The sequence below is a fragment of the Lontra canadensis genome, unplaced genomic scaffold (assembly GCF_010015895.1).
Source record: "Lontra canadensis isolate GAN:19392208 unplaced genomic scaffold, GSC_riverotter_1.0 scaffold31, whole genome shotgun sequence".
NCBI classification, from domain to species: domain Eukaryota; kingdom Metazoa; phylum Chordata; class Mammalia; order Carnivora; family Mustelidae; genus Lontra; species Lontra canadensis.
The window spans coordinates 14,972,936-15,116,659 of NW_022631025.1; the positions used below are offsets into that span (position 1 = coordinate 14,972,936).

The 143,724-nt window shown below is 42.2% G+C and overlaps 2 protein-coding genes and 1 non-coding gene across 12 annotated transcripts; 1 reads left to right on the top strand and 2 right to left on the bottom strand.

Moving 5' to 3' along the window:
* Positions 1-9,480: 9,480 nt before the first annotated feature.
* Positions 9,481-33,419, bottom strand: NMRK1 (nicotinamide riboside kinase 1). 8 transcript variants are annotated; one of them, XM_032866652.1, is made up of 8 exons: positions 29,552-29,732; positions 25,109-25,199; positions 24,750-24,798; positions 18,618-18,765; positions 18,469-18,540; positions 17,738-17,844; positions 15,326-15,409; positions 9,481-10,097 (listed from the first exon to the last, which is right to left on the bottom strand). In XM_032866652.1, exons 1-8 carry the CDS (start codon positions 29,695-29,697, stop codon positions 10,078-10,080), a joined length of 717 nt encoding a protein of 238 aa, XP_032722543.1. In that variant the 5' UTR covers positions 29,698-29,732; the 3' UTR covers positions 9,481-10,077. The 8 variants fall into 8 exon arrangements, with proteins under 8 accessions (XP_032722543.1, XP_032722546.1, XP_032722547.1 ...); XM_032866655.1 differs by lacking the exons at positions 9,481-10,097; positions 29,552-29,732 and adding exons at positions 29,739-29,792; positions 33,378-33,419 and having other exon boundaries at positions 15,133-15,409; XM_032866656.1 differs by lacking the exons at positions 9,481-10,097; positions 29,552-29,732 and adding exons at positions 29,739-29,792; positions 33,246-33,329 and having other exon boundaries at positions 15,133-15,409.
* LOC116873115 lies at positions 11,790-11,903 on the bottom strand. The gene has a single exon (XR_004383750.1). It is a non-coding gene; the product is annotated as a small nucleolar RNA SNORA12 (small nucleolar RNA).
* A 343-nt stretch (positions 33,420-33,762) lies between the features above and the next one.
* OSTF1 (osteoclast stimulating factor 1) lies at positions 33,763-87,152 on the top strand. Of its 3 annotated transcripts, XM_032866661.1 has the most exons (12): positions 33,763-33,977; positions 57,197-57,243; positions 66,158-66,208; positions 69,296-69,359; positions 71,065-71,118; positions 72,825-72,932; positions 73,852-73,901; positions 77,201-77,279; positions 79,867-79,965; positions 80,956-80,981; positions 85,873-85,903; positions 86,522-87,152. In XM_032866661.1, the coding sequence occupies exons 1-12, from the start codon at positions 33,944-33,946 to the stop codon at positions 86,578-86,580; spliced, it is 702 nt and encodes a 233-aa protein (XP_032722552.1). In that variant the 5' UTR covers positions 33,763-33,943; the 3' UTR covers positions 86,581-87,152. The 3 variants fall into 3 exon arrangements, with proteins under 3 accessions (XP_032722552.1, XP_032722553.1, XP_032722554.1); XM_032866662.1 differs by lacking the exon at positions 80,956-80,981 and having other exon boundaries at positions 33,765-33,977; XM_032866663.1 differs by lacking the exons at positions 80,956-80,981; positions 85,873-85,903 and having other exon boundaries at positions 33,829-33,977; positions 86,522-87,146.
* Positions 87,153-143,724: the final 56,572 nt, after the last annotated feature.

A 143,724-nucleotide genomic window follows, 5' to 3' on the forward strand; every position in this document is an offset into this window, starting at 1 on the left:
TTATCTGTTTGTCAGAGAGAGAGAGAGAGAGAGAGCGTGCACACAAGCAGGAGGAGAAGCAGGCAGAGAGAGAAGCAGGCTCTTGGCTGAGCAAGGAGCCCAGGGTGGGACTCGATCCCAGGACCCTGAGATCATGACCTGAGCCGAAGGCAGATGCTTAACTGACTGAGCCACCCAGGTGCCCCCAATTTTTGACTTCAGAAAGGTTGTAAGAGTAGGACAGAGCAATTTCATAGTCTTCATTCAGCTTTCTCGGACTTCAACATCTTGCGTAATGGTCAACATGAAGAAGCTGCTATAACAGCATCAACTGTGGAATTTATTTGCACTTCACCGATTTTTCTAGTCATGTCTATCTAATGTTCCAGAAGCCAGTCCAGGACCTGGCCCTACATTTCAACATCAGATCTCCTTTGTCTTCAGCAGTCTAGGACAGCTCCTTAGTCTTTTTCTGTCATAACCGTGACACTGTGGGAGAACACTAACCATTTGTTTCACAGCATGTCCCTCGGCTTATCTAGTGTTTTCTCACGACGAGACTGAGGCTCTGCATCTCTGACAAGAATACCAGAGAAGGGAATGTGCCCTCCCTGGTGTATCATATTAGGGGGTACATGACGTCACAGACTTTTTCCATCAAGGGTGTGGCATGATACGATTTAGAATTTGGAACGACTACTCTGGCAGCTGGGTACAGAATGAGTTGGAGTGGAGGGAACTTGTGGTCCAGGCCCTGGTAAAGAGACTAGGGGTGAAGACAGTCTGGACAAAGGCTCTGGCTGTAGGGGTGGGGATGAACATCTGAAAATGGGATTTCTGAAGTGAAGCTAATAGGATTTAGGAGCTGTTTCCATAAGTGAAGTGAGAAGAGGAACTGAGGAGAATTACTAGGATATTAGGATAACAGGGAGATGGTTCACACCACTCTCAGCTGGCGGCTAAAACTCTTCTAATTCAGATTTCTTAAGATTTAAAAAATAGTAATTTGCTGGTGTGTGGTGCTGTAAGAGGCTGGTTGAATGTCTGTCGGAGAAGATGCAGAAGAAGGAGGAGATGCTTAGCCAAGCATTTATTCTTGTTTTCAAGCTTCGCGTTTGGAAGTCAGCCTCTTTACTGTGTATGTTCGAGTGGGACAGAAGTGTCAGCATCTCATCATGACTCATTTTCTCCGGGTAAAACAGAATTTTCATATGTACTTGACAAACACCTGTGGAGCAGCCCACGAAAGAGTCCGTGCGTCTGAGTCAGGAGCAAAGGAGGGTTTGCAACAGAATGTGATGGAAGCCGTTGCAAATTGTCCCAAAACCAAGCAGTGGTACATATACACCGGCTTTGTTCTTAAGTCAAAACAGTGAAGCCGAGAGGGAAATTCAAGAGGAAAGTAGTGAAGATGAGTCTTCCTTGCTCGCTTCTATGTTAGAGACAGAGGGGAGAAGAAAACCAGATCGTCCCAGTGATGGGGCTGCCCACCTGAGCTTCCAATGGCTTAAAAGTCAGTCCTAATTTGTACAGTGCATCGTAGAGGAAAGAATGCAGTTTAGCTGATTCAAAGTTAGTGGGTTGGGGCACCTGGGTGGCTCAGTGGGTTAAAGCCTCTGCCTTCGGCTCAGGTCATGATCCCAGGGTCCTGGGATCAAGCCCTGCATCAGGTTCTCTGCTCAGCGGGGAGCCTGCTTCCTTCTCTCTCTCTGCCTGCCTCTCTGCCTGCTTGTGATCTCTGTCTGTCAAATAAAAAATTTTTTTTTCAAAGCTAGTAGGTTATAATTACACATTAAGTATTTATACTTCCAAATAAAATAGAGGTTTTTCACTGCACATCACATTCATCTATAGAGCTTTAAAAAAACGTACGATGCCCAGGACCCAACCCAAGTGATTCAGATCGATTATTCAAAATGTCTTTGGCAGGAAAGTGGCAGAAATGCAACACAAATCACCCTCAGCTGACGATGTGGAGTGGGTGGTGTATTATGATCTAATGCTGCATAACAAATTACCCAATCACCTCAAATGTAGCAGCTTGAAACACAGTGACCTTGTGCAGTTACTGGGATGGGGTGTTAGAGACTCTGCCTCAGAGTTTCTCACCAAGTTGAAAACCATGTGTCCGTCAGGCTTTAGTCACCTAAAGGCTTGACTGGTGTCTGAAGACCCATTTCCGGGGTGGCTCAGTACCAGGGCTGGCTATTGACAGGGGGTCCTACTATTTGCTACATGGACTTTTGCACAGGCCTGCTTGAATATTCTCACCATATGTTGGCTGGTTTTCCTTAGATCAAGTAATCTAAGAGAGCAAGGCCAAAACAGCTTGATCCAATATTATGGCTGGGATTAAGGTTTCTTTGAGGAAGGGAAAGGGGATGGAATTCATAGGTCAGATCATCTGTTGTCACAAAGGCTGAAGACCCTTCTACAGAGTTTTGGGCCTGGAGCAAACATACCATATGTTCCATTCATTTTTTATAGGGCAAAAGGATTAAAATGTGTCTCAAACGAGGTCTTAAAGGGGAACGAATAATAATTAAAAAAAACACGAGGGTTATGTGCGACTTGCCTCCAGCCTTGGCTTTTATCTTTCATAATAACATTTTAACATTTGCAGAGCCCTGTAGATTCTGTCACACGATTTTTCTCATACCTTATTTGATCTTAAGAACAACCTTAGGTTTGTGGGATGGAGACAGGAGGTGGGACTGAAGATGGAGCTAATAATAATAGTCAACACCCACCAAGTGCCAGGCATTTGACTCGATACTTTAGATGCACTAACCCTTGTCACCAAATGCCATGAGGTTGATATTAAGAATTTCAATTCTGAGGGAGGCTTCGCTTCCTCAGGCTCAGAGAAGTTAAATGGCAGCCCGTGGTCAAGCCTCAGAGCTGGAATGAAAACCTGGGTTTTCCTCCTCACAGTTCCACGTGCTTTCCATGTGGCTGCTTCACGGGTCAGCATGAGCAACCATGGCGGCCACTTCCGCCATGCGCTGCGTCCTTGACTTGTCTTTGTCTCTGGCGGCGTGGAACTCCCCGAAAGCCAGAGAGCCCTGTCACCGCAGGCCCACACTTACTGAGCCTTCAGCATGACTTTACATTTTGCTTTGGTGAGCACTTTATCACAAGTCTGTTAGAAACGAAAAAAAGAGGACAGAAGAAAGTACATGGGATTGGAAAGGAAATCAAGTTTACAATTTATACTGAAATAAATCCAATTCTCTGTGAATGTCTACCTTTGTTTGATTTTTATTAAAAATCTGGCTCCGATGCAGACTCTTTCAGTGGCCTCAAGGAACAAATTAGCACCTCCTTTTCCTTTGTTGTCAAGTGGGGTATTATGTCCTAAGCTCGGCCCCAAATTCATGGAAGTGGAAGGACAGGTTTGGACATGAATGATGGGAGGCATTTTGTGTTTCTTGTGTTTGGGAGACATAATGGACTTTCAGGCTGTACACATCAGCCCTATTTCTAATGATCTCAAACTTTCTAAAGGCGCTTACACTTTACAAATAAGCCTAACTGTGATTTGACTCAAGGTTTCCAGCTGTAAGTAAACATTACTTCTCTATTCTGTTTATTGTTTACTAAAAGCAGTAATAGGGGTCCCTGGGTGGCAGAGGTCGTTAAGCATTTGACTCTTGATTTTGGCTCAGGTCATGATCTCAGGGTTGTGAGGTTGAGCCCCATGGTGGGCTCCACACTGAGGTAGAGACTACTTTAGATTCTCTCTCCCTCCCTCTGCCCCTCCCCCCTTTTCTCTCTTCCCCCAATCAATCAATCATTCAATGAAAGCAATAATAATACCTTTGATTACCTAATATAGCTGTCAAGGCTCTCATCCAATTAATCTATTTCTGTAGACTAGCTAGGCAATAGATCCTCAGTTCTGTATATGGTAAGCACACTACAGGTGATTGCTTTTTTTTTTTAAAGATTTTATTCATTCATTTTAGAGATATATAGAGTGAGAGCAAGCCCGTGAGTGAGGGGAAGAGCAGAGGAAGAGAGACAAGCAGACTCAACACTGAGCTCAGAACCTGAGCTCCCACGACCCTGAGATCATGACCTGAGCTGAAACCAAGAGTCAGTCCTCATCCAACTCAGCCATTGAGGCGACCCAATATGATAGCTATTTTTATCTTTAAGTGTATTTTTCCCAAAGCTAGGTTACCTCCTAAGAACAATAAGATCCAGGCAAATGACTGTTTAATCAGGGAGTCCAATAAGCATCTATGTACTGCCTACTCTGATTAGCACAATTGGACTAGACAGAGAAGTTACGGAGATCAGCATGGATCTAAACAAAATAGTTTCAAATGCTGATGTCATCGATTCCTGATGCCTTTGTGCCTTCTACCACATTCCCCATTTGTAAAACAGGAAGGACAAAAAGTGAAAACTAGTAGGAGCAAGTCCCACCAGAGTTCCTGCTGGGCATGTCTTTTGCCCAGAGAGGGAGAGCCGCAACTCACTCATGGAGGTAAGTTCAAGGGGTGTGTTGAACATGGTGTTTTGAATTGCGTGATTCACATTCCCAGGCACTCCTCACCCAGGTGACTATTGTGTCGACTTCTGTGATATAACACAGTGAACGTAAAAGCTTTCAAAGCTAGAAGGCTACTTTGATTGGTTTTGGATTTCAAACTGTGAAGCCCTTTCGTAGTATGGAAAGTGGGTGGCCAAGAACCATGGAGGTGTGATTGCAGGCCAAGTGCAATGGCGCCAGCAAGCCACATCACAGAGTTCTAGGACTAGCCTTGTAGGACAGTAAGGTATAGTGGTCAAGAGCTCCCTGCTTGGGTACCAAACCTGGTTCCAACAAGTGTGAGCCATGGAACTCTGGGTAGTTACTATACCTCTCAAAACCTCATTATTTCTGTGGTCACTAATGAGAGCCAACCCTTGTTGGAGAAGGCACTGCCATGGCTCACGAATGCCTGGAAAGCAGCTCTGGTGCCATGCTGATCAAACTCTCTAGAAATCCATCCTCTGGAACTTTCGGGAATCTCCCTCTTTAGGGTGCCATGCCATGGAAATGCAGCTCCCCAGGGAGCTGCCTCCCCAGAGGTCCTCGGCTACAGTTGCCAACCCACAAGAACCAGAGAAAATCCTTTTCTTCTGCTGTGTCTCTCCAGCACCTTCTGTGCACAAAGCCTAACATCATTCTACCTGGGAAGGGAAAAATATATAAAGGGCCCAGATTAACTTTTGCAGATGAGGCAAAAAGGAAGAATCTGGAGTGATCAATCCAATAACTAGCACATGTGTGATTCTGTATTATCTTTCGGGGCTGAGAATACTGATCCTTTCAGGCTGGTAGTGTCCAAGTAACAGCCAGCCAGGCCTGTTCTGGGTCTGCGAGCTGCTGTTGGTCCTTTGTAGAGCAGTAATTCTGAAAGTGTGGTCCCTGGGTCAGCACCATTGGCATAACACTGGAACTTGTTGGAAATGCAAATTCTAAGGGGTGCCTGGGTGGCTCAGTCAGTTAAGCAGTTAAGTGCCTACAGCTCGGGTCATGATCCCAGGACCCTAGGATCGAGAGCCTCACACTGGGCTTCTTGTTCACTGGGGAGCCTGCTTCTCCCTCTCCTTCTGGCACTCCCCCTGGCTTGTGGTCTCTCACTTTCTCTCTCTGTCAAATAAATAAATATAATCTTGAAAAAAAACCCGCAAATTCTACTACCTTATCCCGGGCTTACTGAGTCAGAAACTCAGTAATGTATTGAACAGGGCATTGGGGACCTGCTTCTCTGTTTTAACAAGCTGTCCAAGTGATTTTGGTACATGCTAAGGTTTGAAAACCACTGGTATAACAATAAGTTCCGGGATCTTGTTGTGCAGGTTTGGAGGGAACAGTCAATACAGATTTCTTTGGCCAAGCTTTAGTCTCAGTTTTTAACCTTGAAGAATGTGACCTAACTTCTCTGGGATCTGAAAGCTTGCAGGGAGCCCATTATTCTATCTCCACATTTGCGTTGACAATGTGTTTCTGGACTTGTGGATATGCACATATCAGATATGCTCGCTTTGGTAAGAAAGTCTGTTTCTGATGTTCTCTTAACATTTCTTTGATGTTCTCAAGGTCATACTCCCTTGATTAGAGCCCTGAGCCAGCTACTGCCATTTCCATCTATTTCTGCGTGTTTGCAAAAAAGGAGCATGATGCCTGTTTTACTTTTTCCATATCCTTGCTCTTCCCTAACTCTTCACCACAGATGGACGGTTGGAGGAGCAGCTAGAGCCTCAAGCCGAGGGTCAGCCCAGCCAGAGAGCAGCACGGAGCACACATTAGCTTCCCCCTGCTCGTGAGCAGGCTTGCCTCCTTGACCAGGCTCCAACAGCCCAGAGCAGAAAGTTTCATGTTTCCCTGACTCAGCCCTTGTCTTCCCAGGCTCCTCAATTTGCAGTCTTCAAAGGAGAGAGAACAGATGATGTAGTCTGGCAGACGACTTTTCTGCCCTCCTTTGCTTTGAAATTAAAATATGTGCTTGTGTGTGTGCGTGTGCGTGCGCACGTGTTTGAGCGGTGTGGGGATGGCAGCCTGGCCCCGGTCCCGCCACTAACTAGCTGCGTGGGGCTGGGCAGGTCACCAGCTCCGGTTTTAACTTCCATCCTGAAATACAGAAGGTTGAACCAGCTGTTACTGCTCCAACATTTTATGATTCTGTGTACTGCCACAAGCATGGCCTTAAAAGGTTAACTTGGTTTGAATCTTACCCTGTGATTGTCTTTGTGATTCCCTCCTCTGTGTGATATTAAGTATGATGAAGACTTCCTACAGCATAGTCACCTAAAAGGACTGAGGCTACTTACACACAGAGAGTGGAGATGTCAGCCAGGATTGCTCCTTTCAATATATAAGGAGCTTGTGCTTTTTGAAATAGATACAATGTCTCATCAATTGTGTGGGTAAGAGGAGCTGCAGTGTGAAAATACTCAGCCAGAAATCAGAAAGGAGGCAGTCTTCATTTTGAATTCCTGATTTATTTCCCACCGAGAGTAGTAAGCATAAAGATACTTATTGCCTCTCAAAATGATTCGACTATTTCTATTTTTAATATCCTTTAAGCTTTTTCATCTCCACTTCAAGGTAAAGAGTCTTTCTCTGACCTAGTTTTGCATGCTGAAATGAGGAGAAAAGTCAAGTGTAATGATCCTCAATCAGCAGGGACATCCTTCTTGGGGGTGGGGAGGGGTGCGGGGAGAGAGGATATTTCAGAAAATTCTTGGAAATGATGTTTAAGGAATTATGTCTAGACTCTTAGTCCTTTTTTTGGTTGTTGTTTAAGATTTTTTTTTTTTTAATCTACTTATTTGTCAGAGAGAGAGAGAGAGAGCCCAAGCAGGGGAAGCAGCAGGCAGAGGGAGAAGCAGGCTCCCTGCTGAGCAAGGAGCCCAATACGGGACTCAATCCCGGGACTCTGGGATCATAACCTGAGCAGAAGGCAGACATTCAATGAACTGAGCCACCCAGGCATCCCTAGACTTTCATATTTAAAAAAATTAAAATTAAAATTAAAAAATTAAAAAAAATTCCTACTGTTTTGAGAACGGTAATTTGGAATTTGGAATTAGAGCAATCCAATCTTGATGAAATCATGGCCAGGGAGGGTAGGCAGAGAAAAGGTTGTGGTAGGCACTTTGGGTTGCTCATCTGTTCCCTCCTCCTTCCTTGCTAAAAGAGGCTTGATTTTGTTCCCGTGGCAACATCCCCAGACAATGAATCATAATCAGTTCAAATCTGTCATGACAGCCTCCGTCTCGCCTCCCTTGCAGTGAGAAGTGGCCATGTGAGCCAATCCTGGCTCCAGAGACATCTGAAGGAGTCTGCTGGGGACACTGTTGGGGGATGTTGGAAGACATGGGTCTATGTTTACTCCCATCTCCCCATCTTTCTGCTTTGATAGCTGACAATATATTGGGAACTTTCAATGCCTTCCTGTGACCTCCTAGTGATAGGGCTGCAAGCCAAGGATGGAAAAGCTTGCCTTTTCTCTGAATTTTTGAGTTACCGCAAAAGCAAAGGTGCCGGATAAAATACAGGACACCCAATTAAATTTGAATTTCAGAGAAACAATAGTCTTACATATGTAGTATTTGGGACTTACTTATACTGCAATTATTTATAAATAACTATAGTTTATCTAAAATTCAAATTTAACTGTGTGTCCTCTACTTGTGTTTTTGGGGGTTCCCCCCCTAAACCTGACAACTCTATGTGCAAACTCTGGACTGCCTGCCTTGAACTTTCTTCTTATGTAAAAAAAAAAAAAAAAAAAAAAATCCCTATGAGTTTAAGCTACTACTACTCAAATAACATATTGGATGCCTGTGAATTCATTCTTGGTATAATAGGAATTTACTTTTGTACCCAGTACTTCTTTGGGTGCTTCTCACGTGCTAGCTAGACACTGTGCTGGCTCGCGGAGATGTGTCTGTGACTCAGTCACAGAGGCAAGACTCGCCTTTACGGAGCTTCTGTGTAGCTGGAAAGACTGTTGATAAATGAGCGATTCTGGAAGTGGTAATGTAATTCCAGGTGTGATGAGTGCTTTGAAGGACAAGGAGGGGGCTTTGCCAGCATCTGCAGAGGGAAGTTCTCCTTGAAGCAGGACATCAGGGCACTCTGAAGGAGGGGTGGAGGGGGGGCAGGCTGATTGGAGGGGAGGGTTGTGGAAGTTTGCTCTGAGCCCCAGGAACAGCATGTGTGCCCACCACGAGGCAGGAAGGATTCTGAAAAGTTTGAGGAGTGGAGGTCACAGTACTGAACAACAATGGGTTGAGTGATGGGCAACGAGAATACAGAGGCACAGAGAAGCTAGTTCAGGCAGTGACTTGGAGGCCATACTAAGGATTTTGAACTTGATCATCACTCAACACTACACCCATACTAAGTACTGTTGATATCCCCACCTTACCAAGAGGAAATAGAGACTTTCCATAGTTCGCAATAAAGACTTTCCATAATTTGATCAGAGTAATACAGCTGTTAAGGGGAAGAAGTGCCACTTGGGTTCAGGGTTTTTTTTTTTGTTGTTGTTGTTTGCTTGTTGTCTAGTGTGTATGATCAAAACACCCTCCTTAATTACCACTGAGTACAAGCTAGTTAGAAATACAGAAATAACGAGAGCTGATCAAGTGAGTTTGTAAAGATCAATTAACGTTAATGTAACAATATATTTTTATTTGTAAAGATTGAGAGGATTGGGAGCAATCTCTTAAAAAATAAGAGGTTGATCAGTACAGTAGATATTTAAATTCCAGCATTGAAAGAGCCCCCCCCCATTATACAATTCAGATCTTCTGTCTGTTCCTTTCAGTGAAAGGTACTACATATTTAAGTAACCATAACTGGTTTCTGTGACTTTAGACCATTGGTTTGACAGAAACAAAATAAAACAAACAAAAAAAACCCCCACTCCCTACTATAACAAAGTATCAAAACAAGTGACACAATGATCAAATGGTTTTATATACACATAAGAAACAGTAACAAAACACGCACAAGAAAGACACTCTAGATAAACTGTTGATCTATTCAATGTGACTGCTACTCCCACTAAAGCCTTTATTTGTAGGAAATAGGCATTGATATTAGATGGTAAAGAATATTTAAAATGAATTTAAAAATAGAAAAATATCAGTGTGGACTGAATCTAAGGTAAATGCTTTGTGATACTTGATAGGTGTGTATACACACACACACACACATACACACACAGCCACATTCAAGCACAAGAGATTACATAAATACTGGATTGTGATGAATCTTATTTTGTACTCTGGGTCCCATTCAGAAAAGTTTGACAATCATTGGTCCGGACGAACTGACTTGTTGTGAGCTATGCTATCTCTTCGTATTTCTTGAAGTAAGAACAACTCATGAAGGTAAATTCCTGTCTGGTGGTGTGTGGATAACCATTTACTGTTCCACATGTCGGAGAAACCACGTGTGATAACACAAACAAACGAACCAGCAGCTGTTATCAGACCAAAGCACTTATTGAATCTTGGTTAAGGTTCTCAGATATACTCCTTTGAGTGTCCTAATTCATCCCAGGAAGGATTCCACGTACTCCGTCTTTATGTTGTTACTTGCAAGTCTTGGAAACAAACACAAGTAGAAAGAAATTAATAGAGAATTCCAATTCTCATGGTATTAAATCTTCACATTATCAACAGTGAATCTTAATCTACTGTTAAGATGACAGGGATTCTGGAGCTAGAAATGCTGCTTTTCCATCAAGAACTAAATAAAGGCTAAAAGAACTCATTCTTTGAATCCTTAGACTAAATTTAGGCCTATCTTAAGGTATCAGATATCTAACATCGTTTGCAATTGGTGTAATACTTGCTGGCTTCAAGGAATGAAATAGTTTGAAAATGAGAAGACTATCACAAAGTGTGGCTGGTTGTAGTAGAATTATTGTTTTATTTTATTTTATTTATTTTATTTTATTTATTTTATTTATTTTTAAATATTTTATTTATTTATTTGACAGAGATAGATCACAAGTAGGCAGAGAGGCAGGCAGAGAGAGAGGAGGAAGCAGGCTCCCTGCTGAGCAGAGAGCCCCATGCCGGGGCTCGATCCCAGGACTCCGAGATCATGACCTGAGCCGAAGGCAGCGGCTTAATCCACTGAGCCACCCAGGTGCCCTAGAATTATTATTTTAGAGCATTTTCCTTGATCTGGGGAAAGAGCATGGGTAACTTTACTCTTTTTTCCTTAAACCAAGGAAGTCTAGTTGAACATTTGGTGACTTTGGTTTGAAACTCAACGATAAACCTAATGACTTCATATCATAGAGTTAGTGTTGGAGAATCAAAGTTTTTTAGTGTAGTATTTAATTTCTGAAGTATATACATATAGATATGATTATACTCTTTGATCGTGACTTCTGAAAAAAATTTTTTAAAAGATTTTTATTTATTTATTTGACAGAGATCACAAGCAGGCAGAGAGGCAGGCAGAGAGAGAGAGGAGGAAGCAGGCTCCCTGCTGAGCAGAGAGCCCGATGCGGGCTCGATCCCAGGACCCTGAGATCATGACCTGAGCCGAAGGCAGAGGCTTTAACCCACTGAGCCACCCAGGCGCCCCACTTCTGAAAATTTTTAATGTAATTTCAGGAGAAGAAAACAAGTGATATGTGTAAATATTTTTTATAGCATGTTACTTGCCAATGTGAAAAACTTGTAAAGGTACTAAACACTCAGCAGCTGTGAAATGGGTCATTAATCCTATGATAATTCTGGCTATTATATCAGATAATTATACTATTACTTTTAATTGGACATTATATTTTAAATACAAGGTAGAAAAAATGCTGAAAGAAAAATAAACACCTTTTATTAAGTTTTATTTTGCAATTTCTTATTCCTTTGATTTGAAATGAGACATGTGACCTCTTTCTTCTGCACTGAGATGTCAATGCCAAGTCTTGTAACTCATTCTTAATGAGCAAAACAGAACTCGGCCTTGACTCCTTTAATTGGAAGAGCTGTTTAGTTTTACTCAGTTTCATTATATAATAAGCTCTATAAAGCTCCTTTAAGTATTAAATACTAGTGTAAAAACATTGCAAAAAAGAAATGCGTATGGCGATTAACCATGTAATCACGTAAGAGGCTGATGTGAACAGCAAAAATGCTGATTGTGTACTCGCTAAGACGTTAACATTGCTGATTGGGGGGGGATTCAAGTGATTATTTTCTTTTTAATATTAAAAGTTTTTCATAATGAATATGCTTTTCTAATGAGATGGTAATAGACATTTTTCCCCCTTTTCCTCTCTACATGTGGGAGCCAGTCTCCCATCAAAACTTGCCAGCTTCTATCTCGCATACGTGGCAGAGTCAGGCTCCCTTGAAAACGTAACCAGCATGCCAGAAAGCAAGCCATCACCATGAAAATAAACATTCTCCAAAGGGGTCTAAAAGTTCTGGTAGCTAGACGGCCTTGTCCTTGTGAGGAGAGGCAATGATTAAATCTTGCCCCAAACACTGAATTTACGTAAGGATTAAATTAAACATATAACTTTATGTTCTTACTCCCTTGGGTCATTCGTTTCATTAATCATTAAATTCGATCTCTGTTTCCCTCCCATTATTGTGACTTGATCACAGTTACGATTTTATGTGCTTAGAATGGGAAGTTGGTGCAGCAGGTTTAGGAGAGGTTCTGAGGAGCTCACGGAGTGGTCCGTGGAAGCCTAGGAAAGGCCTCCCTGCTTGCTCAGCCCCCGAGTGTGGGTTAAACCAGGCCATGCTGAGGAGCCCTCCAGGCAGCTCTGCCAAGGCACCGCGGTTGTGAGAACTGGGAAAGGTGGTGGGTTACTATAAATAACACTGTAACTTATTTACGCAACTGGAAAAAAAAAAAGCTGATATATATCTTAAGAGGTAAGAAAAGCAGATCTGCTTTGGATTTTGCGTCTCTTCTAATATTTGTTATGATTTTTTTTCCTACTTAACTTTATCTGATATCTAGAACCTAAGCAAGAGAGACTGAAAAGGCCCAGGTGAACACTTCTCAGCAGCCTCTAGGACGTGAGCAAGGAGACGGCTGCCGCCCGCACATGGACATGTACTCCCTCATGGGGTTTCAGTGTCTGTCGAAACAGACCTGCTGTTCTTGGGTCTTGGAACAGATGGGAAAGACCAGCATTTGATCTGGAACGAGCTGCGGTCTGAGCTACTTGGTGAAGGCTCCTTTCATCTTTTTCAGTAGATGGGCCGCAAGGCCAAACTCCAGAGTATGACTTAGCCACTTAAAAATGGACTTCAGTGGGCACCTGGGTGGCTCAGTGGGTTAAGCCGCTGCCTTCAGCTCAGGTCATGATCTCAGGGTCCTGGGATTGAGCCCCACATCGGGCTCTCTGCTCAGCAGGGAGCCTGCTTCCTTCTCTCTCTCTGCCTGCCTCTCTGTCTACTTGTGATCTCTCTCTGTCAAACAAATAAATAAAATCTTTTAAAAAAAAAAAAAAAGGACTTCAGTGCTGGCCATTATAAAGGGATGGAAAGGCATGGGTGTCCAGCTGAAAAACCCTGAAGTATCTCATTAGGGTCAGAAAGGGAGCCAGCCACTCTCAGCAAAGTGGCTCTGGCTCGGAGGCTGGACTCCTCTCTTCACTCTACACTCTATAGCCCCTAACGTCGGCGCCCCGAGCTTCCCTGGGTTTCACTAAAGAAACAGACAACAAGGGTGGGGTGGGGGGGGGACAGGCGTATCAGGAAGGACTCTAAGCTCCACTTACAAGAAACTTTAAAATGGTCCTGAAATTTCTCCAAATGGGAATGGCTACTTGAAGGGCTGATGCTGGAATCAGGAGTGTGTAGGATCAGTGCACGGGCTGGGCTCCGTCCCCTTGTAACATAGGAATTTACTGAGAACAAGGGAAATCTAATTCTTTTTTTTTTTTTAAGATTTTATTTATTTATTTGACACAGAGAGAGATCACAAGTAGGCAGAGAGTCAGGCAGAGAGAGGAGGAAGCAGGCCCCCCGCTGCACAGAGAGCCCGATGCGGGGCTCGATCACCCAGGTCCGAGATCATGACTTGAGCAGAAGGCAAAGGCTTAACTCACTGAGCCACCCAGGTGCCCCAGGAAATCTAATTCTTATTAAGAGATGATTACATCTGGCCTAGGGGAGTTGCTTCTTGGGACCCACACTATCTCCTCTTCAATGAGTGAATGACTACATTTTGCACATGTCAACTGTGAAAACCTTTTTAGTTGCAATAGTTCGAATACAACAGCAGCTGGGGGGTGGGGTGGGCATCTGGGTGGCTCAGTCCTTAAAGTGTCTGTCTGCCTTTGGCTCAGGTCATGATCTCAGGATTGTGGGATCGAGCTTCATCTTGGGCTCCCTGCTCGGTAGTAAGCCTGCTTCCCCCTCCCGCTCCCCCTGCTTGTATTCCCTCTCTCGCTGTCAAATAAATAAATAAACTCTTAAAAAAAAAAAAAAAGACCACAACAAAACAGCAGCTGGGTCTATAGTTCTGCTCTCCCAGCATGCTTTTCCAACCTCCTCCTGGTTTCTACCTCCTGCTGTTTTCCTTCTGCGGAATTTCTCCTGCTAAACAGGAGGCCTTAGGAGAGGCGTTCAAGGACAAGATGAATCCGCGATCCAGTCCTAGCCAATCAGAGTATCCCATCTCCCTGGCCTAAGTGATGAGGTTAGCACAAGCCCTGCGACCCAAGCAGGACCAATCAAAATCTCCCGTTGGGTTAAAATGCAAAACAGCTTTTTACAAAAGTGTTTAAAATAAAGAATCTTAAACAAATGCTAAAGTAGTGAAAATTATATACAAGCTCCTTGGAACCCAACACTCAGCCCTGACATCTATCAGCTCCTGGGAAAGCTAGAGAAAGGATGAACTGTCTTTCTCTACTGGGGATGCTACATCTGGGAGGCTGGTGCTGCCTACAGCCATCCTATCTGTCGGTGGAGAAAGTCTGCCTCCAAGAGAAACCCAAAGAGCAACGTGGAATTGTGGCAGAGCCTTGAAGGCTACATTGAGCTGCTCAGTGCGGCTGAGCCTGAAGCCACAGCTACCCTGTACTTTCTTCCCACTCAAGCCAGATGGAGGAGGGGTTCCGGTACTTGAAAAATGGGTCACCTAAGGGACGCCTGGGTGGCTCAGTTGGTTGGACGACTGCCTTCGGCTCAGGTCATGATCCTGGAGTCCCGGGATTGAGTCCCGCATCGGGCTCCCGGCTCCGCAGGGAGTCTGCTTCTCTCTCTGACCTTCTCCTTGCTCATGCTCTCTCTCACTGTCTCTCTCTCAAATAAATAAATAAAATCTTTAAAAAAAAAAAAAAAATGGGTCACCTAAGATGAAAACCTTAAAGAAACAGTCCATAAATATATATATTTTTAACATCCTGTGTTTATTTTTGAGGTATCTGGGAGAAATAAGTTCATGGGAAATCTTCAAGAGAACTAAAGCAGAAGGGGAGCTCTAGACATATTAAAAGGGGATCATTAGCCTTTTAACTTCACTCTGCCCAAAGGATAATGTCAGTCCCACTGAAATGACAGCCATCTACTAGAAAATTTAAACTATGTAACATAAACATCATTAAGGGCTGTAACATTGGGTGGGCATTTTCACCCTTAAAACAAAAAAACAACAAAAAACACAACCTCCTAAACAAAATAATCAAGGCCTCAAACCCATTCGGAGTCTCTGATTTGAAATTGTCTTCAAAGCAACGAAGGAAAGGAAAGGATACAACCGCTCCTACAGGAGCATTCTGGGAAGCCGCTCTTGGGTGTGCAATGAACGCTTCTTCCTGGCTGTTCCTTCACTGTCCACAACACTTACACTTTTGCTTTGCTAGTTCTTGTTTTAGCTCTTCATACACTTGTGAAAAGAGGTCCTCTTCTGATTTGGTTCCATCTAGGTAAACTGAGAAGGAGAAAGGAGAGCGGTTCAAATGCCAGGGGGCCTCTTAGCCGTGGATTCTCACTCTGCCATCTGACATCCCTTAAGAATACTAACAGGTTCAGGTTCAGGGGCGCCTGGGTGGTTCAGTCGGTTAACCGTCTGACTCTAGATTTCATTCAGCTCAGGTCATGACTGCAAGGTACTGAGACTGAGCCCCTCGTCGGGTTCTGTGCTGGACATGGAACCTGCTTAAGACTCTCTCTCTCCCTCTTGCTCTGCTACTACCCCCTCAAAAAAAGAGAATATTCACAGGTTTAAATAAAGAACACAGGACCTTAGACACTTAAAAAGAAATTAATAGCCATTAAAGACAGAAATAGATTAGAGTCAGGAATAATAGGTAAAGAAAAATTGGTTTAATAGGGGGAAATGCATGTTAACAGGTGTGGAAGTTATTTTTTGAAAAAGAAAGAGTTAAATGGCATTGGGTATGTGGTCCTTTAGCAGCCCTGAGGAATCATTCCAGGGGCTGGTTCTCCAACTGCCTTATGCATCAGGATCCTTGTGGAGCTTTTTTGGGGGGAGCAAAAGGTGATTTTATTAAAGCACGGGGATAGGACCTATGGGCAGAAAGAACCATGCAGGGGTCTGGGCTCTGCCATGTTCTCCAGGCCCAGGAGATATGCATTTTTACCCAAACTGGCACAGGTAATTTTGGAGAAAAAGTGGAAGTTATATAGGTTAAAGGAAAAAAAGAACACTTTAAAAAAAATTTATTTATTTGACAGAGATCACAAGCAGGCAGAGAGGCAGGCAGAGAGAGGAGGAAGCAGGCTCCCTGCTGAGCAGAGAGCCTGATGTGGGGCTCGATCCCAGGACCCTGGGATCATGACCTGAGTCGAAGGCAGAGGCTTTAACCCACTGAGCCACCCAGGTGCCCCGAAAAGAACACTTTAATCAGAAAACTGGTGGTAAGAGATCAGTTCGCTTGTTCAGCAAGGGATGCACAGTTTGGAGGGGCTAGAATGTGGGAGCCAGGGACACTAGAGAGATGAGATTTTAGAGCAAGACTGTCTAGGCCTTAGTCTTTAGGGGCCTTGAAGTCTGACTGTTTGGATTTTATCCCAAAAAGTTGAAAACTCTTTGTAGGTATTTAAGCAAAGTGGGGATATGGTTAGATCTGCATTTTTTTTTTTAAAGATTTTATTTATTTATTTTACAGAGAGAGAGATCACAAGTAGGTAGAGAGAGAGGGAAGCAGGCTCCCCGCTGAGCAGATGCGGGGCTCCATCCCAGGACTCTGAGACTATGACCTGAGCTGAAGGCAGAGGCTTTAACCCACTGAGCCACCCAGGCGCCCAGCATTTTTTTTTTTTTAAGGTTTCATTTTAAGCAATCTCCCCACCAAACATGAGTCTTGAACTCATAACCCTGAGATCAAGACTTGCATGCTCCACTGACTGAGCCAGCCTGGCACCCCCAGATTGGTAACTTAGATGAAGAGGGAGAGAGGGGTACCCTCCAAATCTCTTCTCTCATTCTGTTCTATTAAGCACCTGCATCCACGCTCACATAGCTAGGGGAATCTCACTAACACAATAATTTGTTATTTACCATGTCCTTGTTTAAAACCTCTCTGTGGAGGGCTTCCCATTTCTCCTACGATAATGACCGAAGTCCTTAACTGGCTTATGACCTTGTAGAGTTTAGATCTTCCTTATGTCTCCAGCATCACTCCTTCCTCTTGGTTCTCTACCAAAAATACACCAACCTTCTTTCAGATGCTATTCATTCCTTTCCTATCCCTGACCTTTTTGTGCACTGTTTGGGGTGATTTACTGTCCACCCAACCGACCTCCCTTTGTCCAGTTAAACCCCTCAGAGTGTGGTTTAAGTGACTTCCTCAAGGAAGCCCTCCCTGATTGCTGGGCCTCACGTAGTCCCCCTGGAACTTGGTGTCACAGCACTTAGCATAGCTAGAAAGGACATGCTCATGCAGCTAGTGTCCCTAATGCCTGTTTCCCTGAGAGAATGTTGGCTCATAAGAGTAGTGGCTGGGTTTGTCTTATTTTCCTCAATATCACCAGGGCAGTGCCTTGTGCGTAGAAGGCATTCAGTTACTATCTGTTTCACGAAGGACCCTCTAGAAGCTGACAGGCTTTGACAAGAGCCTTAGAGAGAGAAACAGAAACCAGGACAGTCCACTGTGGAAGGGCCTGGAGTATTCTGGTTTAAAGTGTTCCTTTATAATGTAATCCATGAGAAAAATGCCTCCTAAAAATCCTTTCTCCTGTGCACTTTGAGCAATGACAAGTGAAGGCCTTCTGCGGAGGAAGAAAAGGTACTTACTAATCTCCCACGTGATGTTCTCTATTTCTTGTCTGTGCTTCAGATACATGGGCCACACGTGGCCATCAAAGTACCCTGGGACGTCTGGGGGCTCGTAGACCCTTGTACTATCAAAACACAGAGGAAACTTTATGTGGACAGAAATGCACAATTGATAAAAGTAAAATAATAATGGTCAGGATAATGGGAAAAATCACCGAGACTTAACTCTAAACAGAATTAAGGGTATACATTTTAGATTCAACACTAGTTACAAAGACAACAAAATGGATTTAATTTTCTGACCCAAACGAATTACTTTTGTAATTCACTATCATTCATGATTACCTCCCCTGCCTTCAGTAGAGAATTAAGAGACAAATGTCAGTGTAAATAATGACAGAGAACTTGCTGTGTTGGGTTAAGCTTTCAATTAATTGGTGTTCTTTGTGTCTGCAGCTGAGTTATGGCTCACGAATGGAAAATCATAATCAACATATTTTTTTACTTAAAAACTTTTCATTTTTAATTGAAGTATGGTTGACACACAACATCACTTTAGTTTTGATCGTACAGCATAGAGATTCAACTTCTCTATACGTTAGGCTATGCTCACCGTGAGTGTAGCCACTACCCTGTCACCGCACTGTGTTGTTACAAATACTACTGGCCCTACACCCTATGCTGTGATTTGCACCCCTGTGTGAACTGTCTTCTGAATTAGGATCCACAAAGCTGATTTCAACACTCACCTCCTCCTCCTCTTACACTCTTCATAAGGAATTGTCAGAAAGTAGCTTCTGTTCCACAGAGCGTCAAGGGGCCTAAAATCACAGCATCTTTAGTTCACAAGGTATCCCCCCCATTTATCCTGAGTCAGTATTAGGTTGAGGACGCTTACTTATAATTAAAGAGAAGGAAGCCTTCAATGATTAATATGGGAATTTCCTCGGTGCTTCTGGAGTCTGTTGATACTGGTGAGTGTCTTGGGCTTTCCACCCAGCGGGAAATGGCGGACATCATTTTTTCCATGTTAAGCGCTTCAAGCACTTCAAACAAACATACAAGAATATGAAGTCAATATAACAAAAGGTTTATGATGTGGCTTTCTATGATGAGTATATCCAGGGCTCCAAAAATATATAGAATAACGCTATTTTACTTACCTTTCAAAATATGGAATAAATATTTTAGACAAATTGGTATGTTTGAAACATTTCTAATATGGAACATTTCAAATCTATATATAAAAGTAGAGAGCAGGGTACAATGAATTCCCATGTCCACACTACCAGCTTAGACAATCATAAACTCATGGCCAATATTGCTTTACTTATGATGTCTGCTCCCTCCTGACTATATAAAAGTTCAATATTTTTGGATGACAAAGTATCTGTAAATTAGTTAGAAAGATAAATGACACACTGGGGAAAATATCCACAATGTATTTCACAAAGAGCTAAAAAAAATTTCTCTTAAAAAAAAAAAAAGATTTATTTATTTGAGAGAGAGAACCAGAGAGCACAAGCAAGAGGGGTAGAGGGGAAGAGAGAAAGACTCTGAAGCCGACTCAGCACTGAGCATGGAGCCCAACATGGGCTCCATTCCAAGACTGCGAGATCGTCACCTGAGCCAAAACCAAGAGTCAGGCGCTTAACCAACTGAGCCACTCAGGCACCCCAAGAGCTAATATCTTTAATATATATACGGCTCTTACAAGTAAATAAGAGAAAAATCATTAAAATATTATAAAGGACACAAATATGTCCTTTTTAAACTCTAAAATGTACATAATTTTTGAGCTTACAATTATAGTTCTAGAAAATTATTCCAAAATACCGATTCTCAAAGTGTAGGACCTAGACCAGCAGTGTTACTATCACCTGGGAATTTACCAGAATTACAATTTCTGGGTGCCTGGGTGGCTTAGTTGTTAAGTGTTTGCCCTTCGGCTCAGGACCTGATCCCAGGGTCCTGCAATCAAGCCCCACATTGGGCTCCTTGCTCAGTGGGAAGCCTGCTTCTCCTTCTCCTACTCCCTGTTTGTGTTCCCACTCTTGCTATTCTCAAATAAATAAATAGAATCTTAAAAAAAAAAGAATTATAATTTCTGAGCCTTACTCCAGAACTACTGTATTGAGCCATCTGGACTTAGAGTCTTTTTAGTGGAAAGTTTATAAATTATGGATTAACTTACTCAGTAGACATAAGACTATTAGGATTTTCTCTTTGATCTGGTGTTAGTTTTGTTAAGTTGCATTCTTCTAGGAAATTGTCAATTTCATTAAAGTTTTCTAATTTAGTTGCATGGATTGTTCATAATATACTCTTTCAATGTCTGTTGGATCTGTAGTGGTATTACCTTTTTTGTTCTTGATATCTGTAACTTGTGCCTTCTCTTTTTTTTCTTGGTCAGTCTTGTTTAATCTGTTTGGGGATCAGTCAGATTCTTGAATTTGTAAGTTTATGTCTTATGCCAAGTTTGCAATGTTTTACACACATTTACTTTTTTTTATTTTTATTTTTTAAGATTTTATTTGTCAGAGAGACAGAGAGAGAGAGAGCACAAGCAGAGGGAGCAGCAGGCAGAGGGAGAAGCAGGCTTCCAACTGAGCAAGGAGGCTGATGCAGGACTCCATCCCTGAGCCCTGGGATCGTGACCCAAGCTGAAGGCAGATGCTTAATGGACTGAGCCACCCAGGTGTCCCCATTTACTTTTCTCCTTTCTGAGGGTCCAATGATATAAATGTAACCGCTTTTGTTATTGTCCCATATTTCTCTAACTTTTTTTCAGTCTTTCTCTCTGTTGTTCAGATAGAGTAATTTCTATTGTTCTGTCCTCAAATTTCACAGATTCTTTCCTCTATCACATTTATCCTGCTGTTAAATCCCTCTGGTGAGTTTTAAAATTTCAGTAACTGTATGTTGTCAATTAAAAAATTTCTATTTGGTTCTTTTTACATCTTCTATTTCTTTACTGAGGTTTTCTAACTTTTTACTAGATTCAACAATGTTCACCATCACTCACGGAAGCCTTTTTATGAATGCTGCTTTTATAATCCTTGTCAGATAATTCCAACATCTCTGTTGTCACAGAGTTGGTGTCTGTTGATTGTCTTTCCTCACTCAAGTTGAGAGTTGCCTGGTTCTTGGTATGACAAGTGACTTTCAGTCTCGTCCTAGATAGTTGAGGTATCATGTTGTGAGGCTCTGGATCTCATTTAATCTTCTTTTTTATAGGCAGTTACCCTGCTTAGCTGTAGTACGCATGTCCGCGAGGGCGTGGACGGTCACCCCTCTGCTGAGCCCCACGAACATGGAGGGGGAGGTTGTCTCGGGAGGAGGAAGAGACAGGTGGAATGTTGCTGTGGCTTCACTTGGTGGGGACTGCCAGCAGCTGATGCTCTCTGGGTGAGGAGAGTGGAGAGTCAACTAGCACCACCTCACACTGCCTCATTCTGCCGCTGCTGCTAGACGGGTGTGGAAATTCAGTTCGCCATCTGGCTCTACTGATAGGATGACTGTGGGGTTCCCTGCCTGGCTGGTGCCACGTGGGTCCAGAAGTCTTGCTCCCCACCTGGCCCTGCTGACGCCATGAAAGGAGGATGGTTTTCCTTTTTGTGTTTGGCTACAGTAAGTTGGATATTATCAAGATGATTTTCTGTTTGTTGTGCCACTCTCTTCCTATTTTAGTATATGTGCTGCTGAAGCGAGCACTGCCACTCTCTTCCTGATCCTTTGACTCCAGGGAACAGTCTTCTTGGGGATATTTTTGTCTGTACGTTGATGACATCATGTTCCACACCCCTTCAGCACCCCTTCCTGGATATATGACAGGTGAGAAGAAAACCTAGAGCATCACAGCCACATCATTCCTCAAGTCCCAAAGGCCTAGCCAGTCTGTTTTCTTTTCATCTTTGTGTCTCCCTTTGTTTGCTGTGCTCCATCCAAGGTTTTCAATTATAAGAGGGAGCAAGAGTAAGGAATGGGGCCAATCCATCTTAGTTGGAACCAGAAATATCATTAATTCTAATATATTTTCATTATTGTTTAATTAAAAGTATCTTCTAATTTTCATCGTGATTCATTTTCTAACCCACAGGATATACAGAAGTGCTTTACTTCAGAAGAAACGTGATGACATCTGGAATTTACTTCAAAAAATATAGAAGGAGAGAGTGGCTAAGGGCATCAATGAAATATAAATAGGTCAAGAGTGCATCATTTTAAAAGCTGGATGAGAAATTCATGAGAGCTCATTACACTTTTCTGCCTACTTTTGTGTATGTTTAAATTTTTCCAGAAAAAAGGGGCACCTGGGTGGCTCAGTGGGTTAAGCCTCTGCCTTCGCTCAGGTCATGATCCCAAGAGTCCTGGGATCGAGTCCCACATCAGGCCCTCTGCTCAGCAGGGGGCCTGCTTCCCCCTCCCCCTCTGCTTGCTTCTCTCCATACTTGTGATCTTTCTCTCTCTGTCAAATAAATAAAAATAAAATCTTTTAAAAAAATTAAAAAATAATAAAAAAATAAATAAAATTTTCCAGGAAAAAAAGGGTACTGATTAATTTCCAAACAGGAATTTTCTACTTACTCTTTGGTTACTGATTTTTTTTTTTTTTTAAGATTTATTTATTTATTTATTTGACAGAGAGAGAAAGAGATCACAAGTAGACAGAGAGGCAGGCAGAGAGAGAGAGAGAGAGAGGGAAGCAGGCTCCCTGCTGAGCAGAGAGCCCGATGCGGGACTCGATCCCAGGACCCTGAGATCATGACCTGAGCCCAAGGCAGCAGCTTAACCCACGGAGCCACCCAGGCGCCCCTGGTTACTGATTTCTAATTCAGTTCTCTGTAGTTAGAGGATATTTCTATTTTACTTTAATCTACTGAAATGTACTAGGACTTGCTCCATGCCCTTGCGTATGCCTGCCATTTTAGTTAATGTTCCTGTTTCAAGAAAACAAAAATGTGTATTCTGCTGTAACTGGCCACAGGTTCTATATATGATAATTCAGTTAACTTTGTTAATTGTGTTGTTCAAATCTGGTATACCCTTACAACTTTTGTCTGCTTTTTCCATTAGTTATTGAAGAATTTGTACTAAAAATCTCCCACAATAATTAAAGATTTGTGTATTTCCCCATTTAGTTTCGTCAGTTTTTGCTTAATGTATTGTGAGGTTGTTATTAGGTGTACACGAATTTTAGATCGTTTATCTTCCTGTTGAATTAACCCATTTTTCTCTATTTATCTCTAATAACAGTATCTCTAGTGATACTCTTTGTGTTTACTTTGTCTCATATTAGTAGTTACACTAGATTCTTTCAGTAGGTGTTCATATGGCAGATCTTTTTCTAGCCTTGTCTACTTTTCTTTGTCCTAATATTTAAGTATATCTCTTGTAAGGTACTTATACTTGGGCTTTTCATTCTTTCCTTCTTTTTTTTTTTTTTTTTTAATAAACTTGACAATCTTTGGAGTACTTCATTTAAGTACTAGTTCATTTAACTTAATACAGCTACTGATATATTTGGCTTAAATTTATCATTTAAATCTAATTTTCTACTTTTCTATCATCTTTTGACTTCTTTAAGTTCTCTATTTTTTATTTCTGACTTTTGTCTTTATCAACTAGATTTTAATGATTCCATCTATTTATAAACTTGATAGCTATACATCTTTAAACTATTCTTATGGTGGTTTTCATAAGGTTTCAGCATAACCTTGATTTACTTTAAATTTGTACACTTACCGAAAAATTTCAGATTTTTTCCCAGGATAGATTCCTGGAAGTGGGACACATGACACATGGCATGAGTATTTTAAGGTCTTTGGGATATATGCTTAATCTTCTTCCAGAAGGGTTATGTAAATTAATATTTCCATCTAAGAGAGTTTTTGTTTTACTGAGCCATTGTTAGATAATTAGACAGCTGTGCCATCATTAGATAATCATTGCTTTAAAAATCTGTTTATTAGGTAAGTGAGGAAAGAAAGTAATTTACAACTCTTTGACTACTTCTGAGGTTGACTTTTTATTGTAATATTTATTAATCAAATAAACTTTTCCTTTTATGAATAGCTTATTTATATCCTTGGATATTTTTCAATTGGAATATTAGTGTTTTTTTATCAGCTTATAAGAACTCATTTGAACTACGAATAATTGTCAATTGTTGAAAACAGTTTTTCCTTGTTTAACGCTTACTGTTTAAGAATCGTCCTCACTAGCCGTTAGACATGGGACGAAAAGAAAAGTTTATTCTGGCTGGAGCTCAAGACACAAGAACAGGCAGCGAGTCAAGGATTTTGCTTCTCTTAAAACTATCAAGTGTCTGTAAGAACTGATTACACAACATTTTTCCTTAAAGGTCGTCGAAGTTAAAAATAACGTAGTTTATGGCTTTTTAAGAGAGATGTTTCTGTTGCCAGTTTGCATAAGCACTCAGTGATCATCTTGTTCGTCATAAAACTTGATAAGACTGTTAAATGTAGTTTATTAGCATGATATTTTCTGTAGCAAAATAAGTATCTTCTCATGGACCTTAAACTCTTCTGGCTTCAGTCTTAGATTGGGCAAGGGAGAGAGGTGAATCCATCTCAAAAACATCCACTAACCTTTATAAGCAGTGGAAAGAAGAAACCAGCTGTCCAGTGCCCCTGGGTCACGGGAAGGGAAGCCCAGAGGAGGAGCTTAGAGTTTGCTTCAGGGGAGATTACAGGGACGGGGTGAGGGAAGTATCCTTAGTTATGTGTGCCCCAGGCAGGGATGAGTAGAGTACCAGCAAACTTACCTTGCTCTAGCTTTAGAAGAAAAATCTATTGTTTCAATGTTTTCAGTCTTACACATAAAACCGGGGAAAAGGTTTCATCTATTTAAATAGCTGGATATAAATCAGAGAACTTTACAAAGGTATGCGTAAAGTACAGCAATTATTTAAGCACATTTTTGAGACTGTCTTCATAGACAGAAAAGGTATTCAGGTTTGGAAAAGAAAATGAACATTGGCGAATGGGTCACAAACTCATCTATTTACCGTCATACTGCAGAAATCCGTTTGTATCTGTCTCTATCTCGGACTGTGGCTGGAAAAAAGAACAAAGCACCCATCAAAACTGTGCACTGCAGAAATAACACAATTACAGAATGAAGAGGGCAAGAAACTTACTAAATGCTCTGCAGGAGGAGGAGACAAAATCAGAGCCGCGCCAATAAGTAATGCCATCTAGTGGATAAGGGACGTTACTGCACGGAACCGATCTTCAAAAACTATTACTCAGCAAAGGCTTTTTGGATGTAATTTCTTTTTTCTTTTTTAAAAAATGTAATTTCATTAACTTTGCTACTAGAACTTTGTTGTATTAAGTGAATTATCGAAGAAGTTTTTATAGATACCTTAAAGAAATCATCCTGAGATATGACACTGCAGTTTGGGAGGTGTTCCTGCAACTTCTTAGCCAGTGTTGTCTTCCCGCCATTTGTCACCCTGAACAGAAAAAGGAAAAGAAAAAAAAATTGAATATACCAGGAAGGAAGATGCATTTAATATAAAACGTTTATTTTTTTATTTTTTAAAAGTTTTTTATTTGTCAGAGAGAGAGCACACACACATACACGCACATGCACACACAAGCAGGGGGAGCCCTAGGCCAGAGGGAGAAGCGGGCTCCCCGTGGAGCAAGGAGCCTAATGTGGGGCTCAATCCCAGGACCCAGGGATCATGACCAGAGCTGAAGGCAGACCCTTAACAGACTGATCCACCCAGGCGTCCCTAAAACATTTTAAAGTGATCCACAAAAAGGGTATTTAAAACAATATGTAATACCTAAGAAGAAATTATTTCTTTCATAGATGTGTTGGTAACAGCATAAGCCTGAGTAGATCTACTGTGGTAAATGAGGACAAATAAACTGGAAAGGATGGAGGAGAAAGGTCACTAAGTACCGGGCAAGTAGACTGGGTGATACTAAGACTTAAAATTACAGCTACCGGGTGGGAAGCAAAAGAATGTTCCATCTATACTGAGCGATTCCCAGGGCTCATGAGCAACACTGAGAATATGAGTAGCATGTTTTAGTGCAAGTCTGTCCACGCTCGTGGTCACTGTGATTTTGTTTCAGTGCACCATGGAGCAAAAGGGAGGACGGGCTTATGACAAGCCAAACAGCATGTATTCCCATCTCCACTGTGGGGCTCCCTTCCTCCTTATGGAGTCAGTTACTTATCCCTCCTGGCTGGACTGTGACAGTGGGGAGAAGGGGGATCTTGGCTAACTCCCCTGTGTATCTAGTTTTCCAGAACCACACATGGCACCCGAGAGGGGGTTCTGCAGTCAGTCGCTCAGTCAGAGGTTTTTTTTTTAACCCGAGGCTGCTGCCTCAAAGGGTCTGTGGACCCATCTGTGGACTTTGTGAACTTGAATGGGAAAGAAATTACATCTTGATGTATATTACATTCTAACAGAATTTTAGCTTTCCCTTTAATTATAAGTAACAAATATCAGTAGTAGTAACAGTACCTGTGGCTCTATCACCACTAGAAATCATAGGTATTTTCATATCCTGGGGCAGGGGTGCAGAGATCTTGAAGTATTATTGATATTCACTATTATTTCAAATTGATGGCGGTTTTTAGACCCACCCCACACTGTTATTTCATAAGCTAATCATGTACATATCACAGCAACAATTTGTTTTTTTAAAATATTTTTATAACTGTATTTCAGCACAACTGGTTTCTTTTGTATTTCTGTATTTTATTTTGTACATTTAAAACCATTACTCTAAATCAAGATTTCATCGTGCCACCGAATGTTGGCGGCACAAAAAAACCTCTTAACTGCTCATTTATATGCAGGAACCTGTGCTTAATCCCAGATGACAGACTGCAATGTATTCATAATCCAGAAAAGAAATATTCATTCATCAAAACTGTTTACTGGCTTTAATTCAATTATTACCTAAATACCTCATACGTCCAAAGAACTTGAGTCAAAGCTTTTTTTCATTAATTTTTTAAAAAGATTTTCTTTATTTATTTGAGAGAGAGAGAAAGTGAGCCCAAGGTGGGGGAGAAGGGGAAGGGGCAGAGGGCAGAGGGAGAGGGCAGAGCCTTCAATCCCAGGACCCTGAGATCATGACCCGAGCTGAAGGTAGCCACTTAACTGACTGAGCCACCCAGGCGCCTTGTAAAGTTATTTCACTTAAACTAAGAACACACAATTGGATAGGATACGGGCCATCTCCTTGAAAAGACAGAAGTGCCTGGGTGACTCAAGTCAGTTTAGTGTCTGACTCTTGATTTTGGCTCAAGTCCTGATCTCAGGGTCCTGGGATCCAGCAGGCTTGTCAGCTCAGTGGGGAGTCTGCTTCCTCCTTCTCCCTCTCCTTTTGCCCCTCCCCCTGCTCAAGCTCTCTCTCTCTTCCCCTGCCCCCTCAAACAAATAAATCAAAAAAAAAATTTTTTTTTAAAGAAAAGACAGGGAAGTGGTGGGTATTACCCTTTGCCTTGAGAAAATATTGGTACAAAATTTCTCCCTTTTAACAAAAATGTCTGTAATTCATACTACGTTTCCATAGTTCAGATATTGAACGTTGGTTTAAAAGGGAGAGTATGGAGTGCCTGGGTGGCTCAGTGGGTTAAGCCTCTGCCTTTGGCCAGTGTCATGATCTCAGGGTCCTGGGATTGAGCCCTGCATCGGGCCCTCTGTTAGCAGGGAGCCTACTTTCCCTTCTCGTTCTGCCTGCCTCTCTGCCTACTTGTGATCTCTGTCTGTCAAATAAATAATTTTTAAAAATCTTAAAAAAAAATAAAATAAGAGAGAGTAAACAGGGCTAACTTTTTTGAACAACCTGGCCAGAAAATGTGTCATTTTCTAGACTTATCTCTGTCAGATGATATAGTCAAACCAACTGTACTTAGATCTCTTCTCACTGACTTAGCTGGAGACAATGAGAAGCAAGCACTCCAGTGTCACAGACTTGGAGGAGACAGACCAGACAGAAGGTAGTACAGGCCAGGGAGAAGAGAGGGGTTTAATGAGAATTTAACAAGTCAGAATGGCGCAAGTTCAAGCCTATGATCTATACTTGGAATTCTGGTCAGGTGACACCTTAAAACTAACTCTTCCCTTACAGCATAAATGCACAAGTCCTGTCCATTTGTTTTTTTATGTGCCAAGAGACAGGAAGGGTGAATGTTTTCGGAACATGACAGGGGAAGTTAAAAAGGCTGTCTGCAGGTACTTTAGAGGCAAATCCATTCTGTAGCAGGTAGGTATTAATATTACCATTTTACAGTTGAGGAAACTAAGGACTGAAAGACTATATACTCATAAAACTTGCCAAAGGTAACAGCTAGCAAGTAATGAGGATGGGATATAAAGTCTAACTCCAAAGCCCATGGATCTTTTTTTTTTCCCCCAAAGCCCATGAAACTTATATATTCTAACATCACAGAATTCTGTGAGCTTCTGATGAAGATTATATGCCCCTCCCCAGAAAAATGAACATCTTCACACATGCATTCCATTTTCGGGAGGATCTTGAATGATCTTGGAATCCTTTGGAATCCCTGTTGTTCCCTGATGTCTTAACTGAATGACCCCTCCGCAGTGTAGCAAGTGGTAAGTACACAAGGAGTCTGGACTCCACAGAGTCTGGACGAAGGAATAATGGCAGGAGCAGAGGTCACTGCGGCTGAGTGTGGTAGGTGCTTCTGTGAAGCCCTGAAAGGAAATCCTGGCCCTTGCTGAGGAAAAGATAGTGAAGGGGAGGCTTTCTTAGGGAAGTGTGGTTAGCACCTAATGCATGGGGCAAAAAAGCACAAGGCAGGTTTCTACACCTGGAACATGGAGGAGAAGGGAATGTTCCTCCTACACATGCAGAATGAAAGTTGGTTTGGATGCCAGAGTTGACCTGGTAGCTGTCTCCCCAGATTCTACCCTGGTTTCTGAGGTCTGTTTTGGGCTCCAGAGCAGGGCCAAGAACCTCTACTAACCCCTTGTGCCCCAAAAGTGCAGCCAACTCTAGGAAGACACAAAGAAGAGACGAAAAATCATGGAGTCTTTGGTGATACCACTGAGCTCCTGGATCAAACCTTCCCTACAGCCTCCACGCCACCGAAGCTAATACATTTCTTTTACTATGTACGGATGGTCTTCACACACACGGATATTCAGATTTTGTTCTAGATAACTGATAACCACTGTATATTGTTCACGAGGTGAGAGAATACTTAAACATTTCTGTAAGAAGATTCAACTGGTGGAGAGGTACCTAGGAAAGGATAAGAGGGGGGAGGCTGGAATTAGGGAACGAGGGCTTGATTTACAATGGTGGCAGTGAGCGCAGAAGGGAAACCCTGTCCAAGAAAAGCAAGGCAGAGAAAAACAGAACTCTGGTTTTGGTTAGGTGGGAGAAAACGAGGCAGAGTTCTGACACTGGATTCATTCCCTTTTACCTCTGATTACTTGCTGTAGTAACATAATACAACAATACAGTGATTGCCCCCAAATCACAAACGTTTAATTTTAGCACTCTCAAGTATTTCATTCATTGGACCATACCTAGTAGGAAGGTACTCAGAAGAAAGATGTACACAAAAATGCAGCCAAACAAACAAAGTCCTTTGGAGCTGTTGTTGGTGTCTTATTTGCATGCATACCTCTGGTACCATGGGGAGGGTGACCTATAATTTAGGACACTTTTGAGAGGGAGGGGCACACAACTAATAATTATGCCAGGGCAATCAGGACATCAGGATAATAAGGATAAAACATGTCTGGTGTCAACCCCTGAAAAGAAATGGTAAGGCAGGCAGATTTTGCGTACTGACGGCCCTGTGTCTCTGTTTAGGGGAGACTCTCTCATCTCCTGTTGCCATTTCTGTAGCCAGCGGTCCCCCGTTTGATATCCAGTGGCCTGCTCTCTTCCTGAGGACTCAGAAATCCTGACCCTCCATTCCCTACAACACCCCTGGGACATCCGCAGTATCTCCACCAGCTGTTTGTAGCAAAATTACTCACCCACTGATTCCAATGACAAATGTTTTCATAATTAGCTTTGAAAATCACGTCTTCCTAAAATTAAAGACAAAACAAAAGAAAACAAGTCGAATGCTTATCAGTGAGATGTCGAAAGAAAGAAAGAAAGAAAGAAAGAAAGAAAGAAAGAAACCTACATTAAGAGAGCCAGCTTAGGGGGAAAGTTGACCATGATCTCTGGGGAACCCCTGGTCCTGGATTAGCCACAGTCCGTAGAAGAGCTTTACAAAGTACCAGCTTCCTTCTGCTAGACGCTCTCCCCGCTAGACGCCACAGCTAAATCCAACAGAGGGTCTGTGCTCAGTAGGCCACACCACAGTGTCTCAGAACTCTGCAACTCAAGAGTTTCAAGATTCAATCACCTGGGGATGACCCATTTATTTCCCCAATGCCAGGGAACACCACAGAGCTTGCCTCTCTCCTCTTCTGAAATGGGGAAAACATCACTGCTGGCTGGAGCCAAAAGGCAGTTAATTCTCTTTAAGGGAGCAATTTCCTCATTCAGAAACCTAAGTCCAGGGCCAGTGCAGGCAAACTCTTTCCAAAAGGGCCAGGTAGTAAAATATTTGAGGTTTTGTGGGCCCAGAGGCAAACTGAAAGTTACTACGGAGGTACTTATGTAATGAGAGAGAAAACAAATTTCCACAATGTTTTTGACGAAAGTCAAAACGTAACCATTGAGTACAATTTTGTTGGTGGTTGTTGTAATACGCGTGTATGTATTATGAGAAGGATGGAATTCCTTTCTTATTGGGATAGTATTTCTCTTACTGGATTTCAGAGTTAGTGTTCTCAAATCAGACACGTGACTGCAAATGTTCAGGCTGAGGGCCAGATTTTAGGCACAGGCCATTGTTTGTTGACCTCTGGCTCCGGGGAGGTGGGAGGTTGAGGGCAGTTTCACACAGGGCCCCCTGAGATCCAGTCAAGCAGTCCTAGGGATATTCTAATGAACCATTTTCACCTCTTTCTGCGAAAAGCTGGGGCTCAGCTGGAGGGAACCTCAGATCAGAGGTTCCTGAGGGTTGCCTGACCGAAGGCTGCTCTTTATTCCAGACTGCTCCGGTTGGGTGATCAGGGACCTAAGCTGGGCCTCCTGGGTGAGGTGAGTGGCTGAAGGCTGCTCTTTATTCCAGACTGCTCCGGTTGGGTGATCAGGGACCTAAGCTGGGCCTCCTGGGTGAGGTGAGTGGCTCCTGGGCTGGAGACCCCCAGCGACCCTCCCGGTTCCTATCCCTGACCTGTGTCCTAGCGAGTTAATTTCTTTCTTCTTTCCAGCCTGTTAAAAAGCACTTTATTGCCAAGAGCAAAGAAAGGATGCTGCACATAGGCTGGCTTAATTGTGAGGCTCTCATGTATAATGGACGCCATTTTTATTGGTGTATTATTAATGGTTGAGCACACTGAATGGCAAGGACTAAGGGTCCCCCTGCTTCGTGCCACATCTGTGCACACATGGGAGGATACCGAATCAGTTACATAGCATGCAAATAACGAATGTGGCTGTGGCACTGGAAAGATCCTTGAGGGGGGGGTTATTTGGGTGGAAGCTAGCAATTCTGAAATGAAGACTGAAGGAGAGTCAAGAACCTACTTATAAAATTGTTTGGGTTCAGGAGGGAATACCTACCATCAAAGGCAAGTTTTTAACCGAAACAGGAACCCTCGGTCCTATATCAGTTAGCTAACAGAGCTATTACCCAAGACAGGGTTTGGGTAAACGCTGGGCTCAGTCTATTAGCCCTAAAGGGGTGACAATTGTGGGGGAAGGGGTGGGGAACTGGGAGAAGCCGAAGCAGGGCAGGTGCTGGGGTGAGGGCAGGCCTAGCAATCCCAGAAGTCATTCATTTCAAAAACCTTGCCGGATGCACAGGGCAGCACCACGTGAACTCCAAATTCAGGACTGGAATCCTCTCCCTCCATACTACTTGGTGCTATGACACCCCCTGTTTTCCTCTTAGGAGACTATTTCAAAATCACACTTACTGAAAAACTTGCAACCAGGAGCTGTCAGATTCCAAATACATGCAACAGACTCCATGAGGCAAAGACAAGCCTCATCAACTACACTCAATCACTGGGCGTCTCAGAGACAACCATCTGAATTTTGCAGTCTCATCAACCTGGGGCATCTGATTACTTGAAATATAGACTCCCCCCACAATCTCGTGTGGGGGGGTTATGTACCTTATATGTTATGTACCTTATCCTCCCCATAAGTGCCAAGTTTTCCTCCACAGCAGAGTTATTTGCATAGAGGCAGGAGAACAAGTGAAGATCGCTGGGGGGCAAACCCCAAAAGGAATATTTTAATTTTTTTTTAACCCTAAGTAAGAGAGGTTGTCGAGTCCTTTGTTTCGTTACTAGTATGTGCTTATTATGCGGATTCCTCTAATAAGCAAGGTACGTTTTGGACTTTAAAACGGTCAGGGGTGGTGTGTGCGAAGTCAGCAGATGAGAAGGAAGCCAGCAGCCCTCTAACACAAATGGAATGACAACATACTAACGAATTGTTGTGCTTGTCCCTGACTCCCCAGAGCAGCCTGGTATTTTTAAACCAGTGAAATGTTTCGGGACTTCTCACTCACTTGCTTTATTTTGATTATCTTCTTCCACCCACCAAGCAAGTCTTTTCCTACTATTGTTTCAATTTTGCTCCCTTTCAGTAAACAGAAATCTCCCACGGTTAGAATTTCTGAATCCCTCAACCCATGCCTCTTCGCCGTGGAATCACTTTTATCTCTCACTGACCCCTAACAAAAACTTGCAGGCTTCATTTTAGGTAGACTCTCACGCCAAGGTTTTTCCATTTGTCTTCCCTCAGACATGCAATGGGTCCGGAACACCCAGCTATCTCGAACTGAAGGCGCGCTGCGTTCCTGGCTCGCTCCCTCGCCTCCCCTTGGGGGACCAATCTGCTGGGTCAGGGGTCGGCAGACCTCGTTTGAGTCAACGTTTTAGGCTTCGAGGGCAGCGTGTTGGGAAGAGGAAAGCGGCCATTAGCAAATAAGCGTGGCCGTGCTCTCGCAAAACTTTATGGACACCGAAATTTGAATTTCTTATCACTCCCACGTGCCACAAAAATCTTCTGATAGCTCTGCAACCCTCTGAAATGGTAAAGCCATCCTCAGTTGGCAGGCCGTTCGGTTAACAGGTGGCAGGCGGGTCGTACTCGGTGCACCCTCATACTGGTGGAATAAACGCCTGCCTCATCCCGTAGGGATCAAGACCTGACCCGGAGCCCTGGCGACTTCTCTCTACAACCCCTACCGTCTCTTAGAGGTAGCCTCCCATTTTCAGGATCGGTACGGGGCGTTACAAGCACACACACTCTCTGGCAGGCCATCCATCAGCTCGCTCAGAGCAGTGAGAGTCCCCCCAAGGCTTGCAAGACGCAACCCGGTTCAGGCTCCAGCGCAGCCGCACGTCGCGAGCACCTCCAGGCCTCGGCGAGGCTGCGCCACGCGGCCGGGTCGCGCAGGTACTCACCGGGCGCCAGTTCGACCCCTCCCCAGCAAAGCGGCAGAAGCGCGGGCCGAACCTGCGCCTCTCGCCGACCCGCCGCGACCCCCGAAGCTCGCTAGCCTAGGGGCCCATAGCCCCCCCACTCCGCGCCCCTACAGGGTCAGAGGCGGCCTCGGTAGAAGACGCCAACCTAGGGATCCCTCCGACTCCGGCCGGACGCCGTTCGGGTTCCAGCGTCCGAAGCGGGGCGGGGCGAGGCGAGGCGGGGCGCGACTCCGGCGACCGTGGCCCCACGGGCGCGCCCCCGCAGAGTCCGGCCCTTTCTCGTCGGGGGCGCGCGCGGCCGGGCCTGCCCCGGCTCCGGCTGGTTCCGCCGGCGCCATCGCCGCCGCGCGCGCTCCCGTGCGCGCCGCGCGCGCTCCCGCCGCGCCGAAGCTGCCAGCCCGAGAGCCAATTAGCACTCGGCGAGACGGCGGCCACTTCCTTGTCGCGGGGGCGCGCGCTCGGGAGGCTCGGGCGGCGGCGCGGCGGGGCGGGGCATCGCGCGGAGCGGCTCTGCCTGCGTCCGCTCGTCTGACGGCCAAGGGTGGGCGCAGATCCCTGAAGGCGCTCGGCTGCGAATCCGACAAAAAAAACTTTGGGGTCCCCAGAGTACCGGCTGGCGGGGCGTTCGGCCGGCTTTTCGTGCTTGGTCTTGAGGCTCAGCCGCTCCAGGAAGCGCGATGTCGAAGCCGCCACCCAAACCGGTCAAACCAGGTAAGGGAGGCGCTCGCCGGGTCCCCTGGCCGCGGTGGTGCCCTGCGCTTCCTCTGCCACTTGGCAGGGCAGACCGCGCACGTACCCGGCCTGCAGCCTCGCTCTCGGGAACCGACCCGCCAGGATGGGTCGCTTTGTTGCGTTCGCTGCAGGGAGGGATCGTTTTGGATAGCAAGAGGATTTCGAGGATTTTTTTTTTTTTAATTTTATGTTTAAAGGGGAGTCGCCCTCGATATTGCAATATTGTCATTCGCTGCAACTTTCTAGTGGGTGGGATGGTTACGTCCCGTTGAAGCTTGACTGGAAGACGGGGATATTGATTCCCCTAAGGGGGAAAATTATATATATGCTTTGAAATGGTCTTTTGGCCACTTCCTCTTTTTTTTTTTTTTTTTTTTCGTGTGTGTGCGGTGTCAAGTTAGAGTTCTTGACCGGCCGGAGCGAACGGGAAGTGCGCTGTTTGCAGGGTGGGGTGGGGGAGCGAGTCTCCTTTGGGACTTTTGAGAGGAGCCGCGGATGAAATTGCCCTCGGGATCTTGGGAAAAGCATTTGGAAAACTCTGTGCGCGAGCTCTCGCGGCGAGAAAAATGTAGGCTGCGGCAGAGTAATCTCGGCTGTTGCCCTGTTGCCCTTGATCGTGCAGTCCAAGTCCTTTGCCTCCGCTTCCCCCCAGTGAGTTTGCCCTGCGAAACTGGAGAGGGTGAGGTGACCAGTTCCTTCAAAGCGCCGGTCGTGGCCGATAGTCTGTGCATTTTTTATTCTCTTCTTAGCATGTTTTCTGTGATAGGGAGACTCGAGAGTGACGTATTTCAATTCAATACTGTAACAAACTCGTGCATTCATTTGGTGAGTAATTACGGGAAACGTAGGATGTGGAAGATAAATGGCTTTGATGCACTTTGGGGCGTTTCCTTAGAATCTTCCCCTAATTTAAGTATAGCACGAGCTGAAATGTATCCACTTAACATCAAACTTCGAAGTAACCTTGGTTGCGGGCACTACACCTTTCATGATTTTCTAGTTTTCTTTCTTTATCATCACACAGTGGCGGTTTCAAGTCATTTCATATGAAAATTAAGTACATACTCCTATACTTGACAGTCATTCACTGGGGACTGAAATTTTTTTGTTGAGCTGGGTGTGAAGGAAGTTGCCGGGACTTTGGCTTTGCGGTGAGCAGAGATGGGGTGTGGCTAGTATTGGGCTCCCTGCTTTTTTATAAGTGGAATCTGATGAGGGGTTTGCTTTTTAAGTGCATGTGTAGGATGTGGCAGCTTTCTCAATTTGGATGTAAATCAGGACCTCAAGCACCCAACAAAGCAGAGTTGTTCTTTGCTGGCTAAACAAAGTACTTTATTTTAAAGAATGTCCGGAGAAGTTAGCTGTTCAAGAGGTTTTTCATCTCCAGACTTTAAGTGATATCACTGCTGCGGCTGGAGGGCCACTGACTGTGGTGTGCAAGCGTGTCCATGACTTGTGCGTACACTGGTTTGGTTGAAGGATCATACTGTTACCAGTTAGGGATACACACCCAGGAAACATTTTCGCGGTTGGACCCCGCTGCTTTCTCCTTCTCTTCAGCAAATCAGAAGGCAAAGGGTTGAAAATGTCTCCTGTTTTAGAGATGGCTTTGACCCCATACGGATTCATAAATGAGATCCATACTCAAGGTCACCATAGAAATCGGTTTGTTAGTTTACGAATTTACAATGAGAAATATTACTTTCAGTCCGACTCGAAACACTGGGTGGCCTGGCTTAATTGGAAACAAAACTGTCCTATTATAGTACTGGTCTACATTTACTGTGTGCCCGGCACTGATGTAATCACTTTACATATATTAACTCATTTGCTCCTCACCACAACCCTGTGAGGTCAGGACCATTATTGTTTCCATTGCACAGGTTGGGAAATTAAGGCACAGCACAGAAAGGTTAAGTCACTTGCCCAGAGTCAGCGGCCCAGTGGGGAGGAACAGGCAGGGTTAGTAAGCACTCAAGTAGTCTGATTTAAGAATCTGCATTCCTGGGGCTCCATGGTGGCTCAGTCGATAAGCATCTGCCTTTGGTTCAGGTGATGATCCCAGCGTCCTAAGATCTAGCCCCACACAGGCACCCGGTTCTGCCAGAAGCCTCCTTCTCCCTCTCCCACTCCCCACGCTTGTGTTCTCTCTCTCTCACTGTCTTCTCTGTTAAATAAATAAACAAAATCTTAAAAAAAAAAAAAAAAGAATCTGCCTTCCTAGTCATAATGCTCTTCTGCCTTATATCACCATTCCTGCGTGAGGTCTTATGTAGTTTAGAACTAGTGAGTGGAAGTGGAAAGGAAAATGCCTCTCGTCCTCAGTCAGATCTTGTGGTCACAGATGCACAGAAAAGGTTGGTAGCCGTGAGGAGAGTGAGCTTTACTTTCTTGTCCTGCAGGCAAGATGCATGGGTGAAAAGTGTCTAAAGCTGCTTGGAATTGGGAGTAGAGGGTTGTATTAAATTTTTGATTTCCTGGTTTGTTTATACTGAGCCTCATCCCAGATGAGAGTTAAGAAAGAAGGAAAGAAAAAAAAAGAAAAGGGCCATATAGAGGGAAGAATAAAAGGGAACCAGAGAAAAGGTTAACTTACAGACGTGTGTCCTAAGGTCTGCCAAGGTTTCTGAAGAGTGACTATAGATTTGGCTCTTGGCTTCCTGCATAAAGGTAAAAAAATCAATTATAAGATTCCTACTCTTTGTAACGATAAAATGTGTTACTTTCTCAGAGAAGAGATATGTTGTTGGTACTGAGATCCATAAAACTTCCCATGGGGCCTCTCAAAGTGTTGGAGTCGACTGCACATCTCTGTAAGAAACACAAGCGTGACATCCTGGTGGTGGTCCCTCTAGCTTCCTGCAGGGCAAGACCCGGGCAAAACAGCATGGTTCAATTCCATAGGCTGTGTTGAAGGGAGGGGAGCTGGGGGAGGGAGGACAAAGGACTTAATGGAAGATTTCAGTAGCAAGGGACATTAAACTATGATGAAGAGTAGTGTATCTATTGGGATGATTGGCATATATCCCATAAAGAGACTGTTTTCTTTTGTACCTTCCTAAGGTTATACCAGACTTTGGGTTTGTAGCCACATCCAAAATTCATTTGCTAAACATTTCTTGATATATGCAGCTAATGTTTTGGGCCTTGTGCTAGACATTGGGGTTCCTGGGAGCAATAAAATAAGGTCTCGTCCATGAAAATATCGAGTCTGATGGAGATTTAGGTATCTATAGATAATAATTTAAGTTGACCCCTATCCGTAATTGGATGGCTGATCTTTTACCCGTTTTGTTAGGAAAAAATCTCGTCATTAAAAATAAAAGTAATATTTTTTTCTTCTTTCTTCTTTTCTTCAAACCTTGTAATATATTTTTTTACGGGAAAGTTAGAAAATACATATAGAAAAATGTATGAATATATAAATATTATCCCTACCTATCTAGTGATAATCACTGCTTTCTCTCAGGTGTTATTTTTCTTCGTCAAATTTTCATTAAAAAAAGAAAATATAAACAATTATTTTCAGAATGGAGTCTCAGTTTCAATTTTCAAGTGTTTTACTGTTGATTGGCTTGTTTCCTGTAGTGGGTATACTGTTGCCGAAGCTCTGCTTGAAAAATCAATTTTCATGTTTTTGACCTTTCCTTGCCTACTGATGTCTTTATTTTTTTTTTTTTTTTTAGATTTTATTCATTTATTTGAGAGAGAGAGAGAGAGAGAGTGCAAGAGAGCGAGAGAGTGAGAGAGTGAGAGAGCGTGAGCGGGGAAGAGGGAGAAGTAACCACCCCATCGAGCAGGGAGCCTGATGTGGGGCTCCATCCCAGGACCCTGGACCATGACCCAAGCCTAAGGCAGATGCTTAACCTACTGAGTCACCCAGGCGCCCCTCCTACTGAGGTCTTTCTGTAGGGTCACTTTTGGCCACTCAAGGTCTGTCATTGAAACTCTCACCTCTCATTGTTAGATGTGCCACCAAGGTGCTCTCAGCCTGCTAAAAAGTGTCATGTTTCATGGTCTTCAGCTCATTCTTCATGGGACCCTCCTCCTTCTTCGGGACCAATATGGCCTCTCAGGTTTATATATCAAGCACTTTGGTTCTTGTCGGCCACCCTCCCAAGCCTTGCAGTTCAATTAGGGTGAACCCACAGGGCATGGTAGAGTGTAGATGGCACCTTGTGTTCTCACAAAAACTCTTCTTTTTGAAAGAGACTTTATTCTGAGACTGTATCCTATAAAAATGGCCAAAGGATATTGAGTGAGATTTGGACTAGAATCATCTCGTTCTAAGTCAGTTTGATAACCCTCCACTGTAGTTGGAAGCCAGAGGTCTGACCTTGACCAGTTCTTTCAAATGGCTTATTGATTTTGGTGGTGGAAGTAAAGCAGCATAAATATTTTATGTGTCTTAGGAAAATAAATTCATGGGACTTTGAAGAAGCAAATGCCAGTATTTGGGGTTCTTTTGTATTTATAGTAAAAACATCGTAAACTTCAAAGATGTCACCCATATGCTGCTTATATAACATTTTTGAGAGGAAAAAAAGACTTCCTCTAAAATGATCTGAGCTTTTGTGTATTTTTTTCCGCTCTGAAAAAATGAATTAGTCAAAGGCGAGAATATGGGATTGGCTGGAAATATACATATGGGTAGTGTCCTTCTTAAACTTCATGCTCCACGGATGCCTGGTGGCATCAAAGTTCAGGAAGCATTTTGGAAATTCCAGAATGATGGTGATGATTATAATTGTAATACTTAACATTTATTTGGCCCTGAGTGTCAGGTACTGTGCAAAGTGCTTGATATGCTCCATCTCATTTAATTATTCTAACTTCCCTATGAGGTGGGTCCTAATATCCCCATTTTTATGGGTGAAGTAGGACTTAGTGAGGTTAAGTAAACCACTTAAGGTCTCAGAGCTAGGAAGTGGTTGGTTTGACCTGGGAATGGAACACAAACTTTAAGTGGAAGCTGTGCTTTTTGGGCAGAGAAGTCTATGAAGACTCCATTAGATTGGACCGCCTTTCGTTGGGCAGTCACCTTCATTAACTTACGCGATTGTATTATTTGCAATTTTGTTGTTTAACTCCCCTCTTTCAGTGCATCTGTATTAGGCTATTAGACACTTTTTGAGAGTAGAATAACCTTTTGTTTTCTTGTAACTTTGCAGCAACTAAACTTTTTTGTTCATGGCAAATAAATACAAAGTCTTGATACATAACAAAGTTTTTGTCTGGAAGAAGGTGGGGTAGGCCATGGTTGGGTACCTCTTAAAGCTTCCCTATAAAGCAGCAAAGGCTGCAGGCAGTATCCATCAGCACTAGTTCTGGAAATAGTGGGGTCCCCTCCCTCTTATGTTTCAACATTTGCACAGCTTGACTCCAGTGTGACTAGTGCCATGAGCTTTTCTGACATACTTGTGTAAGGGAGGGGAAAAAAAAAAAACACCTTTCCTCTTTACCCTCTTATGTTCTGTTTATGGGTCCTGCAAATTAAGCTGACACAAAATCAGATTAACAGGAAGAAAAGGCATACAAGTTTAGTTGATGTTTTCAGGTTTACCTGCACAGGGGCTGTGCAGAAACGAGGTGAAAATCCAAAGAAGGGGTAGATTTGGAAGCTTACTGGCCATTTTAACAAAGGGTGATACATTGTGGAGAAGTGATGAAAGGAAAGAGGGGTTTTGTTTTCTAGAGGCAGTAAATTGTGGGAAGGTAAATATATGGGGAAACTAATGGAAGCTAAGGGTTATTTTAGTAAGGTTTCTTTATGCAGCCACATTTAGATGTCATCTCCATCTGATAGTAAGAGTTGTTCTCTTGTATGGAGCAGAACTCCTTCACAAGGGGAATTTATGCCCTGCTTTTAGGCAAGTGAGGGGAGGGTAGAGAGTTCTTCTGTGTCTGCTTTTTCTCAGTAGAGGTCAGTTCGGGTCAGAATAATTCTTACACCAAGTGGCATACTGACAGTGGCATATTCTGATCCCCATTTACTTCATACCTCATGTCCAGTGAAAACCGTTGCCAAAGTAGTACTCAGTTGCTTAATGCTCAGAGGAAGACAAAATACATGAGAGAAAGAGAAAGAGAGAGGCAGAGGGAGAGCAGGAGAGGGATGCAGAAGCAACTTTCAGTGGACTGATGTGAGCTGTCACATCAAGATTTTCTTATCACTTTGGGTTGCCTGGGTGGCTCAGTCAGTTAAGTGTCTGCCTTTGGCTCAGGTTTGGGATGGAGCCCCATATCAGACTCCTTGCTCAGCAGAGAGCCTGTTTCTCCCTCTCCCTCTGGTGCTCCCCCTGCTTGTGTGCTTGTGTGCACTTGCTCTCTCTGACAAATAAATAAAATCTTAAAAAAAAAGATTTTCTATCAATTTGTCAATACTTCAAAAAAGCTGGGCACGTGGGTGCCTTAGTCGGGTAAAAATCAGCCTTTGGCTCAGGTCATGATCCCAGGGTGCTGGGATTGCCCCTTGTCAGGCTCCCAGCTCAGCAGAGAGTCTGCTTCTCCCTCCTCCCCTCTGCCTGCTTATGATCTCTCTCTCTCCCTTGCAAAAATAAAGTCTTCAAAAAAAAAAAAAAAAATTCAAAAAAGCTTTAAAAAAAAACTTCAAAAAAAAGCCCCCTCCTCCCAAAAAAGAGATACTCAAGTATATTAAAGAAGTTTGGGGACAACATTGTAGATAACAGCACAGAGAGAGCTCCCCATGTGCTTTTGTACAAGGCTTGACAGTGCATTGCATCTGTTTAATTAGATCCTCATTGATGCACATCTAGATTATTTCCCTGTTAGTTACAACAGCCTTGTTCCTTACTAGGGTGGGAGTAAATCCCTGAGGGACAGTCCTGACAGTGGATTGTTGTACCAGAGTGTATGGGCAATGTCGTTTTCTTTCTTCTTTCTCCTTCCTTCCTTTCTTTTTTTTTTTTTAAGATTTTATTTATTTATTTGACAGACAGGGATCACAAGTAGGCAGAGAGGCAGGCAGAGAGAGAAGGGGAAAGCAGGCTCCTGGCTGAGTAGGGAGCCCGATGCAGGGCTCGATCCCAGGACCCTGAGATCATGACCTGAGCCGGAGGCAGAGGCTTTAACCCACTGAGCCACCAGGCGCCCCGCAATGTCGTTTTCATAGACATTTCCAAAATGCTCTCCAAAGAGGGTTTTACCACTAGACCTTCCTACCAAAAACGTGTGAGCATGCCTTAAACAGAAACTTCATGATGCATGGGCTAGGAGATGGGAATCGAGAGGCTGGGCAGGCCAGGGCAGAGAGTTTGAGGAAGTTGGGAGGGTGTCATCTAAGAGGGGAAATTTAAGCAGAATCTGGAATGCTGTGTCGGAGTTTGGTAGGCAGAAGAGGGGAGACCATCATTGAACTCAGGCAAAATGAGATCACTTGGGGCAAAATGATTATCACTTGATGTCCTCTTCTCTTCATTTGCTTGACTGCTAGGGCTCGGCTTCTCTCAGAGAAGCCAGGGAGACAGGGTGGACACACTTGGAAGCTGTGACCTGGAGAAATTTGTTCCGAATTAAAGAGAGAGCCATTTGCCTTGTGCTAACAGTTTGTGGAAAACTGTACTTTCCATGCAGAAAGCGAGACTTGGAGTTCCGGCCCATGGGTCCTCTGTGTTTGCATGGGTGTATCCGTTTGTCAGGACGTCAACCATAGCTGTGGTAGTTTAGGGGGAAGCCATGTGTTGGGGTCACAGCTCAAAGTCACTTCAGTCACTGGTGGGACTGCTGTGGCCACTTCCTCCTAATGGATTCTTGCTTGTTGTTTCCCACTTTATGTTTGGGGGCTGTCGTGTTTTTAGAGAGTCAACAGGGCAAATTCCTCAACTTGCTCTTAGGGTCCGAATTGGGGGGAGAGTTTTGTATTTGCATTTTGGTTAGCATGGGATTTTAAAACTCATTAGCATCCCTTAGAATTTGATAAACTACTCTGATTTAATATTCTTGGGGCCAAAGAATGCCCTGAACAGAAGTCCTTTCCTAGTCTCTTGCTCCTGATTTCCAGGGAGCCTGAGGTGATCTGAATTTAAATTAAGAAAGGCCTTAGAGACTAGCTGGTTTACTCTCTCGCTGGAGGGTCTGTCTCGGGCCCCTTACAAGGATCTGCAGGCAACCTTGAAGTCTTTCTGGCATCCCTGCACTCCAGGGGTTTTGCTTGATTCTGGGAAACTTGTAGATTCTATTAAGGGAATCCCTCATCAGGGTGGAGAGACTTAAATCAACTCACTTGCATGAGACAAAGAAATGACTTCCTCCTGGAGAGTATTCTGGGGTGGCTCTGTCTTCTAGAAACCTCTTGACCCCATCCATTAAGTGCAGGGACCTGCCTCCAAGTCCTAGGTCTCCGAGTGTGCTAGGGGCAGCCAGGCTGAGCAAAGTCCCTTTCGCCTTTTGCCACAGCTGGCAGGTATCTCAGACTCCAGATTTGGAAGGTTCCAGAGAGTCTTAGATTTCCTTGCTTGAAAACACCAGAATCTGAAGATGTTCTCTAAAATGTTGCTTACGCAGGTTTACAGGATTCTACGGCTGCATTTGGGCCTCTTGTTTTGATGAGTCAGTGTGAGTTTGTCGATAGTAACCCAGGGAACAGAAGGTATTCTTGCTGGTTTTGGTTTTTTTTTTTTTTTTTTTTTTTTTTTTTTTTTTTTAGGTAAGGAAGCTGGCTGTGGAGCATTGCAACAGAAACCTGTCCCTCCAGAGTTCATCTCTGAATGGTGTGTCAGCTCGACATTGTTCTCAACCTAATTTTTCTGTTAGGGAATAATAATAATAATAATAATAGGGAATAATAATAATAATAAGACGATGGTGATGATGATGATGTTAGGGATTCCTCCGCACTCAGGTTCTTCATTTAAGTCACCCAAGCAGCTGCCCTCTGGGACCTGGGCCTCTGAGAAATGGGAGTCACTGCCTAGGGTGACCGCCTACTTCGTCTTTCAGGGAGCCTGTCCCCTCGACAGGGCTGCCTCTTGTCCTTGCCCAATGCCTTCCTACTCTCGAGGACCAGTTCTGTACCTAAGTACCGGGGCTCGGAAGGGTGCCCAGCAATTGACCCTGGCTTGGTAGGATCTCTATTCTCCACAGCGGGCTCCTGCCATTTTCTGATTTTTGCTCGGTACCAGGTCTCGCCTGTGTCTTGACATCTGGCCTAGCAGTCTCGGTGTTTAGCAGCACTGGGAAATCTGCTCCTTAGTCTCTCCTGAGTCCTGGTCATTGGCTGCTTTTTCCCTTCTTGGATACGTGCTCCCTGTCACATGGACCTTTGGCCAACACATCTGAGCCTTTCTGATGTACTGTGACCAAAAGACTAGTATGGGTCTGTGTCTACTGTTTTGTTTTGTTTTTTAATTTTATTTATTTGAGAGAGGGAAAGAGAGTGAGAGCATGAGCAAGGGGAGGGGCAAAGGCAGAGGAAGAGAATCTCAAGTAGACTCCGCACTGAATGCTGAGCCTGTTGTGGGGCTCCATCTCCCAACCCCAGGACCGAGATCCATGCGATCGGGACCTGAGCCAAAATCAGGAGTCAGATGGTTATCTGACTGAGCCACCCAGGTGCCCCACCTGCTCTGATTTCACTTAGACTCTAGCTACAAAGGACAGGGGAGTTTATTTTTATCTGTTGTTTCTGCTTTTTTTCTCAGTTGCCTGGAGGAAGATTACCTTGGGTGGCCTTGCAGAAGTGTGTCCCATGAGATTCCAGTTGGGATAATTGCAAAAAAAAAAAAAAGTGTGTGTGTGTGTGTGTGTGTGTGTGTGTGTGTAATTCATGAACGGCTATTGGGACGTTGAGGACTTTTAATGTTTGGAAAACATGTAAAGTTAACGTAACTCAGTAACATCAAGCTTGTAGATATGAGCTCTAAGAATATATATATTCTGCTAGTTTTTTGAAATTAAGTCTCTGCAAAATACTGTTTTCCCATCTTTTTCCTGTCCATTTTGGAGGTGACTGTTTTAAGCCCTGGATTCAAGTTCAGAGCTTGCTTGGTAGAAAGTCTCAGGAAGGTTTCAGAGCTTCTCTTAGCCCACCCATCACTTTGTAAGTTATGTAGGGCTCACACAGAAACCAGAAGCCTTTTAAAAAAAAAAAAAATTGAGAGAGAGAGATTGAGGACGAGTTCACGTGCATGAGTGGGAGGGAGAGAGGGAGAGGGAGAGACAATCCCAGGCAGCCTCCGTGCTCAGCGCGGAGCCCCAAGTGGGGTTTGATCTCACAACCCGGAGCTGCAGCCAAGATTTGGATGCTTAACCAACTGTGCCACCCAGGTGCCACTCTTTTTTTTTTTTTTTTTTTTAAAGGAAACAACATTTATATACTCATAGGGTTATAATGACAAATTTAAGAATGTAGCATTGGGTTGATGGGAATAAATATTATTGCTATAATTTTAGAACTCAAAAAGAATTCTGTTCATAATTAAACACCAAATGTTCATTTTCTGCCAAATGTCTTAAGACCGTAGGCAAAGAATTGCAATTTGTTAGAACAGATGATGAGCGAAGACCCTTACTTCTGCAGCTGGACAGTGGGAACTGAAGGAGAGCAAATTCCTAGTAATTATTAGGAAAGCCTGCAGTTTACACAGCCGCTGCACATTGGTGGGAAGCTACTGTCCCGGAGAGCACTGAGTTTTCCTCTTCTCTCCCTGGGGGCAGAAGTGATTTTCACTGTCATCCCATCCACATTGTAAACAGCAAATATTTCTTCAGGCTCAAGGATTTGGGAGGGGGCTGAGGTATTCCTAGACATTTTAGGGAAAATTCCAGTGTCTCAGTCCCCTGCCTTCCCCCCACCGAGGACCCCGTGTTCAGAGAATGATAAATGATCTTCTGGACATCCGTTAATGAAGAAGAGTTAACAACACACACAAATTCCGGGAGCTCCGTTGCAGCCCCAGGAATGGGTGTGGAAGGTGTTGTGGGTCTGTCTTAGAGCTGCTGAGGTTAGTTGTTGAATGTGAATGTTTGACCCTGGGGAGTGCCATCCCTGCTCCTGCCCAGAGGTTAGGGAGATTTTCATCAGAATGGTCCTGTAATTACCCTGTTTTAATTACAACCCCAGAAAGCCACAGCTTTTCATTTGTCCTGCCTTGCTGCTCTTCAGGGGAAATCCAAGTTCAGTCTCTCACACCCTTCTTCCTCCTCCCCAGGTCTAATTCTGCTTTGGGAAAATACCTGAGCATTTCTTTGGGTTTAACGTTCTCCCCTGGCCTTTTCTGGAGTTACTTGGACTCTTTGGGTCTTCCCAGACCTCCAGACCTCTAGACCTCTGTCTAGCCCCTCCTTCCCATAAACAGTCTGGACTTTGGGGACCCAAGCAAGTTGGGAGGAAGAATGGTTCAATCACCTGGGTCATCCCCCTGCCTGGGCCACACCTTCCGCAAGGTGCCACATGCGTGGGGCCCTCGGATGGCGGTGCGTGGAGCTTCCACCGGCGTGTCCTGGCCAGCGTGTCCAGGGCCACCAAGTGAGACTCAGCACTTTCACAGTCCATCGGAATGCAGCCCTCAGGAACACTTAGTGAACCTTGTGAAGGGGCACCCTTGTGTGTCTTGAGACAGGCTGAAATTAGGGAAATAGTTTCCAATTTAAAGGCTGTTGTCCTAGTAAGTAGCTGATGAAGAAGTAACTATCATAGACCGCTTGTTGGTTTTCTATCGACGTCCTCTCTAGACCCACTCCCTAGTTTGGGTTTTGTTGTAATTTGGGATTTTTTTTTTTTTTTTTTTTTTTTTAGATTTTATATATTTATTTGAGAGAGAGAATGAGAGAGCTCGAGATGGGGAAGGGTCAGAGGGGAGAAGCAGACTCCCTGTGGAGCAGGGAGCCAGATTCCGGACTCCATCCTGGGATTCCCAGATCATGACCTGAACTGAAGGCAGTTGCTTAACCAACTGAGCCACCCAGGCGCCCGGGACATGGGTTTTGGCAGTTTCTTGTATGTGCTGCAGAAAATTTGAATCCTTTCGTTTCCTGAATGAGAGGAGCTCAGTTTCAAGGTTATTGCTTATTCATTGCTCTCTACTTAGTTTTTCCTGCTGTGTTTGATAATATTTCTCATTCATCCAGAGTTTGTATTAGTATACGAGAGCCTTTGTATTGAGTAGAAATAGAAAAATGCCCTCAGCTACAGCTCTGGCCCCTGTGTGTCTGTCAGGTAAACTTCAAGTAAGCACCTTGTTTAAGCTTGGGTCTATATGTCTCTAGAGAGTTTCTCTTTTTTTGTTCTTAGATACAGTGTATTTCTTTGTCCCTATATCAGGTTTTAAAAGGATTCTGTTTTAAATAAAGGAGACATTTTTATCATCCTGTTGTCTTCCTGGCTTGAGTCTTTATTAGAGGGCTAAGACCAAGGCCATTTTTTAAGCAGCTTTTTATTTCCTAAATACAACCGTAATTTTCCAATGAATTGGGCGTTCATGCAGTCTGAAGTTTAAGCTTGTCCATTTATTATTTGCTCAAATGAAAAAAATTCTCTTGAATTAAAAATAATTTCCAAGGCCATTTTAGTATTTTGTATTCAGAGAGTGTTTCATTATTGCCACGAGTACCAGATACCTAAATCTGAATAAATTCCCATTTGGTCTCTGGACAGTGGTTATACAGATAAATTAAATGTTCTGGCCTGCTGTTTTTTTCAGACTGTGAGTGGTGACCCAGTGGTAGGTCATGAAGTCTGTATAGTTTGTCACGACTAGCATCTTTTTTTTTTTTTTTTTAAGGATTTATTTATTTTGGAGAGAGAGAGAGTACACTAATGAGCACAGGGGGTAGGGACAGAGGAGAAGGAGAGACTAAAGGCAGACTCTCAGCAGAACAGAGTTCTTCGAGGGGACTCACTCTCACAACCCTGAGATCATGACCTAGACCTGAGCAAATTCCAAGAGTCACATACTTAATCGACTGAACCATCCAGGCACCCCTGTCATGACTAGCATCTCAGTAAAAAAAGAAGGAAAGAGAACAGAGCAAGAATAGAAAATTTCAGAGGGGGATCATTCAAAGTAAGGATAAGCATTTTTTTGTGAAACAGTGTTTCATTGTGTGTGTGTTTCCTAAGCCCTGATGTACAATATATTTCTTAATGTGGGTCTCAGAAATGTCTGAGAAACCCGTGCCCTGTCTGTGCTCATGTCCCTAGTCAGCGTTTCTCCTCCCCGGCCTCAGGCACGTGTTTCCTCCACACTCGTCCTGGTCTCCAGCCCTCTGGGCCTGTATTCTGGATCTGCCTTCCCCTCTTTCGTTGGCAACTCCTCTTATCCTGCCAAAAACCAAGTGGATGCCGCCTCTGGTACAGCCTGCACTGACCTACGAGTTTCCCCACAGTCGGCATGACGTACTCTTCCTGCACCTGAACTCTCACCCCTCTAAGCACAGTTGGCCATGTGGTTGCTAGTCTCCCCAGCGATTGTGTGTGTGTGTGTGTGTGTGTGTGTGTGTGTGTGTGGTGAGATCAAGGAGACAAAGAGGGCTCGTAATAAAAAAACACCCTGCTAGGGCGCCTGGGTGGCTCAGTCGGGTAAGCCTCCGACTCCTGCTTTTGGCTCATGATCTCAGGGTCGTGAGATCAAGCCCTGCATCTCACCGGTATTCAGCATGGAATCTGTTTGAGTTCTCTCCCTTGCCAACCCTCCCTAAGCACATATGCTCTCTGAAATAAATAATATCTAAAATCTAAAAAAAAAAAAACCCTGTGGATAGAGTACAAATAACATGTAACTTACATTTCAATAGGGCATTAAAAGAAAACATGTTTTCCTGATAATACGTGGAATTCTTATTCTTTATAGACAACTGAGAAAATTAAGAAAATAAACGTGGCTCATAGTAGTATCACCCAAAGTAATTGTTAGCATTTTGATATTTTCTTCAACTGTTTCTTCCATGCATATCTTCGTTTTGCACAGGTAATCATAAATGTAATATTACTACCAGCCTTTTTTATGTAACACTAAAGCATAATCACATCCCCAAAAAGCTGATTTTTTTTTTTTTTTTGAGAGAGAAGGGGTGTGTGTGTGGGGGCTCTGGTGGTGGGGGAGGGGCAGAAGGCGAGAAAGATTCTAAAGCAAACTCCCCAAGAGCCCCCCCATCCCGAAAAGCCGATTTTTCAAGGTCACAATAAACCTTTTTAAATTACTATTGTTGGACCTCTATTCCAACATATGTACACCTTTATTTACATGTTCTGTTTTTTCTATAATTCTGTATTCATAGGTGCTGAATGTGGGCCGAATGTTTGTGTGCCCCCAAAGTTCCTGTGTCAAAGCCCTAACCCCCAGTGTGATGGTATCTGGAGACAGGACCCGAGGAAGCATTAGGTTTAGAGGAGGCCATGAAGGTGGGGCCCACGTGGCGGGGTTAGTGGTTTTGTAAGAGAGACTCTCTCTGTGTGTCCTTGCACACAGGAAGGGCCGTGTGAGCACACGGTGGTCAAACAGCCATCTGCGTGCCAGGAAGAGGGTTCTCACCAGAAACCAAATTGGGTAATATCTTGATGTTGGACTTCTCAGCCTTCAGAATGGTGAGAAATTAATGTCGTGGTGTTCAGACCACCCAGTCTGTGACATTTTGTTAACGGTGGCTTGAGCAGATTAAAGACAGTAGCTGTAAGGTTCAAAAATGACAATTTTAAACTCATATTGAATCCTTGAATTGTCCATAAGAGGTATAAATAATATTACATGCCATGCTTTGTTGGCTTAACAAAAGCATGAAGATTTCTTGGCTGGGGTGTTGTAAATGTTAAATTCTCAGATCTAGAGGAATGGGATTTGGGTAAATGACTGCCTTGATAGTGGGGATAAAGATGCAAGGAATAGCCCCCCCAGATTAGCTAAAGATTTGTAGCAGTATGTAATAGCTAACACTTGTAGGCATAGAAAGTGCCTCAGGAACAGCCCTCAGTGCTCTATGTACATTGATTTGTCTCGCTGAATCCCTGCGTCTGGGCATCGAAAGCTCAGATCTCTGAGCCACATCCAGAGTTCAGAGCATGAGCTCTGAGTCAGAGGACCTGGTTTTACACCCATCTCTGCCCCCCTTTTTAGCTGTGTAGACCTGGAGTAGCTACTTTGCTTCTCTAACCTCAGTTTTCTCATTTGTAAAATGGGCTAATAAATACATAAAATATTTTCGGCCCAGGATTACTTTGAGGATCAAATGAGTTGTGGCAAGTCAGCACTTTGTATGGTGCCTGGCACATGGTAGGTGTCCCATAAAGTTTAGATGGGTAATACCATTTTGGATGAAAGATTTTAGTGTCAGAGGATCTTCTGTTTCAACCTTGGGTGTGTAGATGACCAGTCATTTCACATAGGATGGGGCTGAGAACCACACTGCTTGTGGTCTGTGAGAGACCGATTTGAGCCCTTCATGCTGTGATGCTCCTGTGGTCTGACTTGTTACCAACAGGAAAAGGGACCAGAGGAGAGGGGGACGCAGACTTTCTTCGGTAAAGGTCCAGTTGGGAAATATTCTAGGCTTTGTGGGTCACAGATGGTTTCTGTTGCAACAATTCAACTCTGTCATTGCAGAGTGAGAGCAGCCATAGATGGTGTGCAAATACGGGCCCTGTTCCAATAAAACTTTATTTACGGACACTGCAATTTACATTTCAGATAATTTTCATGTGTCTTGAAATAGTAATATTCTTTGACCCTCCCACTTGCCCCCAACCATTAAAAAATGCAAAACCGTCTTAGTTCCTGGGTCACAGAGTAACCAATTGTTGGCTGTCATGGGTCGGCCCTTGGGTTCATCTTGCCTGTTGCAAGAAAGTGGCGTGACCAGTGTTGCCTTTTTTAGTTAAATTCCAAGGATTGAAATACGGATTTTTCTAACATTCTTTCCCGTGGGTCTCCTCAGAGTGACTCTGGAAGCAGTTTGTCTGGGAGTAAAAGGGACTTACAGGCCATTGCTCCCTCTCTAATGTTTAGCCAGTCAAAACATACATAGTTGACAATGAGCGCGTCATTTGAAATTTTGCTCTTTGGGACTTTTATATTAGACCACCAGAAGAAATAAAAATAACCAGCAGTTATGGCTCCTGAAGACATAAAAGTCACCACATTTGCTGAAAGGCACTGAAAAAGTATAAGCAAAGGAAAAAATGGATAAGAAAGGCACAGTGTTAATAAACAGAACCCTCTTGTCAGAAAACACACTGGCTACTGTTTTTAACGAGCGTGCCATTCCTGCAGCTGAAATCAAGACACGTTTCAAATTCTTCAGTTTTTTTTGTGTGTTTGTTTTTCTGTGGCTTTTTGGGGGGGAGGTTGGATGAGGGGAGGAAGCAGGGAAGAGGTGGTATTGGTGTAAGGAGGGATGGAAATATTATGTTCATATTCTTTTTTATTAGTTATATCTTTTAAGGTATATATGCAAATGGGATTCATTGGATTTGATTTTATTACTCCAAGAATAGAAGTATGAGGGAAGAGACCCTTTACATTGGAAACTCTTAGGCATTGCTGTGCTCACAAGATGGTTGTCTCTGCAAGGCTGATAGCCTCTGGGTTTTTTCTTAAAGAGCAGTGTACTTTTGTGGAATGACATGAATAGAGATGTTCACCCAGAAGCCTGTTCTGAGTTAACTACCTCCTTTATGGGTATTGGAATCCACAAAGCCCAGGGGAACCCGTGTTGGCCCAACAGAGCACAGCTGTTTCCTCTTACCGCGCAGTCGAAATGATGGCCTTGACTCTTGGATGTTATCACATTCTGTTTTGTTTTTGAGCAGAAAACATCCTGTTTCATCATGCATGTTTAATAGAATCATTTAAATATGTCTAGTAGAAATAGCAATATTTTTATTTGCCCTGAGAATATTCGAAGGGGGTGACGGGTGTTTCATACCCACAGGGTATAAATCAAGAAGCGATAGTCCTTTCTCTTTGACAAATACGAGAACTCTGTGTATGTGGTAAATTGTACCTTTCTCTTCGACAAACAGAAGAACTCTGTGTATGTGGTAAATTCTTATTTTTCTAGGATGTTCCCTTGTTCAAATAATTCTCTTCCTCTCCTTTCCTTCTTTCTTTTTTAAGATTTTATTTATTTATTTGACAGAGATTCCAAGTAGAGGCAGGCAGAGAGAGAGGAAGCAGGCTCCCTGCTGAACACACATATGACCCTGAAGTTCATGTTAGCCTCAAATTTCTTCGTAAATCTGCCAGTCAGCTTCGGCTAACTGGTCAAATGGTGGAAAGCCTCACTTTAGGGTTGGTTCTGGTACACCTAGACTTGAACAAGGATTGTAGATTGCACAGGTAACTAACTCTCCTGTCTAACCATGTAAGTAAGGCAAATAGGGCATGCCATTTGGATTTGTTACCGTAATATTTGCTTTGAAAAGCAGGTAGATACTCTAAATGTAACTGTGGCGGTGTCCCATTTTATGCTCTGTGTATGGAAATTCAGTCAACCGAGAGTATCAATGTCTGATTTTTATTGGAGAGTAAATATTGCAAACATTGACGATGGTGAGGCACTGAATTCTAGGAGTCCGAAAATGATGCTATAAATATTAAAAAGTACAGGTGTAGATTGAGAATTAGCCTTAAGAGAGGACAGTTGCTAATAATTTGGGGGAAACCGTTGTCTCCTTTGTGGGATAGGCTTCAGTGAAATTGCACTATCAGCATTAAGCAAGTCTTCAGGCCCAGAAGGTGAAGAGGAGGGACATCTTGACCTCACTCTGTTTCTGTCAGGGAGGAAGGAAGGCTTGCCAACTCTCTGGCAGAATCCTCCCAGGCAACAGCTAGGCTGGCACCCGAAGATCTTGCTTTTACACAGACCTAATTTTTAAAGCACTTACTCAGTTTTGCAGAAGTCTCATCAGGCCGCAGTTGGTCATGCTGAGGAATTACGGCTCCTGCCCTTTTATGTCCAACGTTTAAAATGGGTCTGCCAGAATTTTTAATAATAAAATTGTGATCGTAATGAATTTTTTCAATAACATTTCAGAATTCTTCTTGTTTCCCAGCAGTCCCTTCTGTAAAGCAGTCTCTGGCTTTGGCAAATACTGATTTTCATATTTTGGCCATTTGGCAGTATGCCAAAAGGTGTATTTGGTAAAATTGCTAGAATAAACATGAATCTCTCCATCCATCTGTCCAGTCCCCCACGAAAGAATCTCACAAAACCATAATTATTTCTGTCATGTGCACTGTACCATGGTCATTTCTGTTCTATTTAATATTTTTGAAAGCCACTAAATCATTTTCTTGATGTGCAGTTTAAAAAACGTTGAGACTCCCTGTCCTTGGTGGCGGGTGGGGGGGGTGACACCGTCCTGGAGGGGTCATTTTTGTATGTAGCATTTTATCCACAAAGGATGAGACTAGGGTTTCCTCGTTAAGTTCCTTTCCCAGAAATGTAATTTAAGATGTCAAAGGCATCTGAGGACTTCCAAACAAATGAATGAATGTCACTGCCAAAGAATTTTCTCCAGTGGTCGTACCAGTTTAGACACCCACTCAGACAGTATGTCTGAGAATTCTGGTTGTTCTGTATCCTTCTGAACACTTAGCGTTGCCAGTATTTTTCATTTTAGCTGACATAGTGGGTTTGTAGTGGTTGTTGTGGCCATTTTATCTTTTATTTAATTTTTAATTTTTTAAAAGATTATTTACTTGAGAGAGGGTGCAGAAGAGAGTGAGTGAGCAGGAGTGGAGAGGGGAGAGGGAGAAGGAGAAGCAGACTCCCCGCTGAGCAGGGAGCCCCTGCAGGACTCGATCCCAGGACCCTGACACCATGACCTGAGCCAAAGGCAGATGATTAACCGACTGAGCCACCCAGGCACCCCCTGTCCTGGCTATTTTAAATGAAGTCCTTCTAAAATGTGTTGGGCCTTCGAATTTCTTTAAGCAGAATGTAAACGAAATGGTCGATCTGTCGCAGATCACTGGGTTTGGGTATTTCGAATGGTCATTCCTTTTGCTGTTGATGGTATGTCTACTCGTTATAATGAGCGGTCCTTTGTCAATGCTGTCATCGCGGCTCACTCTGCAGGCTTCTCTACCCTGTCACCAACAGAGGATACACTAGACTGGAAACCGTATGTTTGAGTTTTTACATCCCAGGTCCTTCCAAGGGCAGTACCAGGGCCGCAGGAGCCGGATGTGTAATATCTGTCGGCAGACTGCAGACACAGAAGAGTCTCGCACCCTTTGCCGGCACAGGGCCCTGTTCCAGAGCCCCTTCCTGCTCTCTGCCTTGCTTGCTGCGGACTAGGATTCCTTTACTGTCGCCGGGGTCAGCCTTCCGGTGTTTGGCTGCTGGCTCGGGCTCTCAGCCCTGCTCTGCCGGGCCAGGGTGGGGTTGAGGGAAAAGGGAAGGGTGTGGCGGACTAGGTGAGGGGCCCGCAAAGGGAAAAGCCAGCAGGCCCAGCGGCCGCAGGAGAAAAAGGGGAATCTGCCTATCTTGTTGACGTCAGGAGGCCAGTCCTCCTGAAGCTCCAAAGACCATTCACTCGAGATTCCCTGAAAACATTGGACAAAAGACTGGGTGTCTTCCCAGTCTCCATTCAGGGTGAACTCCAGGGTGATGTCAGGTAATGCGTACGGTCGTCTCAGTTCCACGTTCTCCTTGTCACGTCTCCAGGCTTCCATGAGAAAATGGTCCAGGTGGAGGGTGCCCGGAGAAGGCATCTGATTGAGCCTCCCCGCCCACCCAGGAGCACCGTGATTTTACATTTCTGAATCTGCCTTCTCTACATATATTTGCAGTCGATCCGTGCCTGCTATTGGTGATTCGTGATGTTTACGAATACTTTTTTAGATGTCTGCCAGGACGTTATGATAGAAACCCAGAGTACCCTGATTCCTTCCCTTCACGGCTCTGTGTGAACCCCTGCCCCCACAGAATAGTTAAATTAAATATGATGTAAAAATGATCTCCTATTGATTATTACTCTCTTGAGAGACCATCCAGGGTTGGTAGACTGTAATCATGAAAGTCATCTGTTTTTCATCTGTATGCGGTTCTTTCCTATCCTCTGGCTGTTTCTTTGGCGGTCTTTCATTTCGGTTTGAGTCAGGGTTGAGAACTGAATAAATTAAGGCCCAGAACTTTTATAATTTAAGGATTAAGGGAGTCTCACGAGGCTAATGTTCCAACATTAGTCAATAAATAGGATAGTGGAGGTGAGAGTGATTTCCACAGCTTCGCACAGAGAACGTTCCCTTGCGTAATGGCCTAAAAGAGTGGCCTGATGTTCAATGTGTAGTATAAGTCAGAATGTAAATAAATCTCCCACTTCCTTTTAGCTGTGAACATTTTAAGTTGGACAGTCACAAAAGATACAGTTACAAAAATCGGCTTAGCACACTCCCAAATATTTATTTATTTTAAAGGATTATTTATTTATTTGAGAGAGGGAGGGAGGGAGACAGAGAGAAAGAGGAGGAGCAGGGGGAGGGACAGAAGCAGACTCCCCACTGAGCAGGGAGCCCAGTGCCAGGGCTCAATCCCGGGACCCTGGGATCATGACCTGAGCTGAAGGCAGACATTAACAGACTGAGCCACCCAGGCAACCCAAGTGTGTTTTTTCATGTTCTTTAAGTTGTATTGAATTTTATCTAAGTTCATTAAGTTCCTATAGGATCTGGTTTCCACAGTTAGCCATATATAGCCCATCTCATTGCTGCCATTCCCTCAAAGCAACAAGAAAGTTCTGTCATCATTGATTTTGGTCTCCAGGATCTGCTTCCTCGTGTAACTTCTCTTTGGGAAGTTTGAAGTAATCCAGATAAGGGATCTCCCCTCTCGGAGAGACAGTCAGGTCAGCAGCTGTCTCTCCTGGCAGCTCTTCCTTCCTTTTGGTGTTTCCTTTCTCAGGGCTGTGGCGCGTGTAAAAAACATACTCCAGAAGAAAAGAGGTTTCACGTTTGCTTCTGCCTATTAACCTTCCTCCTAGAAGAGCAGGGAAGGAGTGGCACTAGAACTCAGATCGCAAAAATCATTTTTTTTTGCAAACACGCTAAGTCAGTCACAAGGGATCTGAGCAGGGGATTGACTGTATAGGGCATTTAGGAGGAAGAAATGATTGCCAACCCCACATCCCCCAAACCCCACCGCCTGCCATGAAAGTATCTGTTTTTATTGATTATAAAAGTAATACATGCTGAACCTAATGAACAGAAACAGTATTTGTAAAGTAGAAGGTTCCCCATAGTCGGTGCTGTTCTTCGAGGGGTATATGTGCGTGTGTATTGTCAACAGGAATGGAATGGTACTTGGCATACTGTCCTGTAGCTGCTTTTTTCCCACTGAATACCTTGCAGGATCTGCTCTACGTCAGGGCATTCTTAGGATGAGTCAGAGTTGATTTGCATAATCCCGCTCAGTGGACAGTATGGTCGTTTCCTGTTTTCTAATATTCTTTTTTTTTTCTTTTAAGATTTTATTTATTTATGTATTGGACAGACAGAGATCACAAGTAGGCAGAGAGGCAGGCAGAGAGAGATGAGAAGCAGGCTCCCCGCTGAGCAGAGAGCCCGAGGCGGGACTCGATCCTAGGACCCTGGGATCATGACCTGAGCCGAAGGCAGAGGCTTTAACCCGCTGAGCCACCCAGGCGCCCTTTCTGATATTCTAAACATACTTGGTTCCATATGTAGCCACCAGCCACGTGTGGCAGTTTAACTTAATTAAAGTCAAATAATGTTTTAAAAATCAGTTCGCAGTCAGACTTGCCACATTTCCAGTGCCCGGTAGCTGTACGTGGCTAGCACCGAGGAAGAACTTCCCCAGAGTGGGGTGAAGTTATATTGGACAGTGCTGTTCTAAACTGCTGGTTTTCAGATTTTTTTTTCAAGTACATGTTTCCGTTCCTTTATTCATCCATTCAACAAATGATTCTTGAGTGCCTCCTATGTGCCAGGCACCGTGCTTGGTACGTGGATGTCTCACTCACAGAACATCAATACCTGTCCTCATAATGCTTAACTTTCTACCAGCGAAAGGTTTTGAGTGTTCACTCCCAATAGTTACATATGTATCCTTTTATGTTGTTCTAAAGATTTTATTTATTTATTTGACAGAGAGAGAGAGACGGTGAGAGAGGGAACACAAACAGGGGGAGTGGGAGAGGGAGAAGCAGGCTTCCTGCTGAGCAGAGAGCCTGATGCGGGGCTCGATCCCAGGACCTTGGGAGCATGACCTGAGCTGAGATGCTTAAGGACTGAGCCCCCCAGACGCCCTCTCTCTCTCTTTTTTTCCTTTATGTAGAATTTTTCCTACAGTTTGAATTTGTTCTTTTATTTACATACTCATTTACTAAGCATTTATGAAGTTCTTACTGTATGCTAGTGGATGCCAGGAAATTGAACAGGTCAGGGTTCCTGCTCTCAACTGAGTCAGGCCAGCAAAGCATTTATTCTTTTTTTTTTTTTTTTTTAAGATTTTATTTATTTGACAGACAGAGATCACAAGTAGGCAGAGAGGCAATCAGAGAGGGAGGGGGGAAGCAGGCTCCCTGCTGAGCAGAGAGCCCGATGCGGGACTCGATCCCAGGACCCTGAGATCATGACCTGAGCCAAAGGCAGAGGCTTAACCACTGAGCCACCCAGGTGCCCCCTGCAAAGCATTTATTCTAATGCAAGGTGTTAATGGAAACGCAAGAAAGGGGCATATAATGAGAGAGCTTGTTCACGAGAATGGAGGACAGCTTTCACGACCACCTCCTTGCTGAGTTACTGCACTCTGTTTTGGGACTTAATGGAATCGCATATTTCTCCAACAGATGACTGTGTTTCTCCATGGTATTTTCTTTTGAAAAATATAAAATTCTAAATCATCAGTTTAAGGATATTAAACCACTGTTGACTGTCACATTAAATACCTCTTTATGTTAATCGCTTACCTTTCGATTTTTAAGCTTAGATCTTAGGGTTGGAAGGGTTCTGTATAGGACAGAAATGAAATCCAAATAATTTTGTAGCTCCTGTTTGAGAAGGGGAAACAAATTTATCCCCAGAGATGTGTATTGATTCATGCCTTCCTTTAATACATATTTACAAAATATCTTCTATGCAGAAAAAAGCATTTAATTCCAAAATAAATTTCTCACATGGGCTTTTAATTAGGGAATTCTGAAGACTATAATGGATAGTATTATTTAGAGTAAACTTAAAATGAAAGAATTGATCATGTGTTGTTTATTCCCTCTCTTTTAGGGCAAGTTAAAGTGTTCAGAGCTCTTTATACGTTTGAACCCAGAACTGTAAGTATTCAATCTTTAACCTCAAAATTGTCATAAAAACTTAAGGTGATTTCGTTTAGATACTTCCTCTGGCCTAAATGGCCTGTCTTTTCTCTGATAGACGTAAATGATTCACAGGAATGGATGGTCAGTCACTTCCCAGGCGGTCCAGAGGTGTGAGAGCTAAATCCCTTGGGTTGACCTGAAAGTGTTCCCCACCTTGAGGTCATGTAGTCGATCCTATTTTGCCTTTTCCCCTAGGGTCACATCACTCACTTTAAAAATCACCAAGTGACCCACATGTAAAGCACATGACCTTGTCTTAGTCATCCTTCCCGTGAATCTCAACGCTGACCTGTCTCTTCTTCCTGTTGACCCTCTACCTTAGCCCACCTCATAATGGCACCTTTAACCAACTATCTAAAACAATTTTTTCTGTTTTTGCTCTTTCTGGTGTTCATCCATCCATCCACCCATCCATCCTTGGTTTAGTGAGCACTTACTATGTGCCAGACCCTGGCCCAGGCCTTGGGGACAGTGCCACGTCAATAGAAAGGGTGGCCCCATGGAGCTCCCCTCCCAGTGGGGGGAGACAGACAGTAAGAAGACAAATGAACATGGCTGTCAAGGCCTGATCAGTGCGATGAAGAAAAATACAGAGGGTACGGGGCCAAAAGGTTCATGGAGAAAAGAGTTCTTTTCAGCAGGGTGTTCGGGGATGAGCTTTCTATAAAGGTGACGTTCGCGTGGAGACCTGAGGGAAGTGAGAGAGCCATGGGAACAGCAAGGAGCATCTTTGGAGGGTTCTAGAAACAACAGGGAGGACAGCAGCTTAGAAAGTTGTGCATAAAGAAGAGGGAGGTAGGAGATGGGTTCAGAGAGCCTGGGAGGAGAGAGACGGCAGATCACGTAGGGGCTTTGTTGGGGAGGAATGGACGGTTTTGAGTCCAGGGTTGATCAGACAAGTTTTAGAAGAGCCACTCTCCTGCGGTGTGGGAAACCATCCAGCAGAGTGAGAGTGGGAGCAGAATGTCCAGATAGTTAGGAGGCAGAGGAGAGAGACTGAGCAAGGAAACCCACCCTCTCTACTTCCCCGTCCTACTCACTAGAGATGGGAGCCTTCGTGCTGGGGGCAGCTAGCTTGCCGCTGGCTTTGTCTGGTTTTCCCCTGGACCCTGACCTCCCCAGAGCTGAGCATCTCAGAAGGTAACACAGAACCAGACGGTGCCAAGCGTTGGCTCATTGCCATCAGGAGGTGGCCGGCCCTCAAATTCCAGATCTCTGTGACCATCTGTGTCTTCATCAGCCATGCTGCAGAATTTGGCTGTGAGTGGGGAATGAGATCGATATTTGAAGCAGGGAGTACACTAATATGGGATGTGCTCATGCTCCAATGAATCCTCCTAAGACTTAATAAATAAAGTGTTCCTGGACCAAGAAAGGGGTGGGGTGGTAGAGGTAGACCTCAGGTTTTCATTCTTATTACTGGGATGTTCCAGTGGCATCTGGCCTGTGTCGGAGGAGGCGGTCATGAACGGGCTGCATGTCAGCTGGCCACGGCTACAGAGCAAAGTCCTGCAGGCTCTGTAGCTTAACTGACAAAAATTTTTCTTAGAGGTTTGGAAGCAAAGAGTCACATGGAGGTGTGGACAGGGTTGTTTTCTTCCAGAGCCTCTCTCTGTGGCTTGTAGATGACTGTGTTCTCCTGGTGTCCCCAAGTGGGTCGTTTTTCCTCTGTGCTTGTCAGTTTCCCAGTCTGCTCTTAAAAGGGCATCAGTCCTATATGGGTTAGGGTTCACTTGAATGACCTCATACTAATTTAATTACCTCTTTAAAGAGTCTGTCTCCAAATATTCTCAACATCCTGAGGTACTAAGGGTTAGGACTTCACCATATGAATTGGGTGGGGGGTGGGGCACAAAAAGGTAAGAAAGTATGAGCCCCAGAAGTTGTTGTCTTTGTGTTTGTCCCTTGCTCACAGGAAGGCTGTCGTTTCATGCATCTGGTTGTCCTGATCGATGGTTTCCTAGGTTGCAAGCCTCCTGAGGCTGATGGAAGTAGGGGCTGGGGCGTGCGCATCAGCTGCCCTCCTGGGCTGGTCAGTGAATAAATACTAGATCATTCTCTAAAGCCTCCCTCACTCTAGGAAGGGACCTGCATGTGCTCAGTTTGAGACCAGACATGAGTACTGACTCTCCTCCCAATATCCTGTTGGTCATCACCTTTGTCCTTTCTCGCTGACCTCCTCCTCCTTTGGTTCTCTTGTGCTTTTTTTTGCTTCTGGCCCAAGGACTCCAGCTTCTCTCCATTCCATCCGCATTCTTCTTCCTGATTGATTTTCCTAAAATGTAGCTTTGCTCCCATTATCTGCTTCACCTCTTTATTTGACTTAGGATAGAGTCCCCTAGACTCCAGCGTGTTTCTAGCCCTGCAGTCCTCTGCTCCTTTCCCTTCTTAGACCATTCTAGTCTGGATTTGATGCACAGCAGAACCCATCTCAACCCTTTCTAGACTCATAGTATTGCCCCTCTCTAGGCTCTAATAACATACTTCCTTTTCCATAAAGACTCTCTGATTAACCCAGCCAAGAGCGGGCATTTACACTTGGCATTTACACTTCGCATTTCTGTCCAGCTCCCCATAACACGTGTCTGGGTCGGGGGCAGAACACAGGGCTGTTCAGAGCTGGCCATAGGTTTTAGGACCCACTCTGCCTCTTTAGCATCTGTGTGACCTGGGGAATTTGGTAATTCCCTAACCTTTGCACCCCCGTGCTCCTCTGTCAAGTGAGAATAATAATAATCTCACGGGGTTTTAATGCAAGTAGGTGAGAGTAATGTGTGAAGCTGGTGTTACTGTTAGGAGAGGTCGTGGTTGCTGTCTTTATAGACATTTAGCTAATAGTTTTGGTGGGTTGACATATTGATTATTTTAATTCACCTCCAGTTCTGCTGCAGGATGGAATTCTCTACTACTTTTTTTTTTTTTTTTTTAAATCTTCGTTATTGGGGCTCCCGCATGGCTTAGTAGGTTAAGCATCTGCCTTCGGCTCAGGGCATGATCCCAGGGTCTTGGGATTGAGCCCCACGACTGGCTCCCTGCGCAGTGGGGGAGTCTGCTTTTCTTTCTCTCCCTCTGCCCTTCCATCCTGTTCTTGCTCGCGCTGTTTCGGTCTCTCAAATAAATAAAAAAATCTTTAAAAAAAAATCTTTGTTATTATTGAATATGCAGAAGGAAAAAGGTATTTAATTCGCGAAGGTTTTTGAAGAGTCCATATTTAAAATGTTTTGTTTTGTTTTTAATATCCCTGGTCCCAGGGATCCTCAGCTGTGGCGCAGGCTGCTAATCCATCCAGGATGTACTGTGTGCTCAGTAATGAGTACCCCGCACCTGCTGCCCCCACAGTCTGCCCTTTCCCACCTCCCCTCGATGCAGATGTTAAAGGGGAGGCGGCTGGCTGGGCAAGGAGCCAGCTCCCGGCCTTCCTTGCTGCTGAAGTGCCCGTGCTAGACCAGTTACTCGGTATTTTGAATGTCATCCCAGTGCTAGTTTAGTTTTACATTCTTTTTCTGAGTAAGGAGTTCTGTTGGATGATGCGGGAAGCTCAGTTTGTCTGTCTCTCCCATCTCCCCCAGTAGCCACCCCTGGCAGGATGGATGCGGACCTGGCCTCCTCAGAGTCACTGGGACCAGGCAAGATGCAAGGGCTGAGCTGGCTTCTGTGGGACACTTGATGACAAGTGTGGCACCCCAGGAAGGCCTGGGTCCAGCTTTTAGCTGCTCTTCTCTCCTCAGGGGATGGGGCTGGCAATGCCAGCTTCAGTCTCAGCAATCTATGGGACAGCAAAAACACTGGGCAGTTTGTCACTTCTGGTTCTTCCTGCCAACCCATTTCTGTTCAGTTTTGCTTGAAGGGAGGGGAGTCCTGGCGCCACCCATACATGTTTGGTTCTTAATTCTTGCTCAACCCCCTGTCCAATAAAGTCTCATACAGAGATCTGGCTGGACTGGATAGACCAGTGTCAAGATGCACCAGGAGAAAGGGAACAGCATTTTCTGTGTGTTGGTGGTGTATTGGGAAAAGGGAAAGCAGCAGGACCCCAGTCTGTCGTGTCATGTTTTCTGGGCTTCACTAGGTTTATCACACTCTGTGGAGAGGCAGGAACCCTAGAATGGGACTGCAAAAGCTGAAGCAGGAGCCCAGCCCTGCCACTCACTCACTGTGTGGTTTGTGGCAAGTTCTTCAACACCCCTCTGAGCCTGGTTATGAAATGGAGATGATACCCGTTTTTCAGCCCTGCTCTAATTAATGGGTCATCATGAGGATTAAACAAGGTTAAGCATGCTTTGCAAGTGTAAGAGGTTGCTGTTGGTTCTGTTGTACTGCATCACGTAGGGATGGGAGTAGCAGCAAACCACAGATGCTTTCCATGGCCACCACCTTTTAACCTGGTCTTGATACTGTGATGACCAGTAATGGCTATACATGACCCTCCCATAAGAAAGCATAGGTGCTGGTGAAGATTCCAGACTCTAACTGTCGTGGTTCAAGTCTAGTGTCTACCATATAACTGCTCTATGGCCTTGGATAAGCTTCTCATCTACATAAGAGTAACACCCACCTCATGGGGTTGCTGGTGAGGATTAAATGTGTTAATATTTGTACATGTCCAGGCTAGTGCCTGGCACTTTGTAGTCCTATAAAGTGGTAAATAAAAACATCCACAGAAAATTTGATTTGTAAAAATATTTTTATCAGTTCTTGGGGTTCCAGGTTGACACATCTGAAAAGTTTCATAAGGATGTTATAGTCTCTAAAATTTTTCATAAAATATATTTTTTCATAAGCCAACCAAACAAATGCCTTGGGAATTACATGTCACCAAGAATATATGAAACAGGAATGAGAATATATATTACCAAGTTTGTACTCATCGCTCTAACATTCCAGTGGCCAACAATTTGCTTGTCCTGATACCTTGTGGTTCTTCAAGGAGAGGGGAAAAGAGGAATGTGGTTGAAGACCAAAGAACAATCTAGAAATAAAGTGCTTGCTTGATTGTGTCACTGTTTTCCCATTTCTGCTCCGTGAATATAATGCCAGGAATTTAAAAGTAGACCCTCATCAAATCATTTACATTAAGTGCCCTACAGGCGGTTTCTTAATGGAAAGTATGAATATTGTAGGTAAAATCTATTTAAGTTCTAAAATCATGATAATGACCTTATTGTCTATACAGCTAGTAACAGTGTGAAGAATTTGGTGGCTAGTTTAGGAAAAACTGCCCCTGGTTCCTTTGGAAGAAGCTGTTTTATGGGCAGTAGCACTGTCCGTCTGGGAGCTATTGATTAAAAAGAAAATAAACTGTCCACTCTCCTTTCTTAGGGTTGAAAAATAGTGAGAACTTTTTCTCCCCTGACTGAAATCGACAGCCGTTGTCCTCCCCTCAGCTGAAAAAAAAAGTCTCACCTAATAGGTGGCTTGTGGCAGGCACCAGTGTTTGAACAACAGCCATTATTTTAAAAACCAAAGCAGTACTGAGAAGTATCGAAATGACGGTGCCGAGTGACATTTTCCAAATGATGCGTTTTACCAAACTGTAAAGGACGAGAATTACTTAAAAGACAATAAGAATTGTAACTGTTCTGAGTTTTTTATTGCCTCTAAATTTATTTTATTTTTTATTGCCATTTGAAAAATTGAGGTAAAAATTCACATAACATAAAATTCACCGTTTTGAAGGGAACAGTTCAGTGTCATATAGTAAATTTACGGTGTTGTACAACCCCCACCTCTATCCAGTTCCAAAACATTTTCATCTTCCTGAAAGAAAACCCTATGCCCATTAAGCACTTACGGTCCATTGTTCTGGGTTTTTTGTTTTTGTTTTTTGTTTTGTTTTAATGAGAAGGACCCATCACAGGGGTTTTTTTGTGTGTGTGTGCTTTTTTGAACCTGTTTGTTCGGTTCCTTTTCAGAACACACCTTTTTTAGTTCAAGGGTGAATGAACTCACTACGTGTTGAAATTTAGGCAAACTTGACTTGTGGTTTTTAAAAGGAGGCCAACACCATAAGTAGATCTTTTAACTTCCGTGAAAGCTCCTTGCTAGACATAAGTGGCAAGGTTAGGTCTTGGAGAGGGACAGGGTAAGATGCGCTTTGGATGACTCCAAGACCAGAAAGATCTCTTCAAGACGTTGTACTCTTTCGAAACTCTGGGAAACTCAGAGTCCCTCCAGAAAAATGCCAAGCTTACACATGTATTCTGTTTTCCTTACTTCTTTACATTGTCCTCATTCTCCCCTCCTAACCCGTATTGTCATCTCAAGGAGACACAGTCAAAGGGTATTGAAATTGCCAGCGAAGGTGGTCCCTCCTATTACAGGGATGGCCACTGGGTCCAGCTGGGGCGGTGGGTGGGCAGTGTGAACCCTTTATGGCCTCACTGGGAGTGATCCAGTTTGCAGCAGGGAAATATTAAAAAAAAGTAGTACGTTTCCCTAGTCACTTTCTATATCTATCATACATTGGTAGTCTGTTGATCATAGATCATCAGAACATGATAGAAAAGGATTAGGGGGCTTTACTTTTTTTGCCCTAACTGTCTATTTCTTTTCTTTCTTTCTTTCTTTTTTTTTTTTTAAGATTTTATTTATTTAGTTGACAGAGATCACAAGCAGGCAGAGAGGCAGGAAGAGAGAGAGGAGGAAGCAGGCTCCCCGCTGAGCAGAGAGCCCGATGCGGGGCTCTATCCCAGGACCCTGAGATCACGACCTGAGCTGAAGGCAGAGGCTCAACCCACTGAGCCATCCAGGCGCCCCTCTTTTTTTTTTTTTTTTTAAGATTTTATTTATTTATTTGACAGATCACAAGTAGGCAGAGAGGCAGGCAGAGAGAGAGGAAGGGAAGCAGGCTCCCCGCTGAGCAGAGAGCCCGATGTGGGGCTCGATCCCAGGACCCTGGGATCATGACCTGGGCTGAAGGCAGAGGCTTTAACCCACTGAGCCACCCAGGTGCCCCATGTCTATTTCTAGTAATCTTAAAAATCTATGTCATTGAGTCAGCATAGGCTCAATTAATTTTGCATAGCTTGTGCTATATGTTAAGTCTGGATTCAGTAAATGCAACAAATACTTCAGGAGTGTTGTTTTAGTTCCTTTTAAAGGAACTAGGCAGGGCGCCTGGGTGGTTCAGTGGGTTAGGCATCTGCCTTCGGCCCAGGTCATGATCTCAAGGGTCATGGGATTGAGTCCCACATCAGGCTCCCTACTCATCAGGGAGTCTGCTTCTCTTTCTGTCTCTGTTCCTCCCACTGCCCATTTTCTCTCTCTCTCAAATAAATAAATAAAATCTTTAAAAAAATAAAGGAACTCAGCAATTTTTTAGTATCATTAATTACCATTTGGTAATTTTTATATTTGAATGCATAATGTGCCTGAGTATTTATGTGTGTGGTTGGTTTCAGCATGGTGTAGCTGATATAGTCTTCATTTATATTCAGGAGGAGATAGTTATAATAATACAGATCAGCTTAGAAACTAAATAAATTAGTAGCTCAGAGTCATATTTGCCACCGTGGTCTGTAACAAAGAGGAGATAAACAAATGGAAAAATCAGTCGTTGAAATTATTTGTTTGAGTTTTATTTGTATGGAACAATAACTATAATCAGAACTATCAAAGCCTGTTTAAAAAATATTTTTCCAACCCAAATTATGAAAGTAACACATGCTCATGATAGAAAATTTGGAAAAATTTTTCTACATATTTCATATTTCATACATAATTGTGATCTTATCCTACATCAAATTCTGTGCTCCACATTCTTCATTCAACATGACAACGTGACTATTTACCAGTATCTGAAACTTGATCCTAATAGGCAAGGTCCTATGTACTTACAGAGTCATGCTGGTAAGCGTTAATGTCGTGATAGAAAAAAGATGCTTATTAAAAGCACGTGGCTGTGTTCAGGGCATTTGCAGGACAAGCTGGAGTGCATGTCGTCTGTATGGTCAGCTAAGCCCTGAGAGCTGCTTACGGTCTGGACCGACCAAGTTACTGCTTCCTGTTTTCCCCACTCTTTAGCCTTATTAATGGTTGAATTACATATTAACTATTCTTATATAGGAAATGTTCATTCTCTCTGAGCGTGAAAAGGTAGGATAGTTGTTTTCTCAAAATAAGCAGGTAGCAGATGTTGATCTGGAAGTGTATTTAAGGGGCGCCTGGGTGGCTCAGAGGGTTAAAGCCTTTGCCTTCAGCTCAGGTCATGATCCCAGGGTCCTGGGATCGAGCCCCACATCGTCCTGGGATTGAGCCCCGTATCGTCCTGGGATCGAGCCCCGTATCGTCCTGGGATCGAGCCCCGTATTGAGCCCCCTATCAGGCTCTCTGCTCAGCGGGGAGCCTGTCCCCCCACCTCTCTGCCTGCTTGTGATCTGTCAAATAAATAAATAAAATCTTAAAAAAAAAAAGAAAGTCTATTTAAAGATTGAACCTAATCTCTTAGACAAGAGCCAAGCTCCTGACTATTTTGCCTGGTTTTAAATTCTAGACATTTATCCTCTTATGAAAAAATGTGTATCACCTTTTAGACTTTTTATGAGAAAAGTTTTATTAATATTTTATTTTGATAGAAAATGCCTTGCTTTCATTGTGAAAGAATATAAGATGTGTGCGTAGGGGGAATCTTATATGTCATGTATGCAATTCTTTGAAGTTCATCAGAGGAAAAATTCAGCTTTCTATACATATGTTAGTTTGTCAGTGATGTTTCGTTAAGTGGTCTGTGTGCAGATTTAAGAATCTAAAACCACATTGTCTGTAAGGTACTTTAGTATTTGAAACTCATGTAATTATTAGCATTGTCATTATATTCTAATTCGTGAAAAATCACATGAAGTCAAACTGTGTATATATTTTTTTCTTTCAGCCAGATGAGTTGTACTTTGAGGAAGGTGATATTATCTACATTACTGACATGGTAAGCCCAGCTAATATTTTGTAATAACTACATATGAACTAAAGATACATAAGACTATTTTGTGTAGCTGTAATATTGTACAGTATTTAACTGTTTATTTGTATAGAAATATGTATGCCCGGGTTTGTTCATTTTAGCACAATTTGTAATAATAGCATAAAATTAGAGGTAGCCCTTATGTCTACCTGTAGGAAGATAGTTGAATAAGCTTTGGAATATCCACAAACAGAGTTTCATGCATTTATAAAAAAGAATGAGCAGTATCTCCAAATGCTATTATGGAGTAATTTAAGTGAAAAAAGTCAAGCTAAAAAAAAAAAAGGGGTGAACAATATGCCTTATTTACCTAAGAGAGGTGATATGTATAACTGTTTTCTTCAGTTTAAAACAAAAGGTCAAAGGAGGAATCATCGAGTAAAATTTAAAACAAATAGTTTCTTCTATGTGAGGGAAGGCAAATAGGGTAGAGGAAACATGGAATATAGCCTTTTTAAAAAAATCACGCCTTGTTTTGGAGATCTGACTTTGGAGTCATATAAACTTTTGCATAGTTATGAAATGAAGTGGTAAAAAAGCAGTCCTTGAAATTTAAAAGCAGAATGAATCAAATGAAGTTAGTTATACCCTGGGGAATTGGCATAACCACACAGAAAGGAACTGTTCCAAGTGAACTTAAAACCCAGCAGTTCCAGGGAACATCTCCAGTAGGATGAACATGAAGGACAAAAAGGTCTGGCAGGTTTCAGTCACGGTCCTGTAGCAGAAGCATTGGCGTTTCTGTGCTGAGATTGCTGCATTGTATTGTGGTTGAGAGCAAATGAGTCATTAGGTCAGTGATACTGATGCGGGGATTTTCAGCCGGCAGGAAAAGGTACACAGATGTAAGATCAAGGAGGTTAAATGAAAACCCCGTAGCTCTGCATCTGTATGGCAAGTACGTTGTACTTCATCTACAATAAAATAAAAATAGGTCCTGCTCTGTCCTTTATAAAGGCCTAGGGGGAAAAAAAAAAAAAGACCAGTCTAATAATAATATGTTATTTTGCCTTCAAAGGAACAAGGCTCTGTTGAGAAATACCTGTGACCAGGTTGGGGGCAGCCGAGGTACAAGATAATCTGAAAACACTTGTTATTAGAACGCAGGGAAGCTGGGGTGCCTGGGTGGCTCAGTTGGTTAAGTGGCTGCCTTTGGCTCGGGTCATGATCCCGGGGTCCTGGGATCGAGCCCCACATTGGGCTCCCTGCTCAGTGGGATTCTTCTCCCTCTCTCTCTGCCTGCTGCTCTGCCTACTTGTGCGTGTGCTCTCTCTCTGGTCAAATAAATAAAATCTTAAAAATATAAAATTCAATTAAATTAAAAACAGAAAGTAGGAAAGCCTCCAAAACAAGGGTCACAGTAGAAGGACAGGAATGAAGTCGAAGAGGCTGCCACTAGTCAAAGATAGGACAATTCGAGCAGTTAAATAGGGCAGCAATCCCCTAGAATTGAAGCACATTTACGGTGTTTAAATCCATGAGCTGTCAATGATACTTCCAAAAACCCAAGCATCCTTCTTCACCCTGAGCAGATGCTAGGGAACCGATGTTTTATTCCATTCAGTTAGGGAAAATCATGAGCATTGATTCTGCCTTTTCTCTATGAACTTCATCTCTGGGTAACCTGAGACTTGATGAGGGAAAATTGTTCTTTAAAGAGATACTCTGATTGTTTAAGTGGGAAAGGAGTGATAGAATGTTACCATTTTGTAGCTCCCAGGAAATTATGGACCCAGCTGGTGCTCTTCAGTGGCTAACTAACCTTACAAAAAGAGAGACCACAAGACATTATGTATCTCTTGATGGAAGAAATCGATACTACCTATAAAATAGTCTTTCCCAGAAAACTGAATCTGAATCTAATTAAGCCTCTAGAGCTAACAACCAATTTATAGGCAATAGGGGGAACAAAGGAACACATTTTTGGTAAGACAGAGAGGGAACAGGCAAAATCTAGACTGTTTGAAACTCAGTGGACCAAATAAACTGGTTCCTTCAACAAGTGTATAATCAAGGAATGAAAAAAAAAAAAAAAAAAGAAGAAGAAGAAACCTATATACTAAAAGGGACCAAAGAGACAAATCAATCCATCATGTTGTATGGCCCTTACTTGAATTCTAAATTGTGGGACAACTGGAAGAGTTGAATATTGATCTAGAAATTTGATGATATTAAGGAATTATTGAAATAAATTTTAAGCGATGATAATGGTTTTATATCTTTGGAAAAAAATCATCTTTCAGAAATACGTACTGAAATATGTACAGGTGAGCTAATACAATGGCTGCCGTTTATTTCAAAATAATCCAAAGGGGAGGGAGGTTGTGGGTTCAATAAAGGAAACAGTTGGCCCATGAGTGAATAATTTATGCAGGTGGGAGCTGAGTTTATGTAGGTCCATTATCCTGTTCTTCCTACCTTGTATAGGTCTGAATTTTTCTAAAATAAAGTTTCCCTCCAAATGAAACTAAAATAAAGAGATGTTTAGAAAAAAAAAAATCTTCCAGCTACAAGAAATTAGACTCTGGACAAAAAAATTCTGTGGGTAGTTTAGCTGTAATTGTTTTCTTCCCTTTCCCATGATCTCTGATGTGTGTGGTTGTTGAGGGTCTGTGATGAAGTGTATTGTGTGTGTCGCAGGCCGATGGGGGTACATTGTACTTTAATGAGAGCGGGAACAGGCATCCGTAACTAGGGGGTAAGGAAACTTGAAGTGACCGGGGCCGATGGACATTCTGTAGGGCAGGGCAGACCATGAGCCAGATGGGTTTTTTGGTTTTTTTTTTTGTTTGTTTGTTTGGTTTTTGTTTGTTTGTTTTAAAGATTTTATTTACTTATTTATTAGAGAGAGAATGAGCCGGGGGGTGGTGCAGAGAGGGAGAGGGAAAAGCAGGCTTCCTGCTGAACAAGAAGCCTGATATGGGGCTTGATCCCAGGACCCTGGGATCATGGCCGGAGCCGGAGGCAGATGCTTAACGCCCTGAGCCAGATGGTTTTAAAAGTGACTGAATATAAATTTAGTGCCACTTAATCTAACTCTTCTTTCACTAGAGTGATACCAATTGGTGGAAAGGCACGTCCAAAGGCAGGACTGGACTCATCCCAAGCAACTATGGTAAGCTTGGCTGGGTTGATAATTACTTTGTTTCTACTCTGTGGACTTTCAGTGTTGCAGTTCCTAAGGCCTTTCTGCTTGCTGCCCTAGCCGAGAAATCAATGGAGTCATTGCCAGGATAGGACATTTTGTACTCCATGAAGCTCTCCTTAATAAAAGGGGGAATGGACACTGGAGGCACTTGAACTTGACTCTTTGGCTTAAGAAAATGCATTGTCGCACTCTCAGTAGAACCCCAGGTTTCCAAGGAAGTGCTTATGGCTTTCCTTTATCTAGTTCTTAGCATGTTGTTTTTTGTTTTTTTGTTTTCTTCTTTTTTTCTTTTTTTCCCTTTTCCTTTGCTGTTAAACCAAATCTCAGGTGGTTTCTTAGCCTAGCCCTTTCTCTGGTGACGGAGTGACCTTGCCTTGTTCATTCATGTCTGAGGCGGTTGTGTTCACTAGGTGGGTGTCCAGGCAGTGTGAGGAGCTTGGGGAGTGAGAGGCGGCCTCTGCCTTGAAGCCACTATCAGTTGGAAGAGGGGCAAACAAAGTACTTCTGCAGAAAATGGCAAAGTAGAGTAAAAAGAGCACGGAATGGATAAACAGGGTTTTAATCCTTTTTCTTCCACTTCTTAATAACAAGGGGCTTTAGCCAAGGCCCTTCTCCGCTGTCCCTGGGACTGTTTCCCCACCGTGTCATGAAAGGTTTGATTTCAGTCACTTCCAAGATTCCTTTTGACTTCAGCATGGGATGAGTCTCGAGACCAGTGGAGCTGGCGTGAGGCCCAGTTCCAAGCACTGGCACAGGACTTAGAAAATTTCAAGGAAGAGACTGTTGCAAAGTTTGTGGGGAGCGAAGAGGGTGAGGGGAAGGGAGAGGTAGGGAGGGCCCCACTGAGGGTCCCTGCTTGCCCTGGTCTAAAGGTGATACCATTCTGGGTTAAAAAAAGACTTGGAATATTTCTACTCTCCTCCAACCTTTGCACTCCATTTCCAGCGAGTCACAGACAGTGAGCATGTAAAATGCTCCCCCCTGTTGCTTTGCACCTCCAGTAGCCAAGGCCATGTCCTGTTTTAGCTCTTTATGGCGGGAGGGTGCGGGTCTGACGTCTGTTTTGGACCGCAGTCTGCATGTGCTCACTCCTGCTGATGGTGGGACAGGAGAGAATTCTACACCTTCCTCAGAGGCAGGTAGGGATGCTGCTCGCCCTTTGTAAATACGGGAGGTGAACTCTTTCCCCCTCATGCGTGCCCCCCACATGCACACACACAAGGGAAACAGTTATTTTCAGCCGTCTTTGAAGTCGGGTGTTTTTACGGAATGTACAAATGAACATCGAATGGTTTCCTTCGCATTTCTGTGACTCAGTTTAGGACAGACTTGGGTGTGCTGGTATGCAGGCTGTGATCTGTTTGTTTTTGCTTATCCTTGCAGTTCATTACCGAGTGTGGCTTTGTTTATACACCAGCTCCTTGCCATGGTGTTACCTTACTGCTCAGTTTGGTTTCCTTTGCAAATAATTCAGCTTCTTTTAAAGCAGGTGGCATCCGTTTGATTTTCTGCTGGGTTTTTTTTTTTTTTAAATCCGCACCCAAAGGGCTGCCATGTGGTGAAAGGCCCTGGCACTCCGGGAGCCGGTGGGCTGCGAAGTGGCTTTAGTGAGTCATGAGTCATCGGGGTGGCACTCTCAATGTCGCCTTTGCTCTTTCTGTTTTCAATCTAGTGGCTGAGCAAGCAGAATCCATTGACAATCCATTGCACGAAGCTGCAAAAAGAGGTAGGTGTGACTGTTTTTGATTGAGATACACAGTGGAGCAAAACACAGATTTTAATTATATCGTCTGATGACTTCTGACTGGTTTATACACCCATGTCGCCAACACCCAGAGCAAGATCTAGAGCACTTGTGTCATCCTAAAATGTTCCCATTCCAGTTAAACCCCCATGTCCTCCAGAGGCGATCTCTGTTCTGCCTTCTAGCACTCTCGAGAGAGAAAATGTGATTAATTTTTTTTTTTTAATTTCCTTAAGTAAGCCCTACACCCCAGTGTGGGGCTCGAACTCACAACCCCGAGATCAAGCATTGCATTCTCTACCAACTGAGCTGGCGGGGTGCCCCTGTGATTTTAATTTTTAAAATGTCAGCTGCCAAACACTTTTGAGTCCTTTATTTAGTCTGTGCTCAGTGGCAGGTGGAAAGGCATTGCCTGTGACTCCCGGAGCCCAGAGTCCGGCCGGGGTGCCATGTGTGTAACAGATCATTACAAGATGATGTCAGAAGAAAAGCAGTTGAAGTATGTTTAAGTTAAGCAGGTTATAGAGGCCACAGTGAGTAACTGGAGGGCAGGAGGGTGGAGACTTATTGTGGGCGTTAGCATTTAGGAGAGTGTTGTTGTAGTGCCTGTGTGTGGGATGAAGTTGAGGTTGGGGAGGGAGGGAGCAACAGGGATGGGCCTTGGTCCCATACATCTGTGGTTTCCTCCTCCAACCCTGAGATATTCAGCAATGCCTGGAGACATTTTGACTGTAGACTTGGGGATGCTCCTGGCACCTTTTGGGTAGTAGATGCTAGGGACATTGCTGAACTTGCTATGGGGCACTGATTAGCCTCACAGCAAGGAATTCTGCAGCCCCGCCAATGATAGGGCTGCTGTTGAGAAACCCTGCCATAGACAAGGGGAGTTGTTAATAAGTCCTCAGGGCGCTCTCTTCCATTCTATTCCAGATCTTTCTGATTTTTTTAAATGATTTTATTTATTTATTTGAGTGAGAGAGAGAGAGAGAGAGAGCATTAGAGGGGAGAAGGTCAGAGGGAGAAGCAGACTCCCTATGGAGCTGGGAGTCCGATGTGGGACTTGATCCCAGGACTCTGGGATCATGACCTGAGCCGAAGGCGGTTGCTTAACCAACTGAGTCACCAGGTACCCCAGATCTTTTTTGAAATGTGAATGTACAAAAGGAAATCATTGGTTTAGAATGGTGCATATGTTATAGAACTGCAAAAATGACATTTAAAAAATCATTAGTACCTGAAACAAATATTACACTCTTTGTTAAATAACTGGAATTTAAATAAGCCCATAGAGACCCCGGGGAGCTCTCCTGCCTTTTCTGTCCAAGGGGTAGAAAGACAGTGTCCGTGAACCAGGAAGCAGGCTCTTACCGGACACTGAATCTGCCGGCACCTTGATTCCGGGCGTCTCAGAACAGTGACAAATAATTTGTGCTGTTTAAGCCCTTCTGACCCTCCCCCTACCCCACCCCCAAGTCACTGTCAATGCTTTTCATTAATAAACTGGAAGCGAAAATGTACCATAATGAATGCATTGTGGGTTGGGTCTTAATTTCAGACTTGCTGACGAATCCATTGTAGATGGGAATTGGTGGAGGATGAAATTGATTTTGAAGCAAAGCAAAGCAAAACAAAACAAAACAAAACAAAAACCTTTTTCTCATGTTTTTATCAATGTGAAATTTTTTCAGGCAACTTGAGCTGGTTGAGAGAGTGTTTGGACAACAGAGTTGGCGTTAATGGCTTAGACAAGGCTGGAAGCACCGCCCTCTACTGGGCATGCCACGGGGGCCATAAAGGTACTAGCTTGTGTGTGCTGTCCTCACCGTCCACACTACCAAAACCGTGCACCATAGAGAGGAGACGGATTTCCAGAAACGAAAAAACAATCGATTCTTTTCAAGTCCTTTAGAACTTCGGCCAAAAAGCCTTGTTCCTGGAAGGTCTGGGAAGCCGTAGGTAGAATGCTCACTGCATGGACCTCCCTCACTGGAAAGCCTGGAAACTTCCTTTCCTCTCCCGGGCTTGGAAAGGTTACAGGAAAACAATAGTCATGTAAAAACAAACCCCAAGATCTGATCTTACAGAAGAAAGGGGCAACAGGGACTCCTCTGGCTCAGTTTCTCCCAAGATACGCTTTCTTGATTTACATTTTAAGTTGAATGCAGGCTGTTAGATGTAGGGGAAGGACGGCATTTGCTTAAGTTAGTGATCAAGTTGGTAACCTTCTCAGTTACAATCGGTAATATGACAAGTGGAATTTCTACATCTGTTTCATCCTGACCCACACCCATTTACCTCTCCCTACAACATACACACAAAACAAACACAACAACCAGAAACAAAGCATCCAGCAGATTAAATAGCAGAGCCAAAGGAGAAGTTTCTGGCTGTTTCCCAAAAGGAAGCCAATCTTATTTTAGCTAATAAACACAGAGTAGTTAAATGAATATTAAGTAGCACAGCAAATGTAGAGATATTTCTACAGTGGTTGCTGTGTCAAAATGCAGAAGCCAGATTATCTGAAAACAACTTTTCCCTAGATAATTCTCCTTTTTAAGTTCTTAAGTCCTGTACTTCCATACATTTAAACAATTTTGTTTTACAGATGTTCTTAAAGATTCTTCTAAAGAATCCTCTCTTTTAAAACTATTATGCCTAGCCTTATGAGACTTTTCCTTTTCATTCTTAAAAAATATCTCTCCTTTTTAATTTCAGATGTAGTGGAAGTGCTGTTTACTCAACCAAACGTTGAACTGAACCAACAGGTAAGATCGTTTACATGGAAGTCGGTGGTCATAACACACCTACCTTGTTCTCAGCTGCTTGTGGGTGGCTTATGGGCGTGCAAAGGCCTGTCTTGGTGCCTTGAACTGACCTCTTCTCATTTCATATCTTCCATACGCTTTTTTTTTTCTTTAAGATTTTTATTTATTTATTTGACAGAGAGAGACATAGCGAGAGAGAGAGAGCACAAGCAGGGGGAGTGGGAAATGGAGAGGGAGAAGCAGGCTTCCCGCTGAGCAGGGATCCCAATGCAGGGCTTGAATCCAGGACCCTGGGATCATGACCTGAGCCGAAGGCAGACAGTTAACAACAGAGCCACCCAGGCATCCTTCTTTCATACACTTTTTAATCAAAACACTATAAACACGTAGTTAAAAAATTACTATTGTCCTGAAGTCCAAATTGTTTAAGCCCAAAATGTGTACCATACTCCATCCTTCCCACTCACTCCTTCTGGCTGTTAGCACTTTCCTCTTGCCTTCATGTTACTAAGGAAGATGCCTATAGAGCTGTCCCCTAAGTCAATATCTTCATAATGTTCTGGTGTCCTGTCTGAAGGCTTCAGCTTCTCCCTGCCCCCACTCTGATCTGCCAGCTCCCAACCTTTGCTCCTCTGGTCATCTGCCAAGAATCCTATTAGAGTTTCTGGGATGTTACTATGTAGAGTAACATTGTAATGCTTACAAATATTATGGCTAAATATTGCTCACTGTTGGTGTCATTTCTGTTTCTGGCCTTTCTTTTATTTAGCTGCTTTTTAGTTTTTGTATTTCACTGGAGACTTCCACACTGTTTCATGTTCTCTTGACATGCTTTTCCAAAGTGTGTAAGATAACTGTTTTCTCCCTGCCCCCGGCCCCACCCGGTCCGGGAATGGTACTGGTACCTCCCGACGTCCTCGTCTTCATTCTCTGATCTGAGCAGCGTGGTCTCTGCTGCCCTTTGCTGTCTTCCTGCGAAACCTTTCCTTCACCTCCCTCCTGTGATATGCCTTCACCTGTCTGCATCCCGCGTCTGTCCTCCTATTGTTGAAGAACCTCTTCAAGCAGATTGCTAAGAAAGGGGTCCAAGGGATTGATTTGGCTGAGAGAATTCCAGGTTGAAAATGATTTCCCTTGGAATTTTGCAGGCAGGCCTCTAGGGTACTCAGTTTTTAGGATTGCTTTCGAGAGGTTTGATACCATTTTGATTCCCATTCTTCTGCATGTGGTCTGCTTTTTCTCTCACCCAGAATTGTCCCTCTGTCTGTGGTGGTCTGAAATTTTACCATGATGTGGGTCTTTTCCCAGTAACAGTGGTGGACTCTTTCAGCCTGGAAAAATATTGTCTGGTGTTTCTTTTCTAGTTTTTACTGATCATTGTCTTTGTTCTTTGGTTCTGGAATGCTTGTTTGTAACTTCTTAACATTGGGGCTCCAGTTATTTTAGTTTTTCTCAGAGATCTTCTTACCTTTGTGTTTTATCTCGGTTACCTCTTTAATTCCTTTCTGTCCTGTGTAAGTTTTCTGTTGCTGTGTAACAAAACACCACAGACTCAGCAGCTTAAAACGACACCCATTTGCCTTATACTTTCTGTAGATAGACCAGAATTCTGGGCGTGGCACAGCTGGGTTCTCTGCACAGGGTCTCAGGGGCCAGAATCAAGGGATTAGTTGGATTGGGTTCTCCTCTGGAGCTCAGTTCCTGTTCCAGGCTCACTCAGGTTTGCCAGGAGGATTGAGTTTCTTGCGCCCGTAGTGCTCTGGTCCTTAGCTTTCAGTTTCTTGCGCCTGAAGTGTCTGTGGCCTTCTCCACAGACGTTTCGCAACATGGCCGTTTGCTTTCTTCTTGAAGGCCAGTAGGAGATTGTGTCTCTGATGCTCCCCCTTTGGAAAAGGGCTCACCTGATTAGGCCAGGCCCACTCGGTATAATATCCCTTTTGATGAAGTCAGCATCAACCGATTAGAAACCTAATTAGGGGAGTGATATCCAATTGTATTCCTTAGTCTCACCCATACTCAAGGTGGAGGGATTCTTCAGAGGGTGGATCCCAGGAAGCAGGGACCTTAGGCACCGTCTTAGAATTCTGCCCACTAAAAGCTTTTTCTTTTACTCTGATTATTATTTTTAAGTAGCATTTTTTGTTTCATTATGCTCTTTCATGTTATATCTCAGATCTATGAATTAGAGCTTTTTAAAACATTTTCTGCCATTCACTGTACTTTGTCTTTTTCCCCTGAGTTCCATTAATTTTGGTTTGATCTTTTCTCAAATAATGGAGGCTTTGCTAGTACCTAGTATTTCCAAATACCTACTGTCTGAAGTGTGATAGATGCCTGCTCACGGGGCTTCTCTGTAGGGCGACGTAAGATCTTGGCTGTTCGCTGGGTGATACCCAAATGTCAGCATGAATACCCTCTTCCTCCTCTGCATGTGGGGCTGTTGAGCTCCACTGGAGAACTGTCCTGCAGCCTCCTGCCTGGGGGTAGATGCTAGACTGTGCACTCTGGGGCAGCTTACTGCTCAGCTTGTCGGTTTCAAGCTTAGCCACTGCTTTTAGGTCTGGCCTCATTGCCACCTTACCTTGTACCTCTAGGTCCCATGGGCTTGGAAATGATCTTGTTAATTTCTTGACAGGGTAAGTCTACCATCTGCACGGGGTCACCTGACAGCAAGGAGTGAGGAGGGTGAACTAATTACTTCCATAAACACTTTCACCCAGTCCTCTTGTTTTCACTCCCACGCCTCTTGCCTGCTCCAGCGTCTCCGGGCATCTCTAGTTGCTAATTCATGTAGGGTTTCTGCAGGGACAGATCTGCTTGCTTCCTCCTGGTGTCTCCTTCTGCGGGCACCTGCAGGTCGCCTGGTGTTCTGCCCAGTCGGTTTCTGCTCCTCCAGCCCATCCCCTCCCCCCACATGACTTTTCTGTCGTCTTGTGACTCTTCTTTCTCTCTCTGGAATTTTATATGATTTTGTGACTTGTTCTTGTTGTAGGTTTACTTAGGGTGAACCTGAATTCATGCACATTTTCTTTTCTTTTCTTTTTTTTTTTTAAAGATTTCATTTATTTATTTGACAGAGATCACAAGTAGGCAGAGAAGCAGGCGAAGAGAGGAGGAGGAAGCAGTCCTCCCGCCTAGCAGAGAGCCCAACACGGGGCTCGATCCCAGGACCCTGAGATCACGACCTGAGCCGAATGCAGAGGCTTTAACCCACTAAGACACCCAGGTGCCCCTCATGCACATTTTCAATCCACACTCTATTTTTAAAATGCTGCTTTCTCTCTTTCACTTCACTGTAGAACAAGTTGGGAGACACAGCCTTACACGCTGCTGCCTGGAAGGGTTATGCAGATATTGTCCAGCTGCTTCTGGAAAAAGGTAAAGGGTGTGCCCAGTTTATCCAGCCTTCACGTACCCTGGAAAAATAGGCTACATTCAGTTATGTTATTTGAGATAGTAGGAAGAATAGTAGGCTCTGTGTTTTGAAACTGGGATTTTAACTTTCACTCTGTTGTATCACAGGGTTGTTAACGATAAGATGAAATTACAATATTGAGGTGATTTGTGTGAAGCTTTTAGTATTAAATTGAAAGTTTGGTAAGCTTTAAGGTTACATATATTACTTTCAGGACTTGTTTATTGCATATTTCTGCAGGATTAAAGGGCCTTAGAAGAAAGGTGTGCGTGTGTGTGTGCCTGTGTGCGTGCGTGTGCAGAGAAGATTCTATCTCGGAAGACTGTGTGGGTAAAGTTGCTGAGGTCTCTGTTCACACAGGAAAGTCTTGATAGATAAGAAAGCAAGCTGGAGCTATAACGTCCAGCTTTGAGCTGAGCAAATGCTAGATGGACGAAGAATGAGAAGATACCTCGATTCCCTATTTCTCTACAAGTCAGAGGGGACAGTGAAATTATGGGGTGACCATCCGTCTGTCCATCCACTTGTCCCGCCCATATTCATTATAACAGTTTCAGAGGGCCAGGCATACCCCCCCCCGCCCCGCCCCTGTACCCTGGTCCAGAAGGCTATGTTGCTTGAATTCCAAGGTGTCCTATAGATGGCGCTGTCATTAGGGCTCCTCGGAGCAATGTTGTGGGATATATGAGGGAAAATGTTAACTGGTTTAAAGTGTGTTGATGATGTAAACCTCAGGTGTAAAAAAGATCCGCATGAGGACCACTATAGCGCCCCCTTAAGGTTATGCCTAGAGCTGCGCCCTCTGTGCCTCTGCCACTAAGCTGGGAAAATGAGCCTCATCTGAACTAAGATGAGTTGCATGTGTAAAATGCACGTCGAATGTCAAAGACTTGGTGAAAAAAAGATGTAAAGCATCAGAATCATTTTTATGTTGGTTCTATGATAGACCAGTCACCTTTTGGATATACCGGGTTAAAGAAAATGTATTACGAAAACGAATTCCTCTTTTTTGAAAATGTGGCCACTAGAAAACTTGAAATGACATATATGGCTCACATCACATTTCTGTTGGGTAGTGCGGGTGGAGAGGGACACAGGAAATGGTTATTTCTTCTCTTGTGATGCTGGCTCTGAACATTTCCTGTCCTGACAGAAATCATGTACATAAGTTCTAAAGTATAATTTAATGTAGGATACAATTAGCCACAGAACTCTTAACCCTCAGGATTTTTTTTTAACCTGTAGCACAACAAGAAAATGAGGTTTCTATACCCTTCGCTATGGGTAGATCAGAATCTGCTCATGAGGGAGATTTTTATACACAGTCGCCATATTCATAATTAAATAGGCCAAGCTTTCTTAACTCAACTATTTTTGTGCCTTTGAGTTTCATACATTTATTTTTTTGTTTATGGAAGAGGATGTGGTTACAAAGAGAACGGCGCTCTCCTATACTGTGGCAGAAAGTGCAGATTGGTAAAGCCTTCTTGGAAAGCAATCTGACAGTACCTTGCAGAATGAAAAATGTACATATCCTTAACATTCCAGCATCACTTCTAGAAAACCACACCTCAGAAAGATGTTCAAGGAGGTATACAGCAGTGCTGTTTGTAATAAAGGAGCAGCCTAAGTGCCCCTCAGTAAAGGGGGTGATTAAATAAATTTTGCAGTGTCCACAAAATTGAATACTTACAAATGTTTAAATAGATTGAGTTATAAGGATGTGTATTAATAAGGAATAGCATGAAGGAATACCACTATGTATTGTTAGGTTAAAAAATCAATTTACAGGCCAATATATGTGCTATGAATTTGTGTATATATACATAGATGTCTGAATGCATTCACACACCTAAGGGAGATGAGGGTTGATGCCCACTTGCTGGGAATGGTTTCCTGTGGACAAGCTAGAAGAAGGGGAAGGGATGGGTGAGTTGGAGGATGAAGTGGGACGTCTGCTTCTATTCAGCATACTTCTATATTTTTAAATCTCTAACAACGAAAATGTACTCTTGAGTTCTGATTTAACTTTTACCATCGTGAAGATGAGGAAAAAAAGCAAGTAGAAGCTGGGCTGTGGGAACAATGGATTGCCTCTAGGTTTTTTTGTGTGACTTTTCTAATTTGCACAGGAGTCCACTTACAGATATAAAATATTAATCCCCTCAGGCACCAGCCATGTGTATTTTCTCAAGAAGCAACGGGTGTATTATACTGAGTCTCCAAAAACTAGTGCCAAGACACTGTGGAGTCTGACTGGCTCGGGATTCACCTTGGGGAGGGCCCCCTCCCCGCTGAAAACTCATACGCAGTATTCTAGGCACTTGAAAGGGTAATTTTAATGGTGCCTATTTATCAGGGGTACAGCAGCAGGGCCCTGGATTAAAGATGCCAAGTGGGCATTTACTGTTCTGAAAAAGCTGACTTTAGCACCAGAGGGGTTTTCTCATTCGTTTGGCCCCAGCTGATTAGTTCGAGTGGAAGGAAGATTGTCTGCTACTCTAGATTCTTCAGAAACACCTGATGTGCTTTTCTTGTGTTGCGGAAAAGGTGCAAGAACAGACTTAAGAAACAATGAGAAGAAGCTGGCCCTGGACATGGCTACGAATGCCGCCTGCGCGTCTCTCCTGAAAAAGAAACAGGGCACAGGTATTCAGCTTTCATCCTTTTTTTTTTTTTTTAAGATTTTATTTATTTATTTGACAGAGATCACAAGTAGGCATAGAGGCAGGCAGAGAGAGAGAGGAAGGGAAGCAGGCTCCCTGCTGAGCAGAGAGCCCGATGTGGGGCTCCATCCCTGGACCCTGGGATCACAATCCGAGCCTAAGGCAGAGGCTTGAACCCACTGAGCAACCCAGGCGTCCCTCAGCTTTCATTCTTTGTTCTCTTCTGGCACCATCATGACCAAAGGTTATCATCTTAGAATGGGCAAAAACCACTCTTCTCAGGAAACTCTTCATGTGGTTCTGAAGTTAGGTTTTATCTCCTGGGTCTAATTTGGAACGTTCGCCTTGGAATTTGGAACGTTCGCCTTAGAAGAAATCCCTTCATGCAAATAAGTTGAAGAGACATTGACCTTTTAGTTTTTTTTGTATGTTTCCTTTGTTCCTTACAGTTAGGTTGTAATCACCTTGCTTTCCCTTAGAGCCCTTATCAGAGAGCCCTGGTCTCCATATCCTTCTTTCAGAGAGGTTTTTACAAGTGGTTATCTCTAAATATATTTTTTTTCAATTAAGCACTAAAGAGCTCCATGGTTCTATTTGGGTTTTGTTTTAAGTGAGAGTATCAATAAACGATAATCAGAATATTCTAGACTTGGTAAGCAATTTGGTGTTTACTTACAGACTCTGGGTGGTTTTTAAAAGTAAAGTTTAGGTATACATCCTTAAAGATAAAAATATCTGTTGGTGTGGGAGAATAGGTTTGAAAGAAAAAAATGAAAGGTTTGTGTGGTTGTTTTGAAAAGGTGTCAAAGAAAAGGTGTTAAACGCATTTGCATCCTTCATGATTACTATTCAGAGACCTCTCAGCACATAACCTATTGGAGGAACCATTCCCCCTAAAAGAAATGCTGGGAGGATGTGCTTTAACTCTCCTTCGCATTCCCCTGTCCTGTCTCTCCCTTTCATCCACCATCAGCCTCCTGGCCCACGAGGAATTCAGAGGTAGAAAAAAGAAAAGTAGGAGATGATTTGGTTGGAGGGCACATTCAGTCTCCCCCCTCTGCTTCTCAAGCCTTCCTGTACTCTTATGTCTGGCTCTCTAACGCCACTTTGAAGGGGAAGCCAATGATTGATGCATCTTTCCCGCCATTTTCCAGAATGGATGCTAGTATAATGGAGAACTCACTTTTCACAAGTCTTCATTTCACATCGCTACTCACCATTCCAACCCTTCTCTGTGTTGCTTTGGAGTCGGAAGTTGAGACTGATGCATGCTGAATCACCAGAATCACCAGATAAGCTTCTGATGCATTTCCGGTAGAGAGGCTCAGTGCATATGTTTCCATTTTAAGCTGAGAGTCCTCTCGCTGTCAGAGTTCTGAGCTTGTGTAACGAGGTACTGATTTCTGTTTCATCACGTGAATCACACTCCCATTAATTTTTGAACTTTGGGAAAGCTTTTTTCTTCCTTAGCTAAGTACCCTTTGTTTTATGAGAAGAGGCAATGTTATCTTGTCTTATAGCCCAGTTCCAGCAGAAGCAACAAAATAAAGTCATCCTCTGGTTTCCTGCTTTAGTCAATCAAAAATCGCAAACAGAGCCTGTCTCTTCATGACTTACCAAGGGAGCCACCAGAATTATCCTCCTCGTCTTGTCTGTCCATCACCAAATTCCCATCACGGCCCTCCTCACGAATCTGCTGTTCCTTTGTTCTTTACTCCAGATAGGTCTTTGTTCCAGATTTTTATTTCTTTTAATTTTCAGTTCAGATACAGTGCAAACCTTTAAACCATTAAGAAACTTGGGTTCCTTAATTATTTAAGCCATGAATTCTCGCTGGCAGAGATAGTGTTTCTTTAAAGTAATTACTCATGCATAGATGAATTGAGGGTATGCTAAGTGAGTGAGAAAGTGTTTACTAGCTGAGTGGTGCTCCTTAGCAATCCTACATTTTGATTGAGAAGCCATATATGGAGCTATGAGGGAGAAATACTTTTACTTGGAGCCTGTCTCCACCTTCCTGCTGCCTTGGTTGGTTCTGAAGTTGGACTATGGCCTAACTTCCTTTTTCTGCCACTGACTTCCTGTTGCTATGTGGGTCCCTTCAGAATGTCCTGATCACGGAGTAAGACTTCTTATGAGCTGAAGGTTATCAGAGACTCATGTATACTATAAGCTTGATCATAATAGACAAGGAAAATGCCACACTAACATTAGACCCCAGAGAGCTCCACTTGGAGTACCCAGAAGCCTCCTCGTGGGCAACGGGAGCTGGGGGAGGCAGATGGCAAACTGCTCTCTTCCCCCTCACCTTTCTACAGTCTTTATAGAATGGGGCTGGGAGGAAAGTCTCTTTTTCTCCGTTCATGCCAAGTGTCTTTAGGCTGCTTTCCTAAATTTGTATTGATTAGATAATGGACTCATTAATGAGGTAATCTGGGGGCCTGGCACACAGAGGCAAGAAATGAATTTTCACATTTCAGTTTTCATGTTATCTTTTTCCTCTCTTTTTTCTTGCTTCATTTCATAATCATCCAGTAAAACGTTTGAATATGTATTGTGATCCTAGTTGGAATCAGAGTTGACTCTTGGGCCATATAGGTAATTATGAGCACAAACTCTGCACTGGAAAAAGTATATCCTGATGTTTTTTGCCCACTTTTAAGAGCACATCTTGGATTTTTTGTAGAGGAAAAAACAAGTCCCATTTTGTAGTTACCTTGGGTAACTTTGGGATATGAGTGTGGGACCAGGGTTCAACCCCTCCTTAAGGGTTCCACCCTATAAATTCTTTTTCCAGTTTTTACAAATTGGGGTATAATTTGTATTTTTTTGGGGGGGGTATAATTTGTATTAAGTAAGTATATAAATCCCAAATTTACATCTTGATGTGTATGTGTGTGTGTGAGTGTGAGTGTGTGTGTTTTCACTGTGCTCACACCTATTTGCCACAACCCGGATATCAGAGAATATTTTCCATACCCAAGAAGCCCCTTCCATATTCTCCCTTTCTCTCATCATTTGCCTGTGCTTGAACTTGATTTAAATGGAACCAAACAGTATGTACTTTTTTGTGTCTAACTTCTTTTCACTTAATACTCTGTCTATGAGATATATCTAGGTTACTGTGTCTTTCTTTCTACCATTTATTTATTGTTTGTTTGTTTGTTTGTTTGTCTTAAGTACTGGTGCTTGATTTGGAATGTGCAGATCCAGGTCATTGACACTGGGGAGAAATGGAAGTCACGTAGGGAAGAAGGGGATGTATCACTAGGAGATACATTATTATCATGGCCACGGCCCAGGATGGGTGGGCTGTGAAGAGATATAGCTCCTCAGCACTTGGCTGTGTGAGAAGTTTCCAGAGAAACTGTGCCTGAGTGCAATCCATAAGGGAAGGAAGGTGGAGGAGTTTATTTGCCTGGCTCCTTCCTGTCTCTTGATTTCCTGTCAGTAACGTTTGCACCATGGCGAGCCATCTTCTCTTGCTAACAGGAGAAACAAGGTTGAAATAAAATGCAGAAGTAACCATGGAAGGACAAAATATCTCAAGTGGCAAAACATAGGATTGTAGTAGTACAGTAGAGTAGGAAAGAGCTTTGCTATTGTCTTTTTGTCTGTAGCTCAAAAAGCTGCTTTTCCTAAGTTTACAGCCAGTCTGAAGTTCATGGATGTGTGTGGGATAGGACAAAGTATATTCTATGGTCTCCAGAACTTCTCATAAGGAGGATGGACATGAATACAGAAACCTGGAGACTTCTAGGAGTTTGAAAGCTGCTGTGAAATCTTTGAAGTTTGCCTCTGTTCTGCTTATATCCACTTGTTCTTTCATCTTTCCTTCTTGTAGATAAATCCAGTTCAACTTCCCTTGTTCCAACTCTCCCTTGTCCCTTCCTTTTTCCCAATAATTCTAAATTTATAAAGATAATGACTGAAAAAACTATAGTATCATCAGCATGCATAAAATTAATAATGCCTTCATATCATCAAATAAATCTTGTCATTGCCCAAATTTCCCCTTTTCCTCATACATGTTTGTTTATGCTTTATTTACCTATTTTTTAAAGATTTTTTTAAAAAAGATTTTATTCATTCATTTCACACAGAGAGAGAGAGATCACAAGTAGGCGGCAGGGGGCGGGGGGAAGCAGGCTCCCCATCAAGCAGAGAGCCTGATGTGGGGCTCAATCCCGGGATCCTGAGATCATGACCTGAGCCAAAGGCAGAGGCTTAATCCACAGAGCCACCCAGGCGCCCTTTATTTACCTATTTTTGTGTTTACTTATTTGTTTATAATTTAAGTCAGGGTCTGAATAAGGTCAGGCTCCGATTGGTAGATATGTCTCTTAAATCATTGCTTTCTCTTCCTCTCCACTTCCTCTCTTTTGCTAGCCTGGTGACTTACTTATTAAAGAAGCTGGTCACTTTTCCTGAAATTTCCAGTCTAGACGGCATACGTGCATATGTCCTCCCCATGGTGCTGTTTGTCATGTTCCTCTTTCCTCTGTATTTTTGTCATTTGGTGTAGATCTAGAGCTTTGATTAGATTTTCCACTTTATCCGTCTACCTAAGGGTTAGAGGGAAACATATTTCATGAAGACAGGTTGTTTCATCAGAGACACAGAATATCTGTCACTTGTCCTGTGACATTAACATTCATCGATAATCATTTTCTGGATCCACTGTTTCACGAACAGTTGCAAAGTGGTGATATTTGAATTCTGTCACTCCTGTCTCAGTTACTAGCTGGAACATTCTGTTAAAAAAAAAATTCCCTTCATCTATGACTTGATTACTCAGAGGTAATAGTTTGTGCAGTGGGGCAGAATAAAGGCTTGATTTTTATCCTTTGTTAATGAATTTTCAAAATAAGGTACTGGTTCCCTATTTTTCTCCAAAGAGGTCTGGTGTTCTCCTTGTTGTATGTCGAAATACATGCTGTGTTTCAATCCATTATATTTAGTCCTTATTTTTTTTTTTTAACATTTTATTTATTTATTTGACAGAGAGAGAGAGAGATCACAAGTAGGCAGAGCAGCAGGCGGGGTGAGGGGGGGAAGCAGGCTCCCCACTGAGGAGAGCCCAATGCAGGGCTTGATCCCAGGACCCTGAGATCATGACCTGAGCTGAAGGCAGAGGCTTAACCCACTGAGCCACCCAGGCGCCCCAGTATCCTTATTTTTTTAAAAAAATGTTTTGAAGATTTTATTTGCGAGAGCGCATGAGCACAAGCAGGGGGAGTTGCAGAGGAAGAGGGAGAAGCAGACTCCCCACTCAGCAGGGAGCCCGACGTAGGGCTCGATCCCAGGATCCCACAATCATGACCTGAGCTGAAGGCAGACTTCTGCCTTAACTGACCGAGCCCCCCAGGCGCCCCTAGTATCCCTATTGATAGTCCCTCTTTGGCTAGTTGAGGCCTCTTCGGGTTGGATCATGAGTCTTTTTAAAATGATGCTCTCTTTGATAGCATCCTTGCTTTATGCTGGGTTCCAGGTGAATCTTTTACATTTTCTGCCCCAGACTTGGGATCAGTGACATCTCCAGTGAGCATAGGGATTGAGTGTTTAGAAACCATGATCGCATACATTTATTGAACTCTAACAGCTCTTATACTTCATTTCCGTTTCCCCCTAAAATGAGACCTCATGGAGCCTGTTGCTTATAGGCATTTAACTAGACACTTGAATAGGTGAACAGTTAAAGATCAGATGCCTTCTTTTTGAACCCTGTCCAAGCCTGATTTAACATATGGTGGGGTACTGTTCTTTCAGTTTCACACTTCTATTTTGTTTCATTCTTTTGCTTCTGAGCCTACTTTATCCGTAGTTTTAAAAATGAAACTGAAGCTTCTGTGTTTTCATTCTCTTTCTTTTCCTTTTTTCCCCACGTTAGTTATCTTTCTACCCAGTGACCTTGCCCTCAGGTAAGGCCTCGCGGGCTCTCGACTGACCGAAGCCACGTGTGTGCACTTGTCTTTGGGAGAGGAGGTTGGAAGTACGCTGGTCAGAGTGGAGGGCCTTCCCGTGTGTTCCATGCTGGTCATGGTGCATGGGGCTGGTTGCATTTTGTGCAAGGTAGATTAATGGTGCATTAGCATCACATGCTTTATTTTTTGCATGTCTAAGGAACATGCAGACATCTGTAATTGTCAGCCTCTGTGGCAGCAAATCCTCAGCAGTTAGGCAAGAGAGCAAAAGTTGAAAAAGATCCTTGGGGGCAGTACAGTCCCAGGGTCTGAGGAAAGATTACAGTTTGTTGAGCTATCAGGAGCTTTGAAAGTTAAAACAAAATCTGAGCAATTTGTAATGTCTCTGTTTTTTTTTTTTAAAGATTTTATTTATTTATTTGACAGAGAGAGATCACAAGTAAACAGAGAGGCAGGCAGAGAGAGAGAGAGGGAAGCAGGCTCCCTGCTGAGCAGAGAGCCTGATGCGGGACTCGATCCCAGAACCCTGAGATCATGACCTGAGCGGAAGGCAGCGGCTTAACCCACTGAGCCACTGTAATGTCTCTGTTTTGCTCTGCCCTCCATTCCGTTTAGATGCTGTTCGAACATTAAGCAATGCCGAGGAATATCTTGATGATGAAGACTCCGATTAATTCCCTTCTGGAGATTCGAGAGCTAAAACATCTGTTGCTTTTGCCATTCCAAAACCTTTGTCTTTGCCAGAAGAGTGTTGGTAACTGTTTTTTGTCTTTTTTTTTTTTTTTAAGTCTATAAGAACATGGAAGTATGGCACTGCGTTTGCGTAGAACGTGTAAATGGGTAGGTTTTCACCTTCAGTTTGCCAATAAGTGACTGGATACTTTGCTGTATAAAGTACATTTTTGTTCACCAGAGTAGAACAAGAAGAGATTATTTCTATTTATCAAGTTTTAAAGGAATTAAAAAATTTTTTTTCTTTAAAAAGTCAGAATGGTTTTTGGTTTTGTTTTTTTGTTTTGTTTTGTTTCATTTTATTTTTGTTTTTTAAGTTCTTTACCTCAAGGATTGAAATATTTTGAATGGATTTTTCAAGGGAGAAATGCTTGTTATAATAATGAACCAAAAGACTTAACAGAAAATCGTCAGCTATTCTGACAAAAATAAACATTTAAGAGACTGTATTCCTTTTGTCTGTTTTTGTGGATCACTATTTGCTGGTAAATAAAGCTCTTTATATTTAGGTAAAGGCTGATTTTATTTTTTAAGTCCTATTTCATATTTATTAGCACAAAGGAATCAAAGTAGCCACATTTCTGTTCAACTTTATATATTTGCTTTAACCTGATTAAAGTCGAGACAATAATCATGGAGAAGATACATTTATAATGAAATACATAACTTCAGTAATTATTAGACTTCCAGTTTTATCTCCAAGGTTATACATAGTATAAAGAAATCCAGCAACTCATTACAGTTTGCTTGTGGTCTGAAAGATTAAAAAAATTGATTTCCTTATCATGGAAGATGTCATCATTTCCTGTAATGGAGTAGCCAGGAGCCATGAAATTTTTTTGTGGTAAGCTTTTCACTTTGATAGCATTTGTTTTTCCAGAGTGTGCCTCTAGCTCATAACAATTCAGATTCTTTTACTGAAATGTCAATTAATATTGCAGGGAGCCTTGTGTAATATTGAAGTGACCCTTGATTTGCGATCCGAGTTCTAATTTTGTCATCACTGTTGCCATTTGCCTAGATTCCAGGCTCTCGGCCCAGAACCCTATTTTGTAAGAAGACTTAAATGCTGATTTCAAAAAACACATTGGTGCGGAGAAGGAAATGTTTGAAGAAGGAAGTGGGTTAGCTCAGGAAATGAATAACTGTAAGAGTTTTCTGTCTGTGACTGGTTTTTTTTTTTCCCCTCTGTGGGTGCCTTGAGGAAGGGTATCCTGAGAAGCCTGTTTGAGGTTTCTCAAATACCCCATACCACAGAAAGAAATCTGTGTAAGTAGCGACAACAGAGATAGAAAACAAAATCTGAAATTGATATCCTCAAAATAAATATGTTTATGGAACTTGAGTTAAAGATTTGCATTCCTTCATAAGCACAAGCTTGAAGACAGGAAATCCTTGTTGAAATTGTGTCTGTTTGAACCATAGAACCTTTAAGGATTCATTCTTTATTTTTAAACTTTTTTTTAAAGGAAGAGAGCACGAGCCGGGGGCAGGAGTTGCAAAGGGAGAGAGAGAATCCCAAACAGGCTCCACGCTCAGCACTGAGTCCCACATGGGGCTCGATCATGTGACCCTGAGACCATGACCTGACTTGAAATCAAGAGTCGGATGCCCAACTGATTGAGCCACCCAGGCGCCTCTAAGGATTCATTCTTTAAAATGGGGTTTGTGTGGGGCTCCTGGCTGGCTCAGTTGGAAAAGTGTGACCCTTGATCTTGGGGTTTTAAGTCTGAGCCCCATGGTAGGTGTCAAGATTGCTTAAAAATAAAATCTTTAAAATGAAATGATAGATAAAATACTGGGCTTGTGCTTTAACAAAAAGCTTTTGGAAATCTCTGACTTTTTGTTCCTGCATACTTTGGGACTGGTGTGATTAGGATAGATGCCAACTAAACACTTTTAATTTTTTCACATGGGCAGAGATAATATAGTTTATGTGAATATAGATATTTTTTATGAAAATGCTGTGTGCTTGATGTGGGTATATTATTTATGTCTTTGAAGAAAAGAATAGTGAGTGGCTTCACTAACATTGCTTTTAACATTACTGAACTTAATGAAAATTCTAGAAAGTTGGCCAACCAGAATTTTTGGGGGGTGGCGGGTGGACTTAGGTATATGCATGAGTTGCTGGCGAAACAAAAAAAGGACAACACATTTCGCTGTGGTTGAAACTTCATGGGAAAATTTACTTTTGCTTCTTGTTTCTTCAGCCTTGCCAATCTGAGCTTTTTCAGAGATGTCGAATGCTGAACTCAGCAACAAAAATCAGTTCTAAGAACGTGTCACTCCTCTAATTCTGTGCAGAGGAGAGCTTTGATTATGTTCTGGAAATGACTTTGGAGGTTTTGCTGTAATCTGAGCTTTCTGACAGTCCCTGTGGCCTGAATGCCTTCCCAGTCCATTGTGTGCTTTAGATAGAAAATGGCTCCCAGCCCGTGGGGCCGTGAGATAGACCAGCTTTACACCCAATAGCCTCATGCAAAGAACGGTTTTTACCAGTTTCCCATTTTAGCTTCCTTTCTGGGACTGGTCTGTAGACATTACATTTGTCAATTTCTGTATTTCTCTGGTGAGCTCACTCCCCCCATTGTCTTGCTTTTTTCAACAGTGTGGCCATGCTGTTACCCAAAGGGAAATGTTGAACAAAGTGGTGGTGACCCTGTTTTTTTCTTAACTCTTAAAAACCAAATTGGAAATAATGCTGAAAATGAAATCTCAGATAATTTTAGGTAGAGGAAAATAAAAATTTTCTATATAAGCTTCTTTCATAAAGTTTGTTGTGTAATTTCTGATTTACTGGCATTTCTTCTTCTAGTGAGCCCTGTGCCTCTTACGTTTGTGAAGGATAATTTCTTCTCTGTTAGGCTGTATGGAGTCTAATGCTAACATCAGCATTTCCCTGTTGGCTTTGATTTTGTGCTTATTCTCCTGAATTTTATGTTGTAAATAGGTTGGTAGTGGTAATGCACAGACAACCATACAACAGACACCCGAACTGCAAAGTCTGTACTGAAAGTTGAGGTTTTGGGGGGAGAAGGATTGCAAAAGAGTCTATTCTCCCTATTTTAACCGAAAATACAGCTTCAGTGAAGTTTTCTCAAGTGAAGGAAAAATTGCAGACCACAAATTTATGGTTGCTTTCCCCTTATTTCTTAATAACAAGCCTTTACATCTGCCCGTCCCTTCAAATGACATAAAATTAAATAAAACTACCATTTATTAAATGCCTACCCTGCCAGTTCCAATGCCAGGCAGTTTCGTAGACATGATGTCATTTGATCTTTACAGCAACCCCGGGTGGGGAACATTAATGCCCCTGTCTTTTTACAGAAAAGCTGAGTTTTGAAGAAGTTAAGTAAGTAGCTCAAAGTCACACTGCAAAGTTGGAAGTGCAGGTCTGGTCAACTCCTGAGCTAGTGCACCTGCAGCCTACTGCATCTGGCAGGTGATACCTTTCACGTTTGGCCAGAAAAATAGGCAGAAACGAACCAGCTTCTTTCCTACTTGAGCCCTGGATCTAGCATCTAATAAATTCAGCATATCTACCAATTTACTTACATGTGTTATGTAAACCAACCCTAAGAGATTTTTTTCTTTCTTTTTTTAAATAAAGGATTTCTCCCTCCCCTCCCCACCCTACCTCGTCCTGGAAGATTTTGGCAGAACTTTTTAGTTCCCAGTAATCCTGAAGAAATACAATTTACTGAACAAGTTTCCCAATTTCCCTATCTGCGCAAAACTATAAATAAGTGCCAAAGAAGGAGAGCCTCAACCAGCAGCTGATCACCTTGCTCAGAGTTTGTACTGCTAACTTCAGCATTTCCCTCAGATAGTCTAAGAGCTCCTGACTTCTTTCCATGTAATCATGAAAAGAACTGTGTGCCTGGGAAAGGGTCAGGGAATATTGTCTTACCCAAGTCTGGGAGCTCGCATGGACGTGTCGGTTCCCTCCCACTTCACAGGGAGTTCTGCTGTTGTCTCCTGCCAGCGGCCATCTGCGCGGGGCTCCCATCACGCTCAGCCCTCCACCTACACTCCACTGTTGCCAGTGGGGGGCCGGGGTGAGGTCAGGTTCCTGGCTGTGGCTGAAAAAACTGAAGAAATCCAAAAGTATGAGTTTGAAAGCCCTAGTGGGAGGTGGAAGGAAGGTAGGAGAAGAGACAAGGAGGAAAGGGGGTGAGCAGCAAAGGAGAAATGGCACCCCCCTCTGAGTTACACATGGTTCTGATATGAAATCCTAAAGCTTCAAGAAGTGGCTAAGGGTATGGACTTTGGGGAGGAACTGTGGATTCGGGTCTGGCTCTGCTGCTCATTGCTGAGTGACCTTGGACAGATTACGTAAAACATCTAGATTCATAAGCTGTAACACAGGTAAGTAATAGTGTCTATTACTTATAGATACTGAAGTTAAGAAGATTAAATGTAGTGATCTCCATAAATGACTTAAGAGAGTGCTTGTCAGAGTGATCACCTTATAAACATTGGCTGTACCCGTAAGCCCAAAGGAGGACGTTTTCATTAAATAAATATGTGTGTATGAAGGTTGGTTCAAACATGTTTTTTCAAAAACATGGCCATCATTTTAATATTTCCTAAAATACATTAAAAATGAGTAGAGGACAGTGATATTTCCTTCCGCTCCTTTAGGTATGCATTTTTCAGTATAAATCTACTTATTGGGGCACCTGGGTGGCTCACTTGGGTAAGAGTCTGCCTTTGGCTCAGGTCATGATCCTAAGGTCCTGGGATCCAGCCCTGTGTTGGGTTCCCTGCTCCGTGGGGAGGGTGCTTCTCTCTCTCTCCCTCTGCTCCTCCCGCTGGCTGTGCTCCCTCTCTCTGTCAAATAAATAAAAACCGTAAAAAAATATATATATTAGAAAAATAAATTTACTGATTGATTGAGAGTTACAGGGAAGACGTATATAACTCAAAAAGACCTTATTATTCAAATATTTCAAGGTCAAGTGGGGAGAATGTTGGCCACCATTTCAGTTTTACATTGTTGCTCTGGAATAACCATTCCAGATGGGGGGCTTGAATGGGCTTCAACCATTCCAGATGGGGGGTTTGATGGGCTTGAAAGACCATGGATGGGTCTACTATTTGGTACATCATGATTTCAAATTGCCCTTACACGTCTTCCAACTACAAACAACCTATCTTTTGAATGGATCAGGTTCCTAACTTTATACATTTCCCTGACAAGGTCTAAGTTTCAAGACGTGGGTCTGCGGGTGTTAACGACACTGACAAGAATCTAAGACATGAGAAGTGAAGTGTCATACAGTCCTCCCTCACTGTGACCAAGAAGGCTACAGAGGAAGAATTCAATTGGCCATTTCATTTCCCATTTTAGAAGGGAAATTTGTGGGGCCCCATGAAAATGCTTTCTTCTAAGTGAAGACTAAGATGAGGACGTGAGGCCTGTTGGGACACAGGCTAGTGTGAAGGTCACTGACTGACTGACGAGAAGTAGCTTCAGAGAAGCCGACAGCTCTGAAGGGCTCTTCAGTAGAGGGCTTGCACCGCCACGACCCCATGGCTCAGGAAAAACCCATCCTGCGGCTATTACCCACCATTTCAGAGCCCGGTGACTGGCCAGGCCTCTTTGTCCCCTTGATGCACCGGTCATGAGGATCAGGGGACACTGGTTTGTGTGAATTCCAAGTGTCATCGCTCCATCCATCTTTAAGAGGAGCTCGATCAGGGGCCTTTTCCCAGGACCTCAGGTTACAGCATAAGCCACTGTGTTGCTGTGTCAGCTTTCCAGCACGGGATACCCCTCGTCTGCAGTTGGACGTGTGATGAACCCTGCCTTTGATCTCAGAACGGGGGTTCAGATAGCAGACCTTTGTGGGGAAGAATATTTGGGGTTCCTCCACGTTGCCCCCGTGGAATTTGTGAGTGGGATGTGGTACGGTGGGAGGTTTTCACTGTATCGCTCCATCTGCCTTTGTCAGAGCTGTAGGTTTTGCCCTTCTGTGAGTCAGGTGCTTTTCGTTATATTTTTAACCTTTGGGTCGTCACTTACAGGTAACGGCACGAAACTTGTGGATGCCGTTCTTGTCTTAAAATTGGAAATGGTACCTTATTTCTCTCTTGCTCCATTTTTCCTTATTAGTTAGCAATGTCTTTCTTCTGAACTGTTACATGGATTCATTAATTACGCCTGCTGATACTACCTCAAGCTATTGAGCATTTATTCCCCGCAAGGAAATTTCAGCAAGAACAGTGGAACTGCTAATATAAGAATTGTTCTTAAATTTTGTCCTTGAACAGTCCTTGGATGTGATTTATTCAGTCCAATGTCTGGCCCGTCTCTTTTTTAAATAGATAGAGCCTGAGGTCCAGAAGTGGCTGGCTTTCTTTCTTTCTTTCAAGATTTTATTTATTTGAGAGAGAGAGAGAGAGAGAGAGAACGAGTGGGGGAAGGGCAGAGAGGGAAGCAGGCTCCCCGCTGAGTACAAAGCCTGATGTGGGGCTCCATCCCAAGACCCTGAGATCATGACCTGAGCCAACAGCAGATGCTTAACCAACTGAGCCACCTAGGCACCCTTTTCCCTGTTGACTTTCTGTTAGAAACACAGCAAGATTATGGCAGAAATGGTCATTGATGAGAAATCAATCACACAGGATTTGAGATCATTGCCCTGGGTCTTTTCTTTCCAGATTGTGTTGTTTTGTGAGAGATTGTTTCCCACTGTAGACATGCTTTCTTTTTTCCAGGTCCTATATATTCACCTCTCTCTCTCCCTCTCTCACCATCTTTCCTTTTTGCTGCCCACCCCCCAACTGCATTTTAGTCACACACAGAGAAATAGGAAAGGTCTGAGTGCATCAACTAATTTTTTTTATACTTCTGTCTCCCACTAAAAGGTTAATAGGGGGAGAAATTGAACAGCTAGCCAAAATAAAATTTGAAATGATTGAGTTTATTAGCCCTGTTTTGTGGCTGGCCTCTGTTAGCTGTCCTAGATGAAAAGGAGTCGCAATTCTTGTGTCCTAATTTTTCTAGTGTCTGAGTCACTACAATAATAAGATGACTGCATTCTGTGGAGTATGTGCAGTCACAGTCTGTCCCTGTTCATTGTGCTTTCTGTCTCGACCGTCAGCAAGGACTGTGGCTGGGTATTTAGGAAATACCTGTTAACGTTTGTATGGCGAAGGTGCCTTCTCTTTAAATTGAAGAATAATAACTAACTATGTTGAATGGTTTGACTTAGTACTATTCCAGCAGCCTCATCATTTTGACCCACGGACAAATCCTAAGAAATGAAACCGTGGTAAGTAGGCAAAGTTTCACTCAAGGTTTGTGGCTCTTGTGTTTTCCTTTGAATGACGAGCCCTGTAAACTCAGTAATGACTTCAAATGAATAGGAATACAAGGCTTGGTTTCCATTGACGTGCCTTGCTTGTTTTAATGGTTTGCATATATTTTTTATTGCAGCGTTAATAATGATTTCACATATATTCATACCAAGAGGAATGTTGTGTTCAAGTGGGTTCTGTCAGTGGGTCGCTTATATTGCATACAGCTGTGGTTTAATACTAAAACTATAGTAATATACATTTAGTACTATCAAATTTTCCTTTTTACTACAAGCTGTATAAGAAATTTTATTCTCTGTATGTCATTCTCATTTCTCTTTTAGCCTAATTTCTTTACTGTGAGAAAAGCCGATTCTCATTTTTAAAGAATTCTTTAATCATATATTATTTTCTTTCTCTCTATTTTGTAAAATCCATGATAATTCTTTCCTCCTCTCCATGCCAGTAAGGAGTTTTTTTGTTTGTTTGTTTTTAAAGATTTTATTTATTTATTTGACAGAGAGAGAGCGTGTGCACCAAGCAGGCAGAGGGAGAGGAAGAAGTAGGCTCCCCATTGAATAGGAGCCTGATGTGAGACTTGATCCCAGGACCCCGGGATCATGACCTGAGCTGAAGGCAGTTGATTAACAAACTGAGCCACATAATGTTCCCCAGTAAGGAGTTTTTAATTGCGATTTGAAAGATTGTCTCTTATTTGATCTCTCAAAATTGGATTACATCATGCTGCTGCTTGAAATACCTTTAAGTTTTTATTTGAAGTTAGAATGGTCTATTCTCAAATATTATTTAATTGCCCGGCATGTATTTCTTAAATAAAGAAAAATTTCATTTACAAATATCGATTAAGGCAAACTAATATTTAAATACAGTTGTTTGGGGCATCTGGGTGGCTCAGTTGGTTAAACATCTGCCTTCAGCTCAGGTTATGATCCCAGGGTCCTGGGAATGCATCAGGGCTCCCTGCTCAGTGGGGAGCCTGCTCTCCCTCTCCCTCCGCCCCTCCCCGCTCCCTGCTCATGCTGGCTCTCAAGTAAATAAGTTAAGTCTTTAAAAATAAATAAATAAATGCAGTTGGACAAGAATAAAGCAACCAACAAGCTTACATTTCCTTTAGAACTTTGCTTCCAAATCTGTTTTCTTCCCAGCTCCTTCATTCCTTCCATGCAATTTGCAACCCAGTCTTATTAATTAATGCTAACTCCAAAACCATGTCTCTCCAAACTGTGCTTTCCCTCCCATTCCCACTACAACTGCCTGGATTCTCAAGTTGGGAGTTTGTGTCCCTTTTTGGGGGGCACCATCTGTGCAGAGGTTGGTGGAAAATAACATAAGCTGAGCAGGGATGTCCCGACAGATTTCAGGATATACTGCAGATAAGAGGCAGCATAATTAAAATGAGGAAAAGCCAAAGTTGTAGCAAGGAAGATGAACATATGCCCCGTATTTGTAAATGAGGCCCAAAACTTAAATGGTGGGAATAAAATGAAGAAGTGAACCAGGTTTATTTTCCACATGGTCTCTAGGTCATGCCTATAGACCCAGGGGGGTGGGTTCCACTGCCTGCAAAGCCTTGTGCTAGATGGCCAGCACCCCAGCTCAGGCTCTCCCCAAATGCCTTGTCTTCTAACAAGGCACACTTCTGTCCTCAGGTGCTTCTGTCCCATCCCTCCCGCACACTATTGACATGACAATATCTCTAAATGATCAGCTGCCTTCTCCTGCTCTTGAAACAGATCAGTGCCATCTCTGCTCTGAAGCATTTTTTAAATTTAATTTTATTTACATTCAATTAATTAACATAGAGTGTATTATTAGTTTCAGGGGTAGAGTTCAGTGATTCATCAGCTGCATATAACACCCAGTGTTCATTCCTTCAGGTGCCCTCCTTAATGCCCATCTCCCCAGTGGCTCCATCACCTCCCCCCGCCTCTCCCTGAAGCATTTTCTGCTCAGTTAAACTAGAGATTTCCTTCCTCTTTCTTTCTTTCTTTTTTTTTTTTTTTAAGATTTTATTTATTTATTTGACAGACAGAGATCACAAGTAGGCAGAGAGGCAGGCAGAGAGAGGAGGAAGCAGGCTCCCCGCAGAGCAGGGAGCCCGATGTGGGGCTTGATCCCAGGACCCTGGGATCATGACCTGAGCCGAAGGCAGAGGCTTCAACCCACTGAGCCACCCAGGCGCCCCTCCTTCCTCTTTCATTGCTTATAACATTTGCTACTTTATTTTTCAGTTATCATAGAGCAAATATTTTTGTGCCGTACTTTGTGCTTATATCCATGCCTTATTTTATGGAGCTCTTTGATGATAACGGTCCACCATTGCTTTTGCCTCACATAGCATAATGCCTGGCGTAGTGCTTACATTAGAAAAAACAACAACAAAGTTCTGTATAAAACGGACCCCTCTTTTCTATGTAAAGTTCTATGAATTTTAGCACACATAGAGTTTTATAACCATCACCATGATGAGGATACAGAGCAGTTCCGGCACCCCAAATAATTGTGTGCTCCCCCACCCCCCAGCCCTTGCCAATTCCTGATCTGTTCATCCCTCTAGTTTTGTCTTTTCCAGAATATCCTATAAACGGAATCATAAAGCATGTAACGTTTTGGGACATACTTCTTTCCCTCACCATAATGCCTTTGAGATGATCCAGGTTTGTTGCTGATACTGCCGTCTATGAATGGAACACGTTTTCTTGCTGAGCATTTGGGTTGGTTCCAGTTTTCAGCCATTATGAAAAGCGATAAACATTTATGTACAGGTTTAGTAAGTCCTTGTTTAATTAAATTACTTTTTTGTTGTTTTTCCTAATTGAGAGCAAATCAGATTTCCCTTTATTTCTGTTTTTGCCCCCAGGGTGAGGTTGCGGGAAAGGTTTAGACGCCTCCCACCTCTGCGTGGACGGTTTCCTGCACCTGGGCCTTCCCTGCTTGTCTTTCAGGTGTTTGTGTGTTTGTTTGTTTCCTTCCCGGGGCATCTACTATGGAAGCCTTCGTTGCGTCCACAGCCCAACTACGGCGCAGGCGCACAGGATCCCTGCCGCGGCGCGGAAGCACACCGAGCTCTGACTGCAGAGCCGTGCAGGCACCAGGACCGGGACGCCCACGGGTACGGGGCACCGCTGGGGGTAGGAGCCACACGAGCGGATCTGTCCTCTCTCTCCCACTGAGCCGATAGAGACCTGGTCAAAGAGGTCTCGCTCCACCAAATGCAGCATGAGAAAGCTGTTCCTTCATCACCCGGAAGACTCCGGTCGCCCCACGATCAGTGTCGGTGCTCCTCTGTGCCTCCGCAGCAGCCCGCATCCCTGTTGCTGCAACATTTCCCGTGGCCAGTCTCCTGGCTGCCAGCGTCCTTCATGCCTGTCCCCCCACCCCCACCCCCACCCCGCTGGGCCTCCGGACCCAGTGCCAGCCCCCTCCCGAGTGCTTTTTGAATAAGCTGGTGAACACAGGATTGGTACAGGTTCAACACTTGGTCTTATGGACTGCATAGGTAAGCAAAATTTGTGATAGGCCTCAGGAGAGACTAAAAACCCCCTTCTTTCTCTACTGTCTACGCATCTGACACCGATGTGTGGGGTTTCTACATAAAGCCTTCTCCAAGTCTCTCGACACCCACAGGGTGTCCTGTATTACAATTCAATTCTGACAACAGTCTACCTGGGGTTAGTGCCAGACTCCACAGATGAAAGGCTCAGTCCTTCAAGACTGTCGTCTCCACCACCCCCCTAACCCCCCACTCCAGAGGCTAGTCACAAGGCCAGGCTGTCACCTGTGCTTCTCATTGGCTGCTTATAAATCAGATGTGCCTATGAACCCCTATTCAAGTCTGATAATGTTTGAGAATGGCTCACAGAACTCAGGAGTAAGTTTACTAGTTTGACCGCCAGATGGAAGAGACGCATAGGGCAGGGTATGGGGTAAGCGTGTGGAACTTGATGCCCTGAGTGCACCCCCTCCCGGCACCTTCTGGGTTGGTATCACCAACCCAGAAATTCTCCAAACCCCTTTGGTTGGGGTTTTTTACAGAGGCTTCTTTACACAGGCACGATTGATGAAATCATTGGCCGTAGATGATTAATTCAACCTCTGATCTCTGTCCCTTCTGATCACAGGGTTGGTTCTTCTGTCAAATAGCTTCCATCCTGAGGCTCTCCAGGAGCCCGCAGCCATTAGTCATAGCATTACTATAGAAAAAGACACGTATTACTTAGGAGATTCCAAGTATACTTGAAGAATATATATGCAAATGATGTATGTTTATACATGATGAGTCATTCTAAAATCGACATATCCTTTCGGATTTCAGGAAAAGGTAGGATTAGCTGTGGGTGTCACTGACATATAATTAATACTGTTTGAATTCTGAAATGAACTCAATGCATCCCGGACAGATGCTTGACAGTATGAATCAAGGAAACACATAAACTTGCATAAAGATTTGTTTATTTTGTGACTTATATAGAATTTATAAATTTTGAAATGCTCACGAGAAGTCCAAACTATCAATTTGTATCATTGACAGAATCATTCCCAATGATTCAGAAATACCAAACACTTTAAATACAGATTTCTTAAGAACTGATCACTGTCGACGTTCTTGGAAATTTCAAACAGAGCAAGATGTTCTCAGAAAAAGTAAAAATAGTGCAAAATATCCTGACTTCCCCTTTTACTAACAGAAGACAATATGCTTTACAAAGGATGGCAAAGGGAAGAGTGCATTCACTTTCAGGGAGAGCTGAATTTGAGTCACAGATTAGCTACAAACTTGCTGAATCCCTTCAAGCGGGTCACTCTGAGCATCTGTTTCCTCATCTCTGAAAGTGAGAGTACTTTTGATTACCACACGGGGTTATTGTGCAGATTTAAGAGATAACATGCAGGAACTGCTTGTGATATTATTCATTCAGTGAATGTTAAGTTCCTGCCTTCTTCTCTGAACTTTTTTTTCTTTAATTAATTTATTTAATTTTAAAAATTATTTTCATTAAAATATAATGTATTATTTTCCCCAGGGGTACAGGTCTGTGAATCGTCAGGTTTACACATTTCAGAGCACTCACTATAGCTCAATACTCTTCCCAATACCCATAGCCCAAATACCCTATCCTTACCCCTTCACCCCACAGTAACCCTCAGTTTGTTTCTGAGATTAAGAGTCTCTTATGGTTTATCTCCCTCCCAATCCCATCTTGTTTCATTTTTTCCATCCCTACCCCCCACAACCCCCCGTCCTGCCTCTCAAATTCGTCATATCAGAGAGATCATATGATAATTATCTTTCTTTGATTGACTTATTTCTCTCAGCATAATATCCTCTAGTTCTATCCACATCATTGCAAATGACAAGATTTTGGGTTTTTTTTGATGGGAGCATAGTATTTTATTTTATATATATATATATATATATATATATATATATATATATATATATAAAGAAGATATGAGATAGATATATCTATCTATCTCATATCTTTTATCCATTCATCTGTTTGATGGCCATCTAGGTTCTTTCCATAGTTTGGCTACTGTGGACATTACTACTATAAACATTCAGTGAATGTGCCTCTTCAGATCACTACATTTGTATCGTTAGGGTAAATACCCAGTAGTGCGATTTCTGGGTTGTACGGTAGCTCTATTTTCAATGTTTGGGGAACCTCCATGCTGCTTTCCTGAGTGGCTGCACAAGCTTGCATTCCTACCAACAGTGTAGGAGGGTTCCCTTTTCTCTGCCTCCTCGCCAACATCTGTTGTTTCCTGACTTGTTAATTTTAGCCATTCTGACTGGTGTGAGGTGGTATCTCACTGTGGTTTTGATTTGTACTTCCCTGATGCCGAGTGATGTGGAGCACTTTTTCATGTGTTTGTTTGCCATCTGGATGTCTTCTTTGCAGAAATGTCTGTTCATGTCCTCTGCCCATTTCTTGATTGAATTATTTGTTCTTTGGGTGTTGAGTTTGATAAGTTCTTTATAGATTTTGGATACTTGCCCTTTATCTGATAAGTCATTTGTGAATATCTTCTCCCATTCTGTCAGTTGTCTTTTGATTTTATTGACTGTTTCCTTTGCTGTGAAAAAGCTTTTGGTCTTGATGAAATCCCAATAGTTCATTTTGCCCTTGCTTTCCTTGCCTTTGGTGATGTTTCTAGGAGGAAGTTGCTGCAGCTGAGGTTGAAGAGGTTGCTGCCTGTGTTCTCCTCAAGGATTTTGATGGATTCCTTTCTCACATTGAGGTCTTTGACCCATTCAGAGTCTATTTTTGTGTGTGGTTTAAGGAAATGGTCCAGTTTCATTCTTCTGCATGTGGCTGTCCATTTTCCCCAATACCATTTGTTGAAGAGACTGTCTTTTTTCCATTGGACATTCTTTCCTGCTTTGTCGAAGATTAGTTGACCATAGAGTTGAGGGTCTATTTCTGGGCTCTCTATTCTGTTCCATTTATCTGTGTGTCTGTTTTTGTGCCAGTACCATATTGTCTTGATGATGACAGCTTGAAGTCTGGGATTGTGATGCCACCAACTTTGGCTTTCTTTTTCAACATTCCTCTGGCTAGTTGGGGTCTTTTCTGGTTCCATATAAATTTTAGGATTATTTTTTCCATTTCTTTGAAAGAAAATGGATGGTATTTTGATAGGGATTGCATTAAATGTGTAGCTTGGTCTAGGTAGCATAGACATTTTCACAATATTTGTCTTCCAATCCATGAGCATGGAACATTTTTCCATTTCTTTGTGTCTTCCTCAATTTCTTTCATGAGTACTTTATAGTTTTCTGAGTACAGGTTCTTTGCCTCTTTGGTTAGGTTTATTCTTAGTATATCTTACGGTTTTGGGTGCTGTTGTAAATGGGATCAACTCCTTAACTTCTCTTTCTTCTCTCTTGCTGTTAGTGTATAGAAATGCAACTGATTTCTGAGCATTGATTTTCTATCTTGACACTTCACTGGATTCTTTTATGAGTTCTAGCAGTTTTGGAGTGGAATCTTTTGGGTTTTCAATATAAAGTATCATATCATCTGCAAAGATTGAAAGGTTGACTTTCTTTGCCAATTTGGATGCCTTTTATTTCTTTTTGTTGTCTTATTGCTGAGGCTAGGACTTCTAGTACTATGTTGACCAGTACTATGTATACTAGTACTATGTTGACGTGTTCCTGACTTTAAGGGGAAAGCTGTCATTTTTTTCCCATTGAGAATGATATTTGCTGTGGCTTTTTTCATAGATGGCTTTGATGATATTGAGGCATGTACCCTCTATCCCTATACTTTAAAGAGTTTTGATCAAGAAAGGATGCTCTACTTTGCCAAATGCTTTTTCAGGATCTATTGAGAGTATCATATGGTTCTTATTCTTTTTTTTTATTAATGTATTATATCACAGTTGATTGATTTGCAGATGTTGAACCATCCTTGCAGCTGAGGAATAAATCCCACTTGGTCTTGGTGAATAATCCTTTTAATATACTGTTGGATCCTATTGGCTAGTATTTTGGTGAGAATTTTTGCATCTGTGTTCGTCAAGAATATTTGTCTGTAATCATCCTTTTAGGTGGGATCTTTGTCTGGTCTTGGGATCAAGGTAATGCTGGCTTCATTAAATGAGTTTGGAAGCTTTCCTCCCATTTTTATTTTTTCGAAGAGTTTCGGGAGAATAGGTATTAATTCTTCTTTAAATATTTGGTAGAATTCCTCTGGGAAGCCATCTGGCCCTGGACTCTTGTTTTTTTTTTTTTTTTTTTTTTTTTAAAGATTTTATTTATTTGTCAGAGAGAGAGGGAGAGAGAGCAAGCACAGGCAGACAGAATGGCAGGCAGAGGTAGAGGGAGAAGCAGGCTCCCCGCCAAGCAAGGGGCCCGATGTGGGACTTGATCCCAGGACGCTGGGATCATGACCTGAGCCGAAGGCAGCTGCTTAACCAACTGAGCCACCCAGGCATCCCTGGACTCTTGTTTGTTGGAAGATTTTGATGACTGCTTCAATTTCCTTACTGGTTATGGGTCTGTTCAGGTTTTCTATGTCTTCCTGGCTCAGTTTTGTTAGTTTATATGTCTCTAGGAATGTATCCATTTCTTCCAGATTGTTAAATTTGCTGGTGTAAAGTTGCTCGTAATATGTTCTTTTAATTGTTTGTATTCTTTGGTGTTCATTGTGATCTCTTCACTTTCATTCATGCTTTTACTAATTTGGGTCCTTTCTCCTTTCTTTTTGATACGTCTGGCCAGGGGTTTATTAGTCTTATTAATTCTTTCAAAGAACCAGCTCCTAGTTTCATTGATTTTTTTCTACTGTTCTTTAGGTTTCTATTTCATTGATTTCTGCTCTAATCTTTATAATTTCTCTTCTCTTACTGAGTTTAGACTTTCTTTGCTGTTCTTTCTCCAGCTCTTTTAGGTGTATGGTTACTTTGTGTACTTGAGACCTTTCTCATTTCTGAGAATGGCTTGTGTTCCTATATACTTTCCTCTCAGGACTGCCTTTGCTGTACCCAAAAGATTTTGAAGAGTTGCATTTTCATTTCCATTTGTTTCCATGAATTTTTTCAGTTGTTCTTTAATTTCCTGGTTGATCCATTCATTCTTTAGTAGGATGCTCTTTAGCCTCCATGTATTTGAGTTCTTTCCAACTTCCCTCTGGGGATTGAGTTCTAGCTTCAGAGCATTGTGGTCTGAAAATACGCAGGGAATGATCCCAATCTTTTGGTACTGTTGGGATCTGATTTGTGACCCAGAATGTGATCTGTTCTGGAGAATGTTCCATGTATACGAGAGAAGAATGTGTATTCTGTTGCTTTGGGATGGGATGTTCTGAATATATCTGTGATGTCCATCTGGTCCAATGTGTCATTTAAGGCCTTTATTTTCTTGCTAATCTTTTGCTTAGATGATCTGTCCATTTCAGTGAGTGGGGGCTAAAGTCCCCTACTATTATTGTATTATTGTCAATGTGTTTCTTTGATTTTGTTATTAACTGGTTTGTATAATTGGCTGCTCTCATGTTAGGGGCATAGATATTTAAAATTGTTAGATCTTCTTGTTGGACAGGCCCTTTAAGTATGATATGGTGTCCTTCCTCATCTCTTATTATAGTCTTTGGCATAAAATCTAATTTATCTGCTATAAGGATTGCCACCCCAGCTTTCTTTTGATGTCTATTAGCATGGTAAATGGTTTTCCACCCCCTCACTTTAAATCTGGAGGTGTCTTTGGGTCTAAAATGAGTTTCTTGCAGGCAGCATATTGATGGGTCTTATTTTTTCATCCATTCTGATACCCTGTGTCTTTTGATTGGGGCATCCATTCCCTTTACATTCAGGGTAACTATTGAAAGATATGAATTTAGTGCCATTGTATTGCCTGTAAGGTGACTATTACTGTATTTTGTTTCTGTTCCTTTCTGGTCTACTACTTTTAGGCTCTCTCTTTGCTTAGAGGACCCCTTTCAATATTTCCTGTAGGGCTGATTTGGTGTTTGCAAATTCTTTTAGTTTTTGTTTGTCCTGGAAGCTTTTTATCTCTCCTGTTTTCAATGACAGCCTAGCTGGGTATAGTATTCTTGGCTGCATATTTTTCTCATTTAGTGCTCTGAATATATTATGCCAGACCTTTCTGGCCTGCCAGGTCTCTGTGGTTAAGTCTGCTGTCAATCTACTAATTCTACCATTGTATGTTACAGACCTTTTGTCCCGAGCTGCTTTCAGGATTTTCTCTTTGTCACTAAGACTTGTAAGTTTTACTATTAGGTGATGGGGTGTGGATCTATTTTTATTGATTTTGAGGGGGGTTCTCTATGCCTCCTGGATTTTGATGCTTCTTCCCTTTGTCATATTAGGGAAATTCTCTATTATAATTTGCTCCAATATACCTTCTGTCCCTCTCTCTCTTTCTTCTTCTTCTGGGATCCCAATTATCCTAATATTGTTTTGTCTTATGGTATCACTTATTTCTCAAATTCTCCCCTCATGGTCCAGTAGTTGTTTGTCTCTGTTTTGCTCAGCTTCTTTATTTTTAATCATTTGGTCTTCTATATCACTAATTCTCTCTTCTGCCTCATTTATCGTAGCAGTAAGAGCCTCCATTTTTTATTGTACCTCATTAATAGATTTTTTTTATTTCAACTTGGTTAGGTTTTTGTTCTTTTATTTCTCCAGAAAGGGATTTTATTTCTCCCTTTAAAGAAAGGGATTCTCTAATATCTTCCATGTCTTTTCTGAGCCCAGCTAGCACCTAGATTATCATCATTCTGAACTTTAGTTATTAATTAGGTGCCTAGACATTGGTACTACCTCTTGTTCTTTTTATTATTTATTTATTATTATTATTTTTTTTGTGGAGAGTTTTTCTGCCTTGTCATTTTATCCAGATAAGAATATATGAATAGAGAGAGTAAAATACTAAGAGGTTGGAAAGACCCCAGAAAATATCCACTAACCAAATCAGAAGAGACCTGAAACTGGAGGGAGATAAAAGGGGGGGAAATGAAAAAAATATGTGTATATATATTAGACTGGTGAATAGAACAGATCACCCACTTGATTTTGTGTTTATTCTGGTCTTTAAGAAGAAACTACCTCTCAAAATTTTAAAGAAAGAAAAAGTTATATATATTCAAAAATAAGGGTAAACACGATGAAGGGATGGAATATGACTGTAAAGATGAAAATTAAGGAAGATTCTGAAAAAGGAATTAATAAGTTGGTTGGAAAAAGAAAAAAAAAAGAGGAGAGAATGTGATCAGGGTAGAGCTAGATTTAGAGTATGTTTTGATCTATTAGAAGAAATTATATCCCAAAATTGTAAAGGAAAAAAAACCTATATGTATACAAAAAATATGGTTAAATACAATGAAGGGATAAAATATGACTATAGGGGCACCTGGGTGGCTCAGTGGGTTAAAGCCTCTGCCTTCAGCTCAGGTCATGATCCCAGGGTCCTGGGATCGAGCCCCGCATCGGGCTCTCGGCTCAGCAGGGAGCCTGCTTCCTCCTCTCTCTCTGCCTACCTCTCTGCCTACTTGTCATCTCTGTCTGTCAAATAAATGAATAAAATGTTTAAAAAAATGACTATAACAATGAAAATTTAAAAAGAGTCTTTTAAAAAGATATTGATAAGATAAAATAGTTAAAAGATGTTAAAAGAGGAAAGAGTAAAAGTTATAAAAATGGAATAAGAAAATAATAAAATTAAAAAAAAATAACTTTGCAAGACTAAAGGATCATGGGAAAAAAGCCATGAATTCTATGTTTTGCTTTCCCCTCCTCTGCAGTTCCGCAGTTCTCGTTGATCCAGTGAACTTGGTCTTTGCTGGATGTTCTTGCTGATCTTCTGGGCGGGGTGGGGGGGGCTGTTGTAGTGATTCTCAAATGTCTTTGCCTGAGGCAGAATTGTGCCACCCTTGCCAGGGGCCAGGCTAAGTAATCTGCTCGCATTTGCTCTCGGGAGCTTTTGTTCCCTGAACGCTTTCTGTAGAGCTTTGGACGATGGGAATGAAAATGGTGGCCTCCCAATCTCCAGCCCCGAGGAGCTGAGCTCAGGGCCCTCCTCCTCAGTGCGCCTTCAGAGAAAAGCAGTCAATCACTCCTGTCTCCCTGGTCTCCAGCTGTGCTCTGTGCTCACTTGGCCTGTGACAGAGCATTTCTATCTCTGGTGCACGGCCCCACTTGGAGTCTCCAAACCCTGCAGATTCCTGCCCCACGCTTCCATGCCACTCCTCTTGGAGGAGGAAGGAAGGGGTCTCCCTGGATCTGCCACTTGTGGGGTCCCTGCTCGAAGAACAGTGATCCAGCTGTGCCTGGGGTCATGGTTTAAGGTAAGCCCAAGCTGAGACCTCACTCTTCAGCTCTGTCTCTGTAGCCAGCTTCCCTGCTCTGATACCTGGGATCTCTGCTACACTCAGACACGCCTAGTCTTTCTGTGACCCCGTGGGTCCTGAGACCACACTGTCCCCGCCAGGGCTCCACCCCAGCTTAGCCTCTAGAGTGACATCCTTCAGTGGAGCTGACTTCTAAAAGTTCTGATTTTATGCTTTGCTGCTCCAACACTTGCCAGGAGCCGGCCCCTTCCCTCCACAGTCATCTTCCCATAGCTTCGGATTCACTTCTCCACATGTCCTAAGTTCCCGAAAGTGGTCTATTTTCTGTTTCTAGAACTGCTGCTCTTCTCTTTGATCTCCTATGGAGTTTGTAGGTGTTCAGAATGGTTTGAGAACTACCTAGCTGAACTCCTGAGACCTAATGCTATTTTCATTCCTACTCCTCTGCCACATTGCTTCCTCACACACACCTCTTCTCTGAACTTTGACATCTTTATCTTTAAAATTTGATTTTCAGCTATCTAGTATGGGTCAAACTGGAGTATAAAAGAGGATGTAGGACATAATATTTTACTTGATCTAGAAATGTGTGTGCCCAGAAGATGTACCTTTTTGTAATTCACCCAATCACAGGTGGAAAAAAGTCTAGAGTTGGAAAAATTTTATAAATCATCTGGTCTTAGTCCCACATTTTCATGATTAGGAACTTTTTTCTATCTGAAGTTTCTATCTGAAGTTATTTTGGGGGGGTATGGGGAGAAAACCTAGTTGCAGAGATCCAGGCTTCCAAATTAAGGAATATAACTTTTTGATAAATAAGTAATAATGGTGGGCACCTGGGTGGCTCAGTGGGTTAAGCCTTTGCATTTGGCTCAGGTCATGGTCCCAGGGTCCTGGGATCGAGGCCCATATGGGGCTCTCTGCTCAGCAGGGAGCCTGCTTCCCCCCCCTCTCTCTGCCTGCCTCTCTGCCCAGTTGTGATCTCTCTCTCTGTGAAATAAATAAATAACATTTAAAAAAAATAAGGAATAATGGCATTAAGTGTTTTACCTTGAATTCGGAGATTCCCAATGGCTCTATTGAATTTTCAGTCTGAAGTCCCCTTTTGATTTTTTTAAAGACTTAATTTTTTTTAGAGCAGATTTAGATTCACACCAAAATAAGAGGAAGGTTCAGAGATTTCTTGTAAATTACCTGTCCCCACATTCTCCCTCATGATCCACATCTCCCATCAGGGGGTACATTCATTATAGCTTATGAACTTATATTCACACTTCATAATCACCCAAAGTCCATAGTTCACAGTAGGGTTCACTCATGGTATGTACTTTCTACAGGTCTGGACAAATGGATAGTGCCAGGTACCCTTCTCCCCCTCCCCGCATTATGGTATGGTACAGAGTATTTCCACTACATTTGTTGTCCATGTTTTGGATTTGGCCATTCCAAGTAGGTGTGTAGTGATATCTTGTTGTTGTAATTTTCCTTTCCCTGATGACATCTAATGCAGAGAATCTTTTCTTTTCTTTCTTTCTTTCTTTCTTTCTTTTTTTTTTTTTTAAGATTTTATTTATTTATTTGAGAGAGAGAGATCACAGGTAGGCAGAGACGCACACAGAGAGAGAGGGGGAAGCAGGCTCCCCACTGAGCAAAGAGCCTGTTACTGGGCTCAATTCCAGGACCCTGAGATCATGACCGAGCTGAAGGCAGAGGCTTAAACCACTGAGCCACCCAAGGCGTCCCTGGAGAATCTTTTCTTATGCTTATTTGCCATCTATAGATCTTCTTTGGTGAGGTGTCTGTCATGATCTTTGGCCCATTTTAAAATCCAGTTATTTGTTTTCTTATTGACTTTTAGGAGTTCTTTGTATATTTTGGGTCATACTTATTTATCAGGTATGATTTTTGTAAATATTTCCTCCCAGTTTGTGGTTGTCTTATTCTCTTGACATTGTCTTTCACAGAGCAGAAGTTTTTAATTTTAATGAAGTTCAGTTTAGTATTTATTTTTTCTAGAGTCAGGTCTTTGGTGTTGTATCTAAAAAGACATCATCAGGGTGCCTGGTTGGCTCAGTCGGTTTAGTGTCTGCCTTCGGCTCAGGTCATGACCCCAGGGTTCTGGGATTGAGCCCCACATCAGGCTTCTCGCTTAATGGGCAGCTTGCTTCTCCCTCTCCACTCCTTGTGCTCTGCTCTCTCTCTCTCTCTCTCTCAAATAAATAGATAAAATCTTTTAAAAAATTTATCTTGGTAATTATTCTCTGTGTGTACATCTGAGCTTTATCACATATTTTTTATTGTCAAATAGTATTTCAGTGTATGGCTGCACCATAACCTGTTTGGTCAGATTGTAAATGATGGATGTTTAAATTACTTCAAGTCTTTTATGATTACAAACAGTAAATAAACATTCTATGTATGCTGTTTACACATGTTTGTCTCTAGGAAGAACTCCCAGAAGAATTGCTGAGTATGTTTATGCATTTTCATAAATATTGTCCAATGACCCTGACACTTTGATCACTCTCAAAGCAATGCATGAGAATGCCTGTTTACCCAAAGCCTTATCAACAGAGGATTTAGCAAACATTTTGTGATTTTAGGGCCTTCTTGATAGGTTTGGTGTCTTGTGAAAAATTTTCTTTCAAGCTCAGAGGAGTGCCTGAATTCTTCTGTTTAGTTTTATCACCCATAAATCATTCTTCATGGAGCTGCCCATAATTGTATTACTACCTTGCTTAAAATCTTTCAGTGGCTACTCCATAGGATAAGATGAAGATTTCTCTGCATGGCAGAGTCTGGTTTTTACTTATCTCTTTAGCTTCATCTTTTGCCACCCCTCAGTGTCCACCACTCCATCCCCAACTCTGCCCCTACCTTGCTCAACTACAATTAGTTAGCTGTCTCACCAGCTGCCTTTGCAAAACCTGCTGTTCTTGCCCAGAATACTTTGACCCCTTTTAGTCTACTTTCTTTACTCATTCCAGTTTGGGTCAGGGCCTCCTTTTGTGCCCTGTCTTGCTCTCCACATATACATCCATCACTGAATTCATCAGAGTGGGCATTGGGCTTATCTGCCTGTTCCAGAAGGTTGTAAATTCCTTGAGATCAAGGACCTCAACTTAATGTTTGTTGACCAGTTTATTAGCACAGAGTCTGTACCAAGAAATGTTAGTTAAATAAATACAGTCCCCTACTAAAAGGCAAATATTCTGTTCACATTCTTTTGTTGGTGTACATGTTTATTTATTTATTTATATATGGGTTTCTTACTGTGGTAAAATATACGAACACAGAATTTACTATTTTAACTGTTTTTTCTTGTACAACTCCATAGCATTAATTACATTTATGCTGTTGAGCAACCATCATCACTCTCTGTTTCCAGAACATTTTCATTACTTCAAACAGAAACTCTGTAACCGTGAGACAATAACTCCCTATTTCCTTCTTCTCCTAGCTGTTGGTAACCTCTAACCTACTTTCTGTCTCTATCCATTTGACTTATCTAATATTTCACATAAGTGAAATCATGTAATAGTTATCCTGTCTGGCTTTTCTTCTAGCATACTGTTTTCAAGATCCATCCATGTTGTAGCACGTTTAAGAACTTCATTCATTTTGTGGATGAATAATTTTCCATTAGATGGATGTACATACCGTATTTTATTTTTCCATTCATCTGTTGATGGATGGACACCTGAGTTATTTCCACCTTTTGACTGTTGTGAATAGTGCTGCAATGAACATTGTCACACATGGATCCGAGTCCCTCTTTTAAATTCTTTTTGGGTATTATAACTAAGAGCAGGATTGCTAGATCATATGGTAATTCTCTTTTGTAAGGAACCACCAAACTGTTTTCCACCGTGGCTGTACCATTTCACATTCCCATCAGTAGATTTATAAGGGTTTCAGTTTCTCCACATCCTTGCCAAGACTTGTCATTTTCCATTTTTTGTAGACATACTAATGTGTTTGAAGTGCTGCCATATTGTAGTTTTAATTTGCATTTCCCTAGTGATGAAGGATATTGAACATATTTTCATGTGCTTTTTGGCCATTTGTATGACTCTGTTGTAGAAATGTCTATTTAATATCTATTTAAGTACTTTACCATTTAAATGTCTATTTAATGTCTATTTAAGTATTTTCCAATTTAAAAATTGCATTGCTTGTCTTTTTAATATTGAGTTCTAAGAATATATTCTGGTTATTTAAATCTTACATATATGTGATTTACAAATGTTTTCTCCCATTCTATAGGTTGTCTTTTCACTTTCCAGATAATGTCGTTTGATACACAAAAGTTCTACTACTGATGAAGTCAATTTATCTATTTTTTCTTTTGTTGCTTGTGTCATGTCTAAAGCTCTATCACTAAATCCAAGGTCATGAAGATTTACCCCTGTTTTCTTTTAAGAATTTTATCGTTTTTACTCTTCTGTTTGGATCATTGACCCATATTAAGTTAATGTTTTGTATATGGTGTGTTGTACTTGGTTCTTTTGCATGTGGGAAACCAGTTGTCCCAGCACCATTTGTTGAAAAGCCTGCTTTCTCCATCGAATGAACTTGACATTTTGTCAGAAATGAATTGGCCATACATGCTTGAGATTATTTCTGGAATCTCAATGTTATTCCATTGTTCTACCGTTTTGTCAGTACCGCTCTGTTTTGATTATTATACCTCTGTAGTAAGTTTTTAAATTGGGACATGTGAGATCTCTGACCTTGTTATTCTTTTTCAAGATGGTTTTGGCTATTTGAAATTCCATATGAATTTAAGGATTGACTTTTCCACTTCTGCAAAAAAGGCCCTAGGATTCTGGTAGGAATTACATTAATCTGTAGTTTGTTTTGGATAGTGTTGACATCTTAATTTTAAGTTTTCCTACCCATGAAGCTGGGATATCTCCCCATTTATTTAAGGTCTTTAAATTTTTTCAGCAATGTTTTGTAGTTTCTGGTGCACAGGCCTTTTACCTCCTTGCTTAAATTTATTTCAACCCCTAAGTATTTTAGTCTTTTGGATGCTATTGTAAATAGGATTGCTTGCTTAATTTCTTTTTTCAATGGTTCATTGCAAATGTATAGGAACACAATGGATTTTTTTTTAAATGTTCATCTTGTATCCTGCAATTTTGCTGAATTTATTCACTTTAGTGGCTTTCTTATGGATTGGAATTCTCTGTAATTAGGATCATGTCGTCTGTGAGTAGGGAGAGTTTTATTACTTTCTCATTTGGATTACTGTTATTTCTTTTTCTTTTCTAATTGTTTTTTCTAGAACTTTCAGTATGATGTTCAGTAGCAGTGATGGACGTGAGTATGCTTTTATTGTTTTCCTTATCTTAGGATGAAAGCTTTCAGTCTTTCATCATCCGGTGTGATGTTAGCTCTGGGTTTTCCATAAATCTTTTTCATGATGTTAAAGCAGTTTTCTTCTCTTCCTAGTTTTCTGAATGTTTTTCTGAATGTTTCTGAGTAGTAATGTTCCCACATTCATTGCAATTTTAGTTATTTGTGCCTTCTCTTTTTTCTTTGTCAGTCTAACTAAAATTTTGTGAATTTGGTTGATTATTTCAGAGAACTGACTTTTGGTTTTGTTTATTCTGTTATCTTTCTGTTCTCTATTTTATTTTTCTCCACTCAAATCTTTATTCTGTCCTTTCATCTGCCAGCTTTGGATTTAGTATGTTCTTCTGTTTCTAGTTCTTGAAAGCATAAGATTAGGTTACTGATGAGATACTTTTTCTTTTTTAATGTAATTGGTCATAACTATAAATTTCCCTCTGAGTATTTGCCTCCACTACATCCATAGGTTTTGGTATATTGTGTGTCCTTTGTTCATAAGCATTTTCTTATAATTTCCTTTGCGGTTTCTTCTTTAGTCCATTGATAGTTTAAGAATGTGCTGTTTAGGGACACCTGGGTGGCCCAGTCATTTAAGCATCTGCCTTAGGTTCAGGTCATGATTCCAGGGTCCTGGAATCAAGCCTGCTTTTCCCTTTCCCTCTGCTCTGCCCTCCCCATTTATGCTCAGTCTCTTGCTCACTCTGTCTCTCAAATAAATACAATCTTTAAAAACAACAACAACCAAGAATGTGCTGTTTATGCCCTACATATTTGTGAGATTCCCAGTTTTTCTATGTTAGTGTGGTTTCATCCCCATATCATGATCAGAAAAGACACTTTGTATGACTTCTGCCTTTTAAAATCTACTGTGACGTATTGTGGCTTTACATATGCTCTATCCTGGAGACTGTTCCATATGCATTTCAGAAGAAGGTGTATTCTACTGTTGCTGGGTAGAGTGTTGTATATATCTCTGTTAGATCTAATTGATTGATAGAGTTGTTCAATTCCTCTATTTCCTTACTGATCTTCTGTGCACACATTCTATCTATTACTGAAAGTATATTAAAGTCTCCGGCTGTTATTGTAAAACTGTCCTTTTCCCTCCAGTTCTGTAAATGTTTGCTTCACATGCTTGGGTTTCTGTTGTCTGTTGCATATATGTTTAGAGTTGTTATATTTTCTTAATGGATTAGTCCTTTATTAATATATAATGTTCTTAGTTTCTTTTTTTGAAAGATTTTATTTATTTATTTATTTGAGAGCAAAGTGCAAACAGGAGAGCAGGGGTGGGGGGTAGGCAGAGGGGGAGAGAGAGAGAGAGAGATGAGGTGCTCTGTGCTGGGGCCCTCCTTCAACACTTTGGCCAGGTTGGCTCCTAACCTAGGGACCAGCCCAAGGTGGAGGCTTACAATCTTCTCACGTTTTTTTCTCTGCATGTGTCTTGCCCTGGGCACGCATGTGGTTTTCTAAATTCCAGTGTACATGTCTGCTTTTGAATGTCCTAATTACCCCCCGAAACTTTCCCTAATTTTGGCTTTAGGCAGCCTGTTGTATATTTAGACTGTAATCTTTGTCCCAGGTGTTGGAAAATTGTTAGTTTGGCTTGCAGTGTTTTGGAGCAACTGGTACCACTTTTCTGGCTTGATTCTTGAGTTAAGCAAAACAGACAATTGCCTGGAATCAGTCAGTCAGGTCGTCCCCAAACTGCTTCCAACAGCTATGCACAATTCATAGATAAGGTCTGCACAGCTCCCTCCGGAGCTAGAGAAAAGGGTGGGAGCCCAGGCAGCCACTCCCTCAGGACCAAAATGGCTGCTGAGTCAGGGAGGAGCTGAAGCAAGGGCACGTAAAAGTGCCACAAAATGGACTTACCATTTCGAAGTGTCTTTTCTTTTCATGATTCAGTTTATGTTGGTAAAACCCTGACAAAGTTGGTTCTGATAGTTTCTGCTTACTTTTCAGCGTTTCTATGGTAAATGAAAACTTTGAGCTTCCAACTCCACTATTTTACTGATGCCACTTACTGCACAAGTTTCACTCTTCAGCTGGACTGTATGTTCCTTAGAGGGTAGGAGCTGTGGTTAATCTTCTTACCCCCTGTTTGATTTTATTTTATTTTGATTTTTAAAAAATATTTTATTTGCTTATTTGAGAGAGAAAGAGATAGTGACAGAGAGCACGAGTGGGGAGGGGAAGGAGAGCCCAACACGGAACTCAATCCCAGAACCTGAGCCCAAGGCAGGCACTTAACCAACTGAGCCACCCAGGCATCCCTGCCCCAGTTTTATTGAGATACAATTGACACACAGCACTGGATAAGTTTAAAGTGTGCAGCATAATGACATGACTCACATATATTGTGTAATGATTACCACAATCAATTTAGTTAAGATCTGTCATCTCACATAGATATTAAAAAAAGAAAAAAGAAATAAAGAAGTGGTGTATGTGCCTTATAGTGGGGTTAACTCTAGACCTCATATTGTACATTACGTTTCCACTCCTTATGTATCTTCTAACTGGAAGTGTGTACCTTTTGATCACTTCATCCAATCCCCCCACCTCCCTGCCTCAGGTACTTTTGTCATCCTTTTTGCTTAGATTGGTGGTTAATTTTTATAGTTATCTCCCTCTCAGCAGTTAGTGTACAGTTGTGTATGAACCTGGATTGAATGCATGTTCCACACGAACAGAGCTGTATACATCCCTTGCCGAACACTCAAGCATTAAGTGGGCTACTCATTCCCTCAACAGTATTCATTGACCTCCTCTTATATTTGAAGCAATGTTCTAGCTGAGTTATAAGTGCAAATCTGAGACAGAAAGTCTCTTTTCTAAAGGCGCTTGCATCTGAAATGAGGGAAGACAGACAATACATCCTGAAGCAAAGCAACAAGTTGGTTAGTGTTTGGTTGAGGAGGGGGCGGTTTCTTTTGTTGGTGACCTCTTATGTAATGGAAGTCTAAGACTAGGCTCTGTGGGAGAATCTAGAACTAACTCCTCTCCTCTTTCTCATTCCTGCCTGAAGTCACTGACCTGGGAAATGGATATTTAGACATTCAAGGAAGTACTGAAGTGGGAATTTCTCTTAGTTCTCCAGATCCTTTGTTATTTGGTTGGAGACTCTGAAATCTAATTCTTGGCTCCCACCCAATGTTGAGCTTTGGCTTTGATGCTTCTGTAATTTATCTCCACACTTCTTCTCTAACCCCAGCTCTAAATTAAGGATCTCCTAATCTCTTATTTAATATTTCAAATGTGGATTATTCTATCTTAAAAAATACTCTCTGCATGCATAATGATTAATTGAATTTCTTCAAGGTAACAATAGGGAAATTGAATTTTTTTTTTTCCAGAGTAGTTGGCTAGGGCACCCTGTGCTTGTCAAGCTTTTGTTTCAACAAAGGTTTTGAGAAGTCCTATATGCTTAGAGCATTTCGTTTTTGATTGACTTGTCTTTTATACTCAGATTATTGTACAACAACCTCTAAAAAAAAAAAACAAACAAAAAAAACCCAGACAAAATAAAGACCATAAAACAAAACTGTCATGAAACAACAATAAAAAATATAGTGCTGGTGTCCCCTCTTACTCTAGTTGTGCTAATTTAAATCTTAACTCTAAAATATTGACTGCTGGGATGCCTGGCTGGCTCAGTCAGTGAAGTCTCTGCCTTCAGCTCAGATCATGATCCCAGGGTTCTAGGATCGAGTCCCACATTGGGCTTCTTGCTCAGTGGGGAGCCTGCGCTTGTACTCTCTCTCTCTGACAAATAAATAAATAAAATCCTTAAAAAAATGTTGACTCCTGTGGGTTGATGGTATTATCTAAATGGAGTATAAATCCCACATGTTTACACTGAGTAAGAGAATATTTGTGAGGTTATTTACAGGGATGAGAGAGATTCAGAATGATTTTTCTTTTGCAAAAAGCACCATTAAGAGCAGTTAACAGCAAACAATTTGCCATTAAATAATTTTGGATTTAGTCCTATCCTTCAGAGAATTTTGAATCTAAATAAATAGTTGCACACAGCCACAGAATAGTGGTATACTTTTGTGTTGCATGCTGACTGAGTTGGCCTGGCCCCAATGCTGAATATTTAAGGATGGATAGCTTGGCTATTAGGGCTGTTCTCCATCAGAAAAACCCCCTCACTTATTTATTAATTCATTTAGTCACTCAACAAATATTTATGGTGCACCTGGCGTACTCTAGATGGTGGTGGTGAATAAAGGTGGCATGGTTCTTGCCTTTGTTGAACCGAGGCCCAACTTAGGAGACAAAGAGTAAACAAGGAATCCAAGAGTGTGAATTATGGTGGTAGATGGGATGCATTTGGCTGAGGTGCCCTGTTAGAGAAAAACAGGATGACTTAGATTGAAAGAGTCATCTGAGAAGATGAAGTTAAAATGAGACTGGGTGAGAAGGACCTCCAGGCAGAGGGGGGTGGTTGGTGGTGGTGGTTTCCAGGTCCAGGAACAGGGATATACCTTGAAACTGGAAAGAGCTTGTTCTGTTTAAGATCCAGAAAGTAGGGCTGGGAGAATGAGGCAGGAGCCACATCACCTAGGTCAGCGCCAGTCCTTCAACTGGTCCATGTCGGGATAAATAGAGAAACTGAAACTAAGCCCTTAAACCTTTCAAGCAATTGACAGAGTGATTTTATATCTATTCAATCTAATAAAAAATTGGACTTATATTTTGATTTTTTTTCTAGTTTTATCTTTTCTAGTAATTCATTTTTATTATATCTTATAAAAATATCCACCAGCAAGAAATTGGAAATTAAAAAAAGAAAAAGAAAAAGAAAACTGGCCCTTTACCATGGAGAGTTTGAGAAGATGTGGGGGCCTGATGAAGACTCCAAAATAGAGTGAGATTTTCTTTTCACTCTGGAGGGAAGTCCTTGAAAAATGTTAAGCAGAAGAGTCACATGAATTGTGACCACGATGGAGCTAGTTTGTCCAGCACATGTGTCAAAAGGTGGACTCCCTTGGTAGATGAGGGATATATTCCTTAGGCGTTTCATTGACTTACGAAAAGAAAAAGAACAATAGGAAAGAAGAATAGTGAGAATGGAAACATTGCCTCTTAGAAGTAATAAGGATAAAAAACCAAGCTGTTCTTATAGTTGCCTAAAAATTCTGTTAAGTCTTTTTCTTCTTTGGGGAAGGAAGAATGGAAATACAGATAAGAAAAGCAAATTATTTTCCTAAAGAGCTACGGTGGTTCTTGTGGGGAGAGTGGGTTGAGAATTACCAAAGTGATGTTGGAGAGAATGGTTAGGAAGACCATTGCAATGTCCAGGGTAGTTTGTCTTAGGGTTCTGGCAGTGAAGAGGTAGATCGTGGATGGGTTCTAGATATATTTTGTATGTGGACTCAACAATAGAACTTGTTGAGAAAGATCAGAAATGATGGAATGAGGGAGAAGTAGTAGTTGAGCATGATTCTTGTGTGTCTGACTGAGTAACTGGTTCTGTGGTGATACATCATTACTGAGGAAGGGAAGACTTGGTCACAGACTTGGGGGTGGGGCAATGGGTGCACAAGGAGCAGTGTTGCTCGGGGCAGAATCAAATACCGTGTTCTGCTCATGTTGAAGTTAAGATGTATGAAGTACACAAGTAGAGATGTCAAGTAGGCAATTGGATAGATATATGATGGTGCTCTGAGGAGAGGTTCTTGTCACAAGACATACATTTTGTGGTATAAGTGTATAGGTGTTGTATAGATGGTATTCAATGATATGGAAAGAAAGTGGTTGCCATTACTGGAGCTTGGGGACCTGCAGCCTTTAGAGGTGATGTCAAGGAGAGGGGCCTTGAAAAGGAAACTAACTTGGAAGGAGTAGAGAGAGAGCGTAGAGGAAACCAGAAGAATGTGGAGTTATTGAAACCAAATGAGAAAAGTGTTTAAAGAAAGTGAGAAGAATGGCTAATTGTGTGAAAACCTGCTAAAAGCTACATTAAAATGTGGACAGAGGGTGGTGACTGGCTTTGGCAACAGAGAGGTAATTGGTGACCTTGTGGCTACGATTCTAAATATTTTTCCTGTAAATTAAGACACTTCCTGGAAAAATGATCTCTGTGGAGATGGTGACCTTCTTCCTGTGGCAATCTCTCCCTTAGTTACCAAAGTTCTTTCCCAGCCTGATGGCCCAAGCACTCCCGTCCACCTGCCAATACCGGCTCTTACCTTGTCCTGCCTCATTCAACGCAGAGTTTTGGAGGTATGGCCTAAATACTACCAAGTTCAAAGTTCCTACCATTCATTTACTTTTTTCTGCTTTAAAATACTGTAGCTTGTGCATTAACTTTCCTATGGCCCCAAACCAATAGATGTTTCGGTTTTTTGGTGTCCAGTTATCTCCATCTGCATTTCTTTGTATGGTACCTTTAAACTTTCCACCTTGGTACAAACATGGAGGTTCTGTGGGATGGCCATTTCACTAATTACTTCTCAACACACGTTGCAAGAGTGGTTTCTCTCCCAAATTCTGCTGGGTGGGTCTACTGAACTGACAGGCTATTGGCCACCTGGGAAGGAATGGGTAATAGATTTTATACGAATATATTTTTTGCATGTAGATTATAGAATTGTAGAGTATAAAAGAAGTCAGAAAAACAGGCACTGAATTTCGTTCAGAATTTATCGAATCCTGGAGTTAGAGGGTACTTGATATCATATGACTAAGTTGTTTACAACTAATGGTTGCAAGAATCCTCTCTGTAACATTCCCACCAAGCAGTGATCCAGACCTGCTACCAGTCCTCCAGGGAGTGGAAGGATGCTACTCCCGGAGGAAGCTTGTTCCATTGGTTGACAATTCTAACAGAAAGAAAATGTTTGTCTTTATTAAACCAAGATCTACTGCCCTACAGCTTCCATGTACTGTGACTCAAATTTAAAATTTTTTTACAGATTAGGGGCGCCTGGGTGGCTCAGTGGGTTAAAGCCTCTGCCTTCAGCTCAGGTCATGATCTCAGGGTCCTGGGATTGAGCCCCACATCGGGCTTTCTGCTCAGCAGGGATCCTGCTTCCCCCGCCTTCTCCCTCTGCCTGCTGCTCTGCGTACTTGTGATCTGTCTGTCAAAAATAAATACACCCTTTAAAATTGTTTTAAAAATTGCTTTTACTTTGGGATTAAGTTTGCTTTTCTTATAGGGCAGCCCTTCAGATTATCTGAACAATTTTTATTGTCACCCTGAATCTTCTCTTCTCCCCTTTCAAAAAATGGAAAGTAATTTAGTAGGTTATCCCTCCTCTCTCAGACCCTTAGATCAGCAACTTTTTGTCTTGATCCCATGGAAGTGGAGTATGCTAAGTAGGGGCTGGGATGAAAGGAAAGTCTTTAACTTGCTTTTCGGTCCTTTCTGGTCTTCTGCCTGATGCCATGGCAAGAGATAGCTGGTATGGGGGAATGGTTCATAACATGCCTCTTGAGAAATCTGGAGACAAACGATTATTTGAAAAATGTTCAACATCTCTGCAAAACTGTCATTATTATCTATAGTGGCTATGATTTTTTAAAAAATTTCTATTTAAATTCAATTTAGTCAACATATACTGTATTATTAGTTTCAGGGGTAGAATTTAGCAATTTATCAGTTGTGTGTAACACCCAGTGCTCATTACATCATGTGCCCTCCTTAATGCTCATCTCCTAGTTGGTTACCCCATCCCTCACCTACCTCCCCTCCTGCAATCCTATAGCGGCTATGATTATTGAAGAAAGCTGGGAAAACATTCCCTGAAGCAATATAGGGTTAATAAAAATGATAAAATTTGTATCAGAAAATCAAAGTATATATTTACTTTGTGTGTCTGTGCTGATTTTAGGAGCCTGAAGCTATTTTGTATCCTATGTTGTGTCCAGTAATGACTCTAAAAGGTTGTAGTAGCTCACAGAATGTGGTGGTTACTGTATAAAACACTAGGATCAAGAAGACCACAAATTCTTTACCATTCCACTCAGTGATAGGTAGGGAGGGTTTAATTCTTGTCAAATCTATGCTGACTTTTGCGACATGCTTCACCAGTAGAATGAAACAGAGGTGATAATCTGGGATCTGAGACTATGTTAAAAAAAAGTTTCTAGCTTCAGTTTAGGCCTCTTAGAACATGAACTCTTGGAACCTAGTTGCCAGACTCTCAGAGAGCCCAAGTAGCCCTGTGGAGAGGCTCACTGGAGAGGAATCAAGGTTTTTGGCCACCTGGCAGCCGTCTTGGAAGTGTGTCTTCCCGCCTCAACGTAATCACTTCAACTGATGCCTGTGGGGATGAACCCTGATGAAATTCCTGACTCACAAAATAAAACTGCTCTTAAGTTTGAGTTGTTTTTTAATGTAGCACCAGATAACTAGACTGGCATGTATTAACTTATTTTATTCTCACATTTACCCTTTGAGGGAAGTACTCTTAGTTATACTATTTTGCTGGTGATGAAATGGACCCAGAGGTGTTAAATAATTTGCCTGAGATCCTACAACTAACAAGCTGGGGAGATGGGAATGGAATTGAGGACTGTTTGACACCCCACAGACCCACTTTAAATGTTTGAGCCAAATTGTTCATATAATTTCCCTGCTTGGATCTCAGTTAGCTTGAAAAAATAAATTTGGGTTAATTGAGTATGTGGAGACTTTAGTTTCTCAGACACCAAGTGGCCTCTTTTTAATATTAGGATCATGGTTATTCTTAAACAGGTAAGGACTTTTGGAATCCCCCAGAAAGTAAGCAGTTGCTTTTCCCTGATAAGGTGCTCACTTACCCATATCCGTTCTCTGGATCATATCTGAGATCACAGAGGTAAGCACAAAGAGGTTCTGACTAGGGAGAAATGAAACAGAAACCATAACTTGCAAAAGAGACAACCTATACCAAACCACAACACACAAGACAAACCATTTAAGCACAGACCCCTTCAACCCCACCCCATTCAGACCCCTGTGTTCAAGTGAAGTCATCAACTTGATCTAATATTAACTGTATAAGGACTCATATCTTGTAGCAATAAAAACCGCTGGTCTACGAATTCTGACCCATCCCTGTGCAGACCTCCTCATTAAACCACCGCCTTAAACCAGACTGTCTTAAACCACCTGATGACAAACCCCTGTCCCCCCAAACCCTATAAATATCCTTCCCCAAATGTTTGAGATACTTCACAATTCCCATGCCATGTGTTCCCCTTGCCACAGGAAGCTAAGAAACCAAACCTCCCCCCTGCAACAGGTGTATTTTGGTGATCTTTGGTGGGTGGACTTTAGTAGCAGAAGAAAAGATACAAGGAAGCCTAGCTTAGGTAACAGAAACTTAAAAATCAGACATTATACCTCGAGAAATGTATTAGCTTGAGAGGCCTGCCCTAATAGAGCACCACAGACCCGGCAGCTTAAACAACAGAAACTGGGTTTTCACAGTTCTGGAGGTAGAAGGCCCAAGGTCAAGGTGTCAGCTGTTGACCTCCCCAGGGTTTGTAGACAGCTGCCTTCTTGCTATACCCTCACAAGCTGTGTGTGTGTGCATCTCGGGCATCTCTTTGTGCCCCCGAATTTCCTCTTCTTATAAGGAGACCAGTCTGTTTAGGTGAGGGCTCATCCCAAGGGCCTGATTTTAACTTAATCACCTCTTGAAGGGCTCTGTTTTCAAACACATCACATTCTGAGGTGGTGGGGCTTCAACAGGTTAAACTATGAGGGACGCATTTCAGCCCATAACAAGGAATGTTGATGTTTAGGGTCTGTTTCCAGTAGGTAAGCTGGCTTGGGATGCAGGGTACTGGAGTGGTCTTTTCCCCGTGATGCTCTACTCCCATCATTCAGGTGAGTGTGGGCTAGACCTTGATTAAACCTCCCTCGGCTTGAGGCTTGTAAACAACACATTTGATGAATCATGGACAGGTTCCCTGAGCAAATTCTGTGAAAGGCACCATCCAGATTCCTCGCCCCCCATCCCCGCCAATGTGATACAAATGAGAAATAGTATTGCCAAGTTCAACACGTCCAGCAGTCAGTCTCTATCACCCTCAGGGTACCTCTCACTGCCCTTTTCTCAGCCAAATGAAGTGTATCAAACTCAGGTAAATGGAGGTGATCTTAGAGGGATAGGGAGACCATAGTGCTTCATTTAACACAAAACCAAATAATTTGCAAACTTTAGCTCTTTGAAACCCAACTAGTTGTTGGTCTGCATGTCCTCACATCCTGCAGACTTTGGAGATTGCCTGATCCTTTAATAACTAGTAGAATTGCTCCAACATTCATCCCATACGCTGTTGGAAATCCAGTGTTCTCCCCGGTACCTCCAGAGATCTCTAGAAACTTCTATTTCTTCAGGTCACAGCCTGCTTTAATTTCCTGTTTCTTCTGAATCCCCCTCATTCCTTTCCAGCTACAACTTCTTCCCAGAGGACCTCCTTTTTAAATAAATACCAATATGACTTTTAGAAGGCCCAGTACTAACCATAAGTTTGCATGCTTGACAGGAATTCTCTACACACATGCTCAGTACATTTTGTCAAAGTTGAACTTTCTTTTGGTCTGGTGATGCCACCTTTTCCACTAGTTAACTCTATACAGCTTAATTTGGCTGTTTATATTTCTTTAATTAGTTTAATGGGATTGGGGAGGAAGAATGGTATGCTTGGTTAGTTATTTTGAACTAAATTCTAGTTTTCAAAGGCAAAAATGTACGTAATGATCCCATTATAAGTAAAGGAATTTCAAAGAGCTAAAATTTCCATATCCACCTATATGATTCATAACATCACACCCGGGGTTTCTAAGTTAGAGTTATAAATTTCATTCATTGTCATGCATTATGAAGTTTCTGTAATTAACCTTTCAGAAAGAAAAATCTTGCTTCCCTAGAAAGTCTGCTTAGTTACCCCGATGAACTTGAAATAGTTCATATAGACTCTCTAGTGAAATAAATATTTCAATCATATGATATTCTAGCATTTCTGAAATAATGTGGAGAAAAGTTGAACTGAAGAACAGGGTATGCAATTTACTTGTCTAGGTACCTCATTTAGACATCTGCAGTGTCTGACACACATTAGAAACTCAATATGTTTTTATATAATCAGTGAGTGAGAAAAGATTCCGTTTTTTTCTATCAGTTCCTATATTGGACACTAGATGGCGCTAGTTACAACGATTAAAAAATTAGAATTTCTAAAAATGTATGTATAGCATTTAATTGTTATCTGTAGTATTAATTCTAAAATCCGTTTTCATCACACTTTACGTGCAATGTGACTTCTGATATTTCATTTGATAAAGGCAGGTTTATTTGAGGACTACTCTGACTTTGCTGTTAACAGAATTGCAGTTTCTAGCGTGAATAAGGCTCTAAGGAGAAGAGTCAGATCTTCATCAGGGAATGTAGAGAGAGAGAAAAAAAGTTTAGATAGTGGAAAAGGAGTAGAAAAACATAATCAAAAGAACACAATGAGGGCGCCTGGGAGGCTCAGTCGCTAAGCGCCTGCCTTCCGCTCGCGTCATGGTCTCATGGTCCTGGAATCGAGCCCCACATTGGGCTCCCGGCTCAGCGGGAAGCCTGCTTCTCCCTCTCTCACTCCCCCTGCTTGTGTTCCCTCTCTAGCTGTGTCTCTCCCTGTCAAATAAATAAATAAAATCTTAACACACACACACACACACACACACACACACACACACATATGCAACTATGAAGAGGAGAAAATGAAAAAAGTGGATGTTTTAAAAAAGTATTGTTATTTACTTATTTATTTATTTATTTATTTATTTTTAAAGATTCTATTTATTTACTTGACAGAGATCACAAATAGGCAGAGAGGCAGGCAGAGAGAGAGAGAGAGAGGAGGAAGCAGGCTCCCGCTGAGCAGAGAGCCCGATGTGGGCCCGATACCAGGACCCCGGGATCATGACCCGAGCCGAAGGCAGAGGCCCTAACCCACTGAGGCACCCAGGCGCCCTGTTATTTATTTATTTATTTATTTGAGAGAGCGCACGATCAGGGGAAGGGGCAAAGGGAGAGGGAGAAAGAGAATCACAAGCAGTTTCCACATTCAGTGCGGAGCCCCACGCAGGGCTCGATCTCCACCCTGAAATCATGACCCGAGCTGAAATCAGGAGTCAGATGCCCCCCAAAGTGCATCTTTTGACTTGCAATTTCCTCATTCACTTGTCCTCAACCAGAGTTTCTAAACTTGAGTGTGGTAATGGATCAAATGGTGCCCTCCCTGCCTCCACCAAGAGAGGTCTCCGGAACCTGTGAAGGTGAGCGGATAGGCTGTTTCTGCAGGTGTAATAACGCGCGGGTCTCCAGCGGGGGGCGCTATATCCAGGGACGAGCGTCTTTAGGAGAACCGGCGCATGAGCAGACACACGGAGGGAAGACATTGTGAAGACAAGGCAGACGCCGCAGCGGGGCAGCCTCGAGGAACGCGGCAGCAAGAGCTGGAAGAGGCGAAAGGAGCCTTCGAAGCGAGTGCTGCCCTGCCCACACTTGCAGAACTGTGAGAAATGAAGGTTTTTAGTTTTTAATTTTTAAAAATTTTTTTTAATAAGCTACCTGGTTTCTGGTAATCTGCTAGGACCATCCTAGAAACGAATTCAAGTGCGCATCACGGTCCTCTGGGGGGCTTGTGGGAGCCCAGCTGGCCGGCCGCTCGCTCCCAGAGTATGGGATTCCGTAGGGCTGAGTTGGGGCCAAGATTTTGCATTTCTCACAAGTTCTCAGGGGATGGCGGTGCTGCTGGTCTGGGAACAGCGCTTCCTTCTCAACCTATGGTTTTCCACACGGGCTTCACACGGCAAGCTCGCTTGGGATGCTTTCAAAATACCCAGATCTTCTGACTTTTTATTAGTATGTGGTGGGACCGAGGGATCAGGACTTTTAAAAGCCACCCCCCACCCCCAACCCCGATGCTAATTAATAGCTGACAACGAACTACTTGAGACCTGCCATTTACCTGAAAAAATTCTCCAAAGGATCCTGTGGTAGGAAAAAGGGTCTTTCTGTGAGACCGAAAACGCAATGGCATGGAACCATGAGTAAGTTAGCAACGCTTATTGCTTTATTTCTAAGAAATCAGGAACGAAAATAATCTGTTTGAAAAATGATTTCCTAAAATTGTGGAAAGATCTCGAGAGTACAGTTCATTCCCAGAGGATCCAGGTCAAAGGGCCTGCCCTGCGGCTGTTTGTTGTCACCAAATGGCGGAGACAAAGGGTTTTGTCCCATTCTTCTCTGCAGTAAGGTCTGGGGAATATCTTGAACATGGTGCGGGGGGACTCTGTGGTGTTAGAAATGCACATTTTGTGGGGTAGGATTTATGGCTTAAACACCCGAGACATAAAACAAGACGTTGCCAGCGAGGCAGAGTCGGCACATAGAGGAGTTAAAAAACCACAGATTTTGTAAAACAGACCGGGATTGCAAGCCTCGCGCTGTCAGTACTACGTGTATGACCTGTGGCAAGTTACAATTTAAATTATTTGCTTTATTATATGTGAAGTGGATCCTCATGCTTTAATGATATTCCTCACTATTTTCGTTTTAAGCACGTTTTATTGATTTTCTACCAGAGAAGTTGAAGTTTTATCTCTCTTGGACTCCCTCAACTCCAGTATCCCCACCAATCCCACCCAAGCTTCTGCTCCCATCTTCCCAATATCACGTATTTTTCTGAAATCAGTATTCAGGATTTACACTATTTTGATTATATAAGTATGGTTCACGGCATTATCATGTAATGTAATATAGTGTAATATAATTGCAATTTCTTTCTTTCATAATTTTTGTCCTCCCCAGAATTTATAATTGCTCTGATTTTTTTCATATACTCACTTCTTCCTCAGCTATTCTGACAGATGGTAAATGTCCTTTCTGTATAGCCACACTTATTAGATCATCTGTTAATCATCTATTATTCCCCACCTGGAAACAACTTTCTTAGAACCTATCATCCTACTGCTCCAGTCTGGGCTGGTTCATTTCTAGGCTGTGGCCATTCGGGGACCACTCATTTGCAAATTCCCCTCACCACTCTCCAGTGTTTAACTCCTTGTTTCTTGGATCCTGTGACTTCATGGCTTGCTTCTTCCTTTTGCTTCTGTCTTTCTAGGAGTCTGCAAACTATGTTTCCCAGGTACCTTTGCCCATGGGCTCCCTCTTAGGTGCTGTCATTAAGAGGTGTTTGTGAGAGTTCAGAGGTGGGCAGAAAAGGTACACTCTCTGCCTCTGGCTTCCATAGTAGCAACTGCTGGGGGTTACCCGTGATTGCTGTGGGGGTTTGGGGGTTGTGGCAGTTGCACATCAGTGGCCCAGGAAGCAGCAGTAGCACCTCTTTGGTATTTCCATTTCTGCTTTGGGGAGCCTCCTGCCGCCGTAGGCTGCCATCTTGTAAAGAGAATAAAGGAAAGTGAAAGTCTCATTGATTTGCTGTTTATGAAGTTTATATCCCAACACAGCTCTTTTTCAAGGAAGTCAAGTCCAGAGAGAGGAGATGGAAAATCAGTTCACCTCACCAATTCTGGACTGTGTTGACAGGATTTATATAAACTTTACTCTATCATTCTTGAATAAGATGATAAATTACATTTACGTACTGTGTTTTTTACATGAACTACTGGAGAGAAAAGCTAAGGGAACTTGTTGAATTTGAAATAGATTGGTAGCATCTACAGAAAACTTGTTTATGACACAATATTTTGCGTGGCCAAGACCCGTGCTTCAGCAGGAAAATGTCAGATCTGAATTGGAAATATGGATTTGAGGCCATTTATTTCTCTGTGTATGAAAACATATTAGTTTTACTCTCTATCCATAGTAGATTATACCTTTCAAAAGCCATGGAGTCTGGCTTCAATGATATTCGTCACCAGATTCATTTCTCCTTCTGTTACCCAGGGAGAGAGAGAGAGAGAGAGTGTGTGTGTGTGTGTGTGTGTTAACTATGTAACATGATTAGGGCTGAGTACTGTGCCCATGTGATTCACTGGAATTTTCCCATATTAATTACTTTACACATCAATAAAGAAACAAAGATAAAGGCTGAAGAATTAGAGCCAAGTCTCATATTCTTTTCAGTACAACACAGTTTTCCCCTAAATTGGTGAAGTTAAGAAAGTTGGAAAACCCTCAAAAAAGCTCTGGTCCACAAGAATTAGGTCATTCGGAAGGGATTCCCATGCCAAGCCATCAGGACAATGTACATTGAACAAGGACTAGATTTTTTTTTTTCTTGACTCTGTGTCTTGAAAGGCGTATTATTTTAATATTATTATTATGATGATTATAGTTACACTGGAGTGAGACTTGTATTCACTTGAATTGGGCCATCAATGTAAACTTTTCTCTGTGTGTTTATGGGAATCTTATGTGTTCGTTTCTGTGTTTGTGCAGAATTTATCTCTAAGAGAGCTAATGTGATCTGAGTTTCCCCAATTTGACATAGAGAAAAATATATTAGTTGGGATGAGAATTAGGAATCTAGCTCCAGGTCAAAGCTAATTCTTGCATTTGAGTAACTTTCTAGGAAACTTAGCCACAGAAATGTTCATCCGCAGTATTGTTTATAATAATGAAATTTGGAAAATCACTAAATTTCTAACAACTGGGAATTGTTCAATAATGTTTGGTATATCTACATAATGGAATTTATGCAGCCACTTAAAATATTGCTGTAGAATCATATATACTACCATGAGATAATGTTTTCATATGTAGAGTTTACTTCATATAGTAATAGAGTTCATATACTTCATATAGTAGTAGAGTTCATATACTTCATATAGAAGTAGAGTTACTTCATATAATGACTATTCATTGAATATATATATATATATATATATTTTTTTTTTGGGCAAATGGCTGTTAAACAGCTTTATCAGTTTCCAGAAAACTCTTTTCAAAAAAGTAATTATTTTTCACTGAAAGAAAACTAAATGAATGTGCCATCCTAAACATTATGGTTTTAGACTAGTGAACACTCACCAATTTTCTCAACACAGTAGTTTCTAATCAAATAAATCCATATGGACCAGTGAAGTGGGCACCATATTTGTTGATTCCAAAGTGATTGCTTTGTGTAAGTTCGCTAGTCAAGTGGGATAAAGATACAGCATTTCTGTATGCTCTTTCCATATGTCACCAACGGCTAGTAGCTTTAGCCTTTATTTTGCCCTAAAAGTGGCTTTCAGTATTATAACTTATTTCTAAGTCTGATTTCAGTGCAAAATAATAACCACAAATCCCCCCCAACTTTAAAAAGTTGGTAAAGAAATGGTACCCACAGAATTTATCTTTTAAAAGAGTACTCCTTCCCAACTATCTCTCACTGACACCCACTATCAACATCCTTCTTCCTCATTTTGAGGGAATAATCTTTATTATATTTTAATCAATGTACAAACCAAATCATATCTCTTCAAATATTATTGTGTTGCTTATCTAACTTAATTTCATTTTTCAGTTAGCAATGTGGAAGTTGTTTGGGTATCATAAGTTGGCATGAAATGTGTCATGATTTTTCCCATTGAAATCAATGAAAATTTAAAAATTACTGTTTTTCTCACGTAGCAAGGTTTTCCAGAACTAAATAATGTTACACACGGGATAGGTGAATGATTAAATTAAACAAAGCAGGTTGCAACCTAGGTAGCAGCAGATAGACATAGTAGAAATATATGCATACACATATAAATTGTTCCCAGTGATTATGGTGTTGGTTATGGGTGATTATGGTGTTGGTTATGGGTGCTTTAATTCTTTGAATTATATCCAGCTGGTTTGTGCCTGCTTCCTTCTGTCTTTTATTTGCTTAAGTGGCAAGTGAATATTTTGAGATCTAAACTACCCCCTCCCCACTTCCCATAGATTTTATTCCCCAAATGCTTTATGAGACTTACCTTCATGCCACAGGGATGTGCTGACATGTAGTCGATTTTTAACTTTTGTATTTTTTAAGTTAAGGCCTGTAAAAACACAGTTTAGAAGACCATAGGAGCAGTTAGAGCCAGTTTCTGCTGCATAAAGATTGGATATCTGCCTTGACTTTGGCGGGGCAGAAGACAATCAGGGAAAACAAGAAGGTAATGGGTCCTAGATGGGCCACGTTCAGAATCTGGGGGGAGGGAAAGTGATAGAATCCTACGATACATTTGATGGTTTCAGAGCAGGAAAGAACTTCTTGCAGAGGAATTCAGACTCCCAGGTAAACAGGGACATCCTAAAATAACAAGCTATGCTCTTGTGAGATGTTGCCATAGAGCTCATCACATTTGGATGATTATTGAGGGATAGAAAGAGGGAGAAAGTGAGGGAAAGGGACAGGCCTAGTTTCATCCTAGACTCTTGACAATAATCCAGAGATTTCCATCTCAATAATGGATTAGTGAAGTTCTCGGTCAATACAGGTCATCTGATTTTAGTAATAGTAATATATAGAATATTATCTTTAGTAATGTATAGAATATTATCTTCAAATAGTAATAATGGCAACCAACATTGCAATGCACAAAGATAACTTTCCTGGAATTTGCCTGGTTTTGGAATGTGTTTATAGTTGCTCTCAGGCCACTTTACAAATAAACAAAAGTAACAGTTTTGAAAGCTCAGAGATTCACGAGGCTTTGTTTCTATTAAAACCTAATCTGAACAAAATATACCAATCTAGTTCCACATGAGGTTGAAATGTGACTTCATTTCTAACCTGCCAAATAGCCTAATTTAAAAAATAGCATTGCACAAATAAAGTATCTCTTTATGCCTTTTAGTAATGAATTCTGTCTTACTATTTACATCTATTTAAAAAAATTACAACTCCAGGGTAAAAAATTTGCAAATATGCATTGACCTTATTTCTTGTGTTGTTCGGCCTTCATTTCTTTCCCAGTTCATTCTGCTGCTGCAGCCTGTAACTCTCTGCTCCCTGGCTGCTGCTGCCTCTTACTCTAGCACGGGAAGTCCTCCTTTTCGGGTCTTCAGCATCATCCTGGCTGCTGGTGAATTCACCCGTGGATCCCTGCTTGGTCCTAATCTGACTTCATCTCCCATTGACATCTGACATTATGGTTCATGCCTTTCTTCTTCTCCTTCTCCTCCTCCTTCTTGATTTTATTTATTTATTTGAGGGAGAGTGAATGAGAGGGAGAGAGAATCTGAAGCAGACTCTGCACGGAGCACAGAGCCCAACCTGGGGCTTAATCCCACAACCATGAGATCATGATCTGAGCCGAAACCAAGAGTTGGACGCCCAACAGACTGAGCCACCCAGGCGCCCCATCATGCCCTCCCTCTTGATGTTCCATCCCCTCTGTTTTGTCTTCCGTGCTTTCGTGGATTCCCCCCCTCCCTGCACTATTTTTCTTAATCCTTCTTAAGAGCTCTCCTCTTTCCTTTTCCCATTCCTTAAAAATTGGCCATCCTCCAACTTATATCTTCAGGGTTTTTTCTTTTCACCTATACTTTCCCTGAGAAATGTCATTTATTTTCAAGTCTTTAGTGATCATTTAGAAGCTGATTATTCCCAAACATGTATCTCTAATACAGCTTTTTCTCCAGAGCAGCAGACTCATGTATCGTGCTGTTTACTGGACGTCTTCATGAGGATCCCCGTTGTCTCTCAAACACTGTATGCCTAGAACTGAACTCACCCTCCCCCACAAGCCTGTTTCTCCTCTCCTCTATCAGGGTCTGGGTACCCCAAGTGACGCAGTGACCAGCTAGAGCCCCGCATATTCCGTTGGATTCCTTCCCCTCCCTGAATCCCCCATCTGTGTTAGCCTATTTGTACTGCTACAACCAAATTCCATCATCTGTGCTGTTTAAACAATAGGGATTTTTTTCCTTCCCATTTCTTTAGGCCGGGATGTCCAGGGTCATGGTGTTGACAAATTTGGTTTCTGGTGAAGACTCCCCTCCTGGCTTTCAGACATCTGGCTTCTCCCTGTGTCCTCACATGGCGGAGAGTGAGAGAGAGAGAGAGAGTCTGAGCGCTCTGGATTCTCTTCCTTTGAAGATACTAAAGCCATCAGATCAGGTTTATGACCTCATTTGACCTTAATTACTTCCTTAGAGGCTCCATCTCCAAATCTAGCTGCACTCGAGGTTTGGGCTTTCAGTATAGGAATCTTGAGGGGGACACAAAGGTTTGGTCTATGACACATCTATCACCAACGTCTTTCAGGTCTTCCTAATAAAGTGTTTGAAACACCTGCTTCCCCTGCCTCCTCCCATCATGAATTTAATTCTGAGCACCATTATCTCTTACCCATTTACCATGGCAGGCATCCTTCCTCCTCTCCCAGCTTCCTGTCTACCCCGTGTCCTCTAGTCCCTGTGCTGCAGCTAAGGTACAAATCTGATCACATCACTCTTCTCTGACGTGGTTCCTATGCCTCTCCATTATTCTCATGCAAAAGTCCCGATTCCTAAATCCAGCTCACAAGGCTCTTTGTAAACTGGGCCTTGCTTGCCACCCTGGTCTCCTCTCTCACCGCTCCCAGGCCCTCCCTGACGGCTCCCTGCCTCCATGGAAACGAATGGCCACAAACCTGAATGATAGTCAAAACATTTCACAATTACAATGCTTATATACATAAATAAATGAATAAGAATAGGAGAAATATATTTCTTTCTTTCTTTTTTTTTTTTTTTAGATTTTATTTATTTGACAGTGAGAGAGACTGTGAGAAAGGGAACACAAGCAGGGGGAGTGGGAGAGGGAGAAGCAGGCTTCCCACTGAGCAGGGAGCCTGATGGGGGCCTCAAACCCAGGACCCTGGGATCATGACCTGAGCCGAAGGCAGACAGTTAACCATTGAGCCACCCAGGTACCTCGAGAAATATCTTTCTTATTCTCTGACTAAACTAAAGTTTATGTCATAAAAGAAGAGGTATAAATTCTAGTGTAAATCATTTATCTAGTTATTTTAATAATTCCCACAGATTTTGTTGCTTTTAGAAAAAAAATACTTTTTGGCAGCAACCGAGTAACTCATGTTTCTGTCTGAGTTATGATTTAACACAGGGAGTGACATCGAGGCCTTTCAAGGACTTTTTCAGCCCCTCTGGTGTAGCCAGAAGTGCCCAGGTTGGGTACATACCCAACTACCAGCATTTCCCACGTGGCGTGGTGGGACCTGCAGAGCCCTTGTGCCGGCCCCACCCACAAGGCCCCATGTACTTTGGTGTCCCAGCCCAGGTCCATGCGGAGCCGTGCGGAGAAAGGGGACCTTGGTGCTTTGACCATTGGCTTGGTCTGCTGAGTGACTCCCTGGGGCCACCCCTCCCCGCCCCATCTGTGCTTCCAGAATCTTTGTTTATTTTTTAAGATTTTATTTATTTATTCAACAGAGAGAGAGACAAAGAGAGAGGGAACACAAGCCAGGGGAGAGAGAGGGGAGAAGCAGGCTTCCCGCTGAGCAGGGAGCCCGATGCAGGGTGAGATCCCAGGACCCTGGGATCATGACCTGAGCCGAAGTCAGAGGCTTAATGACGAGTGATCCAGGAGCCCCTTTTTAAAAAAATATTTTATTTATTTATTTGAGAGAAGAGAAGGAGGACAAGGGGCAGCAGAGGGAGAGGGAAAAGCAGACTCCCAGTTCAGTGGGGAGCCAGAGACACGGGGCTCCATCCCGGGACCCTTAGATCACGACTTGAGCCAAAGTCAGACTCTTAACCATCGGAGCCCCCAGGGCTCCTCACTAGACCCTTTTCTTGCCTTTGTGGCCCCAGCAATAACAAGCCTAGATGTAGGAATGAAGAGTGGGTGAAGTAACTCTGTACCAGCGTCTGAATGGGTGGCTTTCAGTGTGGGATGGGGACTCAAGTCTTCAGTAGCGGAGGAAGGTTCTGCTAAAGAACCTTCTTTCTTTGTGGTAGGAAATACTTAAATACGAATCCCCTCAGGGTGGCCTAGGGAGCCCTCTATGGAATGTTCCAGTCTGTCTCACTGCTCTGTGTCATTTTGTTTTCTAAACGTGCCCCGTATTGCAGGCAAACTGGATCACTCCTTTTTACATACGCGCGCACACACACAGACGCATACACACAGGGTCTCGCCTTTTTGACTGCATTTGGCCGGTTGCCTCTTACTGAATTTTTCTCTCTCTCTCCTCCCCCTTGATTCTGCTTGTTAATATTTTATCCTTCCTTCAAGGCATATTTGACATGCTGCCACCTCCTATGAAGGGATTCTTGATCCTGCCAACCGGATTATAATCGTTCTCTTATTTGAACTTCCATTTAGTCCTCATATGACCTTGACCCTACTGAGTCTTATATTTTAAACTATCATTTGCCAACTCTTATTTTTCAATCATCTTCATGTTTTTAGACTAAAGCTCTTAGAGAGAAATAGGTTCTATTTTTCCTTTCTATCCATGGAAGATCGTACTATGGGACCTGCCACATAACAGATATATAACCCTTTTTTGGTGGGGGTTGGAATTATTTTTATGTGATATGTGAAAGTGTGATCGAGGGAAAATTTTAGACCCAATGTGAAAGCCACTGGAAGAAATGTTTCTGGTTTCTTTACTTCTCTAAGCCTTAGATGCCTCCTCTTCTGAAATGGGGTGGTAATGATACATGGCTCATTAGGTTGCTGTGTGGATTAGGTGAGATCCTACATTATGTAGCACAAAGCAGGAAGTGATCAGGAAATGGAAGTCCTTCTTCTTATTACCTTACTCCATAGTAAGATCTTCCTAGTAGATGAAGATCTCTCCAAGGATGGAAAAATCTGTTAATCAATTCTTCCTTCTTTCCCTGGGGTTAGTTGCTTATTCTTTCATTATAATATTATATTTCATTATAATATACTTATATTTATGGAAGTTTGCGATCTGCCAGTTCTGGGCTAGGGGCTGAAAATCCCATGCTTAGAATAAATGCTAAGTATGATTCTTGCCTTCATAGAGCTCAGAGTCCAGGGTGGGAAGGGATATTTATCCAGCAGTTCTGCAAGGAGAGATACATGTCCCCTTGGGAACCTGGTTCAAGCAGCCTGGTTTAGTGAAGAAGGTGTCCCTGAAATATTCAACCACAGGAGCCAACCGCCTGGGGAAAGTGTGTCCAGGGGACAGTTTGATCAGGGTGGGGACAGAGGTGAGGTCAGAGAGGCATTCATTTCAGATGCAAGACTTAAGGGGACACAGAAGACTCAATAATCAAGATAAACAACATTTTAATGCAATATTTTAAAAATAAAAATGCATAAAAATTAGTGCATAATACTATATAATGAACAAAACATCACAATTTGGAATAAAGAAAGGATCAGGGATTAGTAATAGTACTGTGCTGAGCCATAGTGGAGACTTAGGCAGAAGGAAAAATCAAATACTAAACTTTAGTCTTAGCCCTGGGTTTGAACAAATAAAAATAACTTGAATAGTTTCTTCCTACCCAGAGAATCTGGAAAATCAAGTCTGTTCACATGGAAACTTCTAGTTCTATCCAGCAGAGGGCAGTGATACCTAAGTAAACAGTTGGGTACTTGCCATCTCATCCATCATTGTCCTCATCATCAAATTCTTGGAGTTAAAGGTTAAAAGTTTTTGCGGTGGAAAGTTCGTATAACCGTGGTGTTGGAGGACCAGCAGACTCTTATCAACCGCATTATATCAAGCTTTCTTTTCGGTGGTTACATTGTTGCAGATTTGATCTGAAATGTAGCCAAGTCCAGGGTTTATGAGCCATGTGGTAAAGGGCAGTCTATAATTTTGCTGGGCAAATTTTTGGAAGCAGCAGTTCATATGTGGCTGGTTTTCTTTGTTCCTGCTTTTTGTTCTTTCAATATTAGGGTTTAGAGATCTGGAAGGGAAATTGGATGTCATGTAGAAAGAGATCATCTGCCAGGTGAGAAAACTAAAGTGAGAGAAGCTGGTTATTTACTTCTTACTTCATTTGTTCATCAATTCATTGTCCCGTTTAGTTAAGGGCTTCCAAATAGTCATTGTCCACCATGTGACAAGTACTGTGGTGGCATCATGGACACAAAGACTGACATAAGTCACCATTCTCATCTTTGAGGAATGGCTCCAGAGAAGGAAACACTGGCAGAAACAGATATTTGTAGGACTCTGGGTAAGTGGGTGTGTGGAGTTTTGTGCCAAGTATTCTGGGAACTTGGTGGAAAAGCAACTAAAAAGTATTCATTTGTCCAGTTTATGAATACGTTATGAATATGCTTAGTGGCTGAGTGATGAGGCTTAGTACTTTGTTTTTTCTTAGCTGTGTCTTTGACACAAAGCATATTTCTAATTAACCTTCATAAATTTCCTAGGTTCTAGTTCAATGGGGGCATCCATCAAATATGATTTTTTAAAAATGATTTAATTAAATGATTAATTTAGAGAGAGAGAAAGAGAAGTGTAGGCAGGGGGAGGAGCCGAGGGAGAATCTCAAGCAGATGCCCCACTAAGCGTGGAGCCTGATGCAGAGCTTAATCTCATGACCCTGAGATCATGACGTGAGCTGAAAGCGAGAGTTGGATGCTTAACTGACTGAGCCACCAAGGCCCTCCGTAGGTGTGTTTCGTGATGACCATCTGAGAATCAGGACAGAAAGGCTTAGAGAAATCATTCAGGGCTGTGCTTTGTAGCCTGTGCTCCAGGAAACTCGGGCAGGGTTTCGCAGTGTTGTCCATGTCACATGCATATTAAGTACTTTGCAACATGTGGACAGTTCTGATCTCCCTTCTTCAGACATACAGAATCAGCTGTTGGAAGAATGGAGGCAGGAAACCTGTGGTTATACAAGGGTTCCAGATGATTCCCAAGCACAGTGAAGAACCCCAGGAACTGTTCCCCTTGCCTCTCCCAGCTGCTGTATACCCTTGAACCAGAGCATTTCTCCTAAGTTGTAAGTTCATGAGGTCTGAGTTTTACATCTGTTGTGCTCACTACTGTATCTCCAATACTTCAAACAATGTCAGTGCACAATAAATATTTGTTGATGGAATAAATGAAGAAATATAAAAAAGCTTCTACGTAAGAGTGCATTTTGAATAAGAGTTTCTACTGTCAAAAAAACAAAAACAAAAACAAAAACAAAAAAAAACCAACCCAAAAAACAAAAAACAAAAAACCTCTAAAGTTCCCAGACCAGGAGTTTGGATTATTCTCTTTCTTTAAGAAAAAGAAATATAGCTGAAGGCCCTGAGGTAATTATACTGAACAAAGAACCCAATTAACTACCTTCTCAAGGCCAAGTTTCCATTTCATTCTAATAGTAATCTGTAAACACAAGTATCATCACCCCAGCATTTATTCCAGTAGAGATTGTGATTTGCCAAATGTCAAGTGTCAATTACTGGGGAGCTGGATTTCCAGTCCAGCTGTCCGGGCTTGTGGGCCAAAGCCCTTCATGCTGGCACAGCTGACGCTCTTGATTCAGGCTGGAGCAGGGAGGTAATGTGATGGAGACTCTGTGTGTTACATTGTCAGGGACAGAGCTGGAGCTTGGGTCATCTTGGATCTTCACATCCTGTACAATGGCCTTTCCAATATTTATCTTGCTTTCATGACCTGTGTGCTCAATTCTGCAATGGGAAGGTAGCCATTCTTCCCCCTATGTTTTCATCCATGAGTAAGTATTGATGGAGCATCTCTGTCTAGGAATGCCTTTAACATTAATTCAGCTTCATAGATAAAATGGGGCAGTCTATTTTTTTAAAAGATTTTATTTATTTATTTTTGCAAGAGAGAGAGAGAGCATGATTGGGGGGAGGGGGGCAAGGGCAGAGGGAGAAACAGACTCCCCACTCAGCAGGAGCCTGATGTGGGACTCAATCTCAGGACCCCGCGCTCATGATCTGAGCTGAAGGCAGACACTTAACCAACTGAGCCACCCAGGCGCCCTGGGCAGTCTTTATATTTATGAGAACAACCTAATCCTACTTGCTCTTTTATTACATGACTTCTGGGTGTATGTGGCTGTGTTTGTGTGGGTACACTGCAGACAGCAAAGTCCTTGAATAGCATAGGGGATAGTCCATCATTCAGGTTCTCTCTTCTCAATGTAATAGAGTTCAACTATTTCCTTTGTGTGTGTGCGAATTATGGAGATAAACTCTTTACATAAATTGGTGGTTGGATGTAAGAAGGAGGTGGTAATAGGGAAGGAAGCCATGTGGGGTAAAAACAACCTGCTTGGAGGTGGTCTTTGTTTTGATTTTCCCCCAAACACATATTGAGACAAGGATTTGGGTGCAGGTAGTTTCTTTGGGAGGTGGCCCTGGGAGGTACTGGGAGGGAATCGGGGAAATGAGCCAGGGCTGGGAGAAAAAATCAGTCTCACTGTGAGGATGGATGAGTCTCTGAATGTCACCATGAGTGATGAGGAATTTGAGATTATCCTCCAACTCCCACCCTCATTAGTTAATGGCTGCCCTGGAGCATTCACTTCCTGGTACCTCCAGTCTGCGCTCTTCCTCCCTTGTGTGGTCAGAGGATGCCCTCAAAGAAGGAGACACTGTAGGGAGCAGGAAGCCATGGTGATGCATGGGAGGTGATACATGGAAGTGACTTCTGGGTGGGTGGAGGGTTTGAGATGACGCATGGGTGCATCTGCTTGATTTCTTCTGGATGGGGATCATGGCAGTCATTTGAAACGACTTTTTGAAAAAAGACCAAGTTTTGTTGGTGTTGTGTATTTTATTTTAATTCAGAAACAGATTGACATTTTAATAAGTTTACTGAAATTTGGGAAACATTTTGTTTCAATATTTTCTGAAGGTAGCCAAAAGTATAAGGCTGGACAACTTTGAGCTCTTAAAATCAAGTGCCATCAAGCACAGCAGGGTTCTCATTTTGGAGGTGATCTATTATGGGTGATGGCGGTATACAGTAGTACAAATCTGTGTTTTTGTTTTTGTTATTCTTTCTGGGATTCTGTATGTAGGCTATATATATACATACACACACATATAAATATGTGTGTATGTGTGTGTATATATACATATATACATATATATATATAAACCACAGTAAAATATATATATATATATTTTACTGTGGTTTAGTTCATGGTACACAACCACCATTCGGTGGTACCTAGAGCATATAAAATGGGTATAGAATGAATTCAGTATTTCCCAGAAAGTATTAAAGTGCCTCATTCTTTTTTTTTTTTTTTTAAGATTTTATTTATTTATTTGACAGACAGAGATCACAAGTAGGCAGAGAGGCAGGCAGAGAGAGAGGAGGAAGCAGGCTCCCTGTTGAGCAGAGAGCCCGATGTGGGACTCAACCCCAGGTCCCTGGGATCATGACCTGAGCTGAAGGCAGAGGCTTTAACCCACTGAGCCACCCAGGCGCCCCCCCTCCCCCTTGAAAACATCTCTTAAGAAGAACTCTGGGTGCAGGATAGTAAAATAAATGTACTCTTATTGGTATAGTCTGAATTATTTTTTTATTACATATTCTTTAGTGTTTTGCTGCATGTCAATATTCAGTTGGAGTCCGTTGAACATCAAAAAGGACTAAGCCAGAAAAGAAGCATTAAATATGATCTTATTTTCTACATTAAAAAACTAATTTTCAGAGCAGCCATTTGTATGAAGCCACTAATCAGCTTATTTCCTTTATCTCTAAGTGTCTCACAGATGGAACAGCCAATATAATAGTATATTATGCAGCTGAAGTTGGACATATATCAAAACCCATTAGCTTCCTTTAAAAGCTCCACTGGGAAGATAAGAACTTGAGTCAGGATGAGACTTAGTCTTTGAAGAAGAATCCTAACAAGGTAAAGCCAAGTATGTGGGAAAAAGCATCTTTTGATAAAATACTTATCAATTGTATTTAATATTCTTGGATTTCCATTGGACGATCAAAAGTGAAGAATGAGTGACAGAGTAAATTATTAAGTAAGAGATGAAATTGGGAGGAGAATATCTGTTCTCAGCTCTTCCTCTTTTCCTCATGACACCTTGCCTATTATTGGAAGAAGAACAGTTTTTTTTTTTAAGATTTTATTTATTTATTTGACAGACAGAGATCACAAGTAAGCAGAGAGGCAGGCAGAGAGAGAGGGGGAGGCAGGCTCCCCACTGAGCAGAGAGCCCAATGCAGGGCTCGATCCCAGCACCCTGGGATCATGACCTGAGCTGAAGGCAGAGGCCTAACTCAGTGAGCCACCCAGGCGCACCAAAGAATAACAGTTCTAATTGTATCAGTCAAAATTCTGGGAAGGAAGTGACAGCACAGCCAAGCTGTAGGAAGGGTGAGGTTGGGCAGAAGGATATGTAGAACTAAGGACTTGATGAACAATGGCAAGATTCTCTTACCCCGAAATTCACCTTCTCACTGGGTGTCAGCTTTGTTCTTTCTGGACACATCTTCTCTCTACAGGGCAGGAGATAGGACCGTTGACAGTTCCCAAGTTTTATATCTTTAATTTCGTTCATTGGAGAGTTTGGCTTAACGTTCATGGACTCAAGGAATTACGGAATAGATACACACAACCCTCCCCAAGTTGGGTGAAGGCACTCATCGATTTAGCTTGGGAGCCTTGACGTTGTCCAGGGGTAGGTTACCACTCTGGGTACCCACCACGTTCCAGGGCAGGCCCTGCCCAGGGATGTGCATACATTATCTCCAATCATGGCGCTTGTGAGGGAAGTCTTATTATTCATTTCTCTTTTCCAGATCAGACTCAAAGAGGTTAAATTACCCACAGTCACATTGCTGGAAAGTGATTGATAGACCTTAGGTTTGGCCCCCAAGACCATCTGTGCTCTTTCCTCTGCATCGTGGTGCTTGGGTAAAAAGTTTTTGTTGTTGTTGGGTTTGTTTTTTGTTTTTTGTTGTTTTTGTTTTTGTTTGTTTTTTTTTGACTGTGTGACATTTATGATGCAGTTTGGTCACCAACATGCCCTTTTGCCTGTTAGATACCTTCACATTTCATCACATTTGCTGTTATTGCCAAGCAGTGGAAAGAAAGTCATCTAAAGTTGTCTCAACTTCTGCAAGGGGTAAAATGCTCAACTGTGACTCAGATGAGTTTTACTTCTAGAGATTAACTAGAAGTTAACTCAGTAACCAGTGATATCATGAAGTTGTGTGTTTCCTATGAGAGTCTCGGGTACCCAATTATATTTTCCCCTTGGAAGTTCATTGAGTCTGATGATGTCGAATTTCTTCTGAGCCCTGAAAACACCAGCAGTTAAGGAATCCCCATACCCTTTCAACTTCTAGGAAACAGTTTGCCACAAAGAACCACACTCCATATGACTTTTAGGTAAGGCTTACTGTCTACTCTTCAGTCTTTCTCATGACCTCTATCAGACCTTTCCCCTTTGGCCTGAAACTACTGACAATGCCAGATGCAGACTTTCCAACTTTCCATGCTTTGTCTCACAAATTAAATAGCTCAACTGTCTGTTTCCTTGAAACTAGCTAGACATGGGAGAAAAAGTTTGTGTGTGTAAGTGTGTGTACGAGAGAGTCAGTGTTCTAAAAGTAACCGTGGAAGTTATCCCAAATAGGAGTAACAGACCTCAAATTTGACAGCAGAAGAGTCCAGTATACAGTATATATTGTTGTCACCGTCATAGGTACAGAGGCACACTAACTCTCCTTAGATGCAAACCTCACCAGTTGTCATTGCCATTAAGATTTATGCCAAGGACCAAGATAGTTTTATGTCCAGGTCCATCTATATTTTCTTTAATTTTGGAGTCCTTATATATTTATATATTTAATGTGTCTTGCTCCTACCACCCACGTACTTGGAACCTATATATAACAAGAGCACCGTGAGGACCAGTCTTTATTAAGCACAGACTGGCAGAAATAGCAGGTATAATGATAACAATCAAATCTTAGAGTTTCTCAAGAAAACATCAAAAGGAATCCTTTTTATAATGCACAGTTATGCATTTTTAAAACCTTTCTTCCACATCAGTCTTTTAACCACCTGAAAATCCTTTCAGTTGACATTAACTATTTTCTCCCTCTACTCCAAATACCCAAGGACACAAGGGAGACAAGTAATTGATTAGTGTGTAAATATATATAGTGTCCCCTCCTCTCTCATTCTCTAGGGAAAGTTCTGTCTTTGCCTTACTCAGTTTCTTGGATTTTGTGATGCCCAGTCAAGGTAAGAACTGGAAAAACCAAGATGGAGGGAGGCTTAACTCCAGGAGAAAAAAGGGAGGAAAATGGCCCCAAAAAGGGAGAAAAAAAAGGGGGAGGAAAAGAAGAGTGATTTTAAAAAATGTAGAGGCATAAGTGTTGTAAGGGGTTGGCAAGAGTACAACAGGAAATCACCACCTTTATGTGATTCAGTTTTCTCAACACAGAACTTTGTAGATGGTAAATTTAGAGAAACTATCGGAAATGGATAAATGGCTACCCACCATTTTTTTTTTTTAATCAGTGGAATCGTTTTTTTTTTAAATCTTAAGTGAAACTTGATTATACAAAATAAAACTGAATTTTGAACAAGGATCATGGATATCTGCCCCCTCTGCCTCCCTCCTTGGGAAGACTGAAATCCATTTAGAAATGCCAGCTTAGTTACTTTTAAAAATTAACAAACAAATTATCATTCATTTTTCTTTTATTATGAAAGCAATGTATGTTTATTTGGGGAAAAATTAAAAATTCAGATATCTATAGATAATACTATAATCTCAGTACCCCAAGATAACTTTGATTTACGACACTGTTAACATTTTCCTGGAGACACACTGATTTTTAAATACACCAGTGTTTAAGGCAATAACAACATAGATTTTTTTTTCTGATTCATAGAAGGAATCCCATCTCATCATTAAAGGCTCAAAAGCGACCTGATGTATAGTCATAAATATATTAAACTGTGATCTCTGGGTTATGGAGAAATTGAGTTTTCTTTGAGTTTTTTTTTTCCTTAAGTTTCCTGTTATCTGTCACATCAAAGGTCTGTCACATAAAGGTGATGATCTTTCTACTCATTTCTTACCCCTGGGTAAATTCTCTGGTTCCACTGAATTGGGTTCATAAATACCCAAGTAAATGAAAATCCAAATGGTCTAATTAAATTGTGATGCATTCAGCCTCCCCTGTCAGAAAGCATAGCCTGGGACTCCAAGTCAGGGAATCCATTAGCAGCAGGGACAAAATGGCGGGCTCAAAACTGTAACATTTGACCTTGAGAGGACTCCCCAATTTATAAGGTGTCCTCAATCTGAATGAATTAAGAGATTATTTGTTTATTTGGATTCTGTTTCTTCTAGGAAGGAAGCCTAGGACACTAATAAAAGGGGGTTGAAACTGGGGTTTGAGATTAACCATGAAATTAATTTGGCCTTGTTACGCATGACTTTCATTTGGCCAGATAACTGAGAAATACACTCTCTTCCTAAGGAAAGAGCAGTTCTGGTGTGGGGGAGATAACAGCCATAATGAAGAAGGGACAAGGAATTTCATAGTAATCTTCTCTCCCATTCCTACCTCTGTTAGGGCAGAGAGTCTAGTCTCCCCTGTAGCAAAGCCAACCTTCAAATCGCTTACTTGACTTTAAAAGTGCAAACAGGTTCTGCTTTATGGTTTAAACTCTTGACCCCCGATCATTATCAGGTAAGAACCATATCAATTACCATAACTGTAATTGTATTGCTTTTAATATTATCTAGAAAAATCATGCACATTAATAGTGGAGCTTTTTATCTCCATGGAAGAACAATTACTCCTAAAAATTTATTATACTGTGAAAGTAGATGATTTTTGTTTCATTTTTCTGCAAAAGAAATCCCAGGATTGAAGTACTTTAAAAAATTGTTTTGGGGAGAAATACATTAAGTTCCTTCAACAACACAGATCTTTGAGTGCAGGAGTAATTTTGCATTATAGAAATGCAAATGTTCCTTCCTTCAGGATTAATGTGCTTTTTTCTTGACTGGTGATCAGCCTCTTTATCTGGCAGGGGTGTGATAAGCCCAGTTGGATGACTTATAGGTTCTGTTTTGCAAAGCTTTATAGTTTCTATGCTATTTTGTTTCGCCTGTGGGCTATAACAGCTTAAAATAATTATTTTAATATCTGGAATTGATAAGAGCAGTCTAAAAAGAAATACAGCATTGTTTGTATTATATCTCCACTTAGAAGGTAATGGTTGTAATGAGATTAAACTCCTATGTGAATTAATCATATTGCCGCTTCATCTTTCCAGCAAAATTCTCTTGAACAACATACAAAACAACACAGCACATTTATAGGTTGTGTTTGTTTTTAGATCTTGGCTTGTAGTATATTTGTTGCTTGTTTTTATATCTTTGCTTGTAATATATTTGTTGGTTCAACAGATAGCAATTATCTTTATGGAGGACTACCACATAAGGTACTCTTTTTAAGGTTCTGGTTATAAAATGGATTTCTGATAATAGTTTGCAAGGCCAAATGCTGGGACATGTTTCTTTTCCTTGGTATATAAAAATTCTTGATTAAAAGATCACTTTCTTAAGTAAAAAACAAATATAATATCTTTCTTTTCAAGTCTTTTGTTCCTATAGATTTTTTTTTTTCCCTTTTCAGCATCTTTCCCCTTCAACATTATTTCCTTTCTCTGGAAACTATCCCAGCTGGATGTATTTTGGGATATATTCTCAGTGATATTTTATTCTATGAGAAATAATAATCATAAACATGGCCCCAGTTATCATGGTTGACTTGATTTTATGTTTGAGTCAAACTATGTACAGTCAGCTATGTTAGGGATAAATATCTTCAAAGCTGAGATTAAAAAGAAAATTGAGGTGAAATTTATATAACATGAAGTAAGCCATTTTAAAGTGAGTGATTCGGTGGCACTTAGTCCATTGACTGTGTTGTCCAACCACCACCTCTGTCTACTTCCAGAACATTTTAATCACCCCAAAAAGGAAATGCCCTCCTGTTATCCAGTACATTCCACTTCCATCTCCTCTCTGGGCTTGGGAATGACCAATCTGCCTTCTGTCTCTGTGGATTTACCTATTCTGGGTATTTTATGTAAATGGAATCACAGTATTTATCCTTTTGTATCTTTCTCATTCATCAAACATGTTCTTTTTGTTTTTTCTTAAAGATTTTATTTATTTAGCAGACAGAGATCACAAGTAGGCAGAGAGGCAGGCAGAGAGAGAGAGGAGGAAGCAGGCTCCCTGCTGAGCAGAGAGCCCGATGCGGGGCTCGATCCCAGGACCCTGGGATCATGACCTGAGCCGAAGGCAGAGGCTTTAACCCACTGAGCCACCCAGGCACCCCTCATTGAACATGTTCTTGAGATTTATTTGCATTGCTGCACAATCAGTATTCCATTCCTTTTTATGGCTGAATAATATGCCATTGTATGGATATACCACAGTTTGTTTATCCGTCACCCATCAATGCACGTTTGGATTGTTTCCACCATACTGCGAATACGTATAATACTGTTATGAACACGCATCTGTGTGTGTACTTCTTTGAGTAGCTCTCGGATTTTTTTGGGAATATATCTTAGGATGGAATTGCTGGGTTATATGCTAATTCCATGGGTAATTTTTGAGGGACAGAATTTTTTACTTCAAATTTTGGGCAAATATTTCTATCAGTAATGCTGGTTA

Excerpts from the sequence above, each read along its gene's own strand:
- NMRK1 (XM_032866652.1), bottom strand. The coding sequence starts at position 29,697 with ATGTCCCAGGGGTGTTGTAGGGAATGGAGGGTCAGGATTTCTGAGTCC. Across the intron at positions 18,541-18,617 it reads TTCCTTCTCTTTAATTATAA|GCCCCTTGACGCTCTGTGGA; the intron begins GTAAGCGTCCTC and ends CTGTGATTTTAG. Across the intron at positions 15,410-17,737 it reads GAACATCACGTGGGAGATTA|TTTACCTAGATGGAACCAAA; the intron begins GTAAGTACCTTT and ends TCTCCTTCTCAG.
- OSTF1 (XM_032866661.1), top strand. The coding sequence starts at position 33,944 with ATGTCGAAGCCGCCACCCAAACCGGTCAAACCAG. Across the intron at positions 33,978-57,196 it reads ACCCAAACCGGTCAAACCAG|GGCAAGTTAAAGTGTTCAGA; the intron begins GTAAGGGAGGCG and ends CCTCTCTTTTAG. Across the intron at positions 66,209-69,295 it reads TTATCTACATTACTGACATG|AGTGATACCAATTGGTGGAA; the intron begins GTAAGCCCAGCT and ends TTCTTTCACTAG.